Raw genomic sequence first — 144,179 nt, 5'->3', positions numbered from 1 at the left:
TAGCAGCTCAGGAAGGCGGATAAGGTTGATGAAGAACAAGTCCCCACTATTCAAGCAGGACCTCCACTTGCGGGCAGAGCCAGGTTGAGAGTGCAGGATAGAGTTGCTATTTCGCAATAGCGGTGGAAAGGAAAGGGGCCCTCGGGGGCCACTTCATGCGAAAAGAAATGGGCTCCTGCGCTAGGTTAGGGTATGGACTACTCACTGGTCCACGATGCAGGCAGACCCAGACTTCACCAGTTCAGTCACTTCGCGGGCAGGTTGGAATGCGACAATCAGAACGTCTCGACACCATGTAGTTTCCGCGGTAGCAGGCTTCAGGGTCAAAGGGGTCACAAGTGCAGCAAACTTGCACAGGTCGTTGCCACAGCAGGGCAACATGGTAACCACGTTTACTCCGTCCGGGCGCACTCGTCTCACTTCAGACCTGGGAATGCCAAGTGTACAAAATTCGGTGTGAGGGTGCCGTGGACACAGAGCAAGCAGTATACCAAGTTTCGAGGGCTTCCTCGAAACTGCCCCAGTGACAGAGCAAGCATCCTGTGTAAGCTGGTCAGCCCACTGGTTGGCCCAGTGACACTTCCGAAGAGGCTTACTTGCAGGGTTTGATGAAGGTGCCGTGAATAGTTGGTCCCACTATTCCAATGGGTCGAAGCGCCTTCGCAGACCTTCTAGGATGATCAGATGCAGAGGGGTCTCGCAGGACAACAGCGGGCTCGGGTGCCAAACCTTCCAGCTGGTCACCATCGGTTCCTCGACTCGGCTTCTTGTTGCAGGATACTTGGCTTCATATCCTTTGTTCGTGTGAACTCAGGAGATCGACATGGTAGTGGTGTTTTCGGCCTCCTCTTATCCAAAGTTCCCTTCGCGCCAAAACGGAAAGGAACCCATGGGAGATCTGCTCACAAACACTCACTCCATACGTGGACCAATCACGGACCACAGTGGTCCCAGGCATTCAGGACACTCCAGACTCTCTGGCACCCAGGATGTGTATTGGGAACAGACATCCCAGCCCACATCCTGGAGGGCCACACACAAGGCATGCAGAAGCCCGCGAAAGCTTTGGGTTTCGTGGGAAAGTGCATGACCAAATAAGGACTGACCCGGGTCGGCTCGACCTGGGGAAGGTGAAGGGGCAAGATGCCAAAGGACAGGACAAAGAACCTTTTGGCCTGGCCCTTTTGGAGCCAGGACACCTACTTGTGCCAAACACAGCGTGGATAATATGGCAAGAAAGGGTTCAAAACAAAAGAAAAACGATAGCTGCCACCAGTCCTGTCCGTGACACATCTGCACAGTTCATAAAAAGTCCAGCAAGAGTTTCTAGGGCCTTGGATATGACTAGAGACCCAAGGGTGCGGTAAAGTAAGTTACTTTGCACTCTTGTTACATGTTGCACAAAAGCTGCACCATGAGGAAAGGTCTAAGGGAAACAAAGTCTCCCAGTACTGACTGTCTTAAGGGCATGTCAGTTTCCCCATAAGAAGTGAGCAAAAGCCCAGAGGAGTGCGGCTGAGGGCTGCGCTTCTCTGGCAAAGGTTAGATCAGGGTGTAAAACAGCAGCAAAAAGTGTGGGGGTTGACACATGGAGGGAAAAAAAACATTCTAATATGAAATCTTTCCTAACACCCACTGCACTAACCTTCTGGGCAACAAGTGCCCAGATCTCTTTTTTGCACAGCACTGCCTCTCTCCTCATGTTGCTGCTGAAGACTGTGCCTGCATGCTCATGCAAAGTGTCCACAAGCATCTGAAGTTCTTCCTGATTAAATCTCTCCTTTTGGAGGCGGGCAGATCCCTTCTTCAGAGCTTTAGGCATTCTTGGCTTGTAGGCGGTACTTTTCAGTTGATCAGCAGTGTCCCAGGGGTCCTGTGTGCTGTGGTTGGCAATGGATTGTGTTTTTAAAGATGGCTGCCGTGCTCCTTCCCGTTCCTGTGCGATGACGCTATTTCCGGTTCTGCTATTTAGCGGTGACTGTAAATAGCAGTATTCGCTAATTACGGTCACCGCTATTTACGGTCACCACTAATGACACATTGCACTATGTCATGTTTTTATTTTTCTGCAGATCCTTACATCTGGTAATGATGGGTATTGCATGTTAGGAAATTGAAGTGTCAACTGCATGGCAAGGGTACAGGTAAGATGTTATTTTACATTGATCGTTATGTAAGGTTACAGTTTTAACCGGCATGTTAGTTGTTGGCATCCACCAATGCAGCTTGTGTACACTACAGTGTGTATGGTGCACATGGTTCAGGGATAAAGCTATGGTGTAGTTAACCTCATTACTTTCTGCCCACCCATCCCACGTGGACCTCAAAGGCTTTCATTTTTCTATGGCTCTTTCAAACTGTGGTGCTAAACCGGGTTGTGAGCTATCCCCCTGGTGATTCTATGTGTACATTGCTGACTTTACACGTGTGATAAGCACTTTCACCTCTAGATTCAAGTGTTATGCGGATGAAAGAGTACTTTATTTCAGGCTACCTTCAGCCGCCTCATCTTCATCACTCATATCTGTCTGCCTGTCCACGATGCAGTCATGGGGGGTCATTACGAGGTAGAAGGGCTACCCCCTTACCGGGTACCGGTTCGGGGTTCCTTGAATGAGGAATTACCGGGCCAATTCGACCTTGGAGGGCCCGATAATTCCTCATTCAAGGGACACGGACCCGGTACATCCCCATTCCCATTCGAGCCCCCTTAGGGCTCAATGGGAATGGGGAGCATGCTAACAACATTGTTAGCATGCTGGGCTGCTTGCAGGACCCTCTATAACGTCGCCGTTACCCCCTTACCGCCAGGGTTGGAATGACCCCCATGGTGTGCTACAAAGAACCTCTGCCTTGACGCCAGCAGGACTGGGTTAATTTGCATTGTGGCCCCAGGACCAGCATTCCCACTTTCTCTATGGCCAGTCTCCCTTGACCCTACTGCCACAACCAATTGCACAGATATTAATGTTTGTGGTCATGTTTGCCTCAACTCTCTCCATCTCATGTCACATTTCAGTCATTTCTTGAAAGTACAACTATCTGCTACGCCTCCTCTGAGGTACTGTACCTTATCTCACTTTCCACCAGCAGGTCACTGTCTCCAGAGCCCTGATTTTATCCATGCAGCACTACTGCAACTGCCTCTTGTTCAAACTCTGTGCTTCTGATCCACACCCTCTGCGACTCATTCCGAACAAGACCACAAGGATTGTGCTTTGCCTCAAGACCAGGGACCACATCTGTCTGCCACTGATTTTCCTGCACTGGCTAGCCTTGGCTGAGAGGGTTGATTCATAGAAAGTATGCATTGGGCACAGGGCTTTGTGGGGCCTGTGTACTACCTATCTGCAAATATTCAGAACCCAATACTGTCCCTCCAGTGCCATATCATCATCCTACCGCAACCTTCTTCATGTGAGCCAGTTCTGGTAGCAGATTCTTTTAGGGAGTTAGTTATCATCAGCAGGGATCACCCTCTGGGATACCCTTCCTGCCACCCTCTGTTTGGGGGCTCATATCCTTATTTTCCTGGAACTCCTCAGGAGATTCTTCTTCTACTCTTCCTTCTCTCTCCCACATCCCTGCTAAGCGTTCCCTCTGCACTCTGACTCTCTCCATACTTTTTTGCTTGCAGCTTGATGACTGGCTGCTTGATGTACCTCAGGGTCTCACAGGACCCTGTCACCCCCGGCAATGTTTTGTGCACTTGCCTCTGGGACCTGAACTAGTTTCAGTATCACTGTACTTGGCGAATAACCCTAGAGAGTTGCATCTCTCTGCACTTACCCCCAGCTCCACTGACTGGACGCACTTGGACCACACCTGAACTTTTTCCTACTCTCCAAATACCACCCCCTGTAAATGTTTGTGCACTTGCTCCTTGTGATTGCACCACGCATTCAGTCCTCGTTCCCTGCAGGTTGGAACATTCATGCACTTGATGAAATTGTAGCTTCAAAATCAAACATAATCACTGTTGCCACCACTGTTGAATGTATGACATGCACAGAGCCTGTCTGGAGTGACTTTTATGGTTTCAGTGATTCTAGGGCTCTGTACGGGTGTTCTTTTTCACCACTTCTTCCATCCATCCTTGAGCACTTTGAGACACTTGCCATGTGTATCAGGCATTTCGGACTATAGTCTCCACACCATGTCACAGAGTAATGATCATTTTACATGACATATGGGATGGGTTGAGTGACACAGAGGTGACTTAATTGAAGGTTTGGCACGTTGGTAGTGGTGTTATTGTGTTACTTTTGGTGGTAAAAGAGGAATGGGTTTTGAATTGTAAGGGATGCCCACAATGTTGCACATCCAGGGGCACATGCTCAAGGCGGTTTGCTGGGCACAGCTGATTGGCCCATTGTCATTGTTGAATGGCACCTGGAATGTGGCATGGTCGTGTGCAATCCACAGGGGATTGAGTTTAGTTGAAAAAAGTAGCCACAAGCTGGGTACAGGCAGCCTCTCCACGTGCCCTTTGCCCAGCCATACGCAAGTAGCGTGCCTGTGGGTGTGGATGGGCAGGCACCACCATGTCCAGCAGTACGCCACACTGTGTTGCGACATTGTGCAGGACACATGCTGTCACAATCATCCTGCAAACTACTAGTGGTGCATATAGCAACTCACCACCATAGTGGTCAAGGGAGTGGAAACCTGACTTCAGCACTCCGAATGTGTGCTCCACTATGGCTTGAGTTGCAATATGGGCAGTGTTGTATCTTACCTGGGCAAGTGTGGTGGGGTTGCATATTGGCGTCATCATGTAGGTGCTCAGAGGGTAGGCACTGTCCCCTGGAGAGGTGAGAATGTTTGTCATTGGTGTCTATTTATTAGTGTCTAGCATGTGAAGGGCCATTTATACTCACTAATGAGCCATGTGTTGCTATGCCTCCCAGGTTCCAGGGCCCGGTGTAGGGGTGGAGCCAGGATAGTTTGCATAGACAGAAGTAATGATGCCCTTGGCATCACATACAACCTGAACATTGATGGAGTGCCAGTGTTTACGGTTGCAATATATATGCTCTGTTGTCCTAGGTGGACGTAGAGCAACATGGGTGCAATCAATGACACTGAGCATTTGAGGGAAGTGCGCCACCCCATATAAATTCTGGACCTCGGCCTGCCCTTCAGCAGGTGTTCTGGGCATATAGATGTGCCGGCGGACTGAGGGGTGTGCAGTCATTATTCGCAACACCTGGTGTAGGCAGTGTGACAGCTTGGCCGTGAAATGCCCCAACTATAGCAGTGGTCCGCTGGAATGACCCAGTGGCCAAAAAATGCAGTACAGTGAATACCATTTTGCAAGGTGCTCAATGCTTGGGAGCACAGGGTGGCTCATGTAAGGTCATCTTCCCACTCTGTGACCAGGTTTAAGATGATATGTGGGGGAAACCTATAGCTGGCATAGACCTTGTTGTCAGGCATCCCAAAAAGGGTGGTCCTTGTGTGGAAAATCCGGGCCCTGGCCATCCTCCTCTTGCGCTGTCCCAAAATCACTGCTGCAACAAATGGTAAATTAATCGTGGCAGTATACATGTGTTGTTGATCACGTATGCTTTTTATGCATTTTTTATTTGTGCGCGTTGACGTTTACGCCTGCTATTGCGTGGCATAGCTGTTTCGGGATTTGCACGTACTATTTCGCGCATCGTCGATCCCTGTTTGAGTCCATCAATACTGTTTATTGCGCAGGCTTGGGCACTGCAATTGTTTTACTGTGTAACCTCCCTTGTATCGTCCACATTTACGCTTCTTGTTCCTCATTCCCAGTGTTCCGCCCCCGGTTCGCTTAGGGTCTCGCGCAACGCATTTGTGCTGTCGCATTTACATGTCGGACCGGCGCAGATACAGGTAAGCCCCGCACGTTGGCTTGCATGAATCGACAAACGGGTGCTTGTGCGCTTTTTCACGCACAAGTCACTGTTTTTACATGCAATATATTCCATGAATCGGGCCCTGTGTTGTTTGGGTCACTACTGGTTCACCTTCACAACCCTCTTGAGAGTATAGCCTTCCCTCTGCCCACGTTACCACAAAAGGACAAGGAGGTATATCTCTTAACTGTCCCTTTTCCACCTTTATGATTGAGCTGTGTTTTGGTTCTTAGGAGTGTGAGGGTTGAGTGGGCCATTTTACCCCTACTCATCCTTGTAGAGCAGAGTTCAGTGTGTCTCCCTTAGGTATTTAGTACATCTTCTGAAATTGTAATGCCTGCTTGCACAGCATTTGAATGTCCCTGGGGCCTTGCTCATGCTCTTAGAAACATTTAATACATTCAAGTAATAAAAACACGTCTCGAATATCGGTTCATTTCATGCACCTGCCATGCTTTCGATGTTTACAGAAAAAAAGAAAAAAAAACACCATATCCCAAATCAGCCATTGTTAAGTATTTTGAAAGGGAAAATTACACAATGGGCCTTATTATGAGTGCAGCAGTGCGGGTAAAAAAGGCAGTAAAATGGTGGTAATTAATTACTGCTGCATTACCGCAACAGTACTACGTGTTGGGAGGTAAAGTGGAGGATTAGCAAAAAGCTGGAGGTGAATCCACCACCTTAACGCCACAAATCTGCAGATTTACCACACAGTACTTCTACCAGCAGTAAATCTGCCAATGATCCCCATGGAGTTCTGTGGACTCCAAAAATGGGCACTTTCCACCACTCAGAATTACTGCTTAACTCAGAATGATACCCAACGTGCCCCAATCGTAACAGTCATGACCTTTAGAAGAAGAGATGTCTTCTATTTTCTTGACAACATCCTTGGAAAACACTGCACCGCAGGCGCGCAACCACCGTATATTATCTAGGGCAGTAGTTCTGTAAATATCACCAGAGGAAGACCAAAGGCACCCAGGAGATACCTAAAAAGCCGATAACCAAAACATGATGCATCTGCCTCATTTCACCTGATGTGCTGCGCTCCTTCCCACCAGGAAGCAGGCGCCGCCACAGCGCACAGAGCTTGCGGTGCCCACCACCCGAGCACTGTACCATGAAAAATGCAGAGCTCTCTATAGCTGATTAGGTTGTGGTTTATTATTTAATTTGGAAATAGTCCCCTTATTTTATAATTGGCTCACTTAATGGCCTGCAGGGGGAGAAAATACACCAATAAAAGAATTTATTGCAGGAATTACTCTTTGCCAGTGCAAGTTGAATTAAAAATCACAAAGTTCGCATTTAGAAATCTCCTACTCTTATGCCGAGGGTAATCAGCGTTTTCTGTTTCATGTTTTACCTCCGTTGATGAAAGGGCACCAGTATATTAACAAAATCCGCACAGAAAAATGCAAACGGGAAGTTTGTGGGTTTGTTGACTTGATGTTGTGTGCAATTAAAGGGCTTTGATAAAGGCCCTTTATTTTGTATTTTAGAATGTAATCTTTAAAAGTCCCGATTGGTACTGTGTCAAGAATGCATGTAACTTCACAGCACCACTATGATTAACAAGTAGGAGTTATTTAGTATGTAACATGCACCTTTAAGACATTGTATGATGTTAAAGTAGTGCATTAAAAACCTCCTGCTCTGGCACCAGTAGGGAAACAGTGTGGGCACGTCTATGTTTGTCCATTGTTTGGTGTGTTTGGTGATCCATTTAAGTTTACCAAACTATAGACAGAAAGTAAACATTGATGCCGTGCAACACAATACACATTCCAGGTTCTCGAAGCACTCTTGATGCAGCACACTTGGTCTACATATGCATTTTACCCTCCTAACTTTTAATGTTATATTGGCTCCTACACCATCACTCCTCACATCCTCCAAACGTCTCCCAAACCAAGAATCTTATCAAGGCGATTGGTGTTACCAGAGGAGAGAAAGCAACTATGCATTGAACATTTTTAGAAAATAAAATCCTAACATTTTTATAACCCTACACATCTCACCCTTCCAGCTGACCACTGCGCTACTCATGAATGTCAGCCACGTGAGGACTGGAAACGTTGAATGCGTTCATCGTTCTCACCGATGAGCTTCTACTTGAGACCACACGCCTTGATAAAGACCCAGGATGGTCGAAACGCGTCTTGGCTGAGATTCTAATTATAACCTCCATGACAAACTCCAGTTAACTGGATTGAATCCTTGCAAATGCACCTGATCATCGTGGAATATATTGCTGACCCAGCACACACGTGACCTGGGTTCTACTTTGTTTTATTGATGAAAAGTGATTTACTCAAGATACAATAATGTATGACATGTAGAAGATTGGGGTGTGAGCCCTGTCTTGCTGGTCCCATGGTTTCCAATTTGGAGAGCAGGGGAGAATTCATCTTCTCCAATTCTATCTTCAATATTAGAACCAAAAAAAAAAAAAATGTTTGCAAAATTGTTATTCAAGGGTTAAACTTAATACACAGTACACTAAATCAGGCTTTCAAAGCACCAATGTATTTACAAGACAGAGGCCCATACATTGTCTGTATCCAGATGCCCTCGAGCCAGGTGCACAATACAAATAAATAAAATACAAATCCAAATACAAATCCTGAGGCATCCTGTATCCTGAAGCAAACACATCTGGGTTTACTGTAAGGGTGCTGCAGTTGATGCAGGACACAAAGGTGGCATGTCTGTTGGCACGAACATTTATTTAACAGAAAATAATGAAGCACCCTACCTCTCCCTATAAAGGGGATTTCCCTGCCTCAAACAAAACTAAGGATACCGTCAGAATGTACGTCAAAAATAAAAAATCCACTCTCCTACGTCCTAAATATATGTTATTTTATGTTATGTTATGCTATGTTAAACGTTCCTGTACCGCACACTGTTTACACCTGCATGGTGCCCTAGCGCTCTGAGGGATCTGCAATGCAAGGTGGGTGGCAAGGTTTGTTAGTCGGAGTGAGCAGGAGAACGAGCAAGAGAGCTTTGATGTGCTGTTGGCAGCTTCAGTTCGGAGAAACCGGTCACTGAGCATTGGTGCATTTTCGGTCATTAGGTGTTGTGATGAGATTGTTATGGTTTGGTTTCATATTGGGTGTTGTGAAGTGAGTGTGGTTTGTGGTGCGGCAGAGTTACGGTTGTGTTTATTTCAGAGTCTGAGGGTGAGTATGCAGAATGGTGAGTTTTAGTGTGGTTAGTTAGTAGCAATACATGTCCTACCTCCAACAATCTATCTTGGTGTGACACATTTATGTTCCCAACAATCCATCACTGTGTGGTACATTTCAACCGCCAAGAATCCATCTAAATGTGGTACACCACCCGCACCCAACAATCCACTTAAGTGTGGTACATTTCCTACCCCCAGAATCCAACTAAGTGTGGTACACCTCGCACCCCCACAATCCATCCAAGTGTGTTACACTTCCTTCCCGCAACAATGAATCTAAGTATGAAACATTAATGCCCAGAAATCCATCTTACACTTCCTAACCCCAACAGTGCATCTAAGTGTGGTACACGGCCCATCCCCAACAATCCATCTAAGAGCTGTACATAACCTACCCACAATAATCCACCTAAGTGCGGTATATTTCTTACCCCCAAGAATCCATCCAAGTGCAGCATCTTTCCTACCCCAAACAATCCATTTAAGTATGGTACCCCTCCCACCCAAAACAATCAATCTCAGTGATTTCCTACCCCAACAATCCTTCTAAGTGAGGTACATTTCCTACCCCCAACAATCCATCTAATTGTGGTACATCTCCACCACCAACAATCCATCAAAGTGAGGTACACCTCCCACCGCAAACAACTGATCTAAGTGCGGTACCTTTTCTACCCCCAAGAACCCACCTAAGTGCAGTACCTTTCCACCCCAAACAATCCATCTAAGTGTGTCCTATTTCATATTCCCTGACACTTCAAAAACAATATATAAAGTAGGCTACACCCTGACTCCAACAGGATGACTCCCTCCTTTGGGATGTTTTTAGGCAGTTCAAAAATGATGGGGGGATATCCTTCTTCCCCTAGCCATCACTAGGCTTTTCCGTATTGTTCACGAAGGGGAGGTTTATATTTCCAAAACCAGATTGGGAAGGTGTCTCCCTTCCCCAAGCTTTTCCAGGCTCTTTTCAAATAGCATTAATATTGTCTATCTTACTTCCTCTGGTCTTCTCATAACTTGTGCCAGAGCATATCTTTCTCTTCCCCTGGTCTTCTCTGGGCTTTTGTTATAGTGTTGTTATCTTCTTGTTTGTTCTTCTTCTGCCTTTTGCCACAAGATACCCTTCTCACCCCCTGGTTTTCTCTTCTCATTATGTGGGTCCCAGACCCCTTCTCAGCTCTGTAATGTCTCTTACTTAAGCCTTGTCCACTATCCTGCTAGGAGCTATCTCACATGTACAACTCTCTCAGTTTCTCAATATTCAGATCCCAGACCTATTTTTCAGCTTCATAGTGTCATTTAATTAGGCCTGGTTCACTATCCTGCCAGGCATCTCTTTGGGTCTCTGTGTTGTGTTCTCTCACCCAACGTGTCCTCAATTGGTCTCTCTGTTTGGTACCACTGGGACAAGGAAGAAGGTTCTGCACTATCTCCCAACTACAGCATCTGGTGTCTGCCAGTGCCTTCTCAGTACTCCCCAGAGTACTTGACAATTTGGTTTGCAAGAGTTCCATCCTCGGCAACACTGGTAAGCTTCTCTGGCTTCTCCTGGGCTCTCACGGTCTTCTCTCATCTTTTGGGGCTATGCCACACTGGTTTCTCCCTGCACTTCGGGTCCCACCTGGACCACTCGGATGGCTGCTTTCTCACCACCGGACATCAGGTTCCCCAGCCTTTGGGTACGTCTTGGTTCTTCTCTGCATTCTATGTCCTCACCTTCCTGTTCCAGCAGTTTGGGTCTGCCACGCGTCCTCTCTGCATGGCATCGCTCCCCAGAACGATGCTCCTCTGGGGTAGGACTGACATTGAGGAGAGTATTTCATCGGTTTTGTGTTTTGATGACAATGCTCGCATTGCTAGCATGTTCGTATTGGTTCAGCTTAGGGTTCTTCTTCGCCCTGCTGTTCCGTGTGATAGTACTTTTGGAGTCATCCATTCTCATTCTTTCCTCACTCTTCCTCGTCACAGTATCATCTACCTGACATACATGGCGGCAATGTATGAGGTAACTAGCAGAAAATAGAGGTGACAAAAAGTGTGGGTGTGCTTGGGCCCTATCCATGTCTTTGAGTGAGCGATGTCTAGCGGCATGGTTGTGAACATAACACATTCTCCCTCGATAGTCTTCACCTCTCCGACAGAGGGTTTCTTCTCCCATGTGATCCACCCGCTGAGTTCCAAGGCAACTATCGGGTAGCAGCCTCACCTCTCTGGCCCCATGGTAAGGGTCCCCTCCTGGGCAGAAGTGACAGCATCAAAGAAGTTGTCACAGTAAATAAAATTGTACACACTAAAATCATAACTATAATTATAATCTTAGTTTGTACAATTGTGAGTAGCAGGAAAAATCCAACAGCCATTTCTTTGACCAACATATAGTAACACTGATGGGTGATAAGCAGAGCACTATTAAAACTATTTTGTAATGGACTCACTAATGATCAAGAAATTCACCAGGACATAGAGCAAGAATTCATACATAATGAAACCGAGGATAAATGCTCATAAGATATGGACCCTTTCTTTCATGGCAAGTAGAAGTCATAATAAACTGCTGTGGATTATAACAGACTAATGATGTATGGGCCACACTGGGGCCAATATTATCATCCAGGGTCACATAACCTGTCTTTTAATTGTGTACATTGCCACTGAGCAGTATGAACATGCCCCTCCAGCCTAGACCCGTCTTCCTCTCACTCTCAGTTGATGCCCAAGTTTGGGGGCTACCCAGTCACATCTACAACACTGCTGACTTCAAGAGAAGTGCTTAGCAACATCTACACAGAGGTTGAGCAGGCCTTGCAGCACTTGGGTCCTTTGAGGCAGGCAACTTTCTGAAGGATTGTGTTCTTTTCAATTTATTTTTTACAGGGAGCAATAGACCAGCCAGCCTGGGGGGCAAATCGCCCTTTCCCCTTTCCCAGTACACCTCAGGTATCTATCAAACAGAGTCCTGTTCACGCTACTCCACAATGATAGCTCAGTAGTTCAGAGTAGCCAAGTTTCTGGCAACCACCCACCTTCTTCTGGCTCAGACCAACATATGTGCCATTTGCACATTTTCAGTGTCTTTAGTACCACCAAATCACTGCCAGCCACTCTGCAGTGTGTGGTCACGTCTTATAACTCCTTTAGGTGTCTCTCACCATTTAGGTAGCACTTAACATTTGGAGCCATTGCCAGCGTTTACTCTTTCCACATTTTGGCAGAGAAAAGAATCCAGGCAGAAGAAGATCAAAGTTCATCATCAAACCATAGCCAATTGACCATATCTCTACATATGTCTGTGTGATCACATTGATGGCACCACAATATGTCATTTAATTAAATGTAGTGTTGTCAAAATGTGGTAAAATGCAAGGTAGTTTAACACTGTCTAAAGGAAGAGGCATGGTATGTTATCATGCCATTACCGGAGGGATCAGTTAATATTATCTAGAGCAGGAGTCTACAAGCTTTGGCTAGCCTGATGCTTTGGACTGCAACACCCATTTGCACTACCCAGCAGAGTGAATCGTGATGGATCATGGGAGTTATGGTCCATCTGGCAAAAGTTTGTTTTTGTGGTTCCTAGTTGAAAATACCTTTAAATCAAGCATGAACGCCGGCTTTAAACCTACATTTGCTCTCATGCTGAGGATGTTTGTAACTCAAACATTTGAATTGACATGTCCACTAGCGCTGACATCTTAGCTTCACACTCTTCAATATGGAATTTGGGAGGGAGCAGTGGGAGTTTGCATTCTGGAAGGCTTCATTTCTGGTCTACATTTGGTTGAGACTCATTGTGGAGAAGACGGAGGTCATAGTGGTGGTCCCCCTGGGGCCTCGACTCTTTGGACTGCTGACTTCTGGCTGCCCGCTTGGGCCGTCTGCCCGTTCTGGTGAACATACTAAACAATCTAGGCCTGAAGATTTAATCTTCGCTTTCTGCTGTGGCCCATATTAAAGCCGTCTGTAGTGCAGGTTCTTTCTAACTGTACCGGTGATAGCAGCTTCCATCAACAGTAGCTTGGATTAGTGTAATGCCACTTTGTTGGTCCAACCCTCCTACCTTCTAAACCGGTTGCAGATATTAAACGACACAAAGTCGTGTCAAGTCACTGCAGTTGTGCTGGGAGCTGGGCATTCCTCTGTGTCTGATACTTTGTATCCAACTTTATTTTCCAACAATCCACTTTCTGCATGTGCAGGGATCTGCACACATGCCTGGGAGCATCTATTGCTCTGCTCACTGTGCGAGGCTCCTCCTGACTTCCTGGTTTCCTATAAAGACAAGGCCCATGCGCGAAGCGAACGCAAAGTCGTGTCAAGTCACTGCAGTTGTGCAGTTGTCTGCAGTGGATGCAGAGGGTGTGGAGCAGTGAACACAATCCCAAACAGTTACCAATTAAGTGCCACCAAGTAAGTGAATATGGAAATAAAAGGGTTCCTTGTGAACAACCTACGATCCTCCACTGACTTTGGGTGAGTGCATAAGGAAAAGTTTCTGCTGTTTGAGCGATGGTCATGTCGCGCGCCTATAATCTGCGCATTACAGTCATGGGGATGACCTCAATGCAATTGAATTTGAAATTCCTTCTGATTGGGGAAAACCCTGAAAACTGGCAGAAAGATCAATTTCCAAATCATGTCCAGCAGGTGGGGACTGTTTTTTACCTCCTAAGAGCCTCTATGTGGAGGTCAATCAAGTACCAACGGGATCGGGTCGATTGACCCTAATAATATTGAACTGAGGATCCCTGCTGCTTCTACACTTTCCCACTAACTTATGAGCAGGGTTCTGGCCTCTAACTTGGAATACACATTGACAGTCACCCCGCCCAACAGCACCATCGCAGATTTTTCTCCACCGAAAGAAAGACCCGCCCTGGAGGACCCTGTAGTGACTGCAAGTGGGAGCACCCTAACTCGATCTAATGAGGGTGGCACTCACCACACGACACACAGGGCCGTGAAGGGGATAATGCGGTGAGGGGGTTCTTGCACCCCAGATATCCCTTGATTATTCTTTTGAATTAAATGCCAAATCAGCCCTTCTGGAAGTTTTGAAGCTGACGGCTGGGAAACGTGATCTAACTCAAGGAAGGGAGGGTGGGCTGGCTACAGTCCATATAATCACACAAACTAATATGGCACCAGCAGTCTCAGCCCCAACACTTACTGCCTTAAACTTTGTTCTGAGTTCTCTGGGTAAAGTATTTGAAGCTTTAAAATCAGAGGTGTCTCAGCATTCGGGAATACTCCTGGAAATTACCAAAGATATGGACATTAAAGAAACATCATTGATAGCACGAAAATCAGCACTCCACGGCTACGTGGAGAAGGCATTGACAGAGATCCAAATTGAAACAAAAAATCAATCTGAAAAATGTGACCTCTTAGAAAGCAAGGGGAGGGGCTCAAGGAGGATCTGGTCCATTTAAACTCAAATGTGGCCCAACACAGGAGGGGGCTCTCATGTGGCCACAGGGAGACGCACCCAGGCAGTCCAGAAAGTCTAAGTCAAGAACACGCAATTTTTCCGTTAGACGACACACATTTGTTGGCATTAGCCTTGGAAGAGTTTGTGCATCTAGCCCAGTTGGTTGATGAACCAGACATAGCTCCCCTGAATGAAAGCTCCTCCCGTCTAAGGTCATCAAAGCTTAGTGCACCCAGTAACACATCTATTAAACTCAAGGGCAAAACTAAAAGGAAAAGGAAAAAGTGTCTCCTGGAACTGTTGTTACAGGGGAAAATAAGAAAACCAAACATCAGAAAAATAAGAAAAACAGGAGTACGGACATAAATCAGTTTATTAGGAAAATTAAGTAAGTTGACATGGACGTAGTGGACATCCCAAAGAAGAAGGCACCTGCTTCATTGTCGGCCTTGGGGAAAAGAAAGAAAAAGGCACAAACAGTTCAGCAAATAATTAAAGAAACCTTCAACACTGTGCCTATGAAAATGTCAGTAGGGAGACAAACCGAGGCCCCGCGGGAGCACTAGAAGATCGCTCCAATATTCCTGAAAGTTAAACAACGTTCTGAATCGCTAAAAGGGAATGGGGTTGGAGCCTCATTCGGTCAATGTAATGACCAAATCCTAGTTAATCCATACCTTCTCACAAAATCTCCACTATCTGTACAGGCTAACATCAATACAAAACCCTCACTAGGGGGTGTGAACCCTGCTTACCATGGGGAGAATACCCAGATTGGGTTCTTTAGAATGGGGACTAACCTCGTAATTGGCGGGGAAAGTGCGCTGACATATGGCCCTTGTACAGACGGACCCTCCGATAAACCAACTCGTATGCAAGAAAAATAATTGCAGGGTCCCTACCATAAGAAGAAATTAAACGTCTTCATCTCAAGATGTGAAGTGTTGAATGCAATAAGGAGTCCTTGAATAGGAGTACTATCCTGTCAATCCCTGACATACAATTTTTCACCACCTCGGATATTGAATATATTCGATTACCCCATATACCTTTGATGGACATGGCAGATCTTGGCCTTAAATCTAAACTGGGTGTGGATGCCATATGGAGGGCAGGAGTAGATTTAAAATGGAGGGGCTATGAAGTGTCTCTGGATTTACCAGTTACACCAAAGTCAAGCCTTGGCTTGGGTCCGAAGGTTGCTGTGGGGCAACCAAAATCTTCTCTTTCACAGAAAGCTGATACTTCTTCAAACGTCTGGGCTTTGGTGCCGGTTTCTCAGATATTAAACTATGTTTGCCCAAGAGGCAACTCTAGTAAGAGAGTCCATTGATCTGTTGATCTGGAACGCAGGGGATCACATATCATGTGGAACTGAAGGGAGAAAGGGGTACATCTTTGAGACATTTTATGTGATTGCGTTCCAGGAAATGTGGTTGCAAGCTCCCTTTGGCTTCGACAGTTTATCAGTCATCCACCAACTAGCAGTGGGCAAGGGTGTGGGTCGGCCCTCAGGGGGCCTATGTGTTGCCTGTAGAAATGATGTTTTCTGTCACACTGATCTCATATCATACACATAGATGGGTATTCTGGCCGTGAAGACTGAATCGCGGCTGGATAGGGGTGATCTGAATTGGATTGTGGTTAATATTTATTGGAACCCAAAGAAGATGGGCCTCCTGTCTTTTCACTATCTTCTAGCAGACCTTTTCCTTCTCTGGTCGGGCCAATTTCCCTGTCACAAATTTTTGGTCATGGGGGACTTCAATTCACAATGCGTAAAAAGTATTTCTCCGGGGTCTCTGAGTTATAAACCTTCCTCAGATAATGGGGAGATGTGGATAAACTTTCAACTGGGATGGGACCTCTTGATGGCAAACATTGAGGAGGAAACCTCCCCGGCCCACACCTGGAGAAGGGAGGAAAGCTTCTCAACTATTGACTACCCATTTCTGTCAAGAACGTTGTTTGATACCTGCACTCGTTTTGTGATTACTAATGGCCAACCGAGTGATCATGAAATCTTGGAGGCAGTGTTTGTGAACAAGAAAAACACACAGGTGGAACTTCCATGCTTCCCTCTAGAACTGACAGTTAAAAAGGGGGGGGATAGAGTGAAGAGGTTTAAAAAAAGTGGACAGGGCTTGGTTGACCGATTGGGATGGGTTGTTAATTCTATGTCAGAAACAGAAATATAGAAGGTTTGTCTGCCAAATACCTCTGTGGATTTCTTATGGGACATCCACCCCCCACGTATATGTCTTCTCTCCTGATGCTTGTTAAACATCCCCATCACTTTGATATTCAGACTTGGGAGAAAAAAAGGGAATTTAGGAGGCTCTGTAGAAAGTTCAAGATCACAGGTAAAGACTCAAAGGAACACAGAAGGGAAGTGAACATTTTAAAAAAACACCTAAAGAAACTGGTCTAGATCCCAACAAATCCAGCAGGCTCAACTGGAGGGGGAGACCATGTTGAGTGGCATTTTCCAAAATAAGTCCCACAACTTTTGGACTATTACTGGCTTGCTGGACAACTCAGCCAATCTAGTCAAGGCAGATCTATCCAGGAGCAAGTATGGGATGACCACTTTTCTAAGATGTATGGAGCGATCTGTACCGACAATCTGAAGACGCAAAATGATACATTGTAGTCATTGAGGCTTTCCCAGGGGAAATTAAATCTTTAATAATGAAAAGATCAAGATCTAGATTTCCCAGACCCAATGGCGTTACTAATGAGATCCTTAAATCAGATCCTGACCTTTAGGCCTGGGTTCTGGAGGCACTGTTTAAGGGAATAATCGACTCCAAGCAAATACCAAGTACTTGGAGAAGGGCAGTCATTATTCCTGTTTTCAAGACTCCCTCATTTACTGTCGAATCTCTCTCTTAGACGCTGATAGGGAACATTTTTGCCAGGCTAATTTTGATGGATTTGGAAATATGGGTTAAAACCCAGGGATATCTCTCAAAACATCAAATTGGGTTTCACAGAGGCCTCTCGGCTTCCTTAAACAGCCTTGTACTGAACGCTGTGAGTTCCAAATTTTTTGCCAAAGATGGCCAACCTTTGTTTGGGGCATTGATTGACCTCTCCCAAGCATGTGATACCATTAACAGGGACCACCTTTGGGGAAAACAGTGGGACTGGGGATTACCAGAAAACGTGTTGGCTATTCTGGTTGAGCTCCACAAGAACTCAGAGGTGCAAGTCAGATTAAATAGATCTGGGAATCTCTCAAAAGCGATAGTCATAAAAAGGGGTGTACGACAGGGGTGCCTGGTAGTATTACGACCCTTGCCCAAAACCCCCTCTGGCAAACCCATTGGCCAGGTGGAGTCAGGACTCTGGCCTCTAGAGCCTGGAATCCTCTTCAAAAGCCCTCATGAGGCCAGTCCTGGCACCTACGGCGCCAGGCTCATACACCATGAAAAACAATGTGCTTGGGAATTATTTTATTGTATTGTCAGCCAACATGGAGGTATCCACATAGCTTGGTTACTAAGAACCAAGCTATGTGGATTCTAGTGTTTTGGGTGTGGTAGCCTAGGGACTACTTTATCTGGACTATTTTGTTGGGGCTATTTAAACCACACCCGAGCAAGACAACATGCTTTGCGTTACTTTGTAGCTTGCAACATGACACTCACCGTGTCCAGCTACTCCCTCGAACCTCTGAGAAGCAGAACCTGCAAGGAGACAAAAGGAACATCATTAGCAGCAGCATCTTACCTGAAGTCTTCATCTTTAAACACTCGCAGCTACTGAGAACAGCTTCCTCGAATCTGCACGCCTCCCGGACAGAACGAAGATAGAGGCAACATTAAAGAAAGCAGTAGAGACATTTACAAATTACAAACTCCTCAAAAGGCTTACCTGGCTGGTCGCCTCTCGGCTGGCACCACTCCTGACATTCCACTCGCGCTGAAGAACACCGCAACCTACAAGGAAGGAAAACACAGGTTAGCAAAGGCAAGACTTTACAGCGCTGGGCATAGCGCTTACTTACCACATCATAGCGCTCTTAATGCTCCATCATTTACAAGCGGGGCTCACCCAAGCCAGTTCGCCGCGCTGAAGCTCTGCATACCTAAGGGAGAAAAAAGAGACATTTTATACAAAGAAAGGCATGCAGGATAGCAGCAAAACTAAAGAACAGCAATAAGACCTACTTGAACAATATCAAACGGGCCGGCGTCAGAGAAGTAACTGTCCGCACTCGCCCATGAAAGACAACGCACTTCTGCAAAGAAGGCAGGACGGAGAGCACACCTAATTCTACTGCAAGGTGAGGAGAGGGAGCCAGGGGGACTGAAATCATATGGGGATGGATGGAGGATACTTACCCCAGTCGATCAGTCTTGAACACAGTCCTCCTGTATTTTCAGGCAGAACCTTCCCCGCAGACCATATCAGGGCAAAGCTGAGAAGCATACCAGTGAGCAACCCGGCTGGGTGGCGTCCCTGTGGATACCAGGTGAGCGTATCAGGTAGCCCCTTTTTTGTTTAACCTTTATCTAGCTGATTTAGTGAAATGGATTTTGGATGCAGCCTTGGTGAGCCCTAAACTGGGCAGCATAAATATCAACTGGCTAGCCTAAGCTGACAACATTGTGCTGCTAGACCGCACACAGATCAACTTGCAGAGACTGCTCTCCGAATTTCAGAAATACGCAAAGTTGAATGACTTGAAGATTAAGCCTGAAAATCTAAAATTCTTATCTTCACACACCCATCGAGGGCAACTAAATCCTTTGATAGACGCTTGGAAAGTCTATTATTACCAATAGCCAAATAGATCACATATTTGGGATCCACAGTTAGATCTTTTCCAACCAAGGGGCTCGCCATGGCCAGTCAGAAAGCAAAGGTACTCCAATTGTGATCACAAATGTAAAGAATATATAAGAAATGCTGTAAATTATCTGTTATTCCAATTGTTTAATTCTATTTTGGCAAAATTATACCAGCCTTAATTTATGGTCACAATACTAATCCACAGTCACATTCTATAGATTGGGAGAGGTTGGAGGGCATTCTCTGGAGAAGAGTCTTGAGTCTCCCCAATTGTGTGCCCATTGCAAGCCTGAGGTACGCACTAGGCTTGCAATATTTAAGAGTATGTCTAGAATGGAAGTGGATCTCGTTTTATAGGTTAATCTTGGTTCCCCCTTCTCTCTGTTTATATGAAAATGCACTGGTCACCCTACGGGGTCAAGCAAACTCATATCTGAATAATTTGAAAAGGGTCTGTATTAGTATTCTTGCAGAATCTGAATGCTTGGAAGACATTCTGATCCAAAATCCTTTGAAAGTAAAAGAACAAATTGGATCAGGACCATTGCAACTATGAGTACATCTAAGATGTGCGCTTCCTTGACCCCCACAGACAACCCGTGATGTACTATGCCCACTTTTCTGAAACAATTCACTGATGCCACTATTAGAGTTGAATTTCTGCAATTTGGTTTAAATATACTGCCCACTTCAGAAGGTCAGCATACTAGAGATGGTGCAGAGAAACCCATTCACATTTGCCAAAATTGTGATAAGGTAGAGATCCAAACCCTTAGACATCTGATGAGCCAGTGTCCTGGGACCATAGACCATAAAATACAAAAGCTAGCAAGATTTACCCCCCAAAATTGGTGGTTGCAAACTGACTGTTTCTGGAAGATGCTGGCATCAGGCAAATATGTCTTTCTCATACATGAAGTGGTGAATTTATTGAAATAATGGAATTTGCTGACAGTGCCTGAATAATTGAGAGACATCTTACGATTAAGTGCCGAGTAATGTTTTTAGTTGGACAAACTTTGCGTTGAGCATTAATATGACGGGAAATGTCACGTGTTCACAGTGGTAAGATTTATCTGATTGCTTTGCTGTTTGCTTTTTTCTTTTTAATTTTATTTTGAAGTCCATTTAAATGTTCATGAAGTGTTTTTTTCTTGTTTTATTGTTTTGTCTGCGAAACTGTCTTTGAATTTATTTTTAATGTTTCTAATGTAATATCTGTTATTCTATTTTACTATGAAGACATATACTGTGATGAAATGTGTAAATTGTTTTACGTTGACGTTTTGTAAAGGTTTTTTTTTTTTTTTTTAACCATAAACACAGTTTTAAAAAAAAAAGAATTCTGCAGTTTGCTTGCCCATGAATATTCCTTATAGCCATCCTGTGTCATTAGCTCGACGGGATCTCCATTGGCTTCCTGTTGCAGCTCGGATTTAGCATAAGTTGTTATGTATCATCCATCGTGCTTACCATGGAAAAGGTCGTCTGCCTCTAAAAATAAAATGTCAACCAAGACGATCGTTGCCTTCTGCTTCGCTTATTGAAGGCACCTTCATACCGGTTGGAATGATGTGGTGGCAGGGCCTTTTCTGTTGCTTGTTCAGAACTCTGGAATGCCCTTCCTGTGTTCTTGCAGAGAGAGAGAGAGAGAGAGAGAGAGAGAGAGAGAGAGAGAGAGAGAGAGAGAGAGAGAGAGAGAGAGAGAGAGAGAGACTTAAACAAATTGGCAGGCAAATTGGAAATATGAACGTTACATCCCTTTATGGCTAACAACTCAATAACAAACTATATTTGGTAAGGGTGTTGATTTTCAAAATGTTAAGAGCTTCAGAAATTAAACAATGATTAATAAAACATGCAGACACACCGCTAGCGTTAGGTTTCCTTTTTCAGAATATGACACAGAGCAATGCTGTTACTAGCAGCAGCTTTTTCTCTTTTGAGATCCCCTGTGTGATGTACCCTTTCGCCCTCGTCCTTTGAACTCTACTGCAGGGTCCACGTGGTATCCTCCAGGCTGAGCTATGGGAAAGCGACTCGCTATCACTCCCAGAATATCTAATCTATTATCTTCATGGGCTTCAAAATGCTGCTGTCCATTTGGCATGAAATGCTCCCTCGTGCACCTCCTCTGGCCACCACCTTTTCAGACTTCACTGGCCCCCTTATCCATGCTAGATTGTGGTCTAAGGTTTGCACTGGCCATGGACGAGGCCCCGCTTTGCCTTCTTCTAGGCTCATCTACTATTGTCTTACTTTCTCATTTCACTCATCCAATTCTAGTATCTTTGTCTATCACTCAGTAATGCCGTCTTCGGAAAGACGGTAGGCCCTTTCACATGCTTGCTCCCACCCTTTGGAACACATTCCCTCACCACCTCTGTAACATCAGCAATCACAGTAGTTTCCAGTGCTCTTTAAAAACACATTGTTTTTCCAAGTGTGCTCTTCCCATTCCTTTGAACAATCAGCACCAGGATCCCCTGCTGAACATACACTCTACACATGCTCGCTGATTCCCAAAAGGTTTGGACCTGAGAGCCCCCGTCCTGCGGTTGTGTTTTCTAGTGGCCACAATCTTTATTGTTTGCCAACTTTGCTTGCATAAACGGGGAAGTTTTTAGCATAGTTCAATCGATCAAAAAAAAAAAATCCTACACGTCTAACCTTCAGTTTTCTCACATTTACACATGCAAAACTCACACGTTGGAAGCCGCCATCTTGTGATAATCTCATCTGTTGATCGATCGCCCTACAGTGTGTGGGTAGCAAGCGTTTGGGCTGGCATCTTTTAACAGTAGCGCAGGACAGTGAGTTGGAGTCTGTGCGTCATTCTGTGCATCCATTGCGACAAAGGAATAATCCTGATAGAAGAACATACTAATGTACTGTAAAGCACAACTGTTGAAATATGTCAGCCTAAACAGTGGATACCCACACTATGAACATGGTTCCACTGCCGTTGATCAAGGTCTGTGCTTTAAGCGATACAATACAAATAAACAATATAAATCATGGGACCAAGTGACATCAAATATTATTTCATTTTATTCTAAAGACACCTGTTTAATAGAGAAGGGTTTTGAAGTGAGGAAATGAAGCTATTTCTTTTAAACTGGATGACTCTGTACATGCTTACATGTAAAATGAGTCAGTGATGAAGTGAAGAGAAACATGCAGTAAGCATACTGATTGTTGGGTTTTATGTTTTCTGAATCCAACGTAAGAAAATACAGTGTGGATTGCATGGTAAGTTTAATTCTTCTTCAGAGAAGAAAGATTCCAAAGGCCTGTAAAGAATGCATTCCTAAGAAACTCTAGAAACACATGGCAAAATTGTCATAATTCAAATTCAAGAAGGGGTTTCTCGGGGGGCGCTGTTGAGCGCCGAGCAAGATGGCCGCCTGAGTCTCGAGCTCCGGAGCCGGCAGATCTCGGTATCCTGAAACGGCACATTTGGACACTGGATAGCCGTTCCCGGCTCGTGCGCTTTTGAAGCGGCCACCCCGAGGACCCAGTGGACCGAATCCCGTCCAAAATCGGTCCGCCGGAACGTGACTTCTGAACGCCGCTGCGCCATCCCCCCACTTGGCTGTGGCGCTCCCGCGCAGAAACTCGCCCTCTGGTGGAGCGGACGGGCTCGCCCAGGGCCGGCGTTACCCCCCCCGCATCGGCGGATGCACGCTGCCGGGTGGCAGTCCGCCTCCTCCCAACCTCGAAGTGCAGCTGGGGGCGGCTGGGACACTTTTTCACCCCGCGCGCTGCGGGCCTGCTCAGGCGCCCGCGGCCTGGTGCGCACCGGAGCTGTTCGGGACCCTCTCCACACCTGCTGGACCCCGGCGGGGCTGCTGCCGACGGCGTGACACGCGGTGCGGTGGATCCCTGCGCCACCAGGTACGTGCGCCGGGGAGGCCCTTGCGGACTTGCCCTGGGCTGCGGCATCACCTTACCTTCCTCACACGCGGGGCGGAGGTCCAATTACCTCTGGCCCCATCTGCCGCCAGTCCTGCCCCGGGCCTGGTGCCTCCCCCGGCCCGCACTGATCCTGGTGCCCCCCCCGGAGTCAATCACATTCCCCCCGCTCCACTGACCACCGCGGGTGTCTCCCTCCGGGGCGGCCTTCAGGGAGGGCCGCTGTGATCTCGCTGACGCTGCACCGCCCAGGCCCTTCGACCTACCGGCTGCCTGTCCTGTCTTCCGCTCGGGGCCGCGGCTTCTCTGCCGCCTGTGTGTTGTGCCGGGAGGCACCCCCCCATCTCTCTTCGCCCTCAACTACCCGTACCTGGGTCCAGGCTCACATTTTGCTCGCTGGGCGCCTCTGCCTTCAACCCTGGGATCTACTGCCCCCGAGATCTCCTCAAGTTTCTCCCCGCGCTTCTTTGGGCTGACCGGGCCCTTCTAGCCTACACTGGTGACCACGGCTTCGTATCTGGGGAGACGGTGGGCTTCGCCGGGGCTGGTGGTCGTGTCGTCACACTAACTGCGTGGCATGTTGATCGGCTCTGGGGGGGCTTGTGGGTCCCTCAGTCTGCTTTGTGTGCTACAGTACCTCTCTGATAACAGAAGGGACACATACCCGCCTCCTGCGGTAATGCGGTGTTGAGGAAAATCCCTGTGTGTTGGCTGCCCCACAAACTCCGCATCTATACGGATTCTCGCCCACGGCTTCACCTGCATCACTCCCTGTCTAGCGCCATACTCTGCGCCCTACCTCGGGCGACATAGAGCCTGGGCCTCCCCTTCTCCCCACTTGACTTACAACATCGCCAGGATGACCAAGGGAGGGGCGAGGAAACAGAGCTCTATCAACATGTTTGCTAAGGCTGCGCCGAGATCTACAGGGGAGACCAGCGAACAGACCCCAGCCACACCTTCACCGGATGCAGTACCGGAATCTCAAAATATGATTGACTTCATTCGCGAGGGCTTCACCGCGCTGCACTCAAAACTGGATGACATGAATGGTACCATATCTTCTATTAAGGCCCATATCGAGCGGACTGACAGCCGTGTGTCAGAAGTCGAGACACGTGTCGGTTCCGCCGAGGATGCATTGGGAGCCCTGCGCTCCGAGGTCACCGCCCTCTCCAATCGAGTCCTTGAGGTAGAGAAGAAGAACGAGGACTTGGAATCTCGCTCAAGGCGTAACAACCTCTGCATCATCGGGGTTCCCGAGAACGAAGTGCACGAACCGATGGAGGACTTTGTCGAGCGCACACTGGTCTCACTCTTGGATTCTCCCAAGCTCTCCCCACACTTCGCTATTGAGCGGGCACACAGAGCCCTGACGGCTAAACCCAGACCTGGGGCTCCACCCCGGCCCATCATAGCCCGAGTACTGAATTTCCGGGACCGGGATGCCCTCCTCAGGGCGGCTAGACTCAAAGGGGAGCTACTACTGGATGGTGCCAGAATTCATCTCTATCCGGACTTCTCCACAGCTGTCCAACGCGAACGCAAGACTTTTCAAGCTGTGAAGCGCAGGCTGCAGATCCACTCAGTCAAATACGCCATGCTCTACCCTGCCAAGCTCCGCATAGAGCATGCCAACCAGGTGTTCTTTTTCACGATCCCGGAGGAGGCCTCCAAGTTCATTGACGAACATTTCCCTGGCTGAACTCTCCCCTTTCCTCACGAGTCTGCATTTATCCTTGTGTCCCGACGGGGAGAGACCGAGCAAGGTCGCCTTCCTGCATCGGGGTCACTTGATCCTCTACTTCGTAATTTACTTGTTGTGTTCATTCTTACAGATGTGTGCCTTATCATCACGTGCCAGAACCCTGTCCAAATCACGTGTTAAGATCCACTGTGGGCACACCTTATCTTATCTGATCTGCCGATGCCCCGACTACGGCGGCTAGTCCGGCCCTCAGGCCCCCAGGCGTTGATGCCTTTGGTTTGGTTTTGGTTGAGGGGAGTTGGGATTGTCATCCCTCTGTTTGGGGGGGGGGATGTGGGCGGGGGTGGGACATGGTAGGGTTTTTGTTGTTAAAAAGTTGGCGCTGGCAGCGACGGCGAGCCGTGGGGGGGTGCTCAGGGCTTGGTGCGGCAAGACTATGAATTTGACCCATTGGGTACTGTCATTCGGTCTCCTTCGATCACCACCATATCTGTGACCAAGAGTGACTTAACCTTTATGAGCTGGAACGTGCGTGGGTTGGGAAATTACAAAAAAATGAGACAGCTCCAACTGCAGACCGAGCGTCATGGGTCCAAGATTTTGTTTCTGCAAGAGACACATGCCCGCGCGGAACAATGCATGCGGTTCGCCAAAACTTGGGGCCCTCATAGATATTTCACCGATTTCTCCACCCAAAGCCGGGGGGTCATGACCCTTATTCACAAAAGCCTCCAGTTCTCTCTTATTTCCTCACAAATAGACCCTCAAGGCAGATATGTTCTGCTCCATGCTACGCTTCAACACAGGGAGGTGGTTCTGATGAACATTTACGGCCCAAACCTAGACGACCCAGACTTTTATGTACACGTCACGTCCCTCCTCGAAGGCTTCCCCCTGGTTCCCATCCTTTGGGGAGGCGACTTCAACACGATTTTTGACGTGGCCCTGGACAGATCCGGCTCCAGGCCCCGTCTACTCTCTAGGGCAGCCTATGCTGCACTATCATCTCTGCCCCGTCTCTCCATGGTGGACGCATGGAGATTCTTTTACCCGGACTCCCGTGTATTCTCTTTTTACTCCTCGGTTCACGACTCCTATTCCCGCATTGACAGATGGGTGATCTCCAACGTACTGGTCAAGAGCGTTACACAACTAATGATCCTCCCCAGAACCCTATCTGACCACTCGCCAGTTACTGTAACCATTGGCTGGGGTCCCGATCCTGGCCGGCCACGTAGCTGGAGGCTGAAGCCCCTGTCCCTCTTGGACCCGGAGTTCTGCTCAGAGCTCGAGCGGTCGATTGAGGAGTTCTTCGAGACTAACACGGGCTCGGTAGCGACCCAGGCCACTCTATGGGAGTCATTTAAGGCATATATCAGAGGGATCGCGTTGTCCAAGGAGAATGGGGTCCTGAAGTCAATCCGAAGGGATCTCGCTGCTAGTGAATCCAGACTATCTACCCTGGAGGCCGCATGCTCACTTCACCCTACCTCGAGCGGCCTGGCTGACATAGGGTCGGAACTAGATACGTTCCGGTCCCTCGCGGATCGTGAACAAAGATTTTTGGATAATCCTAGCATGGCGAGGAGATATGGGGAGGGAGAGCGCCCTGGCCGATTTCTGGCACGTCTGATCCGTCTTGAGACGGAGTCCCCACACATAATCGGGCTCGAGAGACCTGATGGTTCCATGGCTGTCTCCTCGCAAGATAACAATAGGGAATTCTTTACATTTTATGAAACTCTATACTCCAACTCAGATGAGGTGCCGGTGACGGAGATTGACTCCTTTCTCAGAGCCCTCCCTCTCTCAGCCCTGTCCCCAGAAGCTGCGGCCTCCCTCGACTCCCCCCTCACACTTGAGGAGCTGTCGGACGCTATTGACTCCCTATCCTCGGGGCGTGCCCCCGGTTCGGACGGTATACCGGTCGAATTTTATAAGCAGTTTAAGGCACAGCTGCTTCCCCACTTGCTAGCTCTCTGGGAGGAGTCTGTGGAGTCCGGCGTGTTCCCCCCTTCACTCCGGGAGGCTACTATCACAGTACTACTCAAATCGGGCAAACCCCCCCTGCAATGTAGCTCATACCGTCCGCTTTCACTCATAAATTGTGATGTCAAGGTATATGCCAAGGCCCTGGCGCTCCGGCTGGCTCCCATCCTACCATCTATTATCCACCCAGATCAGGCGGGTTTCATCCCTGGTCGCTCCACCTCCCTGAACCTGAGGCGCCTATTCAATATAATTGACAGAATCAGCCCCGACACGCAGGCAGTAGCTGTCACCCTTGATATGCAAAAGGCGTTTGACTCTGTCTCATGGAGGTACCTTTGGCGGGTTCTCGACAGCTGCAAGTTCGGCCCCTCCTTTCTCTCCTGGGTCAGATTGCTTTACTCTTCCCCGGTGGCCAGGGTGCGCACTGACGATCACTGTTCTCCCCTCTTTGAGATCGCCAGGGGGACGAGACAGGGGTGTCCCTTCTCGCCCTTGATCTTCGCCATAGCAATAGAGCCCTTCGCTGACATGCTCCGCCAACTTCACGCTCACAGAGGCCTCCGCACGGCGGGCCAGGCGGATATAGTGTCCCTATATGCGGATGATGCCTTGTTGTTTGTGCGCTCTCCCTCCATCAACTTACCCCCAATACTTGAGGACATTGGTCGGTTCGGCCGAATCTCTGGCCTCAAAGTGAATTGTTCAAAATCCACTCTCTTCCCACTTACAGATTGCACTCTCCCCCCTCCTGATACCTTGGGCTTCACCTGGGCTCAGTCTACATTCACCTACCTGGGCATAGCGGTGACTCGCCAACGGGCGTTGTCCTTCCAGGAAAACTATCAGAAATATCTCACACACCTGACGGTTAAGGTCCGGGCATGGGACAGGCTCCCGATCTCCCTGGTGGGCAGGATAGGGCTGCTGAAGATGGTGGTGTTACCCCAGTTGCTTTACAGGTTCACTAACATACCCCTGTGGCCGGGGGAGGACTTTTTCCGGGACTTGACCCGCACTGTGAATTCCTTTCTGTGGCACTCAGGTGCGGTTCGCCTAAAACTCGATACCTTATCTACCCCCATTTCTAACGGGGGCTTCGGTGCCCCTAATTTTTTCAAATACTGGCTGGTATCACAGATCCAATACACATCTCACTGGTTCAATACAATAGACCCTCCTCCGCATGTTCGACTTGAAAAGCTCGCGGTTTGTGACCGTGATATCCGCTCCTTGGTGATACACCCCGCTTCCTCAGCATTGGACTCACAGAGCCCGGTCGCTTGCACTTCCCTTGCTCTGGCGAAGATGTGGAAATTAGTAAAAACTACATTCGCCTTTCATGGCAACCTCCCTCTCTGGAATTTCCTCCCGGGGGTCCCGCAGGTCCCACCGGGCACGGTGCGCCGCTGGGCGGATGCAGGCTATGAGCTGCTGCGTGACGTGTTTGACCAGGGTATATTTGTTGAATGGCCCGATCTCCCGTTGCCCCTGAGGAGTGACCGGGGCGCATGGCTCCAATACGCATCCCTCCGCAGAACCCTCAAACGTAATTACCAAACATTCCCGGCGTCGCCCCCGGATGACCCGGCTATTGAAGAGCTCACCTCCTCCGGGCCTACAAGAGGCAAAATCTCTAGGCTGTACACGATGTTGCAGTCCAGATCTGTCCCCGATTTCGCTAGACTGAGGGGGTTATGGGAGGTGGACTTGGGTGTTGGGATCTCGGACGAACGCTGGGCACATCTATGCGAGCGCACACATCGAGTATCCTTTAACTCCCGTTTTAAACTCATTCAATTCAAAGTACTACATAGATTTCACTACACCCCGACCAGATTACACCGTATGTCCAGGGAATACCCTTCCAGTTGCCCTAGGTGCCATCATGACGACGCTGACTACATTCACATGATTCTGTCCTACCCTCGCCTTTCGCAGTTTTGGGAGGCTGTTTGCTCGACAATGTCTGCGGTTCTCGACCATCCCATTGTCCCTTCTCCACTGGTGTGTCTCTTTCACGATCTCCCGGGTCTCTCCCGTGACTACAAAAAATTAGCTGGCCTATGCCTCCTGCTTGCGGTACGCACTATCCTGCTCTGCTGGCTCCGTCCCTTGCCCCCCACACACGCTCAATGGCTGAGGGCAGTTACTTGGGCCTCGGACTCTGAGGAAGCCTGGTCCCATATACAACCTGCCCACTCTAAACCTAGAAATGTATGGCTCAAGTTCCGCTCTTACATGTCCGATATGATTGCAACACCGGATGCTTCCCCCCCGCCCACTTCCCCCCACCGACCCGGGTCCTCTCCCCTGTAATGGTCTTCTGGTTCCCAATTCATTCTATGATTGTACCCACGGATTGGGATGTTATGTGTAATAACCCTTGTGCACCTTCAATGTTTATATGGTATTCATGCTGTAACGCCTCATGTTGCTCGCTTGTTTGTTGCTGCCACGCTGAATAATAAAAAGAAGTTTAAAAAAAAAAAAAAAAAAAAAAAAAAAAAAGAAGGGGTTTCTCAAGAGGCAATAGATTCACTTTACACCTTTTTTTGTATAATAATACAATAACTCTTCAGACCTGAGGTCACCCCACAAATTCAGATGGCCCGCTAAACCACTTCTAGGTTGAGGACTAGAACAGCTCATGGGTTGTGTATAGAAACACATGACAGCAGGGAGAAAGTGCATGCCACCTTCAATTTATCATTCATGTTGGCCCAGGCAGTGGGAGAAGAGTATAGTACATTCATGAGCCTCACCGGGTGCGCCCAAACACACGTTTTGACAACCTCCATTCAGAAGGGCTATTCAAGACTACCAAATGTAGATCCTGTGAGGGTGACCCGACGAAATACACCAAACAATCATCTTAGATTGTATGATAAATATCTATTAGCAATAAAACCAGTCGGGTCTGGCAATCATCTCAGCCCAAATGCATCAAGGATATGGGTCATCCCTGCTTGTGGTCCTGATTTGAAGATAAGAGGGATTGACATATCTCTAATAGACTTGGGGAAGACATCCATCTCTAGTGCTTCTTTAAACATCGACGTTAGGTGCAGAATTAAAAGTTCAGGTTACGCCTTACAAAATGTGGCAGTGAATCCTTGCCGTAAGCACATGTCTGTATTGTCACTTGCATCTCTTTGTCTGAGAGTTGCTCTTTAAGGGGTTGCCTATGAAGCAGGTCAGCCAGGCTGTTCCAGAACTCTGGCATGTGCTCTCTGCAATCTCCTACCTTGGGCATATAGCTTCCTGCATAAACGGTCATAACGATATAGCTGATATCTGTATCACAGGGAGTTGACCTTTCCTTCCATTTTTCAGATCTCCTTTGTATTGATGACCATAATTTCCTCTTTGAAACCTAGTCTAGGTTTCCCCCAATATTTCCACCACCCATCACTTCCTAGCCTCCACCCTCCATCTGAAAAACCTCACTTTCTTCTCTGCCTCACACTGAAATGCATCCATACCCACCCAAATCTTTGGCAGTAAAGCCTTGTTCTCTAATGACTACTTCACCATTGAAGCTTCCACTCAATTCCATGCAGATCCCGCTATGGTGATTGGAGAATCACAGTTTGCTTCAAGATGCATACCCCCTAATATAGACTTTGAATTCCTCCCACACAACTACATTAGATTGTACTGATTCCACATTTCAACTTAAGCTCTCTTCAATTAATGTTTCCAAAAAGGCCAAAGTCTTCAGCCTATTCACATTTAACCTCCATTATTTCTGAGCCTGCACCGCAATACATGATACTGCGGAGTTCAGTAGTAAGTAGGCATCACATTCAAATCAAGCAAACCCCTACATTCTCCCACCATCACTCTTGGTCTGTAAAAGCCAAACTCTTGTCAGCCATCATAGCAAGAGGTTATCAGCATTCATCAATACACATCGGCGTCTACCCCTGACTTTCCTTAACGCTCCAGTGACTGATTAATCAATTTAGTCAAATGCTGGTTTCATCTTTGGTTGGTACTTCAAAGAATGATTCCCAGGACTACTGAAAAAAGTAAACAACTACATCAAATATACTGTATGCACTAGGTTAAACAGAACCCCAGCACTTCCTGTCTTTCAACATCTTGATCTCAGAACATTGCACACTGCTAACTTGCTGTGGGACCACACAGTAGGATGTTCCATTTATCTTCAAAAAGTAAGATTCAATGAGAGCACCAAACAGTGTAACCTAATACATTGTTCAGCTGCTAACGCTAGATTTGCATGTTTACTGCATGTACCTCAAGCTTGGCTAGCTTATACTCGGCGAGAGAGACTATCTTTCCCACTATTGTTACCTCATCATTCAAAAAGAAGAGGATATTGTCACAATAAACATCCTTGATCTCTTATGTAAAAAGTATTAGACTATCTGACTCCATTGTCACTGAGAGAGACACTCCCCCATCTATGGAAAGTACTTTCTGACTGACATTATTGCCAGACAATGGTCAGGAAACAACATGATCTTACTTGACTTGTTGGAGAGATCAGTTCTATTCACCCTCTTTCCAGGATTTGATAATTAAATCTATAAGTAGAAATTGTCACTAGCATGGTCAGGTGGAGGACCCTAACCACCTAAAAAAAATAAAAAGTACACATCAGATCAGGTGTGCTTTTTCCATGAAGGTATGCCATGGGCCCAGACATAATATTCTTGGGTATATCAGTTTGCCAAATATTATTTGTTATTGACCTATATCTTAAGGTAGTCATTCTTCAGTTTGACAGAAGCCAGATCTCGTCCACGTTTTGCAAGCATATGGCCCATGACAGCTACCGTGTCTTCTGCCACATCAGTCATCTATTCCACCTCCTCCATTCTGCCACTGTTGATGCCTCCATCTTGTTCTGCAGCTGTCCAATAATTTTCATCAGGTCAACAGAATTATCCTTCTCATGTGCTTGTCCACCCTCAAAGGCATATCCACAGTCCTTTTCAGTTTGCCGCAGTGGTTGGGTCCTCTTTGCAAAGGAATCCATCTTTAAATGCTTATTCTTTGTGCTCAACATTTTGAGACCTCTGCCATTTGTTTTTGGTGACACTCCGGGCAAACCAGCAGCATGACCTCATTTCCCAACACCCATAACAAAAAGTGCATAGGGGCTCTTCTTGCTGAAACAAATCACCCCTGGAAATATAAGCAGTGAAATTGACTTTGTAAAAGGGGAGGCCCACTTTGAAATGCCCCAAATACGACCTCCCCACCTCTATAAGCAGGGCCCTGATCAGATCATTCCCTGTAGTCGGGGCAGCATGAGGGTCTGGGGTCACACCCACTCAAGAACCCAGGCCGGGTAGCAGCAAAGGCGACCTTGGGATACATTGGTACCAGCAGGGAGACACTAATGCACCAGTACCTCATATAATCTGCTCATGGATCCAGATATAGAGCTACCTCATCTCCACTTCTTACAATGCAATGGTAGCTGATTGGTGGTGCAGAGTGAGTCAAAGGGATGGTTTTAACCCCAGGTTGAGGTCTCAGTGTTATGTGATGGCTGCAGTGGAATAGTCAAGATGGGTCTACAGCACTCGGATTGGAATATGGTTCCCCTGTCAGAGTCAATTATTTATCTATGGTAATGTGGTTGCAGTTGGACTATAAACCATTCTCTCCCCAACTCCCAAGCTCTGACCAATGTAGTGAGTACTGATGTAGCACTCACATGTTGCAGTAACATTCGTGAAATGCCAGCTCCACCAAACAACTGTAAGCAAGCAGAAGGAGGGTGGCTTACATATTGCTGATATGCAGGTATTAAGACAGCCTAGGAAGTCCCAAATTACACAGAGGCTCTGGAGCAGGATCAAACCGGACTCAATAATGATTTATTATTATTATCAAAATAATGCAGTGACAGCATATAAGCATTGATTTCCTGGAGCTCTCGCTGGTTACCTAAAAAACAACGGTTTATTCATTCGACATTTGTCATAACTTTCATCATACTGCAATCTTAGTTACTAAAACCTACTGGGACTACATTTACATTCCATAGAGGTTACATTTCTAATTGGGTAATGCTTGTCTGATGCCCCTCCTGGAACCACCTCTAAACTGATAACAGTAAAAAGGCATCATCTATACAATATGTAATTGTCTGGCACATTGATTCATGGGCGGCGTAACATGTAACATAAGATATTTTCATTGGTTGCCTTCTTACTTACCAACCTTGAACAACTGACAGGTCGTCAAGACATGAGTAAGGCAGGAGTAGTGGGAGAGAGGTCCACAGACTGCATTCCATTTCAATAAATGACGATAACATCCCTCATTTCCAGGCCATGAGCCAGGATGTTCTCTTTATATTTGGCCTTGCATGACGTCTTGTGTCTGCGGATATATGTAAGGAGTAAGGCAGGTGTCGTGCAATCTGTGTTCATGCTAATGAATAGACAGTGTTCTTCAAATATGGGTCACATGTGATGGGATCGTGTTTGGAATTAGTTCACCCTTCAGTTATTGGGAATATTGATACAAGTGTTATGTTTCTTCATGACACTGGGGACATGGGAGTCTTTAGGCTTATTGTTGTAGAGGAGCACACATATACATCCACAGGAGATCTTAACCCCCTGCATCCACTGTATTGGAGTCATGAAACCATGCCCTGTCTAACTGTACCAATAATACAGCATGCATATGGAAGACGGTATCTTTAAGACAACCATATTGAATGTACCCTCGAGTTGATGACAACCTCAGGAGGCTAAAGGAGGAAGAAATATGAGAAAGAGCTAAGAAGATGAACTGATTACATCATAAGAAAGTGTGCATGACGTCCCGAGATACTGAATGAAGATGATGCATGGATCCTAGAGGACAAATGACGAAATAAAGAATCAAGTCAACTATCAAAGTGGAAAAGAAGGTTACACGTCAACAAAGTGTTGCAGAGAACAGAAGTTTAATGAATGCACAGATGTTGAAACGCAAGATAGATCAAGTGATCGTATAGGCTAGCTATAAGTAGTAAATAGAATGCACGCAATGCCGTCATTGTATAGAAACTGGGAATTGGTATCACAAAATAGTAAGCAAAAGAATCATTGTGAAAAGAATGAAAAGCTGTGGTGTAGTAGAATAACAGTTACGCTTAAACTGTGTGGAGAGGCTGTCTGGCCTGAAGTCAAGAACTGAGAAGTTGAGGTTGGATATCTACTCTGAAGAAGAACTAGTGTGCAGAGGATGAATCCTCTCACATTAAGGTGCAAGAAAGAGCACAAAGGATGCCAGGTTTTAATTAATTTAAAGCATTTAAAAGCTTGCAGAAGGAACAGAATTGTGGTATCTTGTCACGTGAGTCAAGGATAGAAATAGAATTTGAACTTGGCGTTCCAGACACGATGGCGAGTGCCCTCACTCCCGTGCATTCCCAGGATGTGAATACTCTGCAAGGACAAGTACAAAGACAATTTCATGGCAGAAGGCCCGGGTGATGAGAGATGCTGGGCTAATTGGGTGGTGAGGTAGCTTCATTTCCTATCTGCCTACACCTAGGTCTTGGCTTACGTGCTTCTAAATTAAATGAATGTTCCAGACATGGCACACATGTGCCAACCCAATTGTATTAGTCCATATAACAAAGGAACTTATAGTTTAAGAGACCAATGAAACACTGTATATCTGATTTGTCTTAAAATGGCACATATGAAGAGCTATGCATAAATTGTCCACCTGATATTGGAAAGTCAATAACAATCCTAGCTCCTAAATGATTGGATATCTGGATGTTTTCCTTAACCAATCCTGACTCTTGATAGGGTTTTCACTATTGCCACATAGTATGACGTCACTCTGATGCATAATGAAGTATATAAATTGTATCTTTTGTGGAAATCACTGAGAGGACGTCGGTTGATGTTCGTTGTAACCTCCCTGTTTTAGATACATGTTAATAAAACAGTAACTTGCCATCTTCTTGAGTTTGTCCTGGTATTTGTTCTCAGAAATATTCTGGTGTAATCCCATTCAGAAACAGATGCTCGTTCCAAGGGCCATAAACTCAGAGTTGTCCTGTATCTGGCTTACAAAGGCTGGCTTTTCTCTTAGAAAACCTTAATTCATCTGGGAGTATGCTTCTTGCATTCTGGGAATTGCTATCTCATGTCTTTACTGCAATGTTCTGACCCTCCCTTGATTTGCGGTAGCTTTGGCTGCAGTTGCCAGCTCCTGCCTGAGCTCTGCTCAGATCTGTTTTGTTATTATTCCAGCATGTTCAGTTCTCCTGAAGCTTTGAGGTCTTTGATTTACTTAGAAGCAGGTTTTGGCGTCCATTTCAGAACCAATGGCTGCCGTTTATATTTCATTCAGCTTACACATTGCTTATGTTAGTATTGGTCATGATTAATGGATGCTATGTTAATATTCTTCATACATAAGTGTATATATTACCTAGCGTCTGCATTCTTCATGTTGAGTGCACATTTGATTTGTGTGCCATCTTAAAGACTCTGTCCATCTCCTGCTGTACTTGCCTGGGATAAGGGTGGTACGGTTGTCTTAGTGAGTGACATTTCTCAATAGTGCAGTATTGAGTTGGGGGATGGGCAGAAGCTCTGGATGGCGTATTCATCTGCCTCTCAACACAGGTGGCTCAGCAGGGAAGTGTGGCTTGTGTCCTCACTCTGTCAGCCTTTGTGGACCTCTGATAGCCACTTAGGTCTATTCCCATCAGCCCAGTGCCATGAGGCTCCTAGATGCACCAACTTGACTTCCACAGTGCCAACAGCGAGGATCCGACATGAATGTATGTATGTTTGTATATATGCATGTAGGTGATTTATATAGTATAAACCTAGCTAGAAAGAAATGTAGCACTGAACACGAAAGGCAGTTGAACTTAGGGGTAGTTGGGAGAGGATAGGCTTGGGAGTCTATGACCATCATTTGTCAGGAAAGTATTCCTTGCAGAAACGGGTCATCCGATGCAGGCCTCACTCAGTGGAAGCTCCACCATCATGAAACCCAGTGGCCCAGATTCTGAGTTCAAAGCAATGCAGCCACCAGCTCTAACTTGAAACCTGGAGATGACTTTTTTTAATTTTGTGAGAGGCTGAATTTGGCACATAAGTGCTCTAGTGCTCGAGGGCTCAATGCAATATTTTTTCAAGCATTCTTCTGTGAACTAGGTGTACACATATTATGTCTCTACAAATCAGAACACTTTAGTACCTTTGAGAAATCAATCACTGCTATAAAACGTCCTTCACCACCCTAGGAAGAAACATCAAGAAGCTATGGCAGTCATCAGATGTCGAGTCCATCTACAGAATTCCATAGTGACCCTCAAAAAAACACTGTCCCAAGAAGATGTTATTTGCTGCAGCCGAAGCTAACCAGGAAGTGGTTTAAAGGGGGGGATAATACTCAAATGCCTACCATGAACAGAATAACATCTCTCGATCACAAATTGACTAGGGATAATACTCTTTATATGGCATGGCCTGAAGACCTTCTGTTATGGGGATTTAAAGCATAGATACCACCACAGTTAATGCAGCATAGTTTTAGAAACATTTCTGAAATACATGCTTAGTTGACCAGTCAGCTAATCTCAGAATGTCAAAGCCTAGCACCGGCCCAGAAACCTTTACATGGTATGGTTCCTTTAGAAGTGTGAGCACTAGAAATGTCATCCCATTGCACAGGATAGCTATATATCATTTGACCCACAGAGTGAGGATATCAAGAGACAATGGATTTTGTGCTTTGTAGAAGGAAATATAAAGCTGGCTGGAGGAACTTCTGAAGTTTGCCATCCTGTTCCCACACATAGGGATACCATGTGTGAAAAGGTGGGAAACACCTTTTTTGAAGAACCTGTCTTTCTCCGTCTAAGGGTCAGAAAGGAATTCCCAGCTGGAGTGATGGAGCACTCAGGTGAATGTAGTGCCCTTTAATCCATCATTCTTCTATATAAAAATAAAGACATTACGTATTTATTTATTTATTTATTGGGCATGTATTTTACATTTATTGGACTCATGAGCACCACCAATTTGGGTGACTGTTACTGTAATGAAAGATCAGAATTTTCTGTGCCACCACAATGGTCAGGCATTTCATGGAAAAAACACAAAACTATATCAACATCTCAGAGCTCGAGTATCCGAACTGTGGTGGTAGATTAAGAAGTACCAGGCCTAAGGAATCTCCACAACAGTGGCATCACCATCAGCCCTCTGTCTACCAAATCATGACAGGCAGAGACAGCGCTACACATGGATTCTGCACTAAACTTCTTGATCGACACTCAGCAAACCTGTGCCCTAAAAAGGTTTGATCAAAACATATCAGATTGTGGTACACACGTGCTCTTTTTACAAACACCATGGCCCACATTATAGTTTCTCTTGTATCCAGGCAATATTACTGGCGGGATACTGGCAAAACTGTTTTACCGTCTCTGCTGCCTGATATCCCAGTATTACTTCTGCCGGTAAGTTGCCATTCCATGGAGTCCGTGGGATGGGATATTGGAATTACTGGTACCGGTAGTACCGGTGACGTTGATTCTGGTAATTATTTGCCGGTAGGTGCCTGCCGGTAGTTCACTGCCCCTACCGGCAAACTTGTGTTTAGCCAGTCTGGAATAAATGCTGCTGCCGCAATTACCAGTATTTTTTCTGTCATCTTTTCCGGACTTGGGAAGTAATAATGACGCCGTGGAAACCAGAATGTTACTGCCTATTTATTCAGACCGCATGGAGACGTACTATACTCTAAAAGGTCTGCTCGGCATGCAATCTCTCCTGCAACAATGCAAACACAGAGTTCTATATCCAACTTTTATATATTAACTCTCTCTAACCTCTCAACGGTTAAAATATGGAATGGTTGGAATCTGGAATGAAAACTGTTGCATCTCACATGATAGAACTGTTATTACATTATAAACCCAATTATAAGCCCAATACAATCAAACATCAAATCAACTGGTACAAACAATTGAAAATAGACCATCATGAAATTATTTTTTTTCAATTTTTAGAGCACACGTCGTCTCAGGCTGAAGCTGTTCGTAATGCCTCAGGAATTACCCTCAAACTCTGGATCTTCTGCCATCACTTGTAATCTTGTTGAATCTGAGTGATCTCAGAATGGCGGGATTGATCCTTATTTGGGAAACCACTGATTTCCATGGGGTATTTGGAGGAATTACTGTGGGTGGTCAATCCACCTGTGGTGAGGCATGCATCCCAGTACAATGGGGAATGAGATCAACAACCAAGTTCAGGAGAGAGCTTCTTCATTTCACTTCTAAACCTGTGATTTGGTAGTTAGCGAAAGGGGCAGTAAAGTTGCTCACTTTTTCCACTTACCACCAAACCCCCAATGAAGCTATTAACGATGCACTTGAGACCTCACCTGCTTACAATCCTTTCTGAAGTTCTTTTCTAAAACACATTATCCTTAAATAGATTGAAACCCCTACCTAGTACTGTACCTCACCTAGTACTGTATCTCGCTACCTTACCTCCCGTCCCTCTTCATGCACTCTCCCGCTTTTTCAAAATGGAACTCCTTTGTTTATTCTGAAATTCGAGAGTTTGGGCCAGAATCTCAACTTTTTCTTTGGTGCAAGTGAAGTGGTCTGATAGCGCATCTCATCACTTGCACCAAAAAAAGGAACCAGCCCATTCTCAAAGTGCACTAAATGAGGGCATTTTAGATGCGCTCAATCAGAAGCCCCTTTTCATCCCTTTGCTCATTTTTGGATACCAGGGGGCGTTTATGGGCATTTAAAAGCTCACCCTGAATTCAAAAACAGGATGCTCTTTTAAAGGACCAGAATCCCCTTCCCCCGTGCGCTTTTAAGAAAAGGCTCAGGGGGAGGCGCAAATCATGGCTGCGTCATTTCTGACCCCATCGAGATTTTTTATTTTTTAAGTGTAACCTCCAAGGTTTAAACTGAGGCTTTCACACTTTCATTACCATTCCCCAATCAAGAATGGAAAAGTTCATTGTTTTTGTTTTTTTTAAAACATTTAATCGAGACTGGACCTTTAAGTGCCCTTTAAGTGCCCCTGTCAGTGAAATGTGTTCCCAGAAACCACCGGGTCACTGGGAGTCTGTCATGCATTAGTGTTGGGACCTGCTCCTGACACTAATGAATGCAATGTGCCTGGACAGTGCATGTATGCGCCACTGTCCAGCCCCTCCTGAAATGCTCAGTTAACCTTTGAGTATATCTGAGCATTTCAGAAAGTAGCACACGTGAAAAGAGGGCATTCTCTGCACCCATTTCATTGACGCTTCATTTTGAAAATGTGGCACATTTTGTCTGCCGAGTACAATATCTTTACGAGGAAAGTAACTCCAGAACAAAGTGTGTTGCAGGAGGTACAGTAGCACCATGAAGGATCTGAGCAGGGGCCAGGCAGCTTTTGATGTTGAGGGAAGAAAGGGTTAGGGAATACTGAAAGGGAATAAAGGAGTAGGGAATACTGGAAGGGGCACGGGGAGCACGCAAAGGTGCTGCACTTGGGGGCGTGTTAGGGGCATTCCGTCCATTACTTCCATATACAGTTACTTTATGCTTAAAATTCCATGAATACATGCGGCGCGCTTTTTTCATTCTGCGCGCAGGCTCGCGTAGTGTTGTTATCGACACGGGGCCCTTGCTGGATGAATGCGCTCTTTTCCATGAATCTGCCCCATAACATATATATTTTGGAAGGTAACACAAGAAAAAAAATCCAAAAGATGCTAGATCAACAACAACAGATAAGAACATTGGTCAGTACCTTTTCATGGTGCCTTTCTATGCAATATAGGTCAGTATCTTGATGACTATGCCCATATGTGCCAGTAGCCCCACATAAGAGCACTCACTTTTGGCTTTGCCTATAAAACCACAAATAATGCCATGCCACTTGAAGAAATCATCAAATGCTGTCTGTGCCCACGACAGTATTCCCCCAATAGAAAATCACGTTGGATTAGCCCATAATTCTGTGCCACATAAACAAATCATGTCCGCTGGTTGTGACTATATTTGCCAGTATCCTCCACCTGTAAGAACACGCCCTTTGGCTTCGCTCTTAATACCACTAAATGCCAAGCAACTGTGATAAGATTTAAATTAAGATGTCCATGCTGGCTCTGCCCTTTAGACCCCCCTGTAAGAACACTCACCTTATCCTTTGTCTATAATACCTTTTCACTGCAATCAAACATGTCCATGCTGGCTGTGCCCATTCGTTCAGCATGCCCACATTAAAACTCACTTTGACTTTGCTCATAATGCAATGCCACATCAAGAAAACATGTCCAAACTAGCTGTGCCCATGACAGTGCCACACCCACGTAATCACATTCACGTTGTCTTTGTCCATATTACCAAGCCAGATCAAGGAAACATGTCCTTCTAGTGTGTACAATGACAGCTTCTTCCCCCAACCGCCTTCCTCCTTCCTTACCCTTCACTACACACTATCTCCTCTGATCATGGGAAACCACAATGGCTCCTCAAGTTGACCACCAACGTGTTCACAAATATTCATTCATACTTGGTGAGCCTTCATGGTAACCATTTTCTGCACCCCCGCCAAGCGACACTATCACCTCACCTCAAGCTCACTATTAAGCATAACATGCAACTGTCACAGTTACCGGTTTCACGTCATCGTTGGCAGCGTGGAAGAACCTGCACTGCTGGACAGTGGGTGAAGGTGCCTTGGCCACTAGTCCGGGATGGCTGGTCTACGATTGAAGTTAACCGTAGACTCAGATCTCATTCTGTAGCACTTTTCCTCCCCTCCCCCACTAAACTCACTCATTGAGATGGTGTTACCCACGTGGGATGGCAGTTTGAGATATAGATTGGGACAGCGGCTTTTACTTCGTGGGCTCTAGGGTTTGCAGCGGTGGTCCATCTAAAGAGGAATCGTGAATTATGATCATGTGGCCCAGGGGAGTGAGGTCTCTGTGGCAGCTATAGTGGATGAGGAAGACTTCTGCTCTGGACCGAGATGGCATTCCCCTCTGTTGACTTTGGCGAACACCATCTCATGCCACAAGATCCTGGAGGGAGGTCACACTGGTGCCTTGGACACTCTATACTCAAGGCTGCTTGTGAAGTCCACAGTGAGCATACAATGGGAGAACAGGGTAATGTAAGCCTAACAAGTGACACCATAAGGCAGCTTCATGAAACTCCTTACACTGTGGGGGAGACAGCATTCATTCACAGGTCCCATGAAGTGGATAGTTTACTGCGCATCACCAATATGGCTGGCCATAGACAGGCCATAATCAACTGAACCAAAGGAGAGGACTAACATACACACTTGGAGGGATGAGGCTAGTGTTACTTGACTCATGGGCAGTGGGGCTGGGCTGAAACACCTTTACGGTATCAACTGATGTAACTGGACCTCTTCTGAAGTTAGTAACACTGTTTAGGAACTTGAGCAATATGCTGATTGTGGAAATAATAATAACAATAATAATAATAATAATGCTAATAATAATTTAGCATTTATATAGCGTTACAAACCCTCAGGTATCTGAGCGTTGCTTATCATTACCCACGGAGTGTGGTGCTCGTTTATTGACCTTGGAAGGATGAAAGACTGAGTTTGGGCCTGCCGGGATACAAACCTGCATCGGCAGGCTCTGCACACAGATGTCAAAGCGAGCGCTCTACTCTCTGTGCTATCAGACTGGACATGGCAAGAAGGCATCCTCAGCGACCCACTCAAAAGAAGAATCTAGACAATTGCACCTCTGGTAAAATGGGTACTGAGCACGAGAGAGAGACACTGGCAGTCACCCTAAAGGTTTGGCCAAAGGTTAAGGCACCATGATGAATGCCATTCTGTATCGATACCTTCCCTATCCAAAGTGATACTTGAAATAAAGGACTCACTGCTATCCCTGGAAAAATGTTTGGGAGATTGTCATGGACCTGTTGCTGTTATGGGCTGGCCTATGGAAGATCTTGGACAGAACAAGTATATCAGTGGAGCAGAATTCTGGTAAATATGATGAAGAAAATGGCTGAAGAAGTGTTGGAGTTGCAAAAAACAATGAAGCATTTGGACATTAAGGCCAACAATGATTGCGGTTGTTCACACCGGAATAACCTAAGAATCATTGGCATTCAAAAAAGGATAGAAGGAGGGTCAATGGAAGTCTTCTTGGTAGACTGGTTGATCAAGCAAAATGGATAGCAAGGCAAGGCAGGTCCAGGTTTTTATTTCATAGACATGGCACATAGAATGTCAGCAACACCATATTCTCCTAGAGCGCCCCAAGCATAATAGTAATCTGATTTTTCAACTACAGGGATAAGGACTTGCTTCTCCGGAAAGCCAGGCATAAGGGCCCAGGGTCTACTGGGCAGAGATTTCACCAAAGCAGTGCAAGGACAGAACCATTCCTCGAATTGATTAACAGGGAGCTCAGGAGAAGAAACTACTGATAAATGCCATTGTTTCCCACCAAACGTAAAGTGATACTTGAGAATGGGGCTTGATTATTAGCTGAACCCTTGAAGCCTGGGACTGGTTGGAACAGAGGAGTGTGCAAAGAGAGGGGATGGCCCCCTTGACAGAACCTCGAGGTCAAAAGTCATGGAAGGGGGGCTTGAGACCTTACCTAATGGAAGCAGAGAAACAGACACTGGGGGATCTTTCGAACATGAGGACGGGAAGAAAGTGAGGGAGAGCCCTACTAATTCAAATATCTGTAGGGAAAAGGTTTGCGTGAACTTGCAGACACATCCAGGGGAATTGGACCATGTGCATTAGCCAAGGAGTGTAAAGGATGGATTGGGGTATTGGCCTGTCCCTGTAAGTTTCACCATAGGTCTTGGCCAGTCTGCACTGGGTTGATGTGAAAATGATGGCACATAGACCGAATTATGGTGCACTTTTCATGATGGTGCTGCTGCTTTACTAGCTGCACGCATACTTGTGATGCAGCCAATCCCCTTGCACTTTTCATTCCATCAAACCTCTGCACCCGGTGCAGGGCGTTTGAGTATACCCGCTCCATTCCTAGAGGGAATTACTTCAGCAAAGTCCATGCTTTCCCCACGATGCTCGACCCAGATCCCTGCGCTTTCATCTCCACATCCAGTCCACTTCTGTTCCCTGCCCCCGCACTGTATCCTAGTGTTTCTGGCATTCTTGTGGGTTTCTCAATATCATGGCCCTTGCCAAACTCGTTTCTCAACATTCTACAAACCTTCAGCTACCTTCTCTCTGTCCATGGACCTCAACTTGATTTTTCAGCAGAATCAACTCTGCCACTGGACAACCCAGAGGATTTCCTCACAAGGAGATTTCCTCCTTCAGTCCTGTTCTTGGTGATCACTGACACACCAGCAGTCACTTATCTTGGTGTCAAAGTGCAGCCATGGGTTGTAATCCTTATCTCTGCATGGCAGGCATACCCAGAGAGATCCAGGTGATATGCACTTCAGTTTTATGTTAGATACCCTTGTTTGTGTTTATTTGTTGTTCATTATGTAGTGTTTAATTTGGGATATAAAGTGTGACTGAATTTTCAAATTATGGAAGAGTATAGGGTGGGGGATGTTGGGATAAAAAAAAAAATCCAATTGAATAAATAAAAAGTATTCAGCATTTTGGGATTCAGTATTTTATTACTCCCAGTGATCGCACAGATCCTTGGCAAACTAGGACAGCAGCATAGGTCAACACTTGAGGGTGACATGTATATGATGGTTGACCTAGGACAGACACTGCACCTTGCACATGGCTAAATCAACGCATACATGTACGTGAATGGTACTTGTGATAAAAAAAAAGACCATGGTATATTTATTCAGTCTCTGAGCCTTCTGTAGGTGGGTGAAAATCAAAGACAAAAAGTGGCTGGGGTATTGTGTCAATTATCGTGAAAATGGTTTCCCTGCGAGATGCAGGCAGTTACTTACGTCCACAAACGATAGCACCCAAAAAATGGCACAGATATTGCCATAAACCAATAACCGTTGGAACTAAATACTAAGCCCACAGCAAGAAGGGCTGAAAACATTAATAATGTAAAGCTATCTGCAGTCATTTAAAGTACCGCCTTATTACATGGTAATTGTTATTTCTATTACATTGGAAATGTAGAGAGGCAGATGTACATGTCATCTCTAGTGCCCGCCCCCTCATCTCCGGCATACCGGAAGATCAGCAAGTGAGCACTATGTATGACACCAGGTATCGGCCAATACTACATCGAAGATACAAGAGACGTTATGCAGACAGACAACTGTATCAAATGTACCCTCACATTGACATGGTGGAAGGATGTTTGCATACACCACTGAACATAGAAGAGATATAAGTGAAATCAGACCAGAGTAAAGTGACGTCATGAAGATAAGGCACTTGGACATGCTGACATGATATGCAAATACTTGAAGAATTAAGATGCAACTGAAGTAACAAGAGAAACATGTATGTAAATGCCAAGAAATCATATACACTTAGAAGATAAGTAAGAGGAGAATCAGCAAATGTATATACGCAGAAAGGCAAGGTAAATGATAGATATAGAAGCTTGCTGCAGGAGAAAATATAACGCCCGAGAAGCAGCCATGATGGAACGATGGACGTTGAATCTGTATAAATAATAAGCAAGAAGCCTTGAAAAGAGAGACCAGAACTGCAGAGCTGACAGGCACTAGAAAAACAGCTTTGTGCAAAGAACAATGAATAGCTGTTTGGCTTGGGATCAAGGATGTCATATCAAGAGTCTACTGTAAGGCACATGGGACGTCAAAGAGGATAAGCTACATATGCATGATATATTTCTCTCAGATAAAGTAAAAGAGAAAACATTTGCAAATGCCAAGTATTGGACAATTAAAGATGCAGAAAGCATATGCAAGACAGAGCATCCAAGTCTACAGGGACCAAGAGGAGTTTGTTTGTTTTATTTATTTCTATAGCGCACCTTAACCCAGAGGTATCTGGGCACATTTGGAGGTTGCAGAGGTTACAGACATACAGATGATATATAAAACAGATTTACAGAAGTAAGAAACATCAATACAGAATTCCAGACATAAGCAATAAAATTGATACTAAGTTATTCGGACCATGCAGTCATGGGATTCGGAATGGGGTTCAGAAGTGGAATGGTAGAGAGGAATATTAAAGTTAATCCTGCTCGGTTAGCCATTTGATGGAGTTACTTCTGAAATTTGCAAATGACTCAGATCTTTTTAAGGATAGAGGGAACGAGTTCCACAGCTGAGCAGCCATCACTGGGAAGCTAATCCCACCAGATTTTTGTAATGTATATCTGGGGACTATCAAGTACAATGGGGCCACATGATTCAGTGCTTTATAGGTGAGGGACATAGTTTTGAGTTGAATCTTGTCCTTGATAGGCAGCCATTTATATTGTCTGCTTATTTCAGATATGTGAGCTCTTCTTGAGATTTTCAGGGCTGATCTACGAGCATTATTTTGCAGGTTTTGTAGATTTTTAGCACATATTTACTGGCTCCCAAATAGAGCCCATTGCAATAGTTCAACTTGGACAGTAGTAATGCTCTGGCAACTGCAATGCAATTTTCCTTAGAGAGCAGGGGTTTGCATGCCCTGATTAGTTTCCCGGTGTATGCCGTGGCTGAGGCCGTGGCGTTCACCTGTTTATGTAAATTTAAGGTGGCATTGAGATAAAAATCTAGAGTTTTTACCTCTTTGCCCACTGGGATTTGGTTTCCATCGATTTTGAAGGAGGTGTGGTCTGAGTTAAAAAAATGTTAGGTTAGCTGTGGAACCTACGATCAGCAATTCTGTATTGTCATCATTCAGGCAGAGGCCGTATGTGGCCATCCATGCCTGAATGATGAGCTACATGTTGTTCCCTAATGCTACATCATCTTCATAAGTACCGAACAATGGGAGGAGGATCTGGGTGTCATCTGCGTAGTTGGTATAGGTGACACCCAGTTGATCCAGTTAATCGAACAAGGGCTTACTGAATATGTTGTACATAGTAGGTGATACACAGGAGCCTTGGGAGACTCCACATGTGATGGGAATGGGGTTGGCTGCTGCTGCTGAGGGGGAGAAGACTCTCATAGTCCTGTTATTTAAAAAAGATTGTATCCAAGTAATGGCATTCTGGGAGAAGTGGGCTGCAGAAGCGAGGTGGTTGCAAAGTACCTTATGGTCAACCAAATCGAACACGGGTGATAGGTCCAATAATAGTGGTAGGGCTATTTTCCCATTGTCCTTCACTTCATCAATCTGAGCTTTTAAGTCAATGAGTGCCGTTTCAGTCCCATGTTGAGGTCTAAATTCCAATTGGTGAGTGTTACGCTCACCTAGTGTCCACAGGGACGCCACCCAACCAGGTTACTCGCTGGTATGCTTCTCAGCTTTGCCCTGATGTGGTCTGCGGGGAAGGTTCTGCCTGAAATTACAGGAGGACTGTGTTCAAGACTGACCGACTGGGGTAAGTATCCTCCCGCCACCCCATATGATTTCAGTCCCTCTGGCTCCCTCTCCTCACCTTGTGGTAGAATTAGGCGTGCTCTCCGTCCTGCCTTCTTTGCAGGGGCGCGTTGTCTTTCATGGGCAAGTGCAGTCCAGTTACTTCACTGACACCGGCCCGTTTGATATTGTTCAGGTAGGTCTTATTGCTGTTCTTTAGTTTTGTTGCTATCCTGTATGCCTTTCTTTGTTTAAAATGTCTCTTCTTTTTCCCTTAGGTATGCGGAGCTTCAGCACAGCGAACTGGCTTGGTTCAGCCCCGCTGGTAAATGATGGCACATTAAGAACGCTATGATGCGGTAAATAAGCGCTATGCACAGCGCTGCAAAGTCTTGCCTTTGCTAACCTGTGTTTTCCTTCCTTGTAGGTCACAGTGTTCTTCAGCGCAAGTGGAATGTCCGGAGTGGTGCCAGCCGGGAGGCGACCAGCCAGGTAAGCCTTTTGAGCAGTTCGTAATTTGTAAATGTCTCTACTGCTTTCTTTAATGTTGCCTCTATCTTCCTCTTTCAGGTCGTTCAGTCCGGGAGGCGTTCAGATTCGAGGAAGCTGTTCTCAGAAGCTGCAAGTGTTTGAAGATGAAGACTTCAGGTAAGATGCTGTTGCTATTGATGTTCCTTTTGTCTCCTTACAGGTTCTGCTTCTCCGAGGTTTGAGGAAATAGCTGGACACGGTGAGCGTCACGTTGCAAGCTGCAAAGTAACGCGTAGCGTGTTGTCTTGCTCGGGTGTGGTTTAAATATCCCCAACAAAATAGTCCAGGTAAAGTAGTCTCTAGCTACCACACCCAAAACACTAGACCGCATTGCTTGGTTCTTAGGAACCAAGCTCTGTGGATGCCTCCATGTTGGCTGACAATACAATAAAGTAGTTCCCAAGCACATTGTTTTTCATGGTGTATGAGCCTGGCACCATAGGCGCCAAGACTGGCCCCATGAGGGCTTTTGAAGAGGATGCCAGGCTCTAGAGACCCGAGTCCTGACTCCACCTGGCCAATGGGTTTGCCAGAGGGGGTTTTGGGTGAGGGTCGTGACAGTGAGTCCCTGGAATTTGGTTGATCTCTAGATATTCTTGGATCTGTAGATAAGCTACTCTGTCTAAAATCTTTAATAAACGGGACTGTCATAATTGGCCTATAATTTGTGGGGATGGTCGGGTCCAGAGATTGTTTTTTAAGTAGGGGTAAAACCCAGGATTCCTTTAGGTTACTTGGTACTGTACCCGATGTAAATGAGGCGTTGATGAGTTCGGATGTGAAGGGTGCTAGATCTTTGGCAGCATCTTTAATTATTTGTGCCGGGTAACTATCGCCTTGACATCGTGTAGGTTTGAGGGAGGCAATGATTTTTTGTACCTCCAAGGCGGAGGTTTTAGAAAATGTAAAGTCTTGGGGGGGCTTGGTATTTGGTTTTATGTTGTGATGGAGGTTGTCTATATTTTGTACGTTTTTTAGTTTTTCACAGATTTTAGTTTGCGGAGTCGCTATTTTTTTGGTGAGAGCGTTCTGCATGTTTGGCACCAGAGTTGGTCCTTTACGCATGTATCCACTGGGGTAATAGTCGACTCCATCTCTTTAAGGATCACAAATAGCTCTTTAGTACTAGAGCTGGCTTGATTAATTCTATTATTGTATGATTTCTGTTTGGTGTTCAGTATTTCTTCCTTGTATTTAGCAGATACATTCCTTAGATTTGTTTTGTTCTCCGCAGATGGGATGACCTTCCAAATAGATTGTAACTTGCTTTTTTCAGCCCGCAGATTTTTTAATTCAGGGGTGAACCGAGAGTTCAAATGTGCTCTTGGTTTACCTTTGTGCAATTTGAGGGGGGCAATGATATCCAGAGATTTGATCATAGAGGTGTTGTATATCTCTACTAGTTTGTTAGGGTCAGTGATGTCCTCTGATGCATTTAGCATAGGGATCACAAGTGGCAAGATAGCTTCCACCGTGATGTTACATGTGTTCCTTGTCTGACATGGAGGGACTGTCAGGTTTAGTTTAGTTTTTTGAGGGTTTATTAGGAGGGTAAATGACAGAAGATAGTGATCTGTCCAAGATTGGGGAGTGATGGTGGCAATTAAGGTGTCACAATTAAGGTTGGCTACCCAATCAAGGGTACTAACATTGTTGTGGGTAGGTTGGGTGACTTTTAGGTTAAAGCCTTGTTCTGTCATTGTGTTGGCAATTATTAGTGATTGGGGATCATTAGGGTCGTTCAGTCCCAGATTAAAATCAACCAGTACTAGGATTTGGGATGATGTTTTGACATCGTCTGTCAGTAGTAGCATCAGATCATCCTCGAAGGTGCCTATAGACCCAGGGGATCTGTATACTAGCTGGATTGTTATGGTATGGGAGTTGTCAGTTGGTATTTTGGAAGTCAATAGTTCACAAGATGAGAGTTCAAGCGAAGAGGCTAGTCTAAGGTCTAGGTTTGATTTGGCTACGATGGCGATTCTGCCGCATCTGGCATCTACTCTTTCCTCTCTTACAATTGTGTAATTGTCTGGCACAGCGAGTAGGATTGATGGTCCTGCTGCAGCATGCAACCAGGATACTGTGATGGCCAGGAAGTCTAGGTTATCAGCAGTGATTAGATCAGCAATGTCAGTCTCATGCACTAGCAATGATCTGGCATTGATTAACCCACCCTTAATAGTCTGTGTACCGATTCATTTGGGATGGTACTTTGTTAATGTTGTTTTGGTGACTTATTATGGTTGGTTGTATTTTTAGTTGAGACTTTCCTGGGTACAATGGACCCTATTAGGGGGATAACTGGTGACAGATTAGCGTTGGGTGTGTTTGACAAAGTTAGGCGTCTGGCTCCAAGTCTCCCATTTCTGTCTGGAGTCAGACAGGGATGGCTTGAGACTTCAGCATTGGTGTAAGTTCCCTTATCCTGATATAATGACTGGAGTCTGAATCCAAGTCTGAGGTTTCTAATTGGTGTCAGACAAAGATGACTTAAGGGCCTTAACTTGATCTGGGATCCGTTTACGTACCTGATAGGTACTGTTGGTGGTAGAAACTCACTGCTCAAGGGATCTAATTTTTGAGAGTTGAAGTTTAAGTTTAATGTTGGTAGGAAGTGTGTGGGCCTGATGGTTGAGTCAAAAGCATTACGTTTTAGGGCAGGCAAGAATGGTGTTGCCTAGATTTCCTTCGGATCGCAATGCATTGTTGCATTGCAATCTGTAATAGCACCCAACTTCATTGAATTAAATAGCACTTAATAAAAAAAATGAAATGGACAATATCATGGTCTCCTCACACGTAGTGCAAGTCTCGAAAACAAGGCCAATTCATTAGGCTCCAACTGAAGATAGCAATGTACATACACTCCATTCAAAGTCCCAAGGAAGAGAACAGTCAGCATGGTCAACTTCAGAGAAGAAGCCTTGATTTACAGCCTAACTGATGAGAGATGGTAGGCTAATTGACCAAGTGCGAAGTGGTCTGACATTGTCTAAAGTTTAGGTATATATGTTCCCTTAACCAATCCTTTCTTTCGATAGGTTTTTGCTGGTTGCCACATAGGATGATGCCATAGCTGACGTACATCGAGGTATAAAGCCGTTGTCGAATCAAAATGTAGATGAGAGTGAGTGAGCTGCTATCTGTTTGTTCACCATGTTTCCCTACTTTATTTTATCTGTGTAAGGCTCACCTGGCTCCCACGGAGGCGCTGACCTGGTCTGGATTGCTGTGACCTCTTCAAGCATGATGCGCAGGATTCGAAACACCTAATGAACTGGACCCCCAAATCTGGCTTGTCTGGCCCGTAGAAAAATCTTTCTGTAGGTGGAGAAAGGGGATTAACTGACTGCAGAGTATTGTGATTGCTTCCCACCTCCCCTTTGCTCTTCTCTGACCACCTCCGAAATCCCCAATCAAGGCTCACCTTAATGTTTGAATGGATGAGCTCTCCATCCTGCTTCTGGTGCAGGGGCGCGTATTTGACCAGTTACTTCACTGGTTTCGGAAGGCGAGTATGCAGTTTAAAAAGTTCCAGAGTAGAGTCTTCTCTTTGTTTGCTTTTCTTGACCTGCAATCTGTCCTTATTTTCAGGTGCACGGTGGAAGTGATGCTTCGAGGGATATTGCCGGAGATAAACTCAGGTGAGTTCGTGATAAAATGATCCCTTTAAATGTCTTTGAATCCCTCTAGTAATGTCTTTCTTTTTTCCCCCTAGGGGCAGGGGTGCGGTACCAGGCCAAGAAGTGGTGCCGACCCGAAATGAGGAGTGATTCCATCAAATATGGCCAGGTAAGTCTTGTGACGGAAAATCAGGCTTTCCTCATTTGTTCCTCCTGCTCACCTTTTGTCTCTTCTTCTCCCCTGCAGGTGCAGAGATGTGGCGGAATGCCCAGAAGGTCGCGGTGGATAGTGAAGAGCCCACGAGGCAGGTGAGTGATGCGCGGCGCTGCAACAAGTAGCGCGATGCTTTTAAAGAATGTCTATCTTCCGGATCGATGGCGTGATGGTTCCGGACACAGGTAGTAAGTTAGATTAAGTTCTTGGTTTTCACCTTTTCTCTTCCCTTCCTTCCTTTCAGGTATCCCAAGATCGAGGTGGGCGTGGCTGGAGGCAAGATGCAGGAGCAGGCACGGTGAGCGTTCAGCTGCTAGATGCAGAGCAATGCGAAGCACGTGTGGCAGTCCGGGCGTGGTTTAAATAGCCTTGGAAGAAGTTCCAGGTAAGTATTCTTCCACGGTCCCCACCCAAGTAAAATAGTTCCTTTGATAAAATAGTCCCTCCTAAGCCTCATTTGGCTTGAGGCTTCATGCAGCATGGTCTGCGTCAGGTAAGTGCACCAAACACCCTCTTTTATGAGCCTGGCGCCCATGGCGCCAGGACTGATGTCCAACAGGGGCCGCTGGGCTTTTACCCGAGGGCATGATGCCTGCTCCCGGGGGTGCTGGGCCTGTCCTGGTGCTCCCGGGGTAGGCATCATGACAATCTGTTAATAACGTAGTATGTTCTGATATTCTTTGAGCTTGTCTGTTATTTGGTTCTGAGATCGTTTATTGGTTATTCCATCTGGCGCTTGGAACGCTTCAGGTGTGACTGCACAGAACAATGCACGGAAAGCTAAAGAAAACTGCCACCAGTTGTCGAATATGAAAACAATAATGTTGATGACCACACCAGCCTATGGGCCTCATTACGAATCCGGCAGTAACCGAGGCGGTAAAACCACCTGGATACCGCCAGACTCATATTACCATTCCGCCTCCATGATTCCCGGAATTACCGGGGCATTACAACCCCAGTTTTCCGGGGATCTCGGAGGCAGAATGGTGTTAATCCCCATTCCCTATGGGACTCAATGGGAACGGGGATCATGGAAACACCGGCAGCATCTCGTAATGCTGCCGGTGATTCCTCGTCCCCCTTCAGGCGGGCGGTGTTAAACCCATCAGGTCAGACCTGGCGGGAACATCACCTCCCGCCTGCAGGAGTTGTGATCGCCTGGCATGGAGACAACGTTGGCGGCGGCTTTACCGCCACTGTTGTTTCCATACCGGGCGATTTGTAATGAGGCCCTATGTGTTCATCTATAATGCCATACATGAAAATGTTGGTATGTATTCACGGTTCGATGTCATTTCATCGCGTGATGTTTTTTCGCAGGGTTTTACCGTGGATTTTTTTTTTTATTTTTTTTATTTTTGGGGGATACCCACCCAAAACCCCATCCCCTTTACTTTTTGTATATTCCCGTACACCCACACCCAATTTATATCATTTTTTTTACGCCCCGCAAAAAAATGTTATGAGATTTTCCGTCAAAAAGATTGCGGTAAAAAACCCTGCGAAAAAACATCCTGCGATGAAAGGACGTTGTACCGTGTTAACAATGAGGAAAGGAAAAGGACCCAAAGTAGGAGTCCTCACATCCCCTGCACGCTTTCTGGGTCCGCCAGAAAGAAAGTTAACGATTCAATACCAACAGTAATACTCAATATAGTGATTTCAGATATAACGATTCTCAAATTACTGCGCATCAAGAAAAAATATAAAAAACAATAATGATTTATTCAAACAAGAGATAATTTTGTGGAAGCAAAGAAAAAAGCATGTCAGATTGTCCGTTATTGGAGGCTGACGCGCTTCAAGGTTTTCCCTCTTCTTCTAGATCCTAAATGGACTGTTGATAGAACACATACATAAAAGATAAAAATGTAATGGATACTGTTAAAAGTCAAAGAATATCAAGCAAGATGATGTATAATTGTCAAAATCAGACATCCATGTTATAATCATATATATATATAGACAATCATAAACATATAATCTATAGATGTGACTTCTCCAATCTGAACACAATATTTAAATCACCATCCAGAACAGCCTATTTTAGTGGTGATCAGTGACTGAAGCGGACTCAAGATACGGGATGATCCCAAGGTAACCCATACTCCCTAAAGTCTAGTGTGGTATGTACTGTCGGGGGCCCTCTACAGCTGGGTGAGTGGGCTATATAATAAAATAGACGTCTCAATGAGAAGATCTGAGGGTGCTCAGAGTAGGGTATGTGAGTAGCTACTGAGGAAGGGCATAGATCTAGTGTAAAGTAAAATAAGAAGACGTGGAGCAGACAATCACCATAGAAATGGAAAAGATATGTAGGAAATTCAAGATGGTCATGCAATGTATGTCAATCATGTATAGAATTTCAGGGGAAAAAACTTCTAATAAATACAAGTTTAAATACCTATAGAGGCTGACATATGGTCTGCTAACTGATAAGAATACAAATTATTCCGATCACAACCCAGACAGTTCTCTTAAGGGACATGCTTCAAAGAAACTGCATTTACATTTCAGCCTAATGAAAACTCAAACAATGGAGCCCATGTTTCAGCAGGTTAGGTTAATTATTGGATCAGAGGGCTGCTAGCATCATAGTTTCACAATTAGAACCAATACTAGTTATGTATTTAAAAGTATATTTTATATCAATCTACAAACAAATACTTTAGAAACAAAAGGAAAATGGGATACTATAATGCCAAATTCAGCTATCACATGACACCAAATTCGAATGACCTATGTGAACACATTTTTAAAATTATGAATATGAATAACTTTATAGACAATTCTACCACACATTTATGACGCATACCCAGATATCCGTCTAAGGCTGGGGATCCAAGCAATACATATTCCATAGTTGTGATATGTTGTTATAATGCAATATGGAATACAAATGAATTCTGTATTTAAAAGGGTAAGAGCAAATAGCCCTCACGGTTTTCTATTCACATCTATAGGACGTATGATTAGCCTAGGTGTGCATACTCTCTCGGAGTGTCTGATTATTGAGCAAGCGAATTGAAAGATTTGACCAATCAAAATGTGTGACATAATCAATGACGAAATGTGAGTGATTATAACAAGCAGAAAGACATCGGGAGTAGGTAGTGGACTCTGGACTCAAAAACTACAGGATAGGGTAACTACCTGTTCCAACTTGATGAGTGCTGAACATGGATATTCCCGGGAGAATGGGGTCCTACCCATTAGGGGAATATTACCTGGAGCGGACTTGCTTTCTATGAGGGAGGAGAGACTGTCTGGGAGTACTTTGAAAACACTTGCAGGCCTATTCTCCCTCACCACCTTACAGAATATTTCAAAGTGAATATAAAGATATTCCAAATGCAATCAAAAAGTCCCTTAGAATGATTTCCCTGGTAAGTCCTTGGAGTGGAAGTTATTGTGGGGTGAGGGTGTTATCAACTAGTTGGTGCCCATTCTAATTACAATGTATTGGTATTTGTGTGTAAAATGGAACAGTGGTTTCTTATTATACTTAAAGCCAAGTGATATTTGACTGCTTGTTGAAAACAAAGCACATTCGTCTCGCAGAGCAAATTGATAAATCAGAATGATTCTAGGGTATTGTAGTTTTCTAGTGTGAGTTATATCCTACTTTCATTATACTAAAGCTTAGGGAGATTACATTTAAGTAAGAACACAAATGCTTTTTGTGTGCTCAGAGTGCTGTGCAAAACAGGTTGCTCTTCCCAGCACTGATAGAGTAGCATTTTGTGAGTGATGGTTCAATTGAATCCTGTGACATTCACAGATATAGGGCCTCATTACGACCCAAGAGATAAGTTACCACCTGGGTCGTACCTTTACCACCATGGCGTAAACTATGTTTACGCCATGGTGGTTGGCGGACTTACCGCCCCATTCCGAGGTTGGCGGGGCGGTACGTCCCCATTAACCCATTTACCCTTCCCCATTCCCATTTTTGCCCCATAGGGCATAATGGGAGTGGGGAAGGCGTTAATTACGCCAACGTAAATTACGGTGGCGTAATTAACAACAAGGTCCCTTAGCGGCATGGATTTTAACACCTGCTAAAAGCAGGTGTTAAATCCTCCATGGCGCTAAGGGACCTCGGAATCAGGCGGTAAGGGTCGGCGCTGTTTACGCCGCCGTAAACCCCTTACCGCCTGGGTCCTAATGAGGCCCATAGTCTGACACATTTTACTATGAATCTGTGGCCACATGTCATAGTCTAAATAAATAATTCCTTTAGAATGTGCAAATTGTTGAAAACAAAGATATGTAAACAGTGACTGGTGAAATGAAAGAGAGTTTGCCCATCTGTATACCATTCCTAAACAAAATCATAACAATATGAAAAACATTCTCCTCTCTCTTGCCATTTTACAGTAGGGGATGGGCTATGCACTTGTGGGATCTGATTTATAAAGTGAAAGGAAGATGTAGTCATCCTTGTATTAGGAAATCATAAAACCATTTTCCTATCATGGATAGGTAAACCAGTATTCTTTGCATGCTAAAGTAATAAATTACTTCCCTATTCCAAACATGCAGCATTTCATACAACCCAGTATAGTGGACATTCCAATTGCACGCTCATGTTCTTAACCCCAAAACCCACCTTTCTCTCCTCCAAGCATGTTCCTTATTGACTTTTCTATTCTCGCACCCAATGGGCAGCTTCTGAAACATCCGTGTTGCTATAGAGTCAAGGTAAAAGCTATAGAGTCTTCTCAGTTTTGGCTCCCTCTCGCTGGAACTAATCCTCTGATCCTCTCTGCAATATTGATAATCACCTAAAATTTCATTCCTCTGTAAAATCTAACCTCTTCCCTTTTGCCCTCACTTCTTTTCCCTTTTGTGAAACCAGACCATGAATACCGCTGGTGACTGCTGTCTCTACAGGTCTATATACATTCAAACTATGTTGTACAAAATATCAAGAACATGCCCCAAATGGGTAAACAGCATTGTTCATCGTCCTAGCAGGTCCCACACCTTCCTATTATAGCACTGCCAGGCCCCCAATATATTTGAAAAAGAAATGTGATTTCTTGAACATGTCTTGCAATTAATACAGAAACAAAAGAAAACATTCTCCAGCCAACAACTTGACCAACATAAAATTATTGTGGCAGTTACTACCATGAGGCAACAAGTTGAACACATTGATGGTCCACAAAAATGAGTGATTACATACCAACACTACTAAATTCAGTCAGCAGAAGTTGTGTCGGCATGTCTTTTGTAGAGAAGCAGGTTGAGCATGGTCTTGACATTGTTTATATGATCCAGCTGGGAGTCTTCCAAAATCCCCAACTCAACACCTCACCTGGTCACCATTCCCCTAAAGCTCCAAGTCGATACTGCTGCAGTCCTTAATACAGTGTTGAGCCAGCTGAGCACATCTGCAAATGGAGGCAATTCTCAGCTTCCCCACCCCTGAGATCATCCAGTCGTTCAACACCTGACACCACTCACTATTCCTAGTATTTATGAGCAACAAGCTGACACAGCTGCTAAACAGCATCACTATGAGGAATTCGACCATCCGAACAGGGAGAGGGCGCTCGCCTGGGCTTTTTGATTTTTTAGAAAAATGAAACTGAATGATGGGAGATCAACCTCCAAAAATGTGTGAGGCCATCACACACACATTTCCCTGCTCACGTACGAAATGCATAGTCACGTGTACTCCGGGATGACACAGCCTGCAGGTGCTGTCCTCCCAGGTCATGTTCAGCGGGAATGTGACGGCCACGGGTACATCAAAGCATCTGAAGAAGGGGGAAGGCACACCCTCCTCTGGCCATGGGCAGCATGATTAAAATATCCAAGGCCCCATGGATCTGCCTCCCTATTGTCTAGTACAGCTGGAGGCAGTGCATACTAATGGCTTGGTCACAGGACATACAACAGGAAGGCAGGGCTAACACCTCTTTGATATGCAATGTGTCAACTTGAAGCCAGTTCCCACCCTCTGTATGAAGGACAGTGAATGGCATGTCTGGGTTCACTAGCACTATAGGCAACCCCTGCAGAGTGGACCCCTTTCAGAAGGAAAAGTATGTGATTTAAGGGAGAAAGGGAGTCTGCTCTCATCACAAACTTGAAGAGAGACCTGCCTTTTGATCAAGACCCAGAGAAGGTTCAGTTAAGCAGAGAGACACTTTGATCTACAAAAGACAGGAAGATGGGTGGGATTTAGGATTATATGTTGTCACCCCTTACCTTTCCTGTTGCAGATCACTCTGGTTCTGACCTCACGCATAGCAGAACATTTTTGTTGGGGATCCATGATTGGTTCATTAAGGTAGGCTTAGCCTGCACCAATCACTGGGGCCCAGTTGGCTTTAAAAGAGGACTGTACGCCTCACTTAGCAGATCATCCAATGACTTTGAAAGGAGTAAGAAGAATAACTCTTTTGGACCCTGGCTGAGGGTACAGTCTACCTTACATATTCAGCCACTGAAGGAAGGCCAGGATTTCCAAGAGGGAACCAAGAGCCCTCTGCTAAACATCTCCCAGGGAACAGAGGGAGATACCAGACTCAGAGGACCCATACAGCAGCTCCAGATCCGATGCCCAGCCAGCAAACAGAATGCGCTGCTAGATTCCGCCAGCAAAATTCAGAGGTGGAAAGTTCCAGAGGGTCTCTGAACAAAGGACAAAGCCATTGCTTGCAAACACTCTACTCAGCTTTGGGCCATCTGCCTTGATAAAACGCCATAAGCCCTGCAAAGAAGCTGGGAGAAGTGCCACACAAGCATCAACCAGCGTCCATCTTTTAAGAACATTTTCGAGGCAGTTGAGCTCTCAAACTGCGGCCAGTTGCACTACTGACTGTTGTCATGCTGCAGTCACACAAGCCATCCGAGGTGCCTCAACCAGTGTTCCAGATCGGCTAATCAGCATAGAGATAGCTATTCTTGACCCAGAGGCACCGTGTAGGGCAGCCTTCAGCCGTCCATCCAACCTTGCTTGCCGAACTGCCTGCCACCTGATACCCACAGCTGTCTCCCATCTTGAACTCTGTCGCAGGAGCTGCACAGTGCCTTGGAACTGACTTGATGCTGTTGAGCATCAAGAACATCTCAAGCACGAGGTACATTGTGGTTCCGTCCCCTGGGCCTTCTCCGAAGGCCACTAGTGACATTGACGACACCTTGATCCCTTGGTGCTGAAACCAAATCACCTTGAACAGTTAAGACGGATTGCTTTACCGACTAGCCTCCTGTCAATTTCCAGACTGCACCCCTTTCCTTCGTGAAACTGTCTGTCCTCTGTGTTCCTTTACAGGGTGGGTTGTATTTTGTAGTGTGCTAGAACTGCCTGTTATAAAAAATAATAAAGTAGATTTTTTTATACAACCTTGATTGGACAGTCCCTTTTTTCACTGGTTAATAAGTGTATTTTTGCTGTGTTGCAACCAACCAATGATCCACAACCTTGCGGAGAAAAGCCTGCCGTTCTGTCCACATTACCAAAATTGGAAGAGGAGGTTTATAATTTACTTACTAGAGGCGTGGGGCTGATTGATGATTTAGAAACCGATGTCCATCCCTGGACCACGGGTGCCCCGGAAGTTGATTGGTCACAATCACATCATTGGGACTAATCACCACTACTCCACAGCTTGACTCTGATCATTTGCCACCAAAAGTTCCTAGACTCCTTGTTCAATGCAAAAAAGTCTGACTCAACACTTTCGAGCTGCAAAGACAGGGAATACAGTTCTGTGAAGAGGCTCTGTCTCCCTGGTCCTCTTTTTTAGAACATAGGGCCTCATTACAAGTGTGGCAGTCTGGACATAAGGGTGCCGCTAGCAACATACCGGCACCCTTTCCGGATCACCACACTACAAGTCTGCCTGCAGGGGCCTTTGCGCCCGTCAGGTCAACCTGCCGAGCATAACAGTCCCGGTAGGCAGACTTGTCGCGGAAGCACTGACACCATTAGCAACGTTCCGGTGCTTCCGTCTCCCTACTCCCATGGAGTCCTATGAGGCTCCCCGGATTGGGGAACAGCATCTTCCGGCGCCTGACTTCCTGATCTGCCGGGACTTGTAATGTCCCTGGGGCAGCGGGATATCAGGCCCCAGAAAAATCTGACAAGTCCCGCGGCAACCCACCGGGAGCAACGGCGGGTTACCGCCAGGCTCGTAATGAAGTCCATAGTGACTTTAATCCCCACCTATCTACCTTTTGAAGGGATATTCTTTTATGTTGGAGTCTTTGTAGGCAAGTTGTTTTGGTTATCAGCACACACCACTCCTGAAGTCTGTGCTTCCACATAAAGTAAAAGATGTATACCTTTCGGGCTGTGCCTGTATCCCCTTTAGAAGTCGGTTTAGCTGCTACTTGTCCCTATGCTCCTGCAGAGCAGTAGTCATATTGTTAAACCCCACAGTGTGGCCTATTAGCCCCACACTGTTTGCAGTCTTTCATTAGGGAAGGATGTAATCGGGACGGAATATTTCACCGCCAGTCAAGTCTCTTGTGTATTCTCTTGTCTCCAGTAATTGTCCCGGAGACAGTGAGTAATGCGGCCCTATAGGAGTCCAACACTCTGGGGGGACCGGCGTGTCTCTATTTATTCCACCTGGAAGGAAGATTGTCTTTTGTTAGCCCCCCTCCAAGACATCATCTTTGAATTAAAGGTGTACTGCCTGAAGCTAATGGATTTGCAGAAATTCTTCAAGCAGATCATTTCAAATGTTTCTACCAATGCCTGTCCCTTGCGAATCAGTGAGTCTTGAAAAGCTGCATGGAATATTTTCCTCTGTGAAATAGTGTTCAAAAGGGCATCGTGTCTTTTCTCTTTAGCAACACCTTGTTTCAGCAGTCATCATTTCAGAAAATGAACCCTTAACAAAGCCCTACTTCCTCGGAACTCATTTCAATTTATTATATTATTATTATTATTATTATTATTATGATTATTGTATTAATAATTTGTCTTTTCTTTTCTGTATGTTGGGTACCTATTGGTCGTTTATAAATAGAATAATACTTCCAAAAGTGTTCATTGTTTTAGGAATGAAAGGTCACTTCTTTTAATAGCAATGCTTTATTATGATCACACATGTGTACCACAGGATTAAAACAGAGGTTTTCTAGAAAATAATTAGCCTGTAGTGCCATGCACTGTCTAGCTCTGCAAAGGTGTTTACAGTTAAATCAAAGTCGCAATTACATATTAAAGCGCATATCAGAAACAGAGTTTCCTTAGTAATAGACCAAAGCTACCTATTTATGGCAATCATGTTCCTGTTGATTTGTAGGTGGGTTTGCAAGTGTTTTTTTTTCTCTTATTTCTCCAGGAATCTACAGTTTCACCTTCACTGCAAATACTGAAGTTCATGATAGAATGGAGCATTAAACAATGTTGGGATGAAGGGCAAACAAAATGTTATGATGAATACATGTTATTCTATGTGTATTGGGGCCTGCGTGTTTGAACCCAGTTAGCACATCGTTGCCAGTCTATTGCTATGCCTAGGTAGAACATTTCCATTGTTTTCCGGCATGCTCGCTTAGCACACCATTACCAGCTTACTACATTCCCAGTTATCTAATTAGCACGTGCCTGCATCATTGCTAGCTTCTATTATTCTCAGTTGCCACAGCCTGGCACATTTCCATTTTGCCCACATTGCACATTGCCCGTTTCCATTAGTCCCACTTTGCTCAGGAAGTTCACTTTCCGTGATGTTTTCTTGAGCCATTAATGTCTCCTATTAACAGCCCTCCAGCAGCAGATGTGTTCCTCCTATTGGCCTTGCCAGAATGAAGGCGGCCAGCTATCCCCGTGGTGGTCTAGGTTCTGGCAGGAGAGTGTAGGAGCACGCAGCAGTGGAGAACTTCCTCACAGACAATGTCTGCGATTGGCCTACTGGCTGTAGTGCACAGCCCAGCCAGGCCCAACCAGCAAGCATTCAAATAGGTCTGGATGGGGACTCAGGCAGCATTGTCCTCTTTCTTTGATGAGCCGCCAGAACGTGCCTTTTGTTGCTCTGTTCTTAGTACTGGAGCAGGGAGTGATCCGATATGGCTGGGTTTCACACTGATGCAATGCCTGGACTTGCTCCCACGACAAATACTGCCTGTGCACCTGCACGAAGGCATCACCACCTGGGTAATTGCATCCACATTCATAAATGTAGCCATAACACAAGGTTCACACATATCTGGTATTAGTCATCATACTCTATTGACAAGTTTGCACCGGCGTTATCACCAGAGCTAAAAAGAGGGTTCATGTGGTATTATACTAGCCTTAACACTACTGAAAATCCTTTCAGTGCGTAAGCGCTACGATCAGAATCATTCGGTTTGCTATGCTCGCTCTAGGACGAGCAATTCAGGGGTGTCATGGAAGTAGTCACGGCATACCCCCAATTTGCAGATGGCGTGACAAATCAGAACATGATATATAATTGCATTGCAGATCATGACATGTAATGCCAGGTGATGTTATGCGATATCGTATTCCCTTTCATGTAACTTGACTCTTAGGATAGCTCAGGGGCAACACGCTCAACTTGGAAACAAGCTGGTGTGGGGCAGCACAGATTCGATACCCGGACCGGGCTTAGAAACCTCTGGGTTTTGAGTGCGATATAAATAACCAATTACAATTACATTCCAGTTACAGGCTATAATGGGAAATATCGAAGGGCCATTATCTTAAATGGCTGTTATGTTTACAATCACAGGCTACTGAAAGTCCAATATCAAAAAGTGTAAAATTAAAACCCAATGAATTGGGAGAATAGGGAAAAGCAGAAGAATAGGTTATTTCCAATGTTTATTTATGTCTCCACTATAGAAAAAAATGTTCATGCTAGTGTTTATCAACTAGCAGCTTTGGAAAAGGGGTATACATATTTTATTTTATTTTATTGCAAAGCTATTTTAAGAGCAGTGGAGCGCTTTACAACAGGAGGTTGCCAGAATTGGGCTGGAAGGATTTTTATTTGTCCGGCATTTATTGTTGAAAAGAGCCACGTTTTTAGTATATTGCTGAACTATAGGATGGTGGGGGCATTTCGAGCCTCTACTGGTATTAAGTTCCAGATCATCGGGGCGTTGCAGGGGAAGGACTGATGCAAGTCTATTCTTTGCAGGCTATTTTTGACTCCAAATAAAGAAAAGAGAGAATATTTTAGATCATAGGGAAAATCAAATTCACAGGGCAGAGGTCTGCAACATTTGGCTCTCCAGATGTTATACACTACAACACCCATCAGACCTGACCAGCACAGTCAATGGTGAAAGATCATGGGAGCTGTAGTCCAAAACATCGGGCGAGCCAAAGGTTGTAGACGCCTGTCATAGGGAAACAACCACACCTCTCCAGGTTTAATAATACCCTATTATAGCTTAAGTTGCATGAAATGTTAAAACTTTGGCTGTTCTACGTAGTGGGTACCCCGTCCACCAGGGTAGCGAAAGCACATGTAGGTACCGTGACCATCACCGTACCGTACCATCATCCAAGTTATGACTCATGAAGTCAATAACAGGTTTCTACACAAACATGCATAACATATTCTCGTAGGACTGGTGTGCTTTTTTGCAATCAATACATTTCTACATTATACTTGTGTTGAGAGATATATACATTGAAATAGGTATGTTTTTGAATGTAATGGGAAGTGGTCTTATAACAGCGTCCTTCTCCAATTTTGTTAGCCTCGGTGAGTGTGGCTCTCTGGGAGCTGCTAGTGGGACAGCGGGAGACGCAGAAGTCAAACCGATGCTGTTGATGAATGTAGGTCCACGGTATCTGAGTCTTGAGTGCCGTTCTGTTTCTCTGGGTCCCACAGTGACTCTTGGAGATATATCATCAGTCTCCCCTTCTTTCCAGGAAGTAAATCACTTCGTGGGAATTTACTTTGTGGATATTACTTCAAAATGATTTCAAAATGATGTATATATTTGTGGGTTAAGGAGTGAAGCGGGCTGGGGAGGGGTCTGGGGTAGGGTTTGTAGTGAAAGCAGCAGGGGCAATTGGGGAGGGAGGACCCCCTATAAAGAAAAATGTGAAGTAACATTTCGAAGTAATTTTTTTTGCGGAAATGACATGGAACCATACAGGGGAGTTGCTAGGTCTTGAATGGACCCGGGACTAAGCTGATGTCGGAACTGTTGGGACTGGAGGCTAGCTAGTCCTTTGGCTGTAGCTCCTGTGGGATGTATTTACCCATGCATCCGAGCCCTACCTCGAAACTGTGCAGTACTGACATGAAAACATCGTGATGGCCAGAGCTTCCCAGAAAATGCCCAGGGAAGTGCATGAAGAATAGGCTGCCACTCATTTTTGCCGATGTTATGGGCACAGAAGGACACTGCCTAAAACCACCATTGGACTACCCACACAGTAGTCTGAAACCATTGGGAATGGCAATGCTGATTGCCAAAAGCAAACCCATAACTGTGGAGAATTCATTTTCTTAAATCCCAAAAAGGGGTGCAGTACCAGTACTCACCACTATCCAAAAGCCGGCGTTTTAAAACCACCCTGTGTTTCTCTGAAGGCAGGCTCAAAATGCCTATTTTCAAACATTGCAACATGTGCAAAATATTCACTGAACACCAGCAGACATTTGGCAGAATGGAGTTTTGTGTACTTACAAAATCTGGGAAATGAAGAGCCCAAAACAATGCTTATAACAAAACTGCTATGGAGTCAGCAGTTTAAGTTGCACTGGATTTAAAGACACTAAAATCGAAAATGTTTAGATTAAATGAGTGACCTATGTTTGGTGTCACATAGGTTGCAATTGTTTAAATGTCATAGTTTTGAACTTAGAATCAGCATTCTAGCTGCATATGTAAAAAAATTGTCTTGACTTAAACTGGGAAACAAAAAGTGACATTTTATCTGAAACCTGGCTTAAGGAACTGAATTCTGCCTGGCAACTACCCCCATCAGGAGTGAAACTTGAGTCACAGCTGTGTTCCCAGGCGTAGCTGCCCTTTTGCTGCTCACACCAAAAGGGATATGACACTTCCCTGATTGAATTACCTGGGCTCTGCAGGAAATTGAACAAAGCCCTGTCTTGACTCAGGCAAATGGTTTATTGCAGATGTCGTAAAACAGCTTCCTCTTGGCAGAAGCTGGGAGTGGCAGGGTCTCTGAGCTTGGCAGAAACTGGAAAGACTGGTTTCTGTACCATGTGACCTGAAAAGACACACCTCTATAGCCAGAATATGGTTTTAGAAAAAGATGAATAACTCATAGTACGGACATGTGAAAATTTTATAAATGACACCATAATTCTTGTGATTTTTCTGCCCACATTTTAAGAGGTTTTTCGAACCGGTGGCATGTTCAGGGGGGTTTTAGCGGAAAAGAGGATATTACTCAAAATGTGTGCATGTGAAAAATCTGACACTTCATCAACTAATGTCCATACTCCTTGCGCACATGTGTGTAAATTTGGGTCAATGTCCGGAATTGCAAAATCAGTTAAAAAGTGAAATATGTGCCATTTCTGGATGCAAGCTCCTAGAAACGCCAGAGTCAGAACAGGGGCTAACATCAGTAATGCCTCATGTGTGTATGTCATTTTAAACAAATGTGTACCTGTGCAAATATGTCTTTTGTTATCATATCTAGATTGTGTGCAATTTGACAGGGGAGTGTTCTCTCTGCAAGCCATAAAATGACATCACTCTGACACAACTTAGCTCCCCCAATCAAATGAGAAATGGAAGTTTGACCAATTAGAAGCTGAGAGAGAGGTAGGGTCTAGTGATGCTCACACACACCCATTTCAAAACACATAAAAGCAGAGAGACAGGACAAATAGGGACTTTCAAATCCATTTGCAGCTGGAAGCTCTGCCGGGAAAATCCATACTTTACCTCCATCAATCTCCAGAGAAAGCTGTGCAGAAAGATCCAGACTTTAAATCCCTCAATCTTCAGAATCCAGAGAGAGAGCAGACCCAGATCACTGTGAAGTGCAGAGACCAGAGTCCCGTCTAAAACCTGACCAGATCCATGGCGAGGCCCAATTAACTCAAGAATATAGTGTGAGTACCTAGAAAACTGTGCAGAACCAATCTCCTAGTTAAAATAATACAATTCAATCTAGCTTAATCTAAGTAGAACTGTCTCCTAACTGTCACCTGTCATTTGCAAATCTGTCACCTGTCATTTTCTAGTTGCAAGCTGCACTTGTCTTTTTGAACTTTAAAATTTCAAATCTGAAAAACGACCTTTATTTAATCGCTCATATCTCCGTAACCGTTTGTGCTAGAGACTTGCAGTAACTTTCATCTGGAAGCTGAGATCCTAGGCTTTCATAGGACCCCAAAGTGATATTGCTAGCCCTTGTAGTTCCTCTGTAATCGCACCAGATGCATTCGCGAATTTTACCGCGATTTGCCAATTTCTCCACGTGTAAAAATTTGCTGCTGCTTGCCTTCCATTTGCCAAAAATTCGTTTAACCTACCAATTACTCCTAGATCCTTGCTAAAGTGATCCTGGACTAATAATAACTTGATTTCACTCACCCTGAACCTCCTAGAGGGAATTAAAAGCATTTTAGCATATTTTTCCCTTTATTGCCAGCACATATAAAAGCATTTTGCCTGTGTTTAAACTCCGATCTGTAGTCTAAGCTTGCTGGGGTGAACTGAATTACATTTGATTGCATTTCTGAGAACTGTGTGCTTTCCTTCCATTTCCTTGCATTGCATAAAAGGGGGGAGGGGATTGCCAGAGAAAAGTGATTACATTGTTTTGTTGAACGCATATTGAGTAGTTTCTGTACTGCATTTTCATTCCACCTTGCATCCATTTGAAACCATAAAAGTATTGTTGCTATCTTATTCATCCTATAACCACTCATGTGATCATTGATTATAAAGAAGTGTGCTAGTGCCAGACTATCCATTATTGATTACTGATCAGATTAATTGTGATATTCAATTATTAATTTATTATAAAGTGTGATATATATATCTATATTGTTTAAATGATCAAATAAACCTTTTAACTTGCAAAACAGAACTACTTCTTGGCTCAGTGGGGTCAGGAGGATTCCAAGAGAGGGGTGTTATATAGGGGTAGTCATCCAGAACGCATGAACTGGACATAAAGGTATATCAATAAGGGTTTTCATTCAGTATTCTAGACTAGGCATTGACTTAGCTGTAGTGTTGAATTGAATCCTCTTACAAATTGGGGGCTCGGGCCGGACGTTTGGGTTAGAATACCACTTGTGCAGCTTAATACAGCGTGCCAGCTGACCAGATACACATATCCAGTCGGATCACCACGCTGCATTACGCTGTGAAGCATTCCTCAAAAGGGACACTCCAAGAAAAGTTCTGTTCTGCAAAAATAAAATACAAACTTCTGTAAGTCAGGACAGAGACCAATCTCTAGAATGACGACCTTGGTAGATATGAAAATAGCCAGAGAGCACTTCTTACATAAACTATTTGTGAGAGGTGAATGGGCTGAGCAGGGCCAGGATGCCTGGTTGCAGGCCATCACGCGACAGGTCACTGAAACAGGGTCAGACTTATGGAGAGATCAGGGTCCATTACATGTGGCCCTGAGTGAACTATATATGGCTCCTAAGGCCAAAGATGAACACGACAAGATTGTTAGGATAGCGGCATATTTATATTTATATATGGGAGCCATACAGAATAAATGTGCTGAAGGCCATGATCTGGCAAAAAGACAACAGATGGCGTTAGAGAAGGCCCAATCTGATCTGGACTCTTCTGAGCAAAGGCTGCACAGGAGCCAGGAGTCAGAAAATGAGACCAGGCAGTACATCACTAAAATAAAGGAGGATATGGATATACTGCAACAGGAAAAGGCTGACCAGGATACTAGATTTCTGGCCCTCCAGAAGGAGCACCAAGACAGTTTGGACTCCTTACTGCAGAGCCAGAAAAAGCTGGAGCAACAATTAGACTTTAACAGGGCATGCACGGAGCAGGTAGCCACCCTGCAAAGTCATCTAGATAGAGTGAAGGTAGAGAGCAACAAGCTGATTTTGAAAGACCTGGATACCCAGGCAGAGTTTGATGAAGAACGCCAGAAAGCTGGTGCCTTTCAAAGGCAGAGGGACGACCTGGCGGCACAAATGCAGGCTCTTAGTCAGGAAAGAGACGCCTTAGGCCAGGAAGTCTGCCATTTAAAAAGGAAAATGGAAGAAAATCACCTGGCCCACCAGGGACTGGGTGACCTCCAAAAAGAACACCAGAACTTGTTAGAGCACACCAGGAGGGTGGAGGATGCTCTAGCAAGAAAGGAGCAGGCCAGTAGGGATGGGACTCAGGAGGTAAACCTCCTGCAGCAAAGACTGGCCCAGTTCTCCAGGACCAACCAGGAAGCACAGAGGGAAAATGAGGCCCTCTGTCAACACAATGATAGGCTCCAACAACAGGTAGCGATGCAGGAGAAACTGATAGAGTCGAGTAAGGCCTTAACAGAGGAACTGAAAGCACAAATTCAGGCTCTTGCATTGCAACAGGGAGCAGGGGCGGATAGAGATGAGGTCCGCTGGGAAAGAGAGATTCCTGACCATAACCGCAGGAGCCCTAACACCAGGGGCCTTCATCTCCCCCAGTCCCTGGACTCTACCACCCCCATGTCCCCTGGCGCACATGAGCACAGGGCCACAGGGATGGCAGATTACTATCCAGCTAAGAGTATGGGGCTCATAAAACAAGTGAGTTCCTTATTAATCAACATCCTATCACACCAGTGTTCTACGGACTACCAAAAATTCACAAAAACCGGAATGATCCTCCCTTCAGACCCATAGTGGCCGGAACAGAGAGTATATTTGATCCTTTGGCGATATACATTGATCGTTTACTACAACCACTGATCCAAGTGATTCCAACTTATCTTAAAGACACCACTGACTTCATTAACTGTATACAAGAAGTTAGAGCATTGAGTCATGATTGCATACTCTTTAGCATGGATGTCTGTAGCCTATATACTTTTATACCGCATGATGAAGGGATTTTGTCTGTAGAGTGGCTACTTTTGAATTCACAAGCAACTAGAAGAGATCCACAGCTTATCATGAATTTACTGAATCTAATTCTCAAGAACAACTATTTTAGATTTCAAGGAACTTACTATTTACAAATTAAGGGGACATCAATGGGGTCAGCAATGGCCCCAGTATACGCCAATACATTCATGTATAAATTTGAACACACTCACGTCCTGGAAAACATTGATTGGTCAGACAAGATACTGCTATGGAAACGTTTCATCGATGACATTTTTGGTATTTGGTGTGGAACACAGGAGGAATTAACATCATTCTTCAATTATCTTAATATAATACATCATAGCATTAAGTTCACCATGGAAATAGGGGCTCCGTCTCTACACTTCCTAGATGTCTGCCTAGAAATTAAAGACAACCGGATATCAACGAATGTCTACCATAAACCAACTGACGTGAATAATTTATTACACTTCTCAAGTTTTCACCCGAAATCGATGTTGGACAGTCTACCTTATAGCCAAATCCTAAGGCTTAAAAGAATCATTTCCGACCCAGCAGGACTTGATGTGGAGTGCACTAAACTTTTGGATAAATTTGAGAAGAGGGGTTATCCTCACTCTGTTTTGACACAAGCTAAAGAGAGATCTTCTGCCATAAGCAAAGAACAACTATTGACTCCCAAAGTTAAAAGCAAAGAAACACCGTTACTCTATATCTCTAAATACTCCCGACAGAGTTTTCAAGTGGGAAGATGTATTAAGAAGCACTGGGGTATTCTCCATAGTGATCCTCTCTTACAAGAATTATTCCCAAAAACTCCCATGATGGCATTCAAAAGAGGACAAAATCTGAGGGATAAGCTAGTGAGAGCTGAGAAGCCTCCGAAAGAAAAACAGATGTTGTTAAGCTCAAGGAAAAAAGGAACATATCCGTGCTTAGCCTGTACACACTGTAACAATGTAATTAAGGGAGAATTTGTAACACACCCCTTGACTGGCAAAAAATATAAACTGAAGGATTTTGCCACCTGCATTTCTACAGGAGTGGTATACGCCATTAAATGTCCATGTGGTAAATTATATGTTGGTCAGACCTCTAGAGCAGTGAAAGAGAGGATAACGGAACACAAGTCCAACATTAGATGTAAAAATGTGAAATCTCCTCTAGCCAGACACTTTTTACAATCTTCACACACAGTAGCCCAAGTGAAGTACATGGTTTTGGAGGTTGTCAAGAAATCGTATAGAGGGGGTGATTACCAATCAACCCTATCACGCAGAGAAAAATATTGGATAGATCTCCTGGACACTCTCAGCCCTAGAGGACTCAATGAGGAGTTTTCCTTGAAATGTTTTACTTGAAATACATGTGACTGATTATGTTTTTACTTTTTGTTGAGTTTCTATTAATTATACTAATATTACCTTACTGTATTTGTTCACAAATGCATGCAGTTCGTACTGGCATCATCCATCAATGACTGTGCACTTGATGTTGACATTAATTTTCAGTGGAATACCTGTTAAAAGTAGTTAAGTCCGGGAGATGTCCACCGGCCCGCTGAATTAATGGTAGGTTAAGTTGAATTTTGCTAGATATTTCATATAAGATTCACTCTACATCGGGTCATTCCCTTATAACACCAACAATTATATTGACAGTGAGTGTCAACCTGCACCGTCCGTCATTGTGACCACTTTACAATCTTTATTTGGTGCCTTTTCACCCCATATTTTGCTTTACATTTTATCATTTTTGATTTGAATCATCCAATCAATATCACTACTAGGGAAGGTCCATTGTACTCACTATTCTATCACTCATGGTTACAACTTCGTCTCGATACATGGATTGGTAATGGGTTTTTCTACTCCATTCCATGATGGCGCTCATGCACCATACCGATCTTTGAATTACTTGGTTTGTCCTCGTAAAGATTATAGAGTCCGTTTTCCATTTCTCTTACTTTCTCACACGTGTTCATTGCTTGCAGCCCCCTAGATACCAGTTCGTAGTCTGGGTTGGCTTCCCTAGCAAAAGCATAGCCCACCTACACTATTGAGAAGGCACGCTTCGCTCGCATCTGTCCACCCGCGGCCGGAGCCTGTAACCTGTGCATTGTTTGAAGACTCGGCTCGCGAGTGATATTTTAAGACGCAGCCTTTGAGCTGCGTGCCCCGTGCACTCTGGATCACCTACTTTTGGCCCCACTCGTACCTTAGCATTAGGTAAGCACCAGAGCCTCCGCGCAGCACCTTATTATGATCTGCTATTTCTCTTAATACCACACTCATTAGCACAGTTCACTATAATGAACGTGACAATTTATCTCATTTTAGGCTGTGCTCACTATAGCACTGGATATTCCCATGTGTCTGGAGGACTTTGGTACCACTGGGCACCACCTTCAGCCCACAACATATTCAAGAGCATTGTTACGATCTTGTACCTTACAACACGTGTAAGGAGAGGTATGCCTTCTACCTGAGTTTAACTTTCCGAGTTCGATTACACCCTTTTTTTTCCTTCGTTTCAACTTTACAGTGCTTTATCAATATATTTTAGAGCCTTTACTTATTGATTGCACTCTGTAAGTGACGTTCTGTTCCCATTAGTTCATATGTCATTAATACAGCATAAGTTTGCTTTTTATACATTTAGATTACCGTCTTGACAGGGAAGTTGTTTATTCAGTTTGAAGCTCGAAGTCTGTTCCCCACACATCACGTCTGTGAAACAGTTACTTTGCCTTTTCAAGTACACTTCCTGAGGTAGGTTAGTATCTACCTCTTCTTTTTATTCTATGTCTTGCAACTACACTGGGGTACCCCCTGTGAAGTTCTCACATATACAATTAAGGTGTCAGATTACCTCAGCTTTGCTAGAATCTAGTTAAATTGACTGCAAAGATTGTTTATTGGTCACACTGTCAACTCCCTCTTTGGGAGAGGTGCTTCTTGGTAAATATGTAATCGACCCAGTACATACAATGTATATTGTGGTTCTTTATAAACCAAAGGATTTCATGTATTTTAATATAATGAATGGATCGTGCCGTTACCCTAGTACATGCTTTGTGAACGCTTTAATCTATGAGTATTTACCAGTCAAAATACCTGACATATGTTTTGTTCATTTTATTTCTCTTACAGTTTGCAATTCACTTGGCTCTAGAAGAAGGGACAGGATCCCGAAACGCGTCAGCCATTTTTTAGTTGTAATTGTATATATACTTGATTTACATTGTTCTAAATAATTAGTATATTGTATATTATTTGACATTTATTTTTGGTCTCAGCATCAGAAGATTTATTGATGTATATCATTTTTTCAAGAAAACGGTTTTTCACCATTAAATTCTTTAATTTGAAACGCCTTGTAGCTTTGGAATTATATGACTAATTATTTACATTACTGTATACCTATGCTTGACTTTAGATTTATTATTAACCGTTAATACACGGGATACTAATAGTGTGCAGGGGACGGGAGGGCTCCTACCTATGGATCCTCTTTTTCTTCTCAGTACGGATAGGTACTTGTGATCCTGTGCCAGGATTACGTTTCCTCCCCCGCACCTTAAAAGGTTACTTAAAACTATTTATAGTCTCTTTTCATAATATTCTTTATACAGGTGTGTGCATCTACAATCCCTTTCACAGTATGGGGCTCATAGGCCAGTACCACTCAGGAATGGAGGGGTGGGCATCCGGGTATGGGCACCCAAGTACAGTACAGTTCAATGGGGAACCCCAGGAGAGTAGGCCCATTAAGGGCAACCTGAAAACCTCTGCCCAGTTAGGTCAGTGGAGGGGGTACCCATCAAATCCTGGCAGCAAGGAGGAATCTGAAGACTCCTCTGAACTGCGCAGGACACAGGAGACCAGGTCCCCACATTCTGCCGGCCATTCCCAGGCTCGCAGAATCCGGGAAAACCTGGAAGATCTGACGGGAACCTCTGGGAGCAGTGCCTCTGAGTCAGAGGATGACAAGGGTTACCCGAACCAAAAAGGCCAATAAGGCAAAAAGGGCCTTGCTTAAGGACCCCTTAAAGCAGATTAAGGCGATCAGGAGCGTCATCACGCCTTACCATAAGAACGCTAAGTATTCTGTTTGGGAGCACTTAGAGTTGTTTGAACAAATGATGGAGACTTTCCATTTGAAGGACAGCCAAAGCTGTATTCAATATGGAAAGTGGACCTTCTCCCCGGAATACTCCAGTTTCTTTGCGGGGCTGGAGGACCAAAATCATTTAAGATGGTCCACCTATAAGGCGGCCATCTTGAAACATTTTTCTGTTCACAGAAATCCTCAAGAGGCTCGCAAGGCAGCCTACAATTTGCAATGTGGGGAGGATCAGGCCCCACAAGAATTTGTGCAGGAGTTAAAGCGTGCTTTTGCACAGACCACAAGAAGGGTGCGCACGGATAGCAGAGAATTTATAAATACGTTTTTCCATGCCTTGCCCAAATATATCATGACCCAGCTTGTGAGGGATTTTCACGAGAAAAGATCTTTAGACTGGGTCATTGAACAGGCTACCCGGATCTATGAGGTGCAGAAACCGATAGATAGCAAAAGTAATGCCCTGAAAAACCCCAAAGCCAACAGCACCCCTGCTGCTGCCAAGGTGGCAGAGGTAAAGGTCACCCCCATTTTGGATTTGGAGATGGGGGGGCCTAAAAACCTACCTGCACCTAATAATGCTAGGCCCAGGAGGTCCTCGGGTCAGTCACAGACAGGGAGCCAAGGAGGCAGCCCCACAAATGGGGTCCCTCGCTCTCCTGATTATGTAAGTCCCCGTTACAAGGGAAATCGACCCATCCTGGGTTATGTGTGGACTCCTCCAGCCCAAGGGGGGGGATCCAGCCAAGCACCTAACCCAGGGAACTTCCCTCCAAACTTCCCACAGGAGGGCAGAAATTTACCAAACCCTGGGCAGAACTTTTTCCCCAGATATCCACCCGACTTTCAGCCCCAAAACCATCCATCCTTCTTTCCCCAATTCCCTGAGCCCAGACCACTGAATCCGGGAGAGGGGAGGCCAAGGGTGGAGGGGTACCCAAATCTTCCCAACCCGGGGTATTACCAGAGGAGGGACAGCTACCCTTCCCGGGATCAGCCCAGGGGAGAAAACAGGGCCCCGTATCAGCCTGAGCGGGTTTCCCAGTTAGAGCGCCAGGTTCAAAACATGGCGCGGGATCTGGGTCACATACTGAGGGCTCAGCAGAACCCTCAGATGGGCGTGCCGGCGCAGAACGCACCCAACTCTGGACCTGGTGCTCCAGAACAATGACGGGGGCAGCACCCCGATAACTCACCGGTTCCCAGGGAGGAGGCACAAAGGGAAGGGGGGTGTAAAGCCTTGGAGGAAGCTTCCTTCCTCACTTGTAAACAGCCCCTGGAAACCCAGGAACCGGAAACAAAATCTCTTGCCCCTGAAAGTCTGCCTCCTAAGGAGCAGAGGGGGGGTAGGAGAAACAAAAGACCCAAACAGACTCAGTTTGAGGAGGAGGTACAGGTCTTCCAATTTGAAGGAAAGGGATCCTCAGAGGATCCTGGGAAAAGGATCTTCTGCTTCAGAGAGGGGGGAACTCCTCCCAAAGAAAAATGGGTCCCTAGGGATGCAAATCCAGACTGGGGAGATGTGGAGACTGAGCTACCGCCGCCCACCATCTCATCCCAGAACCAACCGCAAGAAAATCCCCTGGTTCAAACCCATCCTGGTGACTGCCTCCAAAAAGGGGGGGGCGGCCCAGAACCGGAGCCAGGGGAACCCACAATGGCTCTGATCTCCAGTTGCCAAATTTTTCTTTCAGATTCCCAAGGCTCTCCACAGAATTCTGCCCAAATCTCTTCGCTAGCGATGTCCAAATCCAGAAAATTAGCCCACCAGTTGTCCAAAAATGTACATTATCTGTGCCCCCTTGAGGAGAAGGAGGGAAGATACTATGCCCCGGTACAAGTACAGGGGCAGGGTACAATCTTGGCACTGGTGGACACTGGATCTCAAGCTACCCTTCTGTCCAGAAGGGCCTTTGACGAACTGAATGCAGGAAGGGGAGAGAATTACCAAATTCCTCTCACCTCTCTTCCTGGACAACTGCAGAACTTTGACGGGAAGGAAATTCCCGTTGAGGGGACTGCAGACTTGGACATTAAAATTGGGCGACATAAGTTGAAACACCCGGTCATAGTTGTGACCCCAGAGGGCACCCCTTGTTTACTAGGGAATGACCTCCTGAGAAGGTTGTCACCCCTAATAGATTGTGTAAACAAGGTCCTCGGGACCCAGACTAGCCGACCAATAAAATTAAAACAGAGTGTCAACCATGTTAGTTTAAACGGCACCTGCCACATGGTTGAACAAAAATCTGACCAAGTAGAATTTCACTTCCAGAATAGCCAAATTCCAGACGTGACAGTAATAGCAGTAGGACAACAGACTGGTGATGGGGGGTCCTCTCTATTTCTGAAAACCAACCTTCCTTCCAGTCTAAAGTGGTACTCCACGCTGGAAGGAAACACCCTGAAATTCTATACTAATCCACAATCAGAAACTCCCACTCCAATAGTCCAGAAAGATGTGAAATCAGCTCAGAGCCTGGCTGATATTCAGCAAAATGGAGAGCAGTTGTTCATCCCTGTTCAGTTAAATGATGGGAAGGACTCTGTTCTCGCTCGAGTGTGTGTGAACAACGGTAAGAGCTTCATCAGCGAAGCCATGTTCCGCCAACTCCCAAAAGATCCAGCCATTCCCACCTTCAAACTGATAGACAAGTGGGAAATGGACCTGGAAGCACCTACTTCCAAACATCTCCTGCCAAGCAGGTGTATGCTCAAAATCTCCATTGGCAACAAGAGCATAGTCCACAATTGTTGGGTCGTGCGAGACGTCCCTGCCGCCTTTTACTTAGGCAGTGACATTCTCAATCGCTTCGCCATTAGTTTGGACCTAATAAACTTCAAAGCTTGGTCCCGATTAGCGGATAATCCCATGGGCTTTGATGATCCAGAAAAAGCATTTAGGTCAGCTCAATTGCTACCTTATGCAGTTGAAATCCAGATTAAAGAGGAGGTCACCATCCCAGAAAGCACCCGACAATTCTCCCTGGAAGTGAAAGTTAAAAGAGGACAACATTTGAAAAACCCTGATGCTTACATACATCTAAACGCTTTTCTCCAACAGCAAGGGTTGGGGGTAAACCCAACTCCATTAGTCAACATAGAACATGACACCATTCCAATAGAGGTGGATAACAGCGACTTAAAGAGTATTACTCTAGCCGCAGGCACCATTATTGGAATGGCGGTTGATGACCGACATTTCTCCATTGATCTTGGAAATGAACTGTTAGGGCCAATCCCCAAGGACTGCTTTGACAGTGACAGTGATGACAACACAACACCAGACAGGATTTTTACCCGGCATGGGGGGAACTTCCTGGTGTACACTTCCTGCCCCTATGGTAAGGAAGATGTGACTTGTGACTTCAGGAGGGATGAGGTGATTTTCCAGGTCCATGAGGGCTGCCTTTCCCACCTGAAGCCTCCAGTCCAAATCAGCACTCTGACCAGGGACTTCTCCACCCAGCTGGAGGAGGCCGCTGAAATAGCCAAACCAGATGTCTTTCCAGGCTTCAGGCAGATGGTGGAAGAGAGAGTCAACCTAGCTGATGCCTGTGTGACTCTGGAACAAAAGCAAAAGTTGAAACAAGTTTTCTTGGATTTCCAAGATCTCTTTGCGGTAGACTCATATGACTGTGGTCGCACTGACATCCACACAACAACAATCCCCACGGACCCTGGCATGACTCCAGTGTTTGTGAAGCAATATCGCTTGCCTCTCGCATCAATGGAGTCCAATACTGAAATAATTAAGAACCTTGAGTCCCAGGGAAAAATCCGTCCAGTCCACAGCACCTTCAATAATCCGGTGCTGGGAATATTGAAGCCAAACGGCCAGTGGAGACTCTGCGCTGACCTCAGGGAGCTCAACAAACGGGTCCATACTTCCCGATGGCCTCTGCCCTACATTGACCAAGGGCTGGCCCAGATTCAGGGGTCACAGGTATTCACTGCAATAGACCTGACCAATGGATACTGGACTGTGCCTGTCAGTAGGAGGACCAATACAAACTGGCTTTTACCTTTGGGGGCCAACAGTATACATGGACCCGGACTCCCTTCGGATACCTTAACTCCGGTAATGAGTTCAATATTTTCCTACATAAGGCCATGCCCGACCTGGGTGCGAGGGGTAACCTGGCTTATGTAGATGATGTCCTCATCAAAAGTTCATCTGTGGAGGAACACATAGCGGAGATCCGTTATGTTCTGACACAGTTGAGGGCCGCAGGAGCAAAACTTTCCTTTCAAAAAGCACAGTGGTGCAGAACCCGTGTTAATTTCTTGGGGCATGAGATTGCTCCTCAGGGTCTCTGTCCCCAGGAAAAGAAAGTGGAAGCACTTCAGAAACTGAAAGACCCCACAACTCTGCGGGAACTAAGGAGCCTCCTTGGACTGACTAATTACAGCAGAAAGTTCATTGAGGGCTACGCAGAGATCACCAGACACCTGATTCATCTCCTGAAGGGGGGGGTCAAGTGGGAATGGGGTCCAGAACAAGCCGAGGCAGTAAGACAACTCAAAAGAAGCCTCTCACAAGCGCCTTGCCTAGCTTACCCTGTCAGAAACAAGGAGTTCTTCCTGGAGACGGGGTTCTCTAATACGTGCTTGACAGCAGTATTATACCAAAAGCATGACAGGGTCAATAAAGTAATCTCCTATGCGAGCAAAACTTTATCCTCTGTGGAGGAAAAATTCAACGATTGTGAGAAGGCACTCCTGGCAACGGTGTGGGCATTGAAGAATTACCGCCCGTTTATCCAGGGGGAACACATAATAGTGGAGACTCCACACCAGCCTCTGCAATATCTCCAAAGTGATAGAATCCGGGCCGGAAATGTGAGTAATTCCCGAATTACTTCCTGGATTCTGTCAATGCAAGGCTTTCCTGTGGAAGTCAGATATGGCCAAAACAAGAAGAGTCCCCTCGCGCAAGGTCTGGCTGACTTGCATGATTGTGCCAGAGAAAACTGTCTCGAGGACGAGAGTCTAAAAATAAAGGACAACACGGAGGCATACCTTAATTCCCCACACAAAGTCTTTGAAGAGGACAAGTGTGAGGGAATGCCCACTGTCTATGTGGATGGATGCTCTTACCATGTTGACAACGACGGGGAGAAAGAACTGGTGGCCGGCGTAGGGAATGCATGGGTGAATGAGTCCCCAGAACCCTCCGCTGGATACAAAATTGGTCCCCGAAGTAGTCAGGTGGCAGAATTGATGGCTGTGCATCAGGCCATCCTCACTGCTGTCCAGCATCAACTCCACGAACTGGTCATAATCACAGATTCGGATTATGTACGGAATGGGTTCGTGGAGCACCTGGTTAATTGGAAAACCAGAGGCATGTTATGTGCTAACAACAAACCCTTGAAACATGGGAAGTTGATCCAAAACATTGATGATCTGGTCACCTCGAATGAGATGACCATCTATTGGAAAAAGATCAAGGGTCATTCCAAAGTAGAGGGACCAGACAAAACTGGAAATGACTTAGCTGATCAGCTGGCCAAAACCGGGGCCATCCAAGGGGATCTAATTGAGATTGAGTCCCTGTTGGGGGAAATCCAGATCACTGCTATCACTAGGTCCCAGACAAATGCTCACAACGACCTTTCAATTGCACAATGGAGTAAGGAGACCCCTGATGCTGATTTGATTACAGCTCAGAAGGGGGATCCAATTATTGGTAAGTTTTACCAACACCATGAGGACCCTGAGAACTTTCCCCTGACGGATACCGATTACATTGGGAAAGAGGACCTAAGAGTGTTGATGAAGTGTCCAAAAATGTTCCGGATCCAAGACGGTTTGCTGGTAAGGAAATCCAAAGCTGGCCACGATCAGTGGGTGGTTCCTACCTCATTCCGAAGCCTGATGTTAAGTCACGCCCATGATGCGGCCACCGCCGGTCATAGGGGGTTTCACACAACATTGGAAATCTTAAGAGAGGTTGCATACCGGCCACACATGGGGCAGGACCTCGACCAATACTTGAAGGGGTGTCTTGTGTGTGCACAATTTCAGCCATCATCCCTCACGCACCGTGCGCCTCTCCAAAAGAGGGGGATGACACTGCCATGGTCAGATTTACAAATCGACTTTGTAGGCCCCGTGATTCGCTCGGCTAGGGGGAATAAGTACATGTTGACTGTGACATGCTTGTTTACCAAGTGGGTGGAATGTCTCCCAGCCCCAAATTGCAAGGCAGAAACCGCAGCTGCCTTGATGATTAACCACATCTTTTCCCGTTTTGGTCTACCTCAAAGGATTGAGTCAGACAGAGGTAGCCACTTCACCAGTGAAGTGATGACAAAGATGTGGGAGATACTGGGGGTCAAGAGAAAGCTGCATATTGCTTATAGACCAGCTTCTTCTGGAGCAGTGGAACGCTACAACCGGACAATTGTGAGCATCTTAAAAAAGTTTGTGGCAGATTCTGGGCCAAGTTGGGATATGCGATTACCTCTGGTCCTAATGGCCATCAGATCTACCCCTTCATCTGCAACCAAAATGTCACCATTTGAGTTGATGACTGGGCGCAAGATGGTGCTTCCGCAGCATTTGCTCTACAGGACCCAAGAGCAGACACTGATAAATGCCTCCACAACTCATGAGTATGTGGAGAATTTAAGGAAACACCTTCAACATGCTTTTGCTTATGCTCAGCGGAATCTAGAAAGATCAGCTGATAGCATGAAGACCCATTATGACCTGAAAACTTCCAGGAAGGAATATCAGGTTGGAGACCGGGTCTATCTATACAACTTCCAAAGGAACCAGGCCAAGCAGCGCAAATTTTTGCCTACATGGAAGGGACCCTTTGAGATCATCGACAAGATCTCTCCTGTGGCCTACAAAATCCACATCCCCAAAGGTCCTTTGGCAGCGGGGGAAGACAAGTGGGTCCACATAAACCAGTTGAAGTGTTGCCATCCCAGGCACGCTCTGCAACAACTGGAGGAATCCTCTGGAATCCTAGCGGGCACTGTCTCAGACTAATTCAGTTCCAACCATAAAACATACCACATCTAGTCTCTAAAATATTGTGATTTGCATGAAACTGTCTCTTAGTTATACTGTTTTTTTTTTCAAAATAAGAATGTAATGTTTTGTTATGATGAAATGCATATGCTGCCCCACTATCTCAACAGTGGTGGAAAAACGTCTATGAGTAGGTATTGCCGCTTTTGCTTTATCATCCTAGGAGAGATGAAACCATGGAGAATGACCAAGGAGGACGATCCGGAGACCGCGAGCAGAGACGCAACGGGCCCGGGGTACCGCCCAATCTTCCCATCAGGACCGGCGAGGAGAACCGATCGACCAGTACCGGATGGAGGAAAAGATGCTGAACTGTGCCATCTATTGGAAGAAGATGAGGAAACATCCCAGATCTTGCGGGTCCCACCAGTGAAGGATCAGATGGCCACCGCAAGAAGGGGGGCTTGTGGGATGTATTTACCCATGCATCCGAGCCCTACCTCGAAACTTTGCAGTACTGACATGAAAACATCGTGATGGCCAGAGCTTCCCAGAAAATGCCCAGGGAAGTGCATGAAGAATAGGCTGCCACTCATTTTTGCCGATGTTATGGGCACAGAAGGACACTGCCTAAAACCACCATTGGACTACCCACACAGTAGTCTGAAACCATTGGGAATGGCAATGCTGATTGCCAAAAGCAAACCCATAACTGTGGAGAATTCATTTTCTTAAATCCCAAAAAGGGGTGCAGTACCAGTACTCACCACTATCCAAAAGCCGGCGTTTTTAAACCACCCTGTGTTTCTCTGAAGGCAGGCTCAAAATGCCTATTTTCAAACATTGCAACATGTGCAAAATATTCACTGAACACCAGCAGACATTTGGCAGAATGGAGTTTTGTGTACTTACAAAATCTGGGAAATGAAGAGCCCAAAACAATGCTTATAACAAAACTGCTATGGAGTCAGCAGTTTAAGCTGCACTGGATTTAAAGACACTAAAATCGAAAATGTTTAGATTAAATGAGTGACCTATGTTTGGTGTCACATAGGTTGCAATTGTTTAAATGTCATAGTTTTGAACTTAGAATCAGCATTCTAGCTGCATATGTAAAAAAATTGTCTTGACTTAAACTGGGAAACAAAAAGTGACATTTTATCTGAAACCTGGCTTAAGGAACTGAATTCTGCCTGGCAACTACCCCCATCAGGAGTGAAACTTGAGTCACAGCTGTGTTCCCAGGCCTAGCTGCCCTTTTGCTGCTCACACCAAAAGGGATATGACACTTCCCTGATTGAATTACCTGGGCTCTGCAGGAAATTGAACAAAGCCCTGTCTTGACTCAGGCAAATGGTTTATTGCAGATGTCGTAAAACAGCTTCCTCTTGGCAGAAGCTGGGAGTGGCAGGGTCTCTGAGCTTGGCAGAAACTGGAAAGACTGGTTTCTGTACCATGTGACCTGAAAAGACACACCTCTATAGCCAGAATATGGTTTTAGAAAAAGATGAATAACTCATAGTACGGACATGTGAAAATTTTATAAATGACACCATAATTCTTGTGATTTTTCTGCCCACATTTTAAGAGGTTTTTCGAACCGGTGGCATGTTCAGGGGGGTTTTAGCGGAAAAGAGGATATTACTCAAAATGTGTGCATGTGAAAAATCTGACACTTCATCAACTAATGTCCATACTCCTTGCGCACATGTGTGTAAATTTGGGTCAATGTCCGGAATTGCAAAATCAGTTAAAAAGTGAAATATGTGCCATTTCTGGATGCAAGCTCCTTTAAACGCCAGAGTCAGAACAGGGGCTAACATCAGTAATGCCTCATGTGTGTATGTCATTTTAAACAAATGTGTACCTGTGCAAATATGTCTTTTGTTATCATATCTAGATTGTGTGCAATTTGACAGGGGAGTGTTCTCTCTGCAAGCCATAAAATGACATCACTCTGACACAACTTAGCTCCCCCAATCAAATGAGAAATGGAAGTTTGACCAATTAGAAGCTGAGAGAGAGGTAGGGTCTAGTGATGCTCACACACACCCATTTCAAAACACATAAAAGCAGAGAGACAGGACAGATAGGGACTTTCAAATCCATTTGCAGCTGGAAGCTCTGCCGGGAAAATCCATACTTTACCTCCATCAATCTCCAGAGAAAGCTGTGCAGAAAGATCCAGACTTTAAATCCCTCAATCTTCAGAATTCAGAGAGAGAGCAGACCCAGATCACTGTGAAGTGCAGAGACCAGAGTCCTGTCTAAAACCTGACCAGATCCATGGCGAGGCCCAATTAACTCAAGAATATAGTGTGAGTACCTAGAAAACTGTGCAGAACCAATCTCCTAGTTAAAATAATACAATTCAATCTAGCTTAATCTAAGTAGAACTGTCTCCTAACTGTCACCTGTCATTTGCTTTTCTAGTTGCAAGCTGCACTTGTCTTTTTGAACTTTAAAATTTCAAATCTGAAAAACGACCTTTATTTAATCGCTCATATCTCCGTAACCGTTTGAGCTAGAGACTTGCAGTAACTTTCATCTGGAAGCTGAGATCCTAGGCTTTCATAGGACCCCGAAACGATATTGCTAGCCCTTGTAGTTCCTCTGTAATCGCACCAGACGCATTCGCGAATTTTACCGCGATTTGCCAATTTCTCCACGTGTAAAAATTTGCTGCTGGTTGCCTTCCATTTGCCAAAAATTCGTTCAACCTACCAATTACTCCTAGATCCTTGCTAAAGTGATCCTGGACTAATAATAACTTGATTTCACTCACCCTGAACCTCCTAGAGGGAATTAAAAGCATTTTAGCATATTTTTCCCTTTATTGCCAGCACATATAAAAGCATTTTGCCTGTGTTTAAACTCCAATCTGTAGTCTAAGCTTGCTGGGGTGAACTGAATTACATTTGATTGCATTTCTGAGAACTGTGTGCTTTCCTTCCATTTCCTTGCATTGCATAAAAGGGGGGAGGGGATTGCCAGAGAAAAGTGATTACATTGTTTTGTTGAACGCATATTGAGTAGTTTCTGTACTGCATTTTCATTCCACCTTGCATCCATTTGAAACCATAAAAGTATTGTTGCTATCTTATTCATCCTATAACCACTCATGTGATCATTGATTATAAAGAAGTGTGCTAGTGCCAGACTATCCATTATTGATTACTGATCAGATTAAGTGTGATATTCAATTATTAATTTATTATAAAGTGTGATATATATATCTATATTGTTTAAATTATCAAATAAACCTTTTAACTTGCAAACCAGAACTACTTCTTGGCTCAGTGGGGTCAGGAGGATTCCAAGAGAGGGGTGTTATATAGGGGTAGTCATCCAGAACGCATGAACTGGACATAAAGGTATATCAATAAGGGTTTTCATTCAGTATTCTAGACTAGGCGTTGACTTAGCTGTAGTGTTGAATTGAATCCTCTTACACTCCTGAGATTCTATCTGGGGCTACAACCAAAAGATCAGGGGCTATAGCCCCCTTGCCCCCCCTAGCAATGCCCCTGAACCATATTATCCAAGGGTGGAGCCCGATAGCTGATACATTGAAGCACTTTGGGTCTGATTTAGCAGCAGATGTGAATTTGTGTGATTTGACCAAAGAGCAAACCTCAGTCACAGCTCCATTACTGGTGATGTGGAAGCTGATAGGGCCTTGGTGGCTGTGTTAGGAGATTTGTGTGTGTAGTGCAAGATGATAAGAGAATTAGAATGGAGCCAGTCAGGTAGAAGAGGGTGCAGACAAACGAGTGGCACATGATGGGCTGATAATGCACGAGTGCCATCCAATGGCTATATGACTAATTGTATATTTCTGTGTTTGCCTCAGGATGGTGTAATTTGAATAGACAGGTTTTCAATTTTTTCCTGAAGGTCAGTTGATATTATTCTGCATGCAGGTGTTTGGGAGTAAAGTTCCGGAGTCTGCATAAGGTTTTGAACCAAATCTTCCTTTTGATACGGGCTACTGAGAGATCAAAGAGCTGGGATATGTGTTTGTTTCATTTAATAATTGGGAGCTCGTTATAATCGGTTGAGTAGATAGTTCACAAATCCAAGGTGCAGGGAGTGTTGCCAGTGTTGGAGGTGCTGCTTGACCAGAAAGTCTTTCTACACTTTCTAATCTGTTGATTGCTGGCTGCTGTTGCTCCCACCCCTTATAATCCCTTCTCCCGTTGAGAAGTGACACGGAGTGCAGGGAATATTGCCAGTGTTGGAGGTGCTGCTTGACCAGAAAGTCTTTCTACAATTTCTAATCTGCTGGCTGCTGTTGCTCCCACCCCTTATAATCCCTTCTCCCGTTGCGAAGTGACACGGAGTGCAGGGAGTGTTGCCAGTGTTGGAGGCGCTGCTTGACCAGAAAGTCTTTCTACACTTTCTAATCTGTTGATTGCTGGCTGCTGTTGCTCCCACCCCATATAATCCCTTCTCCCGTTGCGAAGTGACACAGAGTGCAGGGAATATTGCCAGTGTTGGAGGTGCTGCTTGACCAGAAAGTCTTTCTACACTTTCTAATCTGTTGATTGCTGGCTGCTGTTGCTCCCACCCCTTATAATCCCTTCTCCCGTTGAGAAGTGACACAGAGTGCAGGGAATATTGCCAGTGTTGGAGGTGCTGCTTGACCAGAAAGTCTTTCTACAATTTCTAATCTGCTGGCTGCTGTTGCTCCCACCCCTTATAATCCCTTCTCCCGTTGCGAAGTGACACGGAGTGCAGGGAGTGTTGCCAGTGTTGGAGGTGCTGCTTGACCAGAAAGTCTTCCTACACTTTCTAATCTGTTGATTGCTGGCTGCTGTTGCTCCCACCCCTTATAATCCCTTCTCCCGTTGAGAAGTGACACGGAGTGAAGGGAATATTGCCAGTGTTGAAGGTGCTGCTCGACCAGAAAGTCTTTCTACAATTTCTAATCTGCTGGCTGCTGTTGCTCCCACCCCTTATAATCCCTTCTCCCGTTGCAAAGTGACACGGAGTGCAGGGAGTGTTGCCAGTGTTGGAGGTGCTGCTTGACCAGAAAGTCTTCCTACACTTTCTAATCTGTTGATTGCTGGTTGCTGTTGCTCCCACCCCTTATAATCCCTTCTCCCGTTGAGAAGTGACACGGAGTGAAGGGAATATTGCCAGTGTTGAAGGTGCTGCTCGACCAGAAAGTCTTTCTACAATTTCTAATCTGCTGGCTGCTGTTGCTCCCACCCCTTATAATCCCTTCTCCCGTTGCGAAGTGACACAGAGTGCAGGGAATATTGCCAGTGTTGGAGGTGCTGCTTGACCAGAAAGTCTTTCTACACTTTCTAGTCTGTTGATTGCTGGCTGCTGTTGCTCCCACCCCTTATAATCCCTTCTCCCGTTGCGAAGTGACACGGAGTCCAGGGAATATTGCCAGTGTTGGAGGTGCTGCTTGACCAGAAAGTCTTTCTACACTTTCTAATCTGTTGATTGCTGGCTGCTGTTGCTCCCACCCCTTATAATCCCTTCTCCCGTTGTGAAGTGACACGGAGTGCAGGGAATATTGCCAGTGTTGGAGGTGCTGCTTGACCAAAAAGTATTCCTACACTTTCTAATCTGTTGATTGCTGGCTGCTGTTGCTCCCACCCCTTATAATCCCGTCTCCCGTTGCGAAGTGACACGGAGTGCAGGGAATATTGCCAGCGTTGGAGGTGCTGCTTGACCAGAAAGTCTTTCTGCACGTTCTAATCTGTTGATTGCTGGCTGCTGTTTCTCCCACCCCTTATAATCCCTTCTCCCGTCGCGGAGTGACGTGGAGTGTGGGGAGTGTTGCCAGTGTTGACTGGGAAGATAGGGAGGACAAGGAGCTCAAGAACAAGAACATTGACCCCAAGGAGCGTGCAGTCATGTCTTCCTCATCGGATTCAAGGTGTTTCTTTCCAATGCCCCGCACAAGACTGCAATCTAAAGCTCAGGTGATTGACAACCTTATAAAGATTGACAAATTACAAAAACAGTTATCCACACATTCTCTGCCACCTGAAGGGAATACTCACGAAGGCTTGAAACACCCAATGAAGGATCTTAAAACCTAGCTGCAGCACTCTACGTGTGGGATTCAATGTGTTGGTCTTAGTAATGCACTGAAAGCAAAAACACAGAGGCTGATATCTCTAGATACTGCCTCTCCTTTTGGTGCTGCAAACTCCATTAGAGCAATAGCCAGTAGTATTGATAATCGGGGTACTCCCCTCTCATGTCTTCAGCTAGACCTGACAGGTGTGTAGATCCACCAGAGTGAATGTGCCCCTTCTATGAGAGCTCTAAACACTGAAGATCAGTCTATATGTCCTCTAAATGCTGCACTGGAACAGGAACCAGTGACAATGAAACATTGATAGGCTGCTTGGGTCAGCAGGCTGCCATACTCTCATCAAGAGAAGAGAGGGCAAGAATAATGGGATGTGCAAAAGAAGAACTAGGGGATCTTTTAACACTGGAAGAAGTTCAGCCTGCCACCATTCCGGTGGAATCACAATGTGAGACGCTGGAGATCACCTCAACTTTGATGGACCTCAATAACACAATCCAAGCACAGTGACAACCCTTGTTATCTATGGACATTGGACTGCTTAATTAATGAGAGATTGGTACTACAGTCCATCCATCACTTGTGTGCCCGGCTGCTTCTAAAGTTGTTGAGTCAGGTTTCCAAGCAGAGGATGATTGCTCAAATGACCCAAAAATACCATACTGGAACCAAAGACCCCCGCTGTCTTATGTAATTTTCAATAGAGATGGGGGTCCTGGCCCTTTGAATAAGAGTCATTTTAATCAATCTATTAAGTTTCCCAGAGGAAACTCTGCCTTCTTCCCTAAACAGCTTGAAGACTTAAAACCTGAAGTGTGCTCTTCTGCATTTAATCCACATTGTATGGTGATGGCCAGGATCGCAATTTCACAAACTCTATAAAACTATTAATGACAATATAAAGGACCAAGCAACATTGCTGGCGTTGATTCATTCGAAGGTTGTATATATCAAATCCTTCATTACCTCACTTCAGTCACAAGTAGATCAAGAGGTGGAGTGTTCAAGGCTGATTCAGAGCAAAATGCAGGACGCCCTGAACCTTGAGAGAGCTGACAAGAAACATCTATTGAGTGCAATTTTGGACCTGTTGCAATTGAAATCACTGGTACAAAACAGAAAGCCATGTCTGTCCCCCAATCACGGCCTACCTCCTTCCCAGCGTACTGAAAGTGATGACTCTTCTAATAATCAAACTCATGGCAATAGTCTACATTTTGAAAGGAAGAGCCCAATGACCTCCGACGTGGCTAATACTGAATAGGATCTTGTTGTATGTCTGGTAGAGGTAGTCCGGAACCAGAGCAGTGGGCTCTCCTCCCTTAGTTAGTCTGATTCAACATACAAAGAACCCGCTGCTACGAAACATCAATCAACTTGTTCTATATAGGAAAGTAATTCTCAGACGAAAGCTAAGGTTGACTCACTACAGTTTCCAATCTTCCAGCAAAGAAAGAGGATAAAACTAACGAGAAAGATGAATGAAGTAAAGCCTCATAAACAAAAAACGAAGAAAGCTTTCTCTTTAAGTCTCAGAGCCCTCCTATCCACCGGCCTCCTCCTCAAGTCCAACTGAAACCAGGGAACAGGCCTGCAAAAATTTAAGGAGAATGTTTACCCATTGAGAGAGTGAAGACGGAAGCTATAGACGAGGAATGCCTAAACTGCTCTACATACTCATTAGAAGAAGAGGATATATCATTAAACAAGATAATGCCTACCGCTAAATCCATCCTACCTGCAATATGACTCCCCTGTCTTCCACGAATCACATAGTTTGCGACCGTGACCATTGGTGCACCCAAGTCTGGCAATGGTTGTACTACTAGAATACCTAATGCAAAGACCTCTCAGAGTTTGTCTGATCGTGACTCTCCTTTTCGGACATTGGCTGAGAGGTGCATGGACATCTTAAGGAAAAATGTCCCTTTGACAAAGATGATGGGTTGGTCAAAGGGGCTTAAACCCTCCAACATTAAAAGACATTTGGATAACACGACTCCGAATAAGGATTGCAATTCCAATTCATGCAAGGTAACTCTTGAGTGGTTGCTTCCAGTGATAGATGGTTTCATCCTGAATCAGTTTGAATGCTCTAAGCCTCCTTCACAACATTCACTGTTGCGTTTCCTTCAATCTGATGACATCCTAATAGTGGAATTTCCAAAAGAGCATGTAACTGATTGGGTGATCCTTAACCTGCACTCTAAAGGTGTTAAGACCTCCTTACTAGAAATGGCACATCTGCTCCTAGGTATGCGGTTCAAATGTCGAGAATTCATAGAAAGAATAGTGCCTAGGCCTTTTTTTAGCCTCCCGCAGGATTCTAGAAGCATGTTTCCCTTGGAAGCATTACAGATAATTAAGAACCCTGACAACATCAGAATCTGTACACCTGGGGAGGCTTTCGAGCCAGAATCAACAGCAGCAGTTAGAAGACCGACTGGTCCACTATGGATAACTTTCTCTAATAGCAGTTATCTCAAGCACACAATCGGAGCCAAATTTAATTCAAACAAATGAAGACCATTTGGATTGGGGACATAACTTAGCCATGATGTCCACATAGATGGATGGCCTTTTGAAAACTAAGAGGCCACGTCCATCTCCTGAAGGACCATCATTTACAATTAGGTGCATTTGATGTGATCTGTCTACAGGTAACCTGCTTTGGAACGCACCCAGTCTTGATGGCTATGCAACTTTTTGCACACCGGCCTATGGAGGAGAACAAGGTCGCCCTGTGGCTGGACTCCTCCCCTTCATCAGCTCGGCGCTGGACTATCAGTAGACACCTGTGATAGCCCAAATTCCTTTATGCAAATTACCTGTCTGAGAGAAACTAAGGACTTATAATTGCAACGCTTTTCTATTCTCAATATTTATTGGAATCCGACTGCTATTTCTACGATGACCTTTCTGAATGAGACTTCTACACTACTAGACAATTGGACATACAAACCCCAAAATATAATTTTTGGAGGAATTCTGAATCGCCCCTGTATTAAGAATCAAAATAGCTCATTGTTGGGCATTAGATGTTCCCCTCACGGAGTGACGTAGAGCTTGTATCTGTCTCAACCTAATAAAAACCTGAGACTTTCACATCCTGAATGATCAAACTAAGGGTGATTGTCCTTTCAAAACTATGTCATCAAATGGCAACGTAGCCTGTTGTTTGGATTATATATTTGTATCTTCCTCATTACTCCCGGACATTCTATCTTTTGAAGTTCTCCAGGAAACGGCTAGTGACCACTCATTATTAAATCTTTGCTGAAAGAGCTGGTATTGTCGTGTACAACGGTCAAAGTTGATCTTCCTGGAACATAATTAAGGTATGAATACATTGAGGATGAAGCGACAGGACATTGTGTCCTTCTCTGAGCAAACTTTGAGAATGCTAACTCAGGAGGTGGCCTTCTCTAAGGAGTCTTGGAGAATGCTAACTCAGGAGGTGGCCTTCTCTAAGGAGTCTTGGAGAATGCTAACTCAGGAGGATGATGTGAATTATGTCCCTCTCCTCCTTGAATTCAAAGTCAAATTAAAAAAACCTGGTCTGATCAAAACATCCCATCAGTATATGTTTGATCAAAAACTTAAGATGTGTTTGATCAAAAACTTAAGATGGAAAAAAAAACTAACGTGGAAGGACATCAAACGAATAAATCGAGGGCCAGTGGCCAACAGAATAATTCTGATTAAAATGCAGAAACCGTCATACAAGAACTGGCTAAATTTGCATAACGCTGAAATGCTGCAGAAGGAAGCAGAATCCATGCTATTAGCCTTGACTAAAAAAGGTGGGAGATCTATTTGGCAAATGCTAAATGTAGTGATGGGAAGGCAACCAATTTGACAGAAGAAATGTGGACAGCATTCTACCAACATCTATTCAAATAAAAAGATGTTTCGTCTGACACAACACTCCCGATGGTAAACAAAAGATTGTCACTCCAGTTAGATCATTTGGATGTACAACTATTGATTAAAAAGGCTAGCAACTCTAGAGCACCTGGCCCATATGGCATTATGAACTTCATGATCAAGAAAGATCCATAGTTGTGGTCCTAAATGATCTTCGTATTGTTCAAGCAAATCATGAGAAGGTGGATGATCTCTGTTTCTTGGAAAACTGCAAACATAATTCCTATATACAAGCGGGGTGACAGAGCGGGTCCTGCCATTTATTGGCCAATTATTGAATTCACTTCGTAAGCTATTTGCGGGTTTCCTTTTGAAAGAATTTCAAAAATGGGTTGCAACTACAGACAGGGAATGATCCGTTCCAAACAGGACTTGTAAATGGAGTCGGAACTGACTTAAATCTGTTTCTAATAAACATCATCAAAGCAAAAGTTTTCAAAGAGAGGACAAAATATATGTGGCATTTATAGACCTACACAATGTGTTCAATTGTGTTGACCGACAATTGCTTTGATCAAAGATGTAAAGATGGAACTGCCCTGGGGACTTGCTAGAGGCCATTAATTCCCTGTTTGAATCAACCAGTGTGCAGATTCAACTCAATGCCCAGGGCCTCCTGACAAGACTGACATCGACAGTTGGAGGCCTGAAACAGGGCTCTCCCCTAGCACCAATACTATTTGGTCGGTTCATCTCTGATCTAAAAGAGACACTGGACGTAGTAAGAGTCTTTCCACCAAAAGTAGGTGACCAACCGGTGAACAGGCTCTTGTTTGCAGATGGTCTGGGCCTGATAGACCAGACAGCTATCAGCCTTCAGCGTTGTCTGGATGCTCTTTAGCATTACATGATTTCCAATGGTATGATGATGAATTTAACAAACACTACTATCATGAGATTGGGAACTTGTGGTTTGAGAACTAATAATATGTTTAAATGGTATATTAATAAACTACCACTGGTAGAGTCCCAACAAGTGATTTGTTTAGGGGCCTTGATTAATAACAGCAAGGTGATCTCCCTCGACAGAAAGCCTTGAAGATCAAGCTAAGTATCTTGATTGCACAGGGAAGACTGATCCATAGAAGATATGGCACATTTTCGTTCTTGCCATTGTTATCCTTCTACAAAGCAAAAGTCACCCCGGTACTAACCTATGTGGTGGAAGGTTTGCCCTCTACTCCTCAGAGAATGTGGCAGATGTTAGAGGGAATGTTCTGGAGAAAGATACTAAAGCTTCCCAATCAGATTTCAGCATCACTTATTAGTTTTGAGCTGGTCCTGATTTCCTTACAAGCCAGAACTCTGTGTAAATTGTTGGCACTTTACCGAAAATGCCTTCTGCCAGTCGGGCCAAGCCATTTGAAATTTTCGAAGTGGCACTAAAGACATCGAGAGATAATCTACTAGATGAGGAACAGCTGTGATCAATGTCTCTGCCGTCTTGATGTGACAAAGTAAGAGCTAATCAACAACCCTGCAAGGGTAAAAAGGAAGGTGTGGCAGGAGGATTGGATCAGTATGACTGATAAGAAAAATCAATGCAAAATATCAAATGCATTATGGAATGAACATAAGATTTGGGGTGAACTCCCAAAAATATCTGACTAAATTCCCTAACGGTTGGTACAGAGGCCAATTTCTATGCTTCAAAATTAATATATATCCAACTGCACATATTCTAAAAATGTATGGCCAGGTCTCATCGACTGACTGCCGACATTTCCCTTAAGAAGGAGAGGAGGAATCTCTGAGGCATATAACGCTATTTTGTCAAGGCCTGTTTGACTTGAGAGCAAAATATCTGGGAAAGATCATTAAGGATAGACACTTGGAAGCAGTAGACTTGCTTTGGCTTTTCCTCCGGCGAGGTGAATGCTTTTCAGCAACATTCGCCCTGTTAACATTTTTGAAGGAAGTCTTTGCTGAGAACCTAAAGGAATCTTGAAATAAGGTTTCAAGGGAGAATCCTTTGCTTTAGAGATAACGTATGATAGTGTAAATATGGAATGAGGATTGCATTTTTTTAATCATGAGTTTTGATAAAAGATTTGTAATTAACCAATAATCAATAAAAACACAAAAAAATCCAAGGTGCAGGCTGTTGGCATAATCTAGCCTTGACAGTGGCAGTGCTATCGTGGCCATATTCCTGAGCATGAAGACCAGGAAGAGAAAGATGCGCTGTATAGTGCAGGCTTATAAGAAGCAACTCCTTACAATGGAATTAATCTGTGATTCTAGTGTAAGGTTGCTGTTCATTGTAATTCCAAGTTTCTTTAACATGGATGTGGAAAGTGGACAGGGGCCTTTTTCATCCAGCAAGGGGTCTAATTTAGTATTTGGCTGGGTTGTGCAGCAGATCATAAGGTCTGCTTTATCCAGGTTTTGTTAAAGTATATTTGAGGCCATTTAAGGGTCCCTTTGAGCAAAACACGTCCTGTGGTCCGATGTGTTTGTGGTTCCGTCATATGGGAGTTGATAAACAAGTAATCTCCATAGTTGAAGCACATGCACCTGAGTTGTCTTCACTACAGTGTGCTGACGTCAATACAATGTGCCATCACTACAGCGTGCTTTTACAACGATATATACATATGTCGAGCCTAGAAACACATGTCTACAGGTGCGTTATAAATGACATCATATCATTTCATATATGTATGTATACATGTATAAAACCTTCAACAGGCAGTCCTTTATTTTGGACTGTCATACTTTGCTGTTTGTTTTGCTACTGGATAGCCTTCCCTTGGTCCATGTTGCCACGAAAGATGAAGAGATACATAGATATATAGATATACATGTCTTAGCTGTAGCTGTGGCTGTTTACCTTCATGATTAGGATCACTGTTGGTTTGCAGAAGTGTGAGGGTTGAGTAGATGGCTTAGCCACTACTCGTCCTTATACTCCTGAAGAGCAGAAGTCATTTTGTCACACACACTCCCTCCACCTGTGTTTTTCACCAAAGCTGAGCTTTTCACTGCTTTTATCTCAAAGTCCGGACATTTCTCAACGGTAGCAATTCAAGTCATATGTACTCCATTATAACCAAAGAGCATCAACACCATATCACACTCAACTAGTCAGAGGTATGTGAGGCTCACACTTTTCGTCTAAGGTAGATTTCTTCTGCATTTGAACACGGTTGCCCCAGAATTCTCTTAAGGCATTAATGGCGGAAGTGGACTGTACTGACTATCGGATAACCCAGGCTGTGACCACATAGGTTATCCTAACCCTAGTGGTAAGTAGAATGTGTGCTGTGCGCAGGGAATACGACCATTTCTACAGCCCCATCAGCATGTTGTAGTGTAGCTGTGTTGATCACTAGGAACTATTATTGCTTACCAGTCCTAAGAGCAGGCAGAGTCAAATGCGATGCAGTCTAATCAGAGGCTTGTTGGAAGCTGCTGCTTGTAGTTTTGGAGTGTGAGGCAGTGCGACTTGACATGCTCATGCTTGTTTGTTAGGAGTAGGCCATTTCCTCTAACCTGAAGAGACTCTGAGCCTGCACGGTTGTGAGATTGTGCTCTCGAGCTCCGAACACTGAGGCAGCAAAAGCGGCAAAGCATCTGTGGTCCCAAGGTTCTGAGGGCCCGAGGGGAGTGGCAGAGGTTTTCCACGCAAGGTACTCTTTACTCTGTGTTCACAGTTATTTCATGTGTGAGATGAGTTATTCCAGGACTATGTGAGGGGAAAGGCCGCCAGTTGCTCACTCGCTGCACATAACGAATATATTGAGCATTCAGCAAATTCTAAAACCCATAAACCGATTCACACAATTTAATTTATTTGACCATTTCAATGCTGCATTCTGTATTGCTTTAAGTTGCTTTCAAAAAACTCTATTGGATTGTGCTGATACTCTGATAATTTCGCTTGGAGTCCTCCCTTTAGAAAAATGTTTCTGTCCTATATTAGCCTCTTACTAAGGCTGTCACTTCCGCGGAAATGTTTAATTGGAGCCTGCTTCGTGATGTATTTGTTTTACTGAATTTTGAGCTATTTGGTGAAATCTGCCTGGGAATTCGGTACTCGGTTAATACACCACTAGCCCGTGCAAACTGATTTTCAAAACTATGATTGGGCGTTCCTCCTTTTGGAGTCTTATGACAACTGGCATTAGAGAGTACCCCAACTGTGATCCCATGGAGGGCAGGTTGGAGGCTCTTGTGAATTCCCTCGATCGGGAGAGCTCTAACTTGGGTGCAGTCACTGAGGACAGAATTTTCATGAATCTTTGCTCAAATTTGGGCACAAACACGGGAGAGCATGTTTTGGTCAGGAGTCCAAATACAGATTTGGGGAGAACAGTACCCAGTCTTGGAATTAACACGCTAAGCCTACAGCAAGACTTAATGTTGCTCACTCCTATCTATGGTCATAACATCATTGACTTCTTCCCAAAATCTGGCACAAGTACAGAAATTAGACAGCTTGTTAAGTTCTGTGCCCTGGCAATAACAGATCATTTACATGTATGGTGAACCTGACGGAGTCAATACAGCAGTATGAATTATCTAATTATATGATTTCTGTTTGGGTGGACTCCGACATCTACCCTGGGGACACAAATTCCTTTTCAGCTAAATCAAATTCAGGAACTCCTACTGCTGTTACGGACGTATTAGAAGTGCGCTAAGCCTCTTCCATTAGTGTGTTGGGGGGACGTTCCTCTACACCATACCCTTCAGGATATGAATACAAGAATTAAGCTTTCTTCTCCATCTATATCAGTACTGAACTCGGTTCTTAGTGCCTTTGTTGCCATGTATAACACTATAAGAGATGAAGGAAATTAATCTTAAAGTGGAAACAATAGGTAATGCCAATACTCAAAATAACATGCACCAGTTGACTCCTCCTCTTGATCTGGGTATGTCTCTCCTCGGTCTGCTTAATCGGCCCGAGGTTCTAAGTGACCATCGGTTAACATCTGACATACCACTGTTCGAATTGCTGGGGATTTCTTATATAGTTGACCATAGTGTTGTTATACCTGGGGCTACTAGCCATCTCGGGAGGATAGCTTAGCGGCAATGTTCTCGCCATGGAAGCAAGACGACACGGAGCAACACAGGTTTGATCCCTGGGTCCGCACTTAGAAACCTCTGGGTATTAAGCGCGTTATAAATAACCAACCGTATCATATCATTTCATATCTGGAGGAAACAGAACAGGTGGATATTAATACTGGGGTAGCAAAATGTTGCCACGTCCAAAATGGCTAAGTAGAAAAAGGGGGAGTGTAAGCAAGCAAAGAAACCAAAATATCTGACATTGCTACCCTGTATAAAATGTTCATAAAAAGAAACAATCATTCAAAATCTAACTATCTACAAGTCTCTGTCTAGGCGGTCAGACGCTTTCTTAGCAACATCTATTGTAATCCCTGCACCTTTGTATACAGTCAAAACTCAAACTACAACTATTGACACTGGTACTATGGGCAAGCTTCTAGTTTTACTGGTACTATGGGTAAGCTTCTAGTTTTACTTAAACAAAATTATGCGTTAATTGTAATTGATGGTCGTAGTGTAAACACTGCTGTCAAGACTGTCTAATTATTGTAATTGACGAGTCACCTAAAAAGCAGGTCAGTATGGATCTGAGAAAACTTGAAAATGTCAATTTACAGGGGGTTCAACAAATGCTCACTGTTTATGAGGTAAATAAATTGGCTGCACCGGAAAATTATTACAGTTCAAGTACTAACCTATGTAATAAATTGTCCAATTGTGCATTCCAGTAGAGAAAGGAGGGAAGTACCTTTGACATCACAGAGCGTTCTTCTTCTGATGGTCGCATACTTTATGAAAAACTTGCGGTGAGTGATACTAATTACTGAGTAACTAGAGAACTAGATTCACTCAGTAACCTCAAGGTGGTTATATATAAAAACATACAGGTACAAGGGGAAAAAAAAATGAAGATACAATTGTACCCGTATTTAGTATACTAAGAGGGGCTCTAAGCAACCAATCTGATGACACCAACAGGGATAGTAATTTGCCACACCGTGGATATACGAAGAAAGACATTTACAATCCAACTAATGCTGAATTTACATCTATTTACAAGTGAAATGTTCTCCTTAAGCTTCTGCTGACCAGTATGTTTTGAGAACAAAAGCAACTTTGCCTAAATAGAACTAATGTGTTGTATATTTTCTCTGAGATGGGGAAATTAAGACTGATTTCATCCAATGACATAGAAAGAGTTGAGCTTGGCAGTCCCGGGAGAACCGATACGTGCATTTTGCACATCGGCTCTCGTCTATACTAAATGATAATAAACGAGGAGGGTGGGCTTTGAGTTGAGTGAATATAACATTACAGGGACCATTATGACTCAAAATCATTTAAGAGTCATGATGGGAAAGAGTTCTTGATATCAGTGAGTAACAATTGTGTGAGGATTGCTCAGGGGCAATGCGCTCGACGTGGAAGCAAGACGATGTGGAGCAACACAGGTTCGACCCCCGGGTCCATGCTAGGAAACCTCAGGGTATTAGCCTGTTATAAATAACCAATCAAACACTAGAAGAGTTGAATTTGCAACCACATGGGTTCAGAAAGAGATATTGAGGCAGATTGGACATGGTTAGCAGGGGCAAGTCAGGGCCCAACACGCTTGCATGGAACCTTATGGAATCTTTAGTAGTCCCTCCTCGCCTCAGTGTGGTTTCATGGAATACAAGAGGACGCATCCATTTATTTACAAACACTGGGGTGGTCGGATTGTTGAAGTCACACAATTGGATCCTCTTACAGGAAACCTGGCTAATGGACTGTCCCATTATAGAGGGTTATCTTGCATTTGTAAAGCATGCAAGTAAGGGCGTCTGTGGGCGTCCATCAGGGGTCTTCTGGTTGCTGTTAAAGATGGCCATGGCCTGGCTGCGAGACATATTCCCTTTACTTTGAGGGAAGAGCTGGTGCTAATAGTAGAATTGCTCATCTGTATAAATGGGCTTGACATGGGTTTATTAACATCTATTGAAACAAAAAGGTTAGCAATTTGGATATCTTGCTGGTCAGTTTGGTTGACATTGTGAATGACTGAACATCTGTTCACATAAAGGGAGTAGTGCTCTTGGTATGAGACCTGATCTCAAGTTGCCCTCCTGTTGAGACAGATGAAGAATATTTGAAACATCTTTCAACTGAGCAAAGATGGAAGGGGTTCAAGATGGTCCTGCACAAACAATGTGCTCTTTGGGCTCATAAATGACAAATGGTACTGCTTCTGGAAACATCTTTAGTAAACCTACGTGATATAGAGGGACTTCTCACTCTGTTTTGGATTACTATTTCATTATAAACATTTGTATGATCACTGTAGCAAAATAACTGTTAAATCCTCTGACTGTAGTGAGCATTGCATGGTGAGTCTGGAATTTGATTTTCAGTGGTGTAAAGTAGAAAGGGGGGCCCCCGTGGGCTTACAATTGAATTGTGGAAAGAAACGGGTAAAATGGAACGAGTGTTCCACCAAGAAAATGAATTGTAAAATGAACGCTATTCTCAAAGACACTCCATATGAATGGAAACTCTTTTTCTTTAGTGCTGCTACCTTTGAGTATTCAATTAAAGACATTATTTCATCAGTGTTTGTGGCTAAGGGTGGTCAAAATGTGGACACAAAAAAAACACTCATCCATTTAACAAAGGAACTTAATGGTTAAAAAGAAAATGAAAAGAGAGGTTTGGCGAATTGAAACGTCCTCTTCTGATAGGTCAATTAAAACTTTCAAGAATAAAGGGTGACGCTAAGGTATAAAAACACTTTAAAGAGCATGCGTGCACAAGACTTACAAAGGTATGCAGAGCATATACTTAAGAATTTAAGGAACAGAGACTTGGAGGCCTGCTGGGAGAGCATAAATAAAACCAATAATGGGCAGGCCAGTACTCAGATAAACCAAGTCACTGAGGCTGCATGGGAGAGCATTTTTCATCTTTATATGCTGGGGATAAAAACTCAGTTGCCTTTAGTGTTGCTAACAAAAACAAAAATAATAACACTTGGCAATTAGATGTCAACCAAGACTTGGTGAATATAGTTATCCAGAAGGCCAGTAATTCAAGGGCTCCAGGTCTTAGTGGGCTTTCCAATAAGTTGTTTGAAAATGATCTGAACGTGTGGTCCTCAGTTTTGTCTATCATGTTTAAGGAGATTGCTTTGTGTGAATGCATTCCACAGTCCTGGCATAATACCTGTATTATTCCTATCTGTAAGAGGGCAATCAAAATGTTTTCTGGTTCAAATTGTCTAGGTGGGAAATCGCTGAAGAATTCCTAAAACTACTCATAAGACTCCATGAAAATAGCTCAATTTAGATTAGACTAGCACAATCAGGCCAACTATCGAGGAAGATTCAGACATATTCTCGTTTGAGGTAGGGGTGCATATTGGCCCCCTGCCTCTTTCATCTATATGTCTCAGATGTGGAAGAGTATTTGGAACCTGTTTCCTTTGCTCCCCCAAAGATTGGCTATTTGGGTACATCATGGATGGCCTATGCGGACAAACTTCCTGTTGGTAGATCGTACCCCTATTGGCCTTAAGCGGTTACTAAGTGCTTTCTATACATTTGCTAAGGCCAATTTCTTGTCCATAAATGCTAAAATAATTTAAATGATTGAGTTCATTAAAAAAAAAGCAAAACATTGGCTCATGTATGGTGGTTGGAAAATGAAAAATGTAAAGTAATAGAAAACTTTGTATATCTGGGGTTTGCAATTTACAGTAGACCCCACAAGGCCTTTATGGAGAGACAGACAGTTTACACAGAGGGACCTCTTATCATCCAATCAAATGATCATAGTTAACCAGACACATAATATATTATCAATACATCCAGCTAGGATGTTCTTTGAGGAAAAAGCTTCCACCAATCTTCTATAGGGTTTGGAGTTACTTTGTCCGGACGCTCTGAACCACTTTGATAAAATTGAAGCACTCGTCTGGTGGAGGTTGTTGAGAGTCCTTAATGTCGTGCCTGGGATGGCTATTCACTTTGAGTTGGGCTTGGGCCTCTGAAGGTTGATGTAATGTGGAGGATGCTGACATTCTAGGGGCGCATCCAAAATCCCCTGGTAAATATGCTATATGAAGATTTGCAGAGAGCTTTGGAGTGCAAATCTAACCATACCCTGGTAACTATTGAAGCTTTCTGTCAGACAATTCTGAGGGAAGGGAAATTGGTAAGGATACATTGGATCTAGTTAGCTTCCCTGCAGTAATGAAACCATCATTATATTTACTTGATTGGCGTCAGACCATAAACAAGTTACACGAGTATCCCTCCATGCAACATTTAAAAGGGGAGAATAAGAAATACGGAGTTATGGCTCATTATTTGAGTGAATTTCCAAATCAATATTACAGAGAGGATTTGGGCAGATTTAGATGGAATGTATTCCATACAGTTGAAATTCCATTGCGCCGTTCTAAGATTAACGGGGAAGAAGCTTCATGTCAATTCTGCAAGAATGAAACAAAAACATTTGAAACATTGAAACACCGGCTGGTCTATTGCATTTCTTTTCCTGCACTGTGCACTTTATTCTTTGCAAGTATTGTGAAAGAAATTTCTTTTGAAGTTGGTGAAAACTTTTTGTTATATTGCTTACAGGGTTATCCACCTTCAACGTTTATAGCTGTGATTGGCTTTTTAAGATGTTTACATTTGCAGGTAGAATGTATTTTTAATTACTGCTGTTGCAATTTTTGTATGCATGGTGCACTTTGTATCACACTGCTCTAATTATGAAATGCGTGACCTCCACCCTCCCCCAGGTTATTGGGACAATTTAAGACGTTACTTGATGCTGGTATGGTGTATGTTTCAACAGTAATGCGGTATGGGTTTTAGTTTTAAAAAAATCTTTTTAGTGTTTTAAACTTGATCTTAAGGAATTCAATGCAATTTGTATATATTGTGATAAAGTTTGAATGTTAATGATATGTTTGTTCTTTGTAAAGGTGAGGTTTCTTTGACCAAATACAATTTAAAAAAAAAAAATACGACAAAAATAATCCAGTGTAATGGGGGCTAACTTGTCATTTCCATAACTGTCACCATTACCAATGTCTGCTGCGCAGGCACACGCGGAAGGTCAAAGTGATTGACCTCCTGAATTGGTTTCAGGCCCAGAAGCACATAATCGACCTGGATTATGTGCCCAGAATCTCTGGCTGTGGCAGCATGAACCACAGAAGCAGTCAGAATCCATAACTGTGAACAATCCACAGGGGCCAGACTGATGCCCTTTGTGTTCCACATTTATGAGACCACTGGGGGCCATGCTTCTGCATGTTTCTCGTTGAAAGTCCCAGCAGTGCTTTTCCTTTTCTTTCGTTATTATTTTTATCCTGTGTTAGAATGGGCCTTGATGCGCCTGCTGATAGCCTATGGACCCCAGCTCTGTCGGGAGCTCCTTAAGGCATTCAGGCCCATGGCCCACGGCCTGTCTAGTTTTACTGTAGCAGGAAATAGTCTACCACTCCAAGGCACCCTCCTCCCCGTCACTAGCTGACGCTGTGTTCTTTTCACAATGTCTGTTAGTTGACTCCTCAGTCTTCTTGCAAAGTCTGCTAGCAGTGCTCGGTTATGTGAGATTTGTGGTAGTTTTCTTTCTAATAAGTCTTCTCTTATGAGGCTTGTGAAAGAGTGCATTAAGTTTAGCTGTCAGTGATCTGGATTCAACACATCGATGAAGCACACAGGCACACACATATTACCATCAACAAATAAATACTTGTAAGATGCATGCCACATTTCAGTAAAGAAAACGGGCCTCCATACAAGTTTGGTGGTGTGCTAAAAATCTTCCAGTAATGCCAGTAATTCTGTTATTAACATTTTTATGTCCAGTAATAGAACTACCACCAGTAGTTTTACTGCAGCCACAAACTATGAGTTTGGTGGTAATGTAGAGGATTCATAGTCAAAAACTGCAGAAATTACCAAGGGCAGATTAAGCACTAATATTTTCTCAAAATACCCAATGCCATCCTATGCCTGTGCTCCTGTGACAAGTCTGTCTACCTTGGCCGCTGCGCCCGGCAGTGTCAGAACTGTCGGCACAGCGGCTCCAGCAGGCAGACTTGTAATTTGCCGGTCCGGAAACAAGGGTGCCGGTGAGCATACCAACACCCTTGTTTCCAGACCGACAACATTATAATGAGGCCCACAGACTCTTAAAACATCTACTGGCTTAAAACTCTGTTGGTTACATGCCATGTTCAGCTCTCAAAGGCTGGTATGGCTGTGGCTGAAGCATGAGCACTTAAAATGCCCTAAATTGTCACAGATTCATCTTTAGTCCAAATGCATTATTGGCATAAATTAGTTCTAATACAATTGTATAGCAGGGTTGAAAAATGACATGTGTGCTTGATTTCCAGTCACACGTAATAGATAGCAATTATTTATCATTTTCTTTCATGCCACTGGTTTGGAAATTATAACATCAAAGTGACATATCATGTTTGTTTTCTGAAGCCAGCAGCACATCCTTCAGATGAACATGATATTTACAGGAAACTGCACAGTTCATTAAAGCCTACCAGGAAATGCTACTTCTACAAAAATAGGTTGTGTATAAAGCATGCTCCCCGGCGAGTCTTTGATGTGTCATGTGGAGGAAAAGTTTGGAAATCCCACACAGCGTCAGGTTTCTAATGTTCCTGAAAAGTAAAAAACAATCCTGATTAAGCTAACAAGTGATTTTTGCAAACAGCAATTTGTTGTGCATGAAGTGTAGTAAAGCATTGCACCAAACACACACCCGACACTGAGGTACCAGCAACTCAGGATAAATGCAGAAGAATCAACCAATTTTTTATTGAAAAGATAGACAAAATCCAAGAGACCATCAAATCAACCTCTCACAGCATTAGCATCCCCTGCAGCCCGGCATGCATACTGCCGCTCTGGACCAGATTCTGTGCTCTCTTTCCCCCAGATCTCCTAAAAATGATTGCCTCCCTCAAACCTACTTCTTACTCTGACAATATAATTCCAGCCTCCATCATAATACAATTGACGGGCACGGCGCGCAATACGCTCCTCAGCATCCTCAATGCCTCCCTCGCAGAAGCATCATTCCCGGATACCCTCTAGACTGGTCTCATGCAAACTCTTTTGAAACAAAACAACCCTACATCCAGACAATCTGGCCAACTACAGGCCCATTACAAACCTCCTGTTTATTGATAAAATCTTGGAAAAAGTAGTTGCCACACAACTACTCACCAGAATCGAACAACACCACCTCCTAAATGACTCTCGGTCAGGGTGGCACCCAAACTGTAACATCCAGACAGGCACCATTCAGGTAGGGGAGGATGCCCTCCAAATCATGTACCAGGGTGACTCATGCATCCTCATCCTCCTTCACCTCTCAGCTGCATTCAACACCATCAACCACTGCATCCTTGTCTTCTTCCTTGCTGACAGGATGAGATTCTCTGGTACTGTCCTGAATTGGTTTACATTCTACCTCTCAAACAGACATCAGGCTGTCCAGGTGAATTTGTTGCATTCTAACCAACTCAAATTCTCCTGAGCAGTCCCTCAAGGCTCCATCCTCTCACCAATCCTTTTTAACCTTTACATCGAACCTCTTGGCACTCTCATCAAAGATCCCAATATAGCCATCCACCAATACGCAGACAATACTCAGTTGTGCATGAGAGTAAATAGCGCACAGAACATCATTCATCTCCGCAATTACCTAGCCATCATCCAGTCCTGGATGTTGAATGCCTACCTCAAACTAATTCTATCCAAAAATGACCTCTAACCCATCTGTCCACCCGCTAATAACAACTTGTCCAACAATGACTCATTGATATGCACCTAGAAGGATTTGATCCGCAGCTCTCAGACTCTGCAATGCACCTAGAAGGATTTGATCTGCAGCTCTCAGACTCTGCAAGATCCTTAGGCTTCACCATTGTCAGCAATCTGTCCTTCCAGAAACACTTAGCCAAGAAGGCCCAAATAGCCTGGCTGAGAATCTTTACAATTCGAGAAATCAAACCCTTCATCTTGATGAAGGACCTCTGGACCGCAGTGCAGGCCCTTGTGGTCTCACACATTGATGGGGGAAATGCTCTCCTGACAGGGTTCCCAGTTGATCACTTGGCTCCCCTAAAAGCAGTTCAGCACACTGCAGCAAGTCATATTACAGGAGCACGGAAATATGACTGAATTAATGCATCCTGTGTCGTGGTTTATTATAAGGTCACACACAAGTAAAGGATCGCCTTCCCCTACAATGAATGTGGCACACAATAAAAAACGCTTTCATTTATATCATTCATGTCCTTTTTGATAAGGGCTCCAACCTGTCTCACACACAACCCCAACACATACGGTGTGCCACAATGGACTAGGAACCAGGCCGGTGTGTATTAATATATATTTATTAATTCATTTATTTAAGTGAAATTAGAACAAACAGATTACATCAGCCACTAATGTTGTGGCAACACAAAAACGAAATAACCTTGGTAAAGTATCCACACAGAGATAACACTAGAATATGCAGTGACAATAGCTTTCTTTTACATAATCCCCCTGCCCCAGTACCAGCAAAAAAACTGTTAAAATAAAAGTGCACAATGAAAATGCATGCAAACAGGGTTATACATTGGTCCCAGCAACCCTCACCCTCCAAACATCCACTAGGCTTGACTCTTTTGAATAGAAGGCAGTAGCAGGGAGTGGGAATCCAATTTGAAAATTGGATCTGTATGATTCACAGAAACAATTTGACAGGAAGAAAGGTAAGGGGAAAATGTGTTTTGCTGCACCTGCCAATAACCCAATAACCCACAGGGCTTTAGGATTATGATCAGAACATAATGATAACATTGGTTTTGAAATACCTAGCACAGATGCAATGAGAAGCCATAGAAACAAATGGGTAATTTGATTTTGTTACAGCAAAAGGAGAGGCGGGGCTTTGGGTATATTAGCCAGCAAACAATGGGAAAAACGGTTTTAGGTTCGGATGACAGATGCAATGTGAGAAAGAAAATACAAATGGAAATTCGTTTTTAGAGCACAATGGGAATGCAGGGACAACTTAATTTTGCAGATCACAATGAACACACGGACAGTTTCGTTTGGCAGATCACAATGTGAACACAGGGACAATTTTGTTTTGCATATCAATATGGATACACGGGGACAATTGTGTTTAGGAGAGCACAGTGGGAACACATGAGCAATTTTGTTGTTACCTTGCAGAATGGGAACACACATGGAAACAGGGCTTTTTGGGATTAATTCTTTTGGCAACCCTTTATGACTATACTGGCTCATAACACACATGAAAAAGATTGTTGGTTTCAAATACCAACAATACAGATCCCGTGAATGCAATAGGGGAATTCATTAATTTACTTTAAGAAATATGCTAAGGATCTACAAAGGCAACAGGGGATTTTTCAACTGGGAAATAACTAAAACGACACTAAAAGTATACAGGGCTTATACAATCTATGCTTTGGGGTAGTTCTACTTATAGGAGAGGTATGGACTGGGCATCAGGGAGCATCAGGGCACTCCGCTGGGGCAGCCAATGTGGATCAGTCTATGTCTCGTGGCTCCACTGCAAGGTTAGGCCTCTCTCTGCTGGGCTGGTCAGCAGGTCACCTCATAGAATTAGTGGGAGAACCCCAGCTCTGAGGTAAGCTAGCTTAGTTATAGGGCAGATGACATCACTAACTTGTCATCATTCCAGTGAAAGGGATTGGCTAGCTTCCACTACCCCACTCCCACCAGTCTGCTGATAGGACAAAGGGGATGGAGGAGTGCTTTGGGACAGATAGGAGAGGGGAGAGCTTCATCATCTCACTTCGACAGGTGGGCACGGTCTGCATTAAGATTAAACAATCTCACCACATGGCAAATACTCTTAAATTTCACATCTTGACATTTTGAATACATTTTGGAGCACTACATTTTAACGCAAATCAGATGAGACTAATCAGAAGTCTGTATGTCATTCCTGAGCAGAGATACAGTTTTTCTTCATTTACTCTGGAACCATATCAGTGAAAAATATGCCGTTTTGCAGGTGTCATATTAATCATAATTGGCATGATTTAACAACTTTTTGCATCTCTGAAAAACATAAGGAGGGCCAAATCACATTTGCATGAATAACTTTAGTTGTGTTAATCCCAAAAAATCATTTTTAGCATGGTTAGAAGGGGTTAACTTTCAACCTTTAATACAATCCTACAATGACTATTGTGCAAGGAACACTGTCCAATTTACACAATAAAATGCATTTCCGCCATTGAAAATCAATGTGCAGCTCCACCATGCATTTGCTTAGACCCCCACCTTTTCTTTTAAAGTTTCACTTTCTTAAGGAAAGTGATGTCAAGAGAGGGATCTATGTTTATATTAACCTGCCCCTTCAATAGCTAATGACCAAGCTAATGCACTTTTTATGGGAATTTTGACCTGGAGGTCACTGGTGCTGCCAGAACAGACCCAACCGTATCTGGTTTTCCTGGCATTTCCCATCTAACAGTACATTATTTCTTGTATTTAGGCTTGTATTTTTAACACATAGTTCTGTCTTCAGGACAGCAAAGTGGAGGTCATGGAGCTTGCTTTCATGTTAGGAAAATCACAGTCCCGGTATCGTGCAGCAAACAGCCTTTATACTCGCACCTAATTACAATTTTAAATTACATCTATCTATGGCACACAGTTTCAACTATATGTGCATATTGTTTCTGAATGCTATATGTACATGAGAACACCATGCCCAGGCCTGCAAGTCTGGTGGGCATTTTGCTGAGCATATTATTAGTTTAGAGAGAAAAAAACGAAATTACATCATTTTATTTAATGTCATGAAAGAAAATGTTCTGTTTTTACTGCAGCTGCTTGGGCACACAATTCTGGCATTTGCTTTAAGATACTGTGCACTGTGGTCAGTACAGCCCTTCATGGGTTTGTCAAAATGTTCTATCCACGTGTCTTTTGCTTCCTTCATGAAAGGCATTGCACACCTCTCCATATTTTACAATTAAGGCACCTTTTCTTTCCTTTTGATTTGAATGTACAGGGCCTTATGTCAGCCCTCATTTCAGTGCAGGCCATGCATTTTGGTGAGTCCTCATATCTTACTCTGGCTCTTTATTTCTCGCATCCAGACTATTTCACCCCACACCTGCGTGAACTACATAGGCTTCCACTTCAATCAAGGACACTGTTCAAGACTGCATGTATCATGTTATGTTATGTTATGCTATTTGGCATGTATATAGCACTCTATATATATCATTGGTACAACCTCAAAGTGCTGGTAGGTTGAACGCCCTCGGCGACCATAGTTCAGGTCAGTTGAGAGAGTATGGTGTCACAGGGTGCTTGGGTGCACTGATTATGTGAGCGGCTAATTTATTTGCCTAATGGTAGCTGCAGTCTAACATTAGGTGTGGTGGTAATTGATATCAGTTGAATGTGTACAGTTTGGAGGATGGACACCAATACTGCGTTGGGGCTGCTTTGGGTCAGTGTTAGTCTCTTAGGTGTGCAGCTAGGCTGGTTTTCATGGGATGTAGCAGCATTTTATTAGAGTGATGAGTTCTTCATGGTGCAATGTTTGTATGTGGGCAGCTAGGCCAAATTGATCGAGGGGTGTAGCTGCACTCTAATTGAGTGTTGGAGTAGAGTGGAGAATAAGCATAGTGGTATGGGAGGTGAGTGTTTGGATGGAGTTATAATTTAAGGAGCTGGCTATTACGGATTTCAAGCATACTTTGCTTAATAGTGACTTATAAGCATATTCAGTGGTGTCATTGCTAGGGATCACATTGAGCACTGACATGTGGTTGCAAGTCTTAGGGGGTCATTACGACCCAGGCACTAATTGCGCCAACTTTACCACCATGGTGTAAACTACGTTTACACCATGGTGGATGGTGGATTTACCGCCCCATTCCAAGGTGAGTGGGGCGGTAAATCCCCATTTCCCATTTTCCCTTCCCCATTCCCATTTTTGCCCCATAGGGCATAATGGGAGTGGGGAAGGCGCTAATTACGCCACCGTAAATTATGGTGGCGTAATTAGCATCATGGCAGGTTAGCGCCATGGATTTTAACGGCTGCTAAGAGCAGCCGTTAAAATCAGAATAGGCGTTAAGGGTTAACGACGGCGTTAACCCTTAACGCCTGGGTCGTAATGAGGCCCTTAGTCACCACAGATGGTCATAGATGGTATTATGGGAAGTGCCACGTTTATAGAGCTTTGCGGAAGGTCATATAGTCTTGGGTGTGTTGAATATGTGGGGGGAATGAGTTCCACAGAGTTGGGGCCAAGGTTGAGAAGGCGGATCCTCCGATCTTGACAGAGTTAGAGGTTGGAATGGCTAAAAAGAGGGCAGTGCTTGATCTTATGGTGCGTGATGGGAGGTAGGGTTTTATCTTCTCTTGTAGGTATGTTGGGCCAGTCTTGTGCACTACTCGGTGAGTGATGCATAGGGTCTTGTAGGTGGCGCTTCGTCCAACTGGGAGCCAGTGGAGGGTTCGGAGAGCGGGTGAGATGTGGTCTCTGTGTCCCATGGCAAGGAGCAGTTTTGCTGCAGTGTTTTGGGCTCTTTGGAGTTTGTTGAGTTGGTATGCTGGTGCTCCCAGGTATGGGGAGTTGGCATAGTCATGTCTCAACGTCACAATTGACATAACTGAGCCAGTCTGTTGGGGTAGGAGAGGTAGGGAAAAATGTGTCTGAGAAGTTTGAGGTGGTAGTGACTGCATTTTGACACATTGTTCATCTGACGGGAGAGGGTTAGGCCTGAGTCCGTATTGCAGCCTATGTTTTTTACTATATCGGAGCGGCAGGGTGGTTGGCCAAGGTAGGGGGGCCATGGGAGCAGATGTGAGAGAATGGGAGAAGGGCAGTATTGCTGCACACCATGATTACAGTTTTATTATGGTTCAAAATGAGGTAATTTTTGTCATTCATCCGTCAATGTCATGGAGACAAGCTTCAAGGTCATGATGGGGGTTGGTGCTTGTTTTGGCGATTCTTAGGATAATTTGTATATCGTCAGCATAGTTGTAACAGGAGAGATTGTGCGTGCGGATGATTCCTGGTAGAGTGGTCAGATAGAGGTTGAACAGGAGAGCAGATAGGCATGCACCTTGGGGTACTCCAGTGTTCACCGACCAAGCAGTTGAGACAAAAGGGGAGAGGAAAGTTATTTGTTTCCTATTGCAGAGGAAGGAGGCAATCCTTTTGAGAGCAGTGCCACAGATTCCTAGGGAGTGGAGATAGTCAAGGAGGATTAAATGTTTAACCATATCAAAGGCTGCAGAGAGATCGAGGAGAATCAGTGCTGCACAGCCCTCAGAGTCTGCAGTGATCATCCCAAATCGAGATCAGACTGGTTTTTGTTCCATGTAATAGGTAAAGTGGGTGTTGGGGAAATGGGATCAGGAGGGGTCAGTGAAGGGAAGGGGGGAGCAAGGACAGTTTGGTTTTAGGGGTTGCCAGCCTGTCAAGAGCGCTGTTGAAGAAATGTAGGGAGAGTGAGTAGCAGAGTGATTGTGTGGGGGTGGATTGGGCAGAGGACGACAGCATTGTAGGCCAGAAACTGGCTTTTTGTTTCAAATAGGCTTTATGTTTTATCGGTTGATGATTGATTTAAAGAGGTTGTATAGCATCTATTGACATGCGGGTCTCTGGGAGCTACACATGCAACTTGCTAGAGTTATAAGAAGTGTTTAAGAAATGACCTGAGGTCAGTGAGAGTGGTCTGGCTGAGTGCATGGAGAGTTAACAAATTCCATAACAGTGCAGTTTGTACTGCACATTCCTCCTTCCTAGACTAACCTACATTGTGAGAATAGCAGACAATGTTGATTTGTACTTCAGAGGGTATTAACAGGCACATGATGTTTCACTTTGCAAGAAATATAAGCTAGTGCTAGTGAACAATTACACTTAGATTAGCCGAGAAGCCAATGTGATAAGTGACCCTAGAAGCAGCGACATGCATCCCATGTCAATAGTCTCCAAAATAGACAGAGTGGGCCTCATTACGACCCAGGCGGTAAGTTACCGCCTGGGTCGTACCTTTACCACCATGGCGTAAACTACGTTTACGCCATGGTGGTTGGCGGACTTACCGCCCCATTCCGAGGTGAGTGGGGCGGTAAGTCCCCATTAACCCATTTACCCTTCCCCATTCCCATTTTTGCCCCATAGGGCATAATGGGAGTGGGGAAGGCGTTAATTACGCCACCGTAAATTACGGTGGCGTAATTAACAACAAGGTCCCTTAGCGCCATGGATTTTAACACCTGCTAAAAGCAGGTGTTAAAACCTCCATGACGCTAAGGGACCTCGGAATCAGGCGGTAAGGGTCGGCGCTGTATACGCCGCCGTAAACCCCTTACCGCCTGGGTCCTAATGAGGCCCAGTGTCACATTCTGAATTCTCTGAGGTTTACTGGGCAGAGAGCAGGGCAAGTTAGCATAACGAGCATTGCAATAGTCCTGTCTGAAGTTCATAGCTGCTCCTACCACCAAGGATTTGTGTGTAGGGGTGAGCATTACACAATTCATTTGATCTGTCTAAGCTGGATGAAAATGCTGCTCAAAACTGAGACTCTGTTGAGTATGGGTATGCATTTTAATATTGGCTCACACAGATGTGACACGCCATACTAATAATATCATTAATAAATCCGACCCCACAATTCAGGGGAAAGATCAGACATTGAGGTATCAAAATAACATGTATTTAAAAAAATAAGAGCACTTTTAGGCAACCAGGCATCAAGCTTCACTCTGCTGCACATACTGTATGGCATATTTACAAAATCAATATCAAACCAAGATGTTACCTGCCTATATGAACCTCACTATTATAAGTTCACAAGGTCATCCACTATCATCACAACAATCTCCATTTAAATATGATATATTGTAATACACACAATACTGACAGTTCTTCTTAGCATGAGTTACTGGCATTTCAATGGAACATTTCACATAAGACAAATATGGTTGAAGAACTTGGTTTTCGCCAGCATCAAGACAAGTATGGTGACATTTAAAATATCTATGCACCAACTCACCTGTATATATGAAAGGTAGTGAATATATTAGCTATGCAGAGGCTACTAGACATAGAGGCAATGACCTGCTAACATACAACTATGTGTTAAGCAAATTGTCTTCTGTTTACATTGGCTCAAGTAAGTTTGAATTCACAGGTAATGTGTGATTTAGAATCTAAGCATGTTTGTGGATGAGGGTGTGTGTGAGTTTTCCATCTGCTGGCGCAGGCCTCTTTCAATGTGTATAGGCCTGCACAATATTAATGCACCTGTGTGTGTGTGAGTTTGGTTAAAGCTTGATATTTCCTCTCAATGTACATACATGTGCAATCGTAAAGCGGCCTTCATGTGATGCTTTCAATCATTTTAGATTTCTGAGCTAGGTATGCACTATTCTCCTGTAACAGATGCGTGGTTGAGAATTCTCTTCCCTCCCATACTGCAGCCTAAGCATTGACGGAAAGGAGGTTTTGCACTTTGCACAGTACGTAATCAATACAATGAATTCTTTCAGCATGCATTTCATCGTGCAATCATCCAGGCTATACTATGGCCTAGACGGCCAGCATCAAAGCATGATATCAAACAAAGATCAGCAGGCTCCACTGTAACCCTGCAACATGTTCAGTTCTGAAGCGGAATGTCTGCAAATTACATTATAACTGCTCTCACTTTATCATTTGTATCAGCACTGTAACTAACTCTTCTATTGTATGTTTTCTTCCCCTAACCCTGTAATCACTGTAACAGTGCCAGGATGCCCCAGGACTGCCTTTGTGCTTTATAAATTCAAATAAATAAAAAATAAAAAAATAAAAAAATATATATTATCATAGTCCTTTCTTTGTACTATGAACCACCATGGTTCTGCTCCGGTTTAGATTATTTCCTATATTTGCAACTGATATTTAACTTTACCAAGGCAATTCCACTTTAAAGTGGCTGCTCTGGCTTCCTTCTTTCAATGGACATGGTCGGGGACTGGCCTGCCATCTGCAAAGGGTCGGTTCTCTTGCTCTGCAATCTCCAGTCATTTCCTTCCTGTAAACCCTGAACTCAGACCTCTGGCCTCTTGCATACAGGTCCAATTTCATTAGCTCAGCCTGCCCCTGTCAGTCTCTCTCACTCACTCTTTCTCCCTCTCTCTCACCCTCTCTGTCCCTGTGTATATCTCTCTATATCCCTCCTCTCTCTTCCTTTTCTCTCTCTCTCTCTCTCTCTCTCACTTTCTCTTACACATCAATACATTGTACCCATGTGTAACAAAACAAGCATCTGCGAGTTTGCATATAAGGGGAAAGGGGCAGTCTGGAAACTCCAGTGCATTTCCATAAACTGTAACAGAGGATTATGGGAGGCAACACAATTTGGTTAGGAGAAAGGACTAATTGAAATGTGCTCTGCATGCATGTAAGGGAACATTGTGGTATCTCTGTTAAAAGAACTGTGCAGAAGTATGTAGTTCAGTATCATTGTTTGCTTGACACATTGTTTGGTTCTTTGTTTGGGTCTTAGGTCCAATTAGCGAACGGGAACAAACTAGCAGTGTTTTTGCACTGATCGATTGACACAGGTATTTGCTTCATATCATAGACCCATTCTTAACATGATGGCATATTTCAGGCATTTAGGTTACAGTGTTTGCAGTCCAAGCAGCAAGCCCTATCAAACCGCATGGTTGGGGGAATGGAATGTCCATGTGGCTTGAGCTACTTTGTTTGAGATTTGCATGCAATAGGAACTTCATCGTAGAGTGTGTGGCGGCGGTGCATGCCAGGATGCATGATGCTTTTGCGGCACATCCTTTTTGATGTGAATAAGATGCACTAACTAAGTAAGTCTTTTTTATATAGTGCAACTCTCACCCAGAGGTCTCAAGGCACTTACATAGACAAAGACAACAAGAAACAAATAAATGCAGATAAGGGGATTAAGAAGTCATTCTGAATCAAATGACAAACAGTGTCATAAAGAGAGGCAGATGTTTAGGAATAGATATCAATGTTTAACCTTAGAGTTTGGTAGATGGACAAGTGGGTGGTCCCTCTGGTATCTTGTTCTGTGTTACCTGCAATGGAAAATGAATTATGTGAACCTTAACAGGATACTCCAAACACTTATTACAAACACAACTGCTTTCTAGAAATATATATCACACAGGGCTCACACAGACACGTGTTTCTGACCCAAATCATCAGAAAGTGTTATTAGTCGTCAAATCGCCTACTTAACTTAGTATCAAGCAAACTCACTGACTCATGCTTTTCAATTTCACAATATTAAAATGAAATATAGCGTATAGCCCAATCCCCGAGAGTTGTATGACTGGTGTAAAAAATCAACTGATGCAATGAATTATATTCACATATCTCTAAAATCTCGCTACACAGTACATCCACGTGTCTTTGGTCCGGTGTGTTGTGTTATACCCACCATTTAATCGTATATGATATTATTCACTTTTCTATAGCACACTGCTGCTCTTGGCACTTTGGGCCCTGGAAGAAATAGCTGGGTTGGACCGGAAGGAATAGTGCAAGATTACTATGCCGCTGTGTTGATAGGTGCATATCTGAAGTGCCAGGGCTCTGTGGTGTGTTAAGGCACTTGGTGGTATGTGTATCCAGAAGGGAGACATACATGTAGGTATCCTGCATAGTCCTTTACTAATATCTTCCCTGCAAGTAAGGGTAGATTGAAGGTTGCTGGAGGGCAATGTCTGGCAGATTGTTGGGAGAGGTGTACAGCTGAATTGTGTTAGAGTGTGCAGGGAGGCAGAACAGGATTTAGCAGACCTACCTGCCTTCCGCCGGTCTCACCTTTTCCTAAAGTAGCTGATTACAAGCCCCATACTTTAGGGGGCTGAACCTGAGCAATGTATTCTTGCATTACAAGCACAAAGTCAGTGCAAAACACGGCCGCCCAGTGAGGTCCCCTCTCGCTCTCAATTATCTTTTTGATACCTTCCTGCAGACCATCTTTCAGCAGACCAGTAATTAGTGGAAGTGGTAAGAGGTAACTGGATGGACTATTGACTGTAGAACTTGAACTGCAAGTGTTGGCTAATTATAGGGTGCATAACAAGGTCCTAGTTGTGTAATAAAATGGGCTTGGCATGAAATATGTTTCACTTTGTATCGTCTTTAAGAGATTTTTGTAGGCTCACATTGCTTTGCATGCTGCACATTGTAGGCTTACACTCAGAATGAGAAAACCATTAATTTGTCTCAATCTGTTTTTTACATTATGTTGACAGATTGGTTTATTATGTGATTATTTTTAACCTTTAAAGTTATCTCTATAAAACTTAATTATTCAATCGAAAAACATAAGTTAGAGCACAAATGCAGTCTAAAGTACGGAGAGCAAGATGAGAGAAATGCATGACTGCATATCGTCTAATCTAAAATACTCATGGTTAAAAAAGATTACTAGTCTTCACTCTTTGATCAGTCAGATGACAAAGTGAACAACCTTTTTAATATAACAGGCAAATATAGGAATTGTTTGTCTATCACAACTGCAATTCCTGCATGCTGGGTTCTTTGCACTAAATCAGTATCTGATTATCATCAATTGAATCTGTTACTAATGGTATGTTATGTTATGTTATGTTATTGGGATTTATATCATGCACTGTTGCCATTTGCATGGTCTCCAAGAGCTCTGGTATATCTAAAGAGAGAGGGGTGTGTTATCATTAATACCTTCCTTACTCTAGGTCTGGTTTTGAAAAAGCCAACTTTGGGTCCTTAAGAACCTGGAAATGATCATCTAATTTGGTGGCTAAACCATGGCACCTGGTTCAACAGGCAGGAATGGTCCAACTCCAACCTTTCAGGGAGAATATTCATCTTCTGGATGATATGCAGGAAAGCTTTTGTCCGAGAAACATATTGTGTCAGTGATGACAATGGTTTAGGAAGAGCTTGGATTGATTATGGATATCGAATGAGTGGATATTTTGTGTCGCTATAAATTTCTGCAGCATTTAATGCCATAACCAACACAATTTTAAATAATGGATTGAGGGAACTGGGAATAGGGGGCTGTGTTCTGCCTTGGAATAATTCCTTTCTGAGTCATCATGAAAAGAGTGCTGCCCTTCCATCCTCTGTAAACATAGTTTGGGGTGTCCCGCAGGAATCAGCCCTATCCCTTTCTATTTAATAACTATTTTCACACTCTTGCAGATCTGAATCACTCCAATGGGTGCTGCTTTTTCAACTATGTTGATGGCACAACAGCATTCCACCCCCATAGCCACCCTTCTAAGCACTGCCTAGCAGCATCCACCTCAGTAAAGAACCTGGGATGCACTCACAGCTCGGACTTGGCACTCTCTCGCCACATCAACTCTGTCTCTAGATCATGCCAATTTCACCTCTGCATTCTCCACATGTTGTTTGTTTGTTTGTTTGTTTGTTTGTTTGTTTTATTTGATAATGCGCTCCAAACCCAGGGGTAGCCGGGCGCAGCAGAAACAAGAATACATAAGCTTAGTTACGTACAAAAATGCATAAAGAAGATACAGTACAGGTGTTATAACAATTTAACAAACATGTAGGTAGGGTACAAGATGAGAAAGGCTCCTATACACAAAGGAGTCAGATCAGGGATCGGAAGTGTCCAGGTAGCTATTCACAGTGGTTAGTCAGTGGTAAAACCAGGCCAAGAGAGTTAGTTGGTTAGTTGTCATTAGACCAGAGCCAATTTTTCACAAGGCGTCTAAAACTCGAATATGGTAGATTGGCTCTCAAAGCCAAAAGAAGGGAATTTTGACAATTCTGCTCCACAAATGGTCTCAATCACTTGCCCTTAACTCTCTGAGCTCTTTATCAGTTACCTCTCAGCTGGACTATTCCCTGCTCCTTCAAATCTGCAACTGTCTTACCCCTATTGAAGAAACCCTCTGCTGACCCAAACATCCCAGCAAACGTTCCACTTCTTTCCTACTGCATCATTCAAAACTCATTGAGCAGGTGGTTTTCAATAGGGTTTCTACATACTTTGAGGATAATGGCCTTAGAGATCCACTACAATCTGGCTTCTGTAGTGATCACTCCACTGAGACTGCACTTATGTATGTCTCCAACTTTCTCTCTGATGCTCAACACTCCAAACTGTCTTCTAAACTCATCCTTTTGGCCTTCTCAGTTGCTTTTGACATTGTCAGCCAGACCTCTCTCCTCCTCACTCTCCAGGATCTTTGGTTTTACAAATCTGCTCTTACCTGGATCACACCCTACCCGGAAAGTCAATCTTTTAACATCTCTTGGAGCTTGTAAACATCTGACACCACCTGTCTCCTTGTCGGCATGCCCCAAGGATCAGTCCTTGGACCTCTGCTCTTCACCATCTGTAGCCTTGCCCTAGGAAGACTCATCTCTTCATTTTGCTTACACTATCAACTTTTTGCTGATGACACTTAAATATTGTTCTCCTTTACCTGCTTGACCCCAACCCATCCAGGATCAGATTATGAACTGCCTCAATGTGATGTGTCACTGGATAGCTCTCTTCTGCCCCAAGCTGAATTCTTCAAAAACAGAAGTCATCTTTCTCCTGGCATCCAATGCTATCCCTAACCTCCTCTTTCCTATCTCCTTGTCGCCTGACCTACTAACTCTATCTCCCAACGCTTGCGATCTTGTTGTCCACTTTGATAAAGACCTCTGACTGCAACAATTTAACACTACCACTGTCTCTGCTGCTCGTTTTAACCTTCTCAATATTGGAAAATGTGTCCTTTTCTGACTAACCACTCTACAGAAACTCTGATCACCACCCTCATGTTCAGGAATCTTGACTACTGTTAAGGCCTACTCCTTCACCTTCCTCTCTACTCGTTCCTCCATCTAGACAACATCCTCACCTTTGCTACACCTCCTCTCCACAACATACCCTGATCCTACCCCACGTCTACCTATAGACAAGCTGCTGGTTGGCACTGTATGCACAACCGCTGCACTTCCGAGTTCCTTCTCCCAGTATTGAAAGCTATCAATGGACTTGTTTCCCGCTACTGGTTTGATTGCATCCCAGCTGACTCATCATCTCTGGTGGGATTCTGTCAAGAGGGGGCAAAATTAGAGGGGGGTCCCAAAATATTGTAAAGGCTTATAAATGTGGTGCAATTTGACAAATCTACACAGAAGTTTGCAGAAATAATTGAAATCTAGATGTAAATGTTTTTGTAAAGTCTGAATGGATTTCTAAGTTATATGACTATTGCATGTGCATGCATCTGACACTTGTCAAAAAATAAAACACGGGCGCATTTGCAAAACCATGCTTAATGGTCCTTGCCAATGCTCCTTACACAAGTATTGTGGAAATACACTCATGTTTTATTTTTTCAAAAGTGTCATAATGTAGGTACAAAAAATAGTGATATACCTTTGGTGACCATAAGCAGTGGCCACTTTGTCTGGGTCATGGAATAACGTCATGATCCGGACAATCTAGCTACTGGCCATGACCACGTGTGACAACACATGGGCTTAAAGTGGCCATGTCAACCTGGGACTGGCTTTGTGGTAATGTTATTTGAAATTGTGATAGGTTTGAAAGGGAAGAAAAATGTGCTTGTGGTAATATGGTCATAGGGTTCTCTTTTCGTCTTCTGCAGGCTGCCATGGAAAGCGAAGAGGGGCCCTGTATGGAACCCTGCCTTCCCTTTAGATGGTGGCCCTCTAGGAAAAGGATTTTCCTTCCTACACCGGGAGTAGGTAGAAAAATCCTTTTTTTAGCACCCCGGGTTCCCGCTTTGGGAACCTAGGATGATAATGGCCTTCATCCCCCATTACAGGGGCTGGAATGGGGGGATAATGGTCCAGATACCTCGTTATCCACCCTTGCTTCGCTTGGGCTGATAACTTGGGCTGCTGGGCTGGTATGCACCATTCCAGTCCCTGGAACGGGGGATGAATGCCACAGTATTCCCATTAACATAACACAAAATGCAAATTGAAATGTTGGAACATCTTATTGAGTCTATTTACTTCACTGAGAAATGTAAAGTAGAGGATGTCTATACTTTTTTTTAGTACTATTTTTTAACTGTGAAAGGTGGTTCCTAAAGGAGCATTTCTTTTGTTGTTTTCAGATGTATTTTATTTTGGCAGGAGAGCTTAGAATGACGGTGGGGAGGGAAATGAACGAAGAGGCACCAAACACTAATATGAAGGGGCAGATGGACAGGGGAAAATGTTGCGTGTGTGTTATTTCTAAGGTAGGGGGCAGTGTTTCTCATGCTCCTTGATTACAGCAGTGGTGGTGGCTCTTGGGGAGGAGGGATGGCATTAGCTCATGCCATTTTAAGATAAATAGCCATTTTGCTAAAAGTATGTACTGTGTACTAGATTGTTAATGGATAATGAGTAGGAATTGGTGTTGGAGCTGTGCAAGGGAAATTTTTGAAGTTGAAACTTCCTAGATCAGTAGAAAATGCAGTTCTGAACTGTTCGCGAAACACGGATCTTATCGTGAAGTGCGGACGGGTTCTCGGACACGTTATCATGCTGTGCACCAGCGTATGGTCATGTGGCACTGTCTGGAGGGTTCGCAATGAAGTAAATTGTTTGTAGATGTCTACGGATGCAAAACCAGTTGAAATAGTTGCAAAACGTGTATAGAAGTGTTAAAAATGATTCTAGAAGGTGGGAAATGGCAGAGTTTTAAGGTGATACTTTGTAAATTGGACACAAATATTGCTATATTGGGTAAGTATGATATTAGTAAGTTGTAGGAAAATAGCATGCACTGGTAAAAACCCATGAAATTCACTGAAAGAACTTTGTTAAAGGGATGTTATGGTTAAGTTGCACTAATAGAAACCTATGAAATTCAATGAAAAAACTTTGTTAAAGGGACGTTATGGTTAAGTTTACTAATTCACATGTGATGTCATCAGTGATGTCATCAATGACATTTGTGATGTCATCTTTGATCTCCTGGGTGTTAGTCTTAGCAGTGCATGGTGGTGGCGTGGTTGCTTAGCTTACCATACCTGCCAAATTTCTTTTTTTTTTGGTTTTACTTGTAACCATAACGTCCCTTTAACAACGTTTTTTCATTGAATTTCATACGTTTTATTAGTGCATCTTAACCATAACGTCCCTTTAACAAAGTTTTTTCCTTGATATGTATATATATATAGATATGTGTGTGTTTGTTTTTCTGTTTGTTTTGTTTTGTCCCTGAAACATGTCCCACTTGTTTAAGCCATCATAAACTGGATCACCACTTGTTCTCATCTTTGTTCTATTGTACAGTTACTTCATGAGAATGCCTCTGCCATTTGTAAAGGTGTTATTTTAAGTAATTTCAGTTCAAAATCTGCATCCCTGTTCTTCAAATAAGTACATATGCAAAACAATGAAATAAACAAAATTGCGAGTTTTATGGTAAATCAGTGGTAAATCCACTGATTTACCGCCAGAATCTGTACTTTTACGGGCCACGTAGTCCCATGACTTACCACAAGATCATGAGTGGTGTTATGTTATGGGAAAATCACTTATGAAGCACAAACATACACCTTAGAAAAGGCATCCCAGCTCTGAAACAAGAGAATGCACTTGAGCAGAGAATTCTCCCACTCCATACAGGAAAAAGAAACAGTTTTTTACTTTAATGCCAAAAGTCTAGATGGTTTTACATGGCACGAGGTGCCGTCGGCTGGGAATCCCAGTGCTACGCAGCTTGGTTGGAAAAAGAACACTCACCCATTTTTCTAGTCTGAATTTGTCGGTGGCCAGCAGGCACGCCAAGGCAGAGCAAAGCGCTCTGGGAGAATGATCCCTTAGGAGCTTATTACTCAAAAAACCCAGAGCTGCGTTACAAAAGGTTTTAGGAATAATACAGAGATCCTTAAACTTTATACGTTGGTCTACTGGGAGCCAATGTAAACAACGAAAGGCAGAGGAAACATGATCTCTTTGCCTCAGGTGAAGCAACATCCTTGCAGCTGCATTTTGAATCCTCTGAATGGATAGTTTAGGCAAGGCTAGATTGTGTTGCAAAGGTTCATTCTGCTAGATATGAAAAGCATTTAGTTGTCGGATCTTATGAGAGAACCCAACATAGACCAGGATCCTCTTTAGTGAATGCAGATGGTAAATGCAGGCACTAGTGACTCGGGAAATATGGCTCTAAAAAGATAGAGACTCATCTAGCCACACCCCATATTTCTGACTTTTGAGTCCAGGGTGGGGCAGGATCCAAGAAAAGGATTCCAGAACTGATGCAGCCAAGTCGATGCTGGGAGTTTAGAAGACCTAAGGTTAGACATAACCTCAGAAAACCTCAACATTTCAGTATTTTGGATGTTAAATTTAAGTTGATTTTAAATCATCCACCACCTAATCTGTTCCAGGCAATCTTTAACATTGTCCACTACAGAGGCATCGGTCTCCCCGATATGAAAAATTAGTTGGGTGTCATTGGCATAAATATAGAACCTGACTACAAATGATCTGATAAAGTCCACTAAGGGTCACTTATAGAGATACAACAAAATCAGACTCAAAGCCGTGCCCTGGGGAACACCACAAGCCACCTGTGCAATAACTGACTAATAGCTCTCATTAGAACCCCAGATTAATCAAGTGGCAAAGGTGGGCTTTTATCATTTTAGGATGGTAAACAAATATATTTCCGTAGCTGCAAGAAACACATAGGGTCCATAGAATAATTGCTCTTGTCCTTTTCCATTTGGAATATTCTAATGAAATGGCTTCTTTCAATTTCCCAAAAAGAAACCTCACCATTTACAGAAAGCATCAACGTGAACACTTACTGAAGAACATACTTCACCTGTAACAAGGTCCTTGCATTGGTTCCCAGTCGACAAAAAAGGTCAGTTTAAGATTCTATGGGTGACCCATCAAGTCTTGCAGGGCACTGGCAACATGTTTTGTCAGCATGGTTAACTAGTTAATAAACCCAGGTGTTGTTTAAGATCCTCCCCAAAGAACCTAATATCAGTTCCCTAGGTTTTTAAAATATATGCCAGGGGCCCCCACATTCTCTTATACAGCCCATCCTCTGTAGAATGAGCTCATTAATAACCTTTGAAAACCATTTACTCTTTAATTAAAAGTTGAAGGAATGGCTTATCAGAACATTGCTACTTTAAAACGAATGACTCTTCACATTCACCATATAAAGACGCATTTGTTGTTTCCAATCATGTGGTGTAGGATGTTTTAATCGGGCGCCATATATTTTTGGGGAATATTCAAGCCACCCCAAATCAGGTGCTCACAATATGTATTTATTTAACAAACCTCTTTTTACGAACCTGGGACTCACCTGTTTAATGGTATTGATTCCCAACAGCCTCCCACCCTGTTCACGACATGAAATACACATGTTTGCACATAAGGGGCCTCATAATTAGTGTGGCGGTCTGGAAATAAGGGTGCCGGTAGCAAGGTACCAGCACCCTTTCTGGACTGCCACACTCAACTCTGCGGGTTCAGGGTGCCACGCCTGGCAGGTCTGACCTGCCGGGCGCAACAGCACCCCACCGCAAAGTTGTCACAGAAGCACTGGCACAATTAACAATGTTGCCAGTGCTGGGGGGCGTGGCTAACTACCCATATGAGAGGCTGGGTCGATCCGGAGCTCCTGCGGATCCGAAAACATCCTGAGTATGCCGACCTTACAGAAACATTGCATACATCTCCAAAACACAAGGGCAGCTGTGTGGAAGTGGGCTGCACACGGCACACTACGTTGGAACTTGATCCAAGTTGTGGAAAAAAAGATATGTGCGGAAGGCCAGAAGTTGGACCCTGATGAATGCCCAGGCAAAATGACTGCCTGACTGAACAAAGGACCTGGACGGGACGAACTCCGAAAGGACGATGTGGCGAACATGAGCACACACAGCATGTGGATAAAAGAGAGAGTTGGTTCCCTTCATTGAGAATTAGTACGCAGCGGAGGAAATGACTGCCGAGGTGCAGTGAGCGCCGGCACCCATTGCATGCTGCACAGAGGACCGAACAACCCCGAAACAGAGATGCAGTCTGGAGCACCACGGGAGCAAAGAGCCACCTCGAGAATCAGTCGCACTGCACGTGACAAGGTGCCCACATTGCAGGTAAAGCCAGTACATGGGATCTATACCATCCCATTGGTGCTGGTAGCAACACAGAGTCTGCCCACGGACGGGACGGTTTCTTGGCTCGAGCGGCTAGCCATCTGGATAGAGATACTACACTAAGCCCATGAACTGGCCACAAAAACGAACGAGGACATTAAGGTGCCCACAACAACAGGAAACACATGAGGAGGCAAGGCAGTGGACCGGAAAATAAGACGGTGGGACAGCGGAACGTGCACTACACAGCACAACTTGGAAAGAGGGGACACTGCCGCAAGAAACGGCAGCACCGCAGAGCTGCGGACACATTGCCAGGGAGTGAAATGCATGGGCCACCAAGACAATAGTGCGTGCACCTGGAAAACTGGCACAGGCTACCCCAAGAAAGAAGAAGACAGCACCCCACACCGGTGGCAGTGTACCGCCGGATGAAATAGGGGCAATATACTAAATACTAACAAGGGGGACCAAAGCCTGGCAACAGGTAAATGAGGGAGCTTCACAGAACGACACCTCACAGTACATACAAGAACAATAAATAACACTATCAAGAACCCCCCAGAGCAAGGCGGTGCAGGGGCTGAATCTAAGCCCAAGAGGCCCAGTTATTGGCTCGCAACTCAGCAGAGGATAGAAAAGGAAGAGGCCTCCAACATCAGGGACGATCATTTAACCATTACACACCGAAGGTGCATCCTTAACTGGAGGCACACCCCACCCTTCGCAAGAGCAACTGGTAGCCCCCAAATGGACCCAATCACTGGGCAAGCTGGTGCGAGCTGAAGTACCAGAAGGTCTGACCCCAACCACCTTGAACGGAGACACCCGGTGACACCGTGATGGCATCCAGGTTGCCCAAGACAAAAGGAAATCAATCAACAATGGAGGAATTTACAAAAACACCACAGTCAACCGAGGGGTCCAGAAATAGGGAGAGGAACCCGCAAACGAACGCAGCACCAGCATGCAACCACCAGCAGATTTTGGAGGCGATTGCGGACCTGAAAGTAGCATGGGAAACTAAACTAGAGGCAACCATGGCCGAACTCAAAGCATCACTGGAACTTAAAATTGAAGCAGTGCAAGTGGATGTAAACTTACTGAGACAGGACATAAGAACAATAGCAGAACGCACAGGCGAGCTGGAGAAAGAAGTAAACTCAAACACAGCTGCCTGCGCGTCACTCGCCTCGGAGATCCACAGACTGCAACAACAAGTAAGCAACCTGGAAAACTGAGCAGAGGAAGCCGAAGGATGTGCTCGAAGAAACACAATATGCATTGTGGGGCTTCCAGAAGGAGAGGAAGGACCTAACCCTATGGACTACATTGAGACCATGTTGCTGCAAGAAATCGAGGGAGGGGCGCTTACCCAAGGGTTTGCGGTAGAGAGAGCACACAGAGCTCTGACAAGCTCTGACAAGGTAACCACGGACAGGAGTCCCCCCTGAGACCGATCATTGCCAAAATATTGAATTATCAAGATAGGGAGTAAATCCTGGAACACTTCCGGAAAGGGGGCACAATACAAAGGGAATCCACATCTATTATGGCGTCCCCGGACTATACACTCCTAGTGCAGAGATGGTGACTCAATTATGGGACAGTGAAGAGGAGACTGCGAGAGGCAGGCTACAAATACATGCTGATGTACCCGGTGAAAATGAAAGTGTTCCACAGGAACAGGGTCCTATTTTCTGAGACTCCAGGAGATGCAACCGAGTGGTTGGATGCACAGAACTGTCTGTCGGGCACAGATGATCAGAGGGAGAGTGGAACGGACAAGTGAGGCAATGGTTCCAGAGGCCGAGGTGCTGTATAAACTGTGGCACTCTGACTTGAATATAGGACTGGGCGAACATAAGCAGGGAGATAAGCCATGTTTTGAGTGGGTGGATGCGGGCGGGCAGAGCATAATGTGGCATAATTGCAGGAGATACAGAGGACATACCCCTATGATACAGAGGACTCATTCTCATACCCTTATAGATAGTTTAGTTAGGTTACCGGTAGTGAGGTAACCCCCTGATGAGTACCTTGTACTGGCAAAGCCAAGAAAGGACTACATTCGGGATAGCCTGAGATCCAGGGATGGAGCTGGGCAACAGTTGGGGACAGGAAGGGCAGGGGGTGGGAGGGGAGTTGGGTGATTTGCATTGGTATTAGTTAGTGAATGAGCTTACACCCACACGCTTCTGTGCATGATGCAAAAGATAAGGGAGGACGGAGCTGCGACTGGGTATGGGTGAGAGATGGGAGACTGGAATGTCGGGGGCTCAACAGTTACTTGAAGAGGAATACGATCATGATGTATTTAAGGAGGCAGAAAATAGATATCGCTCTATTACAGGAAACTCACCTCACAAAATAAAAACAGGAAGTGATAAGGATAACATGGAAGGGGACCACCATAGGGGCTACGGTTTTGTCATACGCCATGGGGGTAATTACCTGGGTAGCACAACATGTCCCCTTTCAGCTCTTACAGTCCACAGCGGAGTCAGACGGGAGGATGGTGGCGATACAGGGATTGATAGAAAATAGAGAGTTGTGTATCATTAATACTTATGCCCCGAACCAAGATACTGTGGCCTATTTTAAGACCTTATATGGTACAATTAGCCCGTACCTTAGGGGTGCGGTTATATGGGCAGGTGACTTTAACTGCACGCTGGACCCCAGGCTGGACAGGTCAGACAGGAAATTGGACAAATCTACCCCCGCAGCCAAAACCTTGAGGACCCTGTTGGGAGACTTTCAGCTAGAAGATATATGGTAGACCTAGATGAGGAAACCCTGGTCTCAAACCCACTCAAAATAAAAAAAAACTGGAACTCTTAGACTGGATCGAAACAGTAGAGAAGTTTAGGTCAGACCCAGTGCAAAGTGCATTCTTGAGGGGGGAAAAGGAACTTGGGTGCTTTCGCATTACTTAATGAAATTCCCTAATAGAAAATTGCGCTCAAACTTCCTCAGAATGAGACTAAACTTGGTCCACTGCGGGGACGTTTTAGAAAAGCGAAACCAAGGGGACAAGGCAAAAAAACTGCGTTCGATCTGCATAAACCCTGCCAAACAAACACCAAGACATTTACTAATGGACTGCGAAGGCTCATGGAAACATCGGTCAACACTCTTCAGGAATTTTGTGCGCCGAGAGGATGACACTATATCAGACTTTTTGTGGGACAGACTCATTTCTGGCACCAATGCCGCGCTGCATCGGCTGCCATCCAGTTGCTAACAAATTGTGAAATCATTGTTTAATCTATATCGCCCCGGAAAAAAGCTCACAACAACATTGTCCTCTTAGAATGCATGCAAGAGTATAAAACCCAATAGCATAAATGCCTTGAAAAGTGGCAGGGTTGGTAAAAGTGGGAACAATATAAAATATTTAGTTAGAAGTGTATACCTATAAAGGGATTTTGTAAACTATTGGTATTTTTCTTATCTTTTGTAAAGGCTCACCGAGCCGAAAACAAATTAAAACAAAAAAATAATATATGGATAATATAAAATATATAAATATATAAATAATATATGGCTACACCACCCACATGATAGACATTAGCCCCACAAAACCTGTACTAAATATATGTTTGCTTCTCTGGACCTGACCAGTGCAGTCAGAATACAAAGTGAGGGTCCTCTTGGACCACTCACCACTGGTCTTAACATGGCAATATTTGCCTCCTAGATCTAGGATCCCAACGTGGCGGCTCAGAGCCAAAACATTGAAAGGCACAGTGTTCAGAGGGGAGCTGAGGAAAGAAATTGTAGAATACCTCAAAAATAACACTGGAAGCATAGAATCGGCTGACACTCTATGGGAGGCATTTAAGGTGGTGGTGAGGGGATCAGCTATATCTAAATCCAAAGGGCTGCAAGGAGACATACTGCAGGAGCTGCAGAAGGCAGAGGCGAAAATAGAGGCAGTCAGGCGTAGAGGAGATAACTCTCTGGAGGATGCCGAAACCATAAACCAATTACAGCAAGAATGTGGAAGGCACTGGGAGAGATTATGCAATTTAAATTACAAGAAATACATAGAGAGACAGCACACTGGTGGGGACAAGCCAGGGAGGTTGCTAGCATGGTTGTATAAAAATGAGACACCGAGAGCAACGATCAGAGCAATACAGGGTGAAAGTGGACAAATACTGGATACCCAAGAGGGCGTGAACAGAGGGTTCCTTGAGTTCTATCAACAATTGTATGTAGACGTAGAAGGGGCTGAATGGAGCGAGATAGTGGAAAAACTAGAGGGTATTGGCTTAAATTAAATTAAATTGAATTAAATTAAATTGAGTATTGAAGAGAGAGAGAACCTAGATGCTCCAATCACATTGGAGGAACGAGAAGCAGTGGTTGAGCAATTACCTACTAGTAAGGCCCCGGGAGCCAACCGACTCCCCAGTGATTTTTACAAAATGTATAAGATGGAAGTGCTCCCCCCTTTACTGGCCATGTTAAATGAAGCGTTAGAAACAGGGATATTGCCAGAATCCCTTAGAGAAGCAATCAATATTCCGCTGCGCAAACCTAATAAGCCGAGCATGGACTGCAGGTCATATAGACCGCTATCCATGCTGAACCAGGACAGCAAGATACTCACGGCTGTGTTGGCAAATAGACTGAGAGAGGTCATAGGCAGACTTATACATCCTGATCAGACAGGATATGTTCGGCACAGAAGCATATCCGACAATCTCAGAAGGCTCCACCGTGTCATTGAGCAAACAGAAGGGGACTTGCACAAAGTTGCAATTGTTTCATTAGATTCTGTGAAGGCCTTCGATGTTGTCAAATAGCCTTGGCTGATAGCAGCCCTAAAAGAATATGGAATAGGGCCCGGGTGCCTGAATTGGGTGAAACTACTGTACAGCTCACCACTAGCCAGAGTCAAGATGGGAGTGATCATTTCCGAGAGGTGGAAACTCAGTAGGGGCACCAGACGGGGATGCCTTTTGTCCCCGATGCTGTACATCCGCGCACTGGAACCCCTAGCGATATACCTGAGGCAACAATACAAAGAGGTGGGGATCTACACAAAAGGATGGCCACACTTAATATCATTGTATGCTGATGATATGCTGTTATACTTGAGGTATCCGGACGAAAACCTGCAATACATCTTAGAAGTAATGGAGCGATTTGCGTTGCTCTCTGGCATTGCAGTGAACCCTAAGAAGTCATGTATATTCCCCCTGGGGAGATGTAAAGGGATTTCGCGAGAAAACCTACCAGTTCTACAAATCCCTGGGAGTCCAGAACCTTTAGATAACTGGGGATTAACATCTATCACACGGTGGAGGCTGAATATAAACATACCACAGAGAAGGCAGTGGCAAACATTGACAATAGCATGAGATTCTGGACTAAGCTCCCTTTGGCCATGGTGGGGATGGTGGCTCTGTTGAAGATGGTCGTCTTGCCGAGGCTGTTACACTTTTTCGGGAATATACCATACATGATACCCAAGCAAATCTTTGTTAAACTTCAGAGCATATGTAGAGGCTTCATTTGGCATAATACCAGAAATAAAATAGCCCTGTGGAAACTACAGAACATGTATGACAAAGGGGGCATAAAACTGCCCAACTTTGAGATCTATTATTTAGCCACTCAACTACAATATGTGGCTAAGTGGTTAACGGAAGACTCAACATCGGAGTCCAGATTGTTGAGGTCTGAATGCGTTTCATTTCTTTTTTTATGGCTGCCCAAACCAGAGCTAAAAGGGCTCCCAGGGATGTTGGAACTGGGATGGAAGATTTGGTGTAAGGCTTGCCAGGCCATGGAGAACCTGACCCCGTGTTCTCCGCAAGTGCCTCTAGTGGCATTGATCGGAGGGGACGAGCAACTGAGGAAAACGATTCATAAGCATTGGGAACCGGTGGGCATTGCAACACTGGGAGATATATGGCAAGATGGGAAGGTAATGGAATTTAAAGCACTGGTAGAAGAAAATGGTCTACACATAGTGCAGTATATCACGTATACAAGATTGGTACGGCGGGTGAGAGAAACATGCTCTGAAATAGTGCAGGAAGATCAACCCGATACGGCCATAGAAACAATTTATGATATCTCAAAGGGGGGGCACGAGGTCTCCCGAATCTACGAACTGCTGATTTCAGGGTGGGAAAGGAAGTGACCCGCCTGTGACGGGACTGGGAAGAGGAAGCCAGGGAACCCATGAATGATGGATTGTGGGAGAGGGTTCAGAGGTACCATAAAAAAGTGTCCAGGAATGTGAGGCTGCAACAAATCCAGCTATATGTAACCCACAGAGCGTACATGACCCCCCAGGGGATTGCTCGATTCAAGAGCGCAGAAATACAAACATGTCCCAAATGTGGGGAAGTGAATGCAGGGATGATACATATGTTCTGGGCATGCCCGGAAATTAGAAAATTCTGGGGAGAAGTAGCCCACCGATTAACGTAGAAAGGGATCACGCTAGACGTGGAGTCTCTGTGGGCATGCATGGTAGGAGGTTTTCCTAGACCGCGCAAACTGAAACACGTGAGCAAACTTAAGGACTTGGTTTATTTACTTGCCAAGCGCAGAATTGCCATGGGTTGGAAAACACTCAACAGACCAAAGGCAGAGGTTTGGTGGAATGATACCCAGAAATGGGCTGAAGCGGAAACAGCGGTATGGAATGAAGTGACCAATGGGGGGGGGGTGCGGAAACTCTGATGGCCTGGAGACACTAAGTGGTCACACTGTTTGGGTCCACCCAGGCCTGTACAAGTGAACATGATATCTCTGGGAATACAGAGGGGGAGGTACACCTAGAGGAAACAATGGCGGAGGGCGAAGTGGAGTAGGCTCAAGTTAGGGGGGAGGGTAAATGGTAAGCAGTGGATATCTTCCGATATCGTACATGATGTTTAAAGCTGTATGACATGCCCTGCTGGGTTTGTTTTTTGTTGATTGGTTTTTGTAAAAGTTAATAAAAATTCTTTTAAAAAAAATAACAATGTTGCTGGTGCTTCCGTGAACCCATTGAAGTGGGAGAATGGAAGACAAGGCTCCCGTCCTTCACCTCTCGCGCCTGGCCTAAAGGGTCACGGCCCAGGCACCCGCCACGAGAAGAGTTTGCCCACTTACCAGACGACCAAATACCCTGGTACAGGAACATACGGATGTGTCCATCTGCCTGCCCAGCAGCCCGCCCTGCCCATGCCGACACCTGCGGCACGGATCAACTAGACTAAAACCTACACGTCGTTAGAGATGCCATGACGACCTAGCCAACGGTCAGCACACATGTACAAATATACACACTGGACACTCCCGCACCAATCTACACGAAGAATATACTCAGTGCTATGACGTAGGCGACAGACATACTCACGGACATGCATCTTTATTATTTTCCACATAGGCTCTCAAAATGCAGAAACGCAAGACGCATCATGAACTCATCTAAAGAGCTTGCTTACGCTTCTCCTAAACCCAGGTGCCATAATGAGAAATATAACGAAGACACGATACTGGTCATAAGGCAATATGATACTATAACCTAAAGCGCCTGTGCACCAAACGGTTCTATCTATACACCAGGCCTAAGTAGGCCGCAAGCAAGAGCTTCCATGGACGTTAAAAGAACAAGAGTCAGGTTGCTGATCCTGCAGAATGAGCCCGGCGAAAGCAAACTGCCAAGGTCGCAATGTTGCAAACCCACATTCCGTAAGCAGACCATCAAGCGCACGATGTTGCAACCTCGCATGCCGCACACCAACGTTAAAGTCACACCTGCAAATTAAACCAGGCACACAGTGGAAAAACAATATTAATTGTGCAGAATTTTGCCTCAAACACGGTCCCACCTCACGTGACCAAGCCGAACCTGACAGGATGCCAAGCCCTGGAGGAAGAAGGCGTCTGGATCCCTCGTTACAAGACATAGGCAGATACAATTAAAAGGCTCAATGGACATCTGCGACAGTGGGAGTAGTCGGCCTTCCAGCTTATGAATAAGTCCTCATATTGTCTGCACGTACTCATAGTGAAACATTGTTGCAAATGACAGGTACACCGAGAGCTGGGAACAGCGATGGTCCCAGGCTGGGAAGCTCGCGGGCGCACCAATCAGAACATGGGGCTCCTATCACTGACGGCATTAACATTAACCAATCATCAGGGGTCTTCATGTAACAATTCTCATGTATCTAATTGTAGGGACAACCCAGATATATCACCTGACTAACCCTTGTCCACTAATATTGTTCTCTATACGTATGCTATACTAACCCTACCACTCGAGCAACCAATTAAGAGTGGCGATAGGTTTTTTGCTAACTTTCCAAGGTGACGCAACTAGCGCGTCATACTAAGGTAAAAAGGGCCTGCGAGCCCTATGATTGTGTGTGTGTCAGGACGGACGCGTACGCTCCTTGACCCATCCCTGCCGTTTTTGTCTAATAAACAGCAGAGTCACCTTGCTTCTTGTGTGTGTCTCATACTCTATCTCTTTTGGGATATACGGGAGGAGTTGGGGCCTCCCTGCCCGGAGGTCTGCGGACGGCCCGGCCGACCCCGGCAGAATTTCCCCCCCGACAAGTTGGAGGCACTGCTGAGATCTGTTTAAGATCCACCTTTTTATTTTTACTTTTTCCAGGCACTCCCGTTGCGAGGAGGCCCGGCGGCACGGCCCCCTCTGCCGTTGCCCCCTTCTGAGGACTACAGGACCATCGCGGAGCTGCGAGAAGACCGGACAGCGCAATCCGGATATTGGCCCTCGGGAGCCGGTTGAGAAGTATCCCGCCAGCGGTTGGCGAGTGTCCAGACGTGGTCCAGACGAGGGGAGGTGACGAGCCGCTTGGAGGGGTGCATGCAGTCGAGCGGCCCCGCATCAAGAGAACTTGGTGAGCATGCCACGCACAACAAGCAATGTGAGATTGTGAGGGAGGGGGGAGGAATTAGATACGGGAGGCGGGAGGTGTTGCACAGGTGCGCGGCGAAGGTTTGACAATTTAGTGTTGGCAATGGAATGAATGGTAGCCGAACAAGTGCGAAAGCAGTCGGCTACGTTACGCAAGAGAGGGGGGCGGAGCACGAAAACATCACGTGCGACCGCTCGTAGAAACTGATTGGCCTAGGTCGCGACTACGTGTAAGGGTGGGTGTGTGTGGTTTCCTACGATTTGGCATTTATTGATCAATGAGTAGATGAGGATCCCTATTGTTCGAGCAAGAAACTCGATAGGTAGATGACGTTTCCCTGTAGGCGGTAGCTAGTTAGTTGCCCAATACGGAAGATAATTGGCTGGTTAAGCCCTCCTGTCGAGGGGCGTATCACACGCGAGGCGACACAGTGTGCGCAGTCCGATTATATTATTGATTTGATTACCTTGTTCCAGGAGTGACAGGAAGACAGCTGTAGGGTTAACGGGGGTAGATTGCAAGTGTATTTTGAACTTAAAGAATATATGAAGAACTTACCAGTAGCTCGAAGAGATCGGTGACGTCACCAGTAGGGCTTTCATAGGATATCGCGAGCACAAGTCATCTTCGTTTTGAGAGTGGTGGGGAAGAGAACTGTGGTAAGGGAGTGGAAACGGAGATAAATGGTAAATGAGTTGATCGGGGAAAGGCGAAACGGGGGACGTGGCTGCGCACGGAGAACGCCGGCCACGGCAGGTGTAGAAGGGGGAGGAGCACGTGAAAATAGGACGACTGTATAAGAGCGTCATAAGGGGTACGCAGCCGCAGGGGGCTACGTGCGCCTTGGCCGCAGGGGGCCGTAAGGGTGTTGTATAAAGAAAGAAAGACTGAAGAAAATATACAAATGTAAAATACAATATTTTTTATAATTTTCCTTAGCGGACTATCGTAAGTTCCCAGACTTACGGGGCCAGGTAAACGATATAAGGTTGTATATTGTAAACTACTAGTGAGATAAACTGCTACCAGATAGGGGAAGGGTAACAAGTGGAGCGCTACTATGTCATACGGGACAGGATCGGGAGGGTGGGGGAACACCCTCACTACCCCACTACAACACATATGCACAACACTGCCACCCCATATGGAGAAACTGATTAAATACAGCATAGAATGGACCCAGGGGACGGATAACAAAATGCTAACACCGTGGCCACCTAATGGTAGCTTCGATCCATATGCCCAACATTCACTGCTAAACCATCTACACAATACATACAAGGGGAAGAAGTTGGCAAACCATGTGGAGGTGTTTAACTTATGGAGGATGTTCCAAGGGTCCCGACCAGGACCAAATGGAATGTTCACTATGGGGGAAATACCGGAAGAGAAAGAGATTAAGGAGGAAGGAGAGGATGGGAAAAAGGGGAGTGAAGACCCAAAGAACACGGGGAACGGACGAGAAGGAGGAGAAAAGAATAAAACATTAGATGAAATAAAAAAGGAACCGAGCAACGAGATACCCATAGCAAAGGGAGTGAAAACAGAGGGAGGGGGGTTGTACCCTTTAAGAGAATTAGGAGAAATAGAAAGAGGACAGTTAAGGGCGGCTGAGGGATACTCGAACCCGGCATACAGCCCTCCACCATATGTGGCTCATAGGAAGATGCCAGCAGTGGAGGGGAGGACTGGAGAAGACCAGACTGTGGAAATAGGAAATGATGAGTGGGTAGCTGCACAGATATTATTAAAATTACGAGGTTCATTAACAGGAGAAGAGAAGGAGGTAGTAAAGAAAACAGACGAGGATAATGCCAGGGAGAGTGAAATGAGGGGGGAAGAGCTATTACGACAAAAGGAAGAGATTTTGGAGGAACGACTAGCAAAGCTAAGGGATGAGCAGAATGAATTGATCAAACAGAGCGAGAGGGAGGAGAGAGAGAGAGCGAGGAAAAGGAAAGAAGGTAAGAACGAATTGAAAAAAATAAGGGAACGGAATGAGGAGCAAAGGAGAGAAGCTGAAAGGGTAAAAGCAGCAGCAGAAAGGGTATCAAGAGCAGTGCTGCGGGAAAAGAAAAGGGAAGAAGAAGAAAAAGAAAAAGAAATGGCAATGTGGAAGAGGAGGTTAATATCAGAAACAACCAAGAAATACAAAGAAGGGAGGGTGATAGAGGGTATAGTAGAAAGAGAAAGGGTGAAATGGGAAAGGAAGAAAGAGGATGAAAGGATATTGGAACAGATGAGCAGTGAAGTGATGGAGGAATTAAAAAGGAAAAGGGAGGAAAATAGTAGGGAGACGGAGGAGAGAAATGAAGGAGAAAGAGACGATAGGAGAAGGGAGAGTGAAGCATGGGGGATGTATATAGAAACACAGAAGTAGCAACAACATCAGCACAAAGGGGAGCGGGTGATAAAGGAGAAAAAGGAGAACTGGACCTAATAGACTTACAAACAGTAACGATTAAGGGGAAAAAGACCGAGTGGGGGGTGCCGTTTATGACTGACTTTTGTAGTGAGGAAGAAGAAGGAGTGGAGAAGGAAGGAAGAAACAGTGAAAGGGAAAGCTTAGATAAACTATACATCACCCGGACCAACACAGACTCACCATGGATCAGTAGGAGAAAGAATGAGCTGGAGAGAAGTGAGGAGGTAGAGCAAGGAATAGCGGAAAGACAGACACATGAGGCCGCACCATCCCCATCCCCAACACGCCCTCCCCATCACACCTTACATGCTCAACCACCTCACGCTCGTTACGCAAGATAAAACTTGCGCCCTTCACAGACGAACTGACACCCTATGCATGTCGGCTTAGAGACCTCCCTAGTCGCAGGCAGGACAGACGAATACACATGCCCACATTAAATACAGGAAATGATGGAAGAAGGGGAAAAGATGGAGAAGAAAGAGTTACGAGAAGGGGAAATACGGACAAACTTGAAGATGTAGAAGAAAGGGAGGAGGAGGAAGGGTGTGAGGACTCAATATTATGGAACACAAAGGGTGAAACAAGATATAACTTAATGCCACTTTTGGAGAGAGGAGGGGTTAGACCACAGTATGTCCCTTGGAAGCATACAGATAAAGAAAATATAAAATGCAGGCTCCCATCATTAAGTGGAGGTGCGGGTAAGTGGATATATGAAATGGAAAAACACACCGCAGGACAGAAACTGGCAGTAGGAGATGTAAAGGGCCTTTTAATATCAATATTAGGGGATAGAGCGGATGACATTTGTAAGAGAGCGGGATTCCATGGGGTAACAATAACAAACACATCGCATGATGGGGCACCATTCGCAAACTGCAGACATGCACTATGGCAGGCACTGAGGGTACAGTACCCAGACACATCAGACATAGGAGCAATTACCTCCCACAAGATGCGTGAGAATGAAGATCCTGTTGATTATATCCAGGAGATCCAAGAGAAGTGGCGCATGGAAACTAGAGAGCAATGGGATAAAACACCAGCAATATTCTATCATATACTAGTGCAAGGGCTCCCAGAAGGAGTTCAGAAACAACTAAAGAAAGTAGTGGGAATGGAAGCAAAACCATGGCCAGAAATACAACTGACTATAGTGCATCATTGCAGGACATGGCAAGGAAAAATGAAACAAAAGGAAGAGGACAGGAAAACGGAAGAGGCTAAACTAGTACAGAAAAAGCTTACTAAATACACAATGGAAGGGGCACTAATAACTACGCCTACAACAATGACCCAAAGCCCCACACAAGTAGTGGCTGCACAAGATTCCGCCCAAATACCACCTTCACAGACTGTAACACAACAGGCGCCGCCATTGCAACCATACATAACCAACATGGGAGGAGGACACCCAATGCAAGGAGCTGGGTATTATAATTATAACAGGGGGAGAGGAGGATTTATGAGAGGGAGAGGATACGGATATAACACCCAACAGCAGGTGGGAGGAATTAGAAAATCCTACCCCACAGGGCAACCAGTATACCAGGACAACACAGGGAGCTTTCCATGGCAGAGTAGGGAACCACCGGTGTGTTGGAGTTGTGGACTTTTAGGGCACATGTCACGCACGTGTAGAGTTAGACCAGGGACACCATCATGGAGTGAACAGGGACAACCAAGGCCCTCACAGGAACAGCAGGGCCTGCAGCAACAGCAGACGTTGCAACAGGGAAATGAACAACAACAACAAATAACACAACAACAGCCACAGACATATTCACTGCCACAACAACAGGTAGCAATGACACAACAACCCCAAGCACAACAAACACAACTGGGAAAGGTGACGGTCTTGGGACACAACCCTTACACAGGAAATGGCCAGTCGTTGTACCCTCAATAGGACAGCCCACAGACGGCCTTGGTGTGTCCCATCCTGTCAGTAACACCTAATAGTGCGGAGGAACCACGCATAGAGGTAACGATAGGTGACAAAAAATTATCATTCCTTGTTGACACCGGGGCAACCCGGTCTTGCATAAGGGAAGGTAAATTTAAGATGTCAGGCGAAGCCATGAACACCCAAGGATTCTCTGGGGCTAGAGGGTTGGTTCCCTTTACTGATAACATTCCCTTATCTATTGGAGATTATGATCTGTCAGTTCCACTTCTATATTCCAGTGCCTCACCAGTAAATATACTGGGGAGAGACATAATGAACAGGTTGAATATGACGATCTCCTTTACTGAGGACGGCATAATTTGCTCTACTCCAGGGATTAACATGCTCACAGCACGACAGATTATGCAAGCATACTGCGGACAGACAGCGATTAGGGCTGAGCCAGAAGATGGCGAACTATTCCAGTATGGAACAGATATGGCATTTGCATGGATGCCAGGGATAGAAGGGAAAATATGGAGGAGGCCAGCAGCCTATCTGTTCAGACCAGAAACACCTGTTAATGAACCAGAAGGAAAGGTGGCTCTAATGGACATTGAGAGCATTATTGCAACAGCTGATTACATTGCTGTACATGCCCAAGACAAAGAAGGAAGGGCATGGAGGGCCGTGATAGCATTAGCAGAAGGATGTAGGCTCACCCAGGTATCAGATGAGGAGCTGTTCTCAGATGAAAAGGAGGAAGGTGAAATGGTGTTTATGATGAGTGTGGAAATATGACTAAGAGTGGCTTATAAACAAGTAGCACAGAAAATTGCAATGGCACTTGAGGCACCCGCATGCACCCCAGTCCCCTTCTTTAAGGAGGATATGTCAAAGGTACCCAAATCATTGTGGACTACTAGCCCCTATGACGTGGGGTGCATAAAAAGTATAGGGGGAGTAAGGATAAAATTGAAAAAAGGTGCAATACTCCCCAGAGTGAAACAGTACCCACTATCAAAAGAGGCAGATGAGGGCATATATGAAACCATAACGGCCCTTATAAATATAGGCATATTGGTCCCCTCAGAATCACCATGTAACACGGCTGTGTACCCAGTGCGCAAGGCTAAAGGGGGATCTTGGCGCTTCATACAGGACCTCAGGCCCTTGAACAACATAGTAGAAGCAGAATATCCCGTAGCAGCAAACCCGGCCACAATATTGTGTGGCATTCCAGCAGAAGCATCACGATTTACAGTGATCGACCTTAAAAATGTTTTTTTCTCAATACCATTGCACCCAGACTCACAAGATCTGATGAGCTTCACTTACAGAAACACAAAGTGGAAGCACACCAGATTGCCACAAGGGTATTGCGAATCACCCTCAATTTTCAATAGAGTAATACAGATGGATTTGGGTAACATTGAAGTGGAAAGCACAGTGTTGCAGTATGTGGATGACATAATAATTTGCAGTACAAACGAAAGAACATGCAGAGAGGACTCCTTAAAGATGTTGACAATATTGGCTGAAAAAGGTTACAAGGTAGACATGGAAAAGATACAGTACTGTCAAGAACAGGTACTTTACATTGGTCAACTTATATCCCAACATGGAAGAAAGATTGCACCACCAAGAGCACAGGCCATTTCAAACACTCCAATGCCACAAACTGTGAGGGAACTACAACAATTCCTGGGGCTGTGCAACTACTGTAGAGCATGGGTATTTGATTACAGTTCGTACATAGGACCCCTGCTTGAGGCGTTAAGGGAAGCTAATAAAGGGGAGAAAAAGCTGGGGTGGACGATGGAAATGAAAGAGGCTTTTGATGAATTGAAAGATGCGATATCAACTGCTCCAGTACTGGCATCCCCAGACTATGAGCGACAATTTTTCATATTTTCACATTGCGACTCAGCAGTAATGAAAGCAGTGTTGGCTCAAAAAACAAGCATGGGCTACAAACCAGTAGCATTTTACAGTGGCCACTTAGATCCTGTGATGTTAGGTCACTTCCCTTGCGAACAAGGTCTCGCCGCAGCTGCTTTTGCGGTGGAAAAAGCATCAGCAATCACCATGGGGTGCCCAACTACACTGTTTGTGGAGCATGCACTATTTGCAATATTGAATAAACCTAAATCCACCCTAACCACGCAGAGGGCATCAGGTTATGAGATCATTTTATCCAGAGCTGAACTATCAATTGTTAGATGTAGCACGGTCAACCCTGCAAGGTTCCTAGCAGAAGTAATTGAGGAGGGAGATTATGCCCATGACTGTACGCAAATAACTGAAATGTACTCATGTACTAGAAAGGTTGAAGAAAACGCACTAGAGGGAGGTGAGCTTTTGTTTATTGATGGGTCATCAACTATCGATCAAAGGGATGGTATTAGGAGGACTGGGGCAGCAGTGGTAAAAATGATGGAGGTACCGGTGTGTGTGGCTATGAAATGTGTACAATTACCACAGCATTACTCCGCTCAAGCAGCGGAATTAGTTGCACTGATCTTGGCGTTGAAGGAAAGCTTTGACAAACGAGTGACCATATACTCCGACAGCGCATATGTTACATCCACTGTCCACTCAGGGATGTCGAAATGGAGAAGAGGAGGGTTTAGGAGAGCTGATGGCACTCCAGTGCAACATGCTCTCTTATTGGCTGAACTAATTGAAGTAATAAATGACCCCCAAGAATTAGCCTTAGTAAAATGCACTGCACACACCAATGGTGAAGACCACGTCTCGAAGGGGAATGCAGCAGCAGACGCACATGCGAAGTATGCTGCATACTTTGGTGAGATATGGAACCCCCCAGAGTCACAGAGAGGGAGAGGGAGGGGAATGGCTAAGGAGATGTTGATAAGAGAAGGGTACACCCATCTCCCAGCCACACAGATTATGGAGCTACAAGCGGCTGCACCAATGGCCGAAAAAGAAATATGGGTAAAAAGAGGATGCACAATGTCACCAACCGACGCACTATGGCGCCAGGGTGGCACTGGAAAGGTTGTAATACCATTGGCACTTTTGAACACCGCCCTGAGCCAACTACATCATCCAGCCCACACAGGCAAGGAAGTAATTGCAGCACGAATTAGGGAAGACTGATTCTGCCCCGAGTTAAATTCTCATGTGTCAAATTTTATCAGTAATTGCCTCACATGTGAACAGTTCACGGCCGGCCATACTCTAAAGGTGATAAGAGGTACTATACCCCGGCCAGAGGGACCTTTCCGGCATCTCCATATTGACTATGTTGATATGATCAACATATGTCAAGGAAATAGGTATATGATTGTAGTAGTATGCCCATTCTCTAGGTGGATTGAAGCAGGGCCCTGTACACACCCAGATGCATTTAGAGCAGCTAAATTCCTAGTGAGGGAGGTCTTCCCCAGGTGGGGAGTGTGCGAGGTGTTGAGGTCAGACAATGGCCCACATTTCGCAAACAAAATGTTCCAGCATATCACATCCTTGCTGAACATCAAGCATAAATTTGCATGTGCATACCACCCACAGGCCAACGGTGTATGTGAACGCCTGAATGGCCTATTAAAGGAGGCAATTGCAAAAATACAGCAAACAACAAAGAAGAGTTGGTTATATTGCCTTCCATTAGCCCTATTTGAGATAAGGAATAGACCAGGGTCCGACCACCACCTCACCCCTCACGAGGTGGTTACCGGACGTGAAATGCGCCTTCCCCTAACGCCAACATCAAGAGCATTTACCGACCACGAAAATACAGCGAGTGTTCTCGGTGATGAAATGTACCAATATGTGTCTTCTTTGATTACTAGTGTAGTGTTTGTGTCTCAACAGCTCGAGCGCACACGGGGCGGGTCTAACAGCAATCAACAAGAAGACGCGGATAAAGAATTGGAAAAGGAAAGACTGTGTAAAATTGCTAAAGGTGACCACGTACTACTTCGCAATTTCAACAGGAAATGGAATAGTCCACGATTCACTGGCCCCCATCTGGTAGAGGAGGTATCAACGAGAGCAGTAAAGCTACAGGACAAGCGTGCCTGGAACCACCTACACGATGTAAAGATCTACAAACTCCAGACCCGCCCCAGCGCCACCGACAGGTCCATTGGGAGAACAGCAACAACATCACCAACGGAAGAAGAGAGTTCTGCCACAGCCAACGACCCAAGTGTTCCCATACCCTGTCACTCCCCAGATTCCCCAGAGACAATAACTGAAGAAGAAAGGGGTGATCCCCATACTGCCCACCCCATGGTCACACGCTCAAAGAGTAAAACTACTCCCGCCAGTTGAACCCAAACCCCCTGCCCATTGACCCCTACCCCCACAGCAGTAATAACTGAACTGAAGGACATTGCCTTGCACACGTACACATGTAAACACGTGAATGCTCTCTTTTCTTTTCTCTCGCACATGCAGGAACTGTGTATTATTGTACTGCTAAGAAAATAGATAACTAACAAATTCACTGCCCAGGAGTAGATGGTACCCTCAGACGATAACTACCCAGAAGAATTGTCACACCAATTTGTATATGAAATAAAAAGGCCAACGTACCTGAAAAGGAGAAGGGTACGTGTCTACTACACCGCATTCCTCTTGGCCATAGAATACTCAATGCCCCACCTCCACCCATACTTGCCTGTCCTAAGAGATAGATCGCTTAGATTAGCGTGGGAACAGCTCTTCGCCTGGGCACTGAATGACTACTTGATAGGGAGAGCTTAAAACAACAACTAACATTTAATAACCAGCATATTGAGAATTTTCAGGCGGGCAACTTTAACATTGCAAGAATACGCTGCCGGACCGCAGCAAGGTAAGAGCAAAATGCCGGTGAAATTAGCATATGTAATAAAAATAATAGGGATTTTGATGATCACCGGGTTCTTGGCTGCCTCTGTATGGCAGTACAGCTATGCTTTCAATATTATTGCTGTACCCAAACCTAATCCACCCCCATCCCCAGCTGCAACAGGTGTTACGTCAGGTGATACTAGTAAAATTGCGCACAAGCAAAATAGAGTTCAACGCAGCACATACTCAGATAATAAAGGTATTGATAATTATATACAAGATTCAGCACACGTCTCAAACAACATATGGTACCAACACATGACCTGCATTGGTAAACAGACAACAGAAGACAGCTGCTACGTCTGCTCATTAATACCATACGCCATGAGCGCTTCTCGAACATTTGTTGCCACAGAAATAGATGAAAAGACAGCACGATGCATAATATACTTGGCACTGTTCCAAACGAAAGGAAGATTTCAAGGGACAGTGGTGCATATGGTGTGGAAAACACGAGACTCGTACCCATACGAAAACAACTTCCTCAAGACTTATTTGAGTTACCACAAGAGCAGTTTACATGCTGAAGCATTCAGATACATAACAAGTGGTCCTGCAAAAGGGGAAACAAAGAAAGTAACACTGCAGTATTTACCATGTGATTGGTACGCCACTGAAGTTCCTGGTAAACCAGGATGTTGGGAGAGGCCACTGGTGACGATAACAGGGAAGGTGTACCTGGACAACAATTGGGAGATAGGAGTGATTGGCAGCGACATGGTAACAAAAGAAACTATCTCAACTATCGAGGCACACAACCACAGATGTTGGACGACTTGGATCAAGTACGTACCCATGCTCACGTGGATAGAGACGGATGAAGACCCAATAACAATACTGCCGCTGACTGCGCCTAAGGTATGCTACCAACATAAAGGAGAGGTGGACGTAGGATACAACACCAACTGTGCAAGCGTGATGGAGTTACCTGAGGGGGGAGCAGGAACAGCAGTAATAATGGACCATTATTGGGCCTGTGGAGAAAAGGCATACCACACACTGCCTCCCCTGTGGAATGGTGTATGCACGATGGTGCACGTCAATGTACCATCACTAGTGGTACCCCAGAAGCATGTGAATGTGGTGAACTTTCCCAAAATGGATGAAGGGGACAAGAGAAAGAAGAGATCTGCACCACCTCAGGAGGAGCCAGGAAACAGAACCAACGGCAATGATACTGTCCTAAATAGAAGGAAAAGACAAGGAGAACCTCTGACAGGAAATTACCTATGGGGCAGGTCGGAAACGGCACTAACTTCAATTCCGCCAGAACACAGACAATTCAGCAGAGCAGCAATGTTCTTCTCCTCAATAATCCATCCGGGACTGCAGGCTTACGCAAACGCAAAATGGCTCCAGATAATAGATGGGAACTAATGATGACCATCAATTCTACAGTAAATGGATTCAACGCAATAAAAGAGGAGCTGCGAGCCATAAGGATGGTAGCACTCCAGAACAGATATGTATTGGACCTCCTCACAGCCATGGAAGGAGGAGTTTGCGCAAAGATAGGACAATCATGCTGCACATTCATTCCTGCCAACGATGCTGACAATGGTACACTGACAGAAGCAGTTTCACAATTGGCCCGGATGCACTCCAAAATGATGGATGAAAGTAAAGGTGTGAACAAGGATGAGAGCTGGTTTTCGCTATTATGGTCATGGATGCCATCTTGGCTGTCAGATGGACTGAAAATTATAGTTGGTTGTACTATTTTGGCTGGAGCTACACTGATCATAATAAGATTTTGGAAGGCCCGGAAGGCACGCACCACTGACGAGTTGCTTGAAATGGTCGGTACGCACCCCTTGATGCCAGCAGATGACGGCCAACACACAGGCATAATCATACAAGAGAGAGAGAAGTTGCGCAACCAGATCATCACCAACCATCTGGACCCACCATCGGTGAAGATCGAGAACCCAAGAAACCCCAGGAGCTACGTAGGGAAATGGGTATACTGTACTCCTGGAGGAACCTGTGAATATATGTATTGGTCATTTGAAGATCATGTGAACCACTATGGACATTTAGGAGGAATAACTAAGATATGGAGAGTAAGAGTAGATAACGAAAAGGATATGTTTGTGGTCGACAAGTCAACCAGAGGGGGGACTGAAGTGGGAGAATGGAAGACAAGGCTCCCGTCCTTCACCTCTCGCGCCTGGCTTAAAGGGTCACGGCCCAGGCACCCGCCACGAGAAGAGTTTGCCCACCTACCAGACGACCAAATACCCTGGTACAGGAACATACGGATGTGTCCATCTGCCTGCCCAGCAGCCCGCCCTGCCCATGCCGACACCTGCGGCACGGATCAACTAGACTAAAACCTACACGTCGTTAGAGATGCCATGACGACCTAGCCAACGGTCAGCACACATGTACAAATATACACACTGGACACTCCCGCACAAATCTACACGAAGAATATACTCAGTGCTATGACGTAGGCGACAGACATACTCACGGACGTGCATCTTTATTATTTTCCACATAGGCTCTCAAAATGCAGAAACGCAAGACGCATCATGAACTCATCTAAAGAGCTTGCTTACGCTTCTCCTAAACCCAGGTGCCATAATGAGAAATATAACGAAGACACGATACTGGTCATAAGGCAATATGATACTATAACCTAAAGCGCCTGTGCACCAAACGGTTCTATCTATACACCAGGCCTAAGTAGGCCGCAAGCAAGAGCTTCCATGGACGTTAAAAGAACAAGAGTCAGGTTGCTGATCCTGCAGAATGAGCCCGGCGAAAGCAAACTGCCAAGGTCTCAATGTTGCAAACCCACATTCCATAAGCAGACCATCAAGCGCACGATGTTGCAACCTCGCATGCCGCACACCAACGTTAAAGTCACACCTGCAAATTAAACCAGGCACACAGTGGAAAAACAATATTAATTGTGCGGATACCACCAGATCATTGTTACCAAATGTGATTTGCAAGAGCCGGCGCAGAGTTTGAAGAGGCAGTACAAGACGACGAGAGCGCTGTTTAGCTTGCAGTCGGCCAATGTGTGCTATTTCGAGGTACTCCATTTACTAAGATAATTAAAGATTGCGAGGCAGAGCAGAGCTGTCCACGTCGTTGTGCTACAGGAAGTAGCTTTTCTTACACACCATACCGCGGAGCGGTGTAGCGGAGCTGCGTGGCTGAGGTGTGTGGCAGTTTGAGGCAGAGCAGAGCTGTCCACGTCGTTGTGCTACAGGAAGTAGCTTTTCTTACACACCATACCGCGGAGCGGTGTAGCGGAGCTGCGTGGCTGAGGTGTGTGGCAGTCTGCCGCAGTCCGCTGCAAACGCGCAGTAAACGCACTCCAATGGAACCAGAGGTGCGTCCAACAAACGCCGACACGGAGGGGAGGAGAAGGCAAAAAACTACGACGGCATCCATCGCACCCATTGAGCCGGGCGGTGCAACACGCAGGAGAAGTAAGTCGGCCTCCCTACTGAAAGGACTGGGGGGGGGGTGCATTCCATCCATTCCATCAGGGGCTACCTTTCCCCCAGGGCTAATCAGACTCTGCTTGGCGCCAAAACTGCGACATTACAATCACAGGGGGAGAGGGGAGAGAAGGACACTTGCATCCCACTCATCCCATCTGAGTCACTGGATTCGGTAAATACTGCAAACTTAAATCTACCAGCCCTACGCGATCAGACTCATCTCCCAGAAACTTGCCAGTCCAATGACCTGCAGCCCGCAAGTGCGCGGGACCAGGGAAGGGGAGGGCAACAGGTAACAGGGCAAAGGCACACAGAACTATCACAAGGACTGAGACAGGAACAGGGACAGGAGCCGGGGGTTATACGAGCTGACATTTTTCGACACACAGACTCAAACCTAAAAGATGTCCCGTACCCCAGAGTGGGAGGAGTAATGTCAACCAACTCAGCAACTGTATCAGACAAGATTTTGGGTCCAACTAACACTATGCGTATCCAAGCAATGTTCCATGAGGACGAACAAAGAACTAATAACAACCTCAAGCTGGGGGATAACGCTAGTGTTACCATCTGCGACTCCATCGAGATAGAAATCGAACAAAAAGGACTGCCAAATGCTCATAACACAGAGAAGATTTCGGAATCAGACAAAGAGGACGTTGAGAGCAATATCTCATCGGACGAGGACTCGGAGGGCTCCAATAAAGAAACTGACGCTGAACAGGAAAAATTACTAGGAGGAATGGCGAAAACTAAAGAAAGACCTAAAGTGAACACCACTCCAAACCCAGGGCTCCAAAATCAAAAAAAAAGGGGAGACGAGGAACCAGCTAAATTGAGGGGCTACGGACACCAAGGAAAGAGCTCAAAAAACCAGGACGACGGCCACGAGGACGCTATAATCCACCTTCGTCCCATCTACTAAAAGTTTTTCTTACTCAGCAACCTAAAAGAAAACCGAGTATAGAGACCGAGATCTCGGATGCAGAAATGCTTGAAATCGCGGCTGATTCTCAGTCTGCACAAAAACAAAGAAGAACGGATCTAGATATAGGGCCGACAGACAAAAACGAGCTTGTAGAACAATCTCAACCTCACAGGGCTCCGTCAGTAAGAAAAACACCCGGTCCAGACCTTGATAACCTAACTGAAACAATCACCCCGAAGAACCAAGCAAGGACTACCAGTATCCTAAACATAATTAGTTTGGACAGTATACGATCTATAAGTCCTCCGAGGAAAAGACCCGCGACCACTGAAGAGACAACAATCCATGAAGAAGGACAGGATGAGGAGGTCAGGGAAGTGAAATCTCCAAATAATTCAATGGATTTAACACTGTTAGATCCCCAAAATAAAGAAGATAGATGGGCCTGGACTAAGCCCCACTCAACAAAGATCCAAGAAAAGGACCATCCAAACGTCAAACAAGGGCGGCAGGGTTTTGATAGCAAAACCTATGAGAATGAGAGGGCGACTTTTAGAAAAGGGGGAACTCCAGATAGACCGCTGGGGGCGATTGGATTAAGTCCCGCACTGGAACTTCGAACATCGCCAAAAAGACCGGAAAAATTGCTTACCCCCCCAAAAAAGAGACGCCTTAGTGAAATTGCAGCCTCACTACAAAAGGACTCGCCCAATAAGAAGCCGGATATGATTGCTATTATGTCAGCCATGACCGTAGTTCTAGCACCTTTCTGCAAACTATACGAAGCAATCAAGGAAAATGTACAAAACAATACGGCAATCTTATCGAATGTGATGGACAAACTTACCCTCATAGAGACTCGCCTCTCGCCAATAAATCAAAAAATTCCTAATCTGGATAACACCTTGGACTCTAAACGCAACACAATACCATCATTAAGCGACCCCACATGTACACTGTTCACAAAAAAGGGATCAAACCCAGGGATTTCACAGGAAGTTGAGAACCAAAAAACACATTGGGAAAAAAAAATTGAAGCCCTGGAAAGAAAGATCGAAAAGCTTGAAATGCTAAATAAACACCTTGAGACTCCACTATCGAATACTGCTACCGTGTGGGGTGAAAGGGGAGATCTTCATAAAAACCACGAACCCATTATGTTGCTCTTAAACTCAAAACACCAGAAACAAGGGCCCAATGGGGCTAAGCCAACAAAACCGCAGTTACCCGAAAAAGAGCGGAGAAACATGAAATCTAATTCACAAAAGCAAACTCTGACTTCGATGGAAATGACCACCGCATTGCCGATAAAGAGCCCCACGAAACTACAACAAGAGATTAAAAGCCGAGAATCCACAAGAGGCTCCCCAAGATCACCGAAAACAATGGAAGAGTTCCTACAATGTGCAGAGGCAATGAACATCTCAACCTATTCTGAGGATGGTTCAAATATAATATCGGATTCACCTATAAAAGAGGCCCAAACAAAGAAACTAACAAGCAAGGCTGATACCACTTCCCGTAACGTGAAAGCGTCGGATGGGGGTCCCAACAAAAGGGAGACCCGAGCATCCTCCGAGAACCTGGACCAAAGAGCAAATGAACCAATGACATATAGTCAGGC

This window comes from Ambystoma mexicanum, chromosome 5q (assembly GCF_040938575.1).
Source record: "Ambystoma mexicanum isolate Mex_15411 chromosome 5q, UKY_AmexF1_1, whole genome shotgun sequence".
NCBI classification, from domain to species: Eukaryota; Metazoa; Chordata; class Amphibia; order Caudata; family Ambystomatidae; genus Ambystoma; species Ambystoma mexicanum.
This window is presented reverse-complemented; position numbering follows the sequence as displayed.